Source organism: Carassius auratus, chromosome 5 (genome assembly GCF_003368295.1).
Source record: "Carassius auratus strain Wakin chromosome 5, ASM336829v1, whole genome shotgun sequence".
NCBI lineage: Eukaryota > Metazoa > Chordata > Actinopteri > Cypriniformes > Cyprinidae > Carassius > Carassius auratus.
In genome coordinates this window covers 30745161-30878457 of record NC_039247.1, presented here as the reverse complement: position 1 = coordinate 30878457, position 133297 = coordinate 30745161, and the positions used below count along the sequence as shown (strand labels likewise).

Genomic DNA, 133297 nt, shown 5'->3' with positions numbered 1-133297 from the left:
ATGAGCTGGATACTTAGCCTCGCTACGGGTCAAACCACGACTGGCATATGCAATGACCCTCAGCTGTCCCCACTGCTCTTGATACAAAGCAGCACCGAGCCCGGTGGTGCTGGCATCGGTATGCAACAGGTAGGGCAGCTTTGGGTCAGCATCAGTGGTGGACGAAGTACACAAATCAAGTACTTGAGTAAAAGTACAGATACATATGGTAAAATATTACTCCAGTAAAAGTAAAAGTACTCCTTTTTCAATTTTACTCAAGTGAAAGTACAAAAGTACTCCATTTTTTATGTACTTAAGTAAAAAAGTACTGCAAGATAGATGTTTGCAATTTTATATAGGCTACTTAATTTAATTTTATATTAGCAAATTTTTTTTATAATCCTACTGCTCAAAATACCTGGGATTTTTTCCAAAATAACCACTATATGGAGTCAAAATATATTTTTGTTGTTGATATGGACTACACTGATGAGAGTAATGCTCACTGTGAAGCTTACACTGTGATGCACCTGAGAGAAAACAGAGATGACCATCCGATTTTCACCAGTAAGAACAAAGTATTTTAAAGTTTGTTGTTTTACAGAACATCAAAGTTACAGTACAGACCAAAAGTTTGGAAAACTCATACAAAGAGTTTTCTTTATTTTCATGACTATGAAGATTGTAGAATGACACTGAAGGCATCAAGGGCTATTTGACCAAGAAGGAGAGTGATGGGGTGCTGCGCCAGATGACCTGTCCTCCACAGTCACCGGACCTGAACCCAATCGATATGGTTTAGGGGTGAGCTGGACCGCAGACAGAAGGCAAATGGGGCCAACAAGTGCTAAGCATCTCTCGGGGGAAACTCCTTCAAGACTGTTGGAAGACCATTTCAGGTGACTACCTCTTGAAGCTCATCAAGAGAATGCCAAGAGTGTGCAAAGCAGTAATCAAAGTAAAAGGTGGCTACTTTGAAGAACCTACAATATGACATATTTTCAGTTGTTTCACACTTTTTTGTTATGTATATAATTCCATATATAATTCCACATGTGTTAATTCATAGTTTTGATGCCTTCAGTGTGAATCTACAATTTTCATAGTCATGAAAATAAAGAAACTCTTTGAATGAGAAAGTGTGTCCAAACTTTTGGTCTGTACTGTATATATGACATGAAAATAAGGCCTGAAGTTAGGAAGAACATTTTAAGGAAAAAAATAAAAATAAAAAATACATAATGATTTTTTCCTTCTCAAATCTTGTCTTTGGTTTAAAAACACCCCTGGCCAAACGGGGTGCATCTCTTCCCACTTTGATAATTACTGTAGTTACCATGTTCTGAACATCACATCCTTTCTTTTCTAACCAGATGTAATCTATATATATATATATATATATATATATATATATATATATATATATATATATATATATATATATATGGCTGAATAAAAATATTTGGACATTATTTATAAAAATTACATCAACTTAGCACCAACAAGCTTGTTGGCTAGACAGTTAGCATCAGCTAACAATATTTACTTATTTTCAGTACGATGAACATTCATGTCTGTCTACTCGTCTAGTTAATCCAAACAATATACATATGTATAACGTTACTGTCGATAAACAATATAAAAACAGACGTCACATAGGACATTTTAATAAAACTGTTAACATTACGGCAGCGGTGAATTTGAACATGCATGAGTTATTGTATTTAATCTGTGTTATTTTAAGGTTTTTTGTTGTTGTTGTTGTTTTTACCTAAAATTGATAGTCTGCACTCGAGCATTTGAGTGGGCTTAAATAGATCTCTCTTTACAACGGATTTAGTTCCCAAACAACTGACAGTTTTGACCTAAATATGATTTTCAGTTACAATAATTAATCCAAAATTTCGACATAACTTACTTTTAGCAACATCAGACGCACGCGCGCTCACAAGATCTCCCGGTTCTTACTTCTGGTGACTCGCACTAAACGGTTCATTTGAATCAGTGAGTGGTCGACTCCAGAACAGCTGCAATCGGATCATTTTCATCGTTTGGTGTGATTCGCGATCCGATTTAAAAGTTTCTTTTGAAAAGACTCAGTTCGTTCATGATGAATCAGACCCTGCTTCTGAGTGTCGGAGCACGTGATATAGGGAGTAACGATACGTTTTATGAAATGTAGTGAAGTAAAAAGTACGATTTTATGCTTTGGAATGTAGTGAAGTAAAAGTAAAAGTTGCTCAAAATAAAACTACTCCAGTAAAGTACAGATACTTGAAAAATGTACTTAAGTACAGTAACGAAGTAAAGCTACTCCGTTACTGTCCACCACTGGTCAGCATAGCCAAGTATTGGAGCAGTTGTCAGTTTGTCGACGATGGCTTCGAATGCTTGTTGGCACTCCACAGACCATCTATCCCCAAACGGCACTTTTGGATTAAAGTAGGGTTGATTTACTTCCTTACATTTGGTTTTCTTCCTAACAGGAGGAAACCCTGCCGTGAGGTAATTCAAGGGCCTGACAATTTTGGAAAAGTCCTGCACGAATCTCCGGAAATACCCGGCAAATCCTAAAAAGGATTTAAACTCTTTAAGATTTTGTGGTCTCGGCCAGGTTTTTACGGCTTCAATTTTGCTAGGGTCAGTACTCACACCATGTTCAGACACAACATGACCCAGATACCGTACGGATGTCTGAAAAAACGTACACTTGTTGGGAGAAAGTTTTAAACCGTACTCTTTCAAACGGTTGAGGACTTTATTAGACGGCGCTCATGCTCCTCAATGGTTTCTGAGAATATAATTAGATCATCAATAAAGACCAGTACCTCGCTCCGGTCAAGCTCCCCATACAGCGCTCCATTAAGCGCTGAAAAGTACTGGGCGCGTTAGTTATCCCCTGGGGCATCCTATTAAATTCACAGAACCCAAGAGGACACACAAAAGCTGTCTTCAGCTTGTCTTCCTCATCCATTTCAATCTGATAATATCCTGAATTCAGTTCGAGAACGGAAAACCATTTGGAGCCAGTAAGCACTGAAAATGCCTCTTCAAGATTTGGAAGGGCATAGGCATCCTTAACGGTTTGCACGTTCAACTTCCTGAAATCAATACAAAGCCGAACGGAATTATCTTTTTTTCTCACCACAACAATAGGAGATGCGAATGGAGATTCAGACTCCCTGATTACACCGGCATCCAACAACTCCTGCAAGTGTTTCCTGACTGCACTAACATCTTGCGGATGAATCGGTCTGGGTCTATGTTTGAAGGGAGTCTCATCACTGAGCTTAATGCGATGTTTCACCTTGTCGGTATGGCCAAAATCCATATCATGCAAGGCGAAAACTTCAGGCATCGAACTCAGCAAGGTGGATATACGACTCTTCCATTCTGTCGGCAGAGGTGAGTCACCAAAATCAATGTTTATATGTGGCTTTGCCGGTTCTGCCAGGTCTTGTGATGGGTCATCCCTCTGAGGGACTTCCATAACCTGTTGAACGGCATACATCTCAGCTAATACTGTTTTAGGAGAGACCGAAATGTCAGCATGTGTCTTATTCCTTAACAGCACAGGCACATGAAAAAAAAACGTTTATTAGGCAGTGCGTGTAGACCACTAGCAATGACTAAACCACCTGGTAAGTTGGACAGTTCAGAACACCCAATGAGAGCTACATTCTCTGGAAAGCAGCTAGTCAGATAAACAACTCCATTAACTACTGCTGTTCCACCCACAGGCACAGTTTCAGCATGGTCACTTCCCAGGGTCACTCGCCCCAAGGTCTCTAGGCACCTTTGCTGGTGCCTGGCACTCAGAATTTTAAGTACAGCACGATACCCACTGAAGGTTGAGTTAGGCTCAACATCATCACCCTCAATATGAATATCATACAGAGTGTCATGGGAGTTTGTTCCAATTAATATTTGCTGCACTCCTACCAGGTCAGGGACCACCATGGCTATGGTGTCAATTTCAGCTTCTACACCCAAAAATTCCTTAGGAAAGGTTAAAGTAAGCTCCACATACCCTAAATAGGGAACAGACTGTCCGTTGGCCCCTTCTACAGCTAACAAAGCATTCAACAGCACCACTGGATGGTCTGCCAGATGGGCTTTGTGGAAAGATGAAGGAATTGTGGTCACTTGGGACCCAGTATCCAACAAACAATTCACCTTCATCCCCTCAATGCACACCTGAGCCGTACATTTTGTTCCAATTAACCCTTTTGGTAACCTCCCTCTCATAGAACCTTTTGAATAGCAGTTAGAAGTTTCCTGGTCTTGTTTAGGGCACCAATACTCAACCCCGTTCTCTGCATGCCCTACTGCAGAGACGGCTTGAAGTTTCCCTTCTGCGATTTCTCTTGGTTCTGCAAGTCCCATTGGGCCTGCTTCTCCCTCAACAAACTGCGTTTTCTGGCCACTTTGGAGGGGTCTGGTTCATTTTCACAGTGGACAGCAATGTGTCCCTCCTCACCGCAGTGAAAACAATACCCGGGACGAGGTCGACATGCCCCTACCAAATTCAAAGACTGCTTCGATTCCTTTGACTCAACCTGTCTGAACCGTGAATTTTCAAAATTTCCATGAGACCCCTTCGCTTTTTGCATTTGGTTTTTCTGCACTTCCATTGTGACCATTTGAGCTTTTAACTCAGCCACCTGTTTCTTTAACTCTGCAAGTTCAGATGCATTGGAGTCGGAGTATGACAATTTCTTTGGCACAACCGACTCCACAGCCTGTATTTGTGCTCTCAAATCATTCACTTCTGTTTTTAAAGCCGAAAATTCTTCAGCTTCCTTGCGATCAGCCTGCCCTCTCTTAGAAACTGAAATTTTCAGAGGAGCCAACTGCGTGTGAATGCCTGACATTGCCTTTTCTGACACATCCGCTTCAGCAGTTGCTGCACCTCCCACCCCAGCAACAAGAGTGGACAGCTGATGTGCAGTAGCTTTTGGCTTAACAGACTGGGAACTCAGTTTGTTCATTCCCAAATGGCTACGCATACGCTCTTCCTTGGAAGCCTGCTTATCTTCCTCAGCCCTAACAGACACTACTAACTCGGCAAATGAAGGTGGGCTGGTTTTCCTTTCTTCAAGGCGCAAATTTGAAAGCAATCGATTATCCCAACATCCTCGACAAAATTGTTTAAGCAAGCTGCGATCGCGCTCTGCTTCGGAAATGCCTCCCCTTCGCACTGTTGCACTCAGCATGACTTGCAAACGATGCAAATAGCTTGAGGGTTTCTCCCCCTGATTTTGCAACAGTGTCATAAATCGTGCCAATAATTCATCACCATCTTCGACTGAACCATAAACTGACTCAAGCAGATCCAGGTATACTGCTGGAGATGCTTGAGGTCCAATATGCTTTACTACATCAGTCGCAGGTGGCAAAAGACTGTCCAGGATTTTCCTGGTACGCGACAAGTCCGAAATGGAGGGGTCATCCAACAAGAAGTCAACACTCGCCCTCCAAGTATCGTAATCTGGTTCGTTAGGGAGTCTGGGGATTTTTCCTGAGAACGATCGCAAACGCACAGGGACATATTGAGCTGATACAGCATCAGTAGTCCGCACAACATGCTCGACCACTACTCGCTGCACGCTAGGGGGACTTAACACATCCATGGACAAGGCAGCAGACATAGGCACTGCATCTGCCCCATTAGTCTTGGTCAGGTTTGGCTCCTTGGTTTGTTGAACATTCGGAAAGAACACTTGGTCTGTAGATGGAGAAGCAAGTGCCTCCACGCCTGCTCCCTGTGACTGAGATAATTGGGGAGTTTGAGACTCAGCTACAACAGGACCATCACTAGGCGTGGGTGACAAATCAATGAGAGAGCTAGCAGCATTAAGTTTCCTTAGCTCCTCTTGAATCACAAGCTGATAAGGTTTTCCGCTTACTCTAGCAATTTCTTGCAATTCCTCCAAATAGTCTCTAGTGATGTCATCACCAGTTGCATGTGTGTAAACACTGCTCAGGGCACGCAAATTAAAAATTACATCTGCATGAGAAGTACTAACGATTCTTAATGGCAACAAGGGTCGCAGTGTATCCATGGCTGATCTATATTGGAACTCTATGATAGCCTGTCTGTGAAATTCTGAGGCAGGGCTATCAATAAGCAAGGTTCGCTTTATGCTACCATAACGCATCAGCCATGACTCAAGATCTTGATCGGATTCAAAGAGTGTTATACCGCTCACTAAAACAGCATTGGGAACGATTACTTTCTCTCGTCTCACAATATCCATATTTCTCACCAACCTCACTGTATACACTACTCACCCACTGAGGTCACCGTTGTTGTATGACACCCCAAATTCTCCTGGCTGGCTCGCCAAGTTTATTCTGTAACCCGCTGCACCAAGTACTGCAGACACGATGGGTTCTGAATATGGCCAGTGTTCAGAGATTCTGGTTCGCCTACGGAGAATAAGTATCTCAACAACAACAATGAATCACTCAGACACGGTAAGGTGATTAACTCAAGTGTTATTTGTCAAAAAGCAACGATTTGCCTCAATTGAAATCCACAATTGTAAGAATGAGAGAAAAAAATAAAATAAAAAAAATTATACAAATTCTTTAAAAAAAAAAAATACAATGCGTTATTTCTCAACCAATGAAAAGTAAACCTATTTTACTGCAAGTGGCTGTGACAATATATTCTTTCCCTCTACAGATTTCAAGGGCTTCAAATGAAAACTCAGAAAACTCAACTTCAATCCCTCTTCAGACACAACTTCTCATCAGTAAATGAGAAGTTAACCCTTTGTGTACTCTTTAGTACTGTGTACCGTTTAATTAAAAAAAAAACATTTTTTTCTGACAGAAAAAAAATTTGTATCAATGACTCTGTGCTCACATCTTTGAGTGAAACTCTGATTCCAGGTAAATTTTACACTTAACCCTTACTGGATACACTTTCTGTATTTCAAGGAATACATTTCCCTTTCTTCTCTCAATTTAAAAAAAACAATATATATATACACATGTAAGCTAATACCCTTGATCAAGTAAGAGGAAAAAAAATAATTTCACAGCTTGATCTTCAAATTTTGTGTTTCAGTACTTGATGTTTCATTCACAAACTTGTGAATGTGGCTGAATTCAGTAATCACAACAGAATAGTTAGTCACTCAGTCTCTTCCAATTAGATCCTTCCAAAGAGAATTTTTAAATGCGCTGTTTGTCCTGCTAATTTACTTTCCTACCGTCCAGTTCAACACAGCAATGTCGATGTCATTCAGTAGCACTTGCTGGAAACTCCTTGTGGCTCGCCAGTCCTTACTCCCTCCGTGAACACGAGAGTTTGGACGAAATCCAGAGACTCCATTCCGTGAAACATCGATCTCCAAACAGCGTCATCTCAGAGTTATCAGCACACACTCGATAAGGCAATGATGAACTCGAACCAGAAGTAAAAGAAGGAAAAAAAACCTGACCTTGAATAACAAGGTCATAAAATCATCATTAATATAATTTTCAGAACAAGCACATATAACTACGTCTAACAATGTGACAAAATTACAATTAAATTTTTTTCAAATGTATACAAAAACATAAAATGTATCCCATGTAGTCTTACAAGAGAGAAGGGAAAAAAAACGTTCACAATCAATTACCCAATAACAGCATCTTTTCTCATTTTTCACTTATGTGAACCTTTCACAGAGTAACACATGAAATAGTTAACTCACCAAGACCACGGATGGGATCGACTGTCTTAATCTCTTGTAGTTCAAACTCAGTGTCCACTCGTCTTTCACTCCTCAACTTCCTGAAATCGATTTTCGATCGAAAACGTCTTTTGCTTCTTTATGAAACACTTAATTAATGGATAACCCCGTATGCATTAAAACGAGGCCTCCTCTCTGCAATCGAAATTCAAAACGACTCAACAGTCTCTTATTTTTATCAACTTTGCTTCTAGTCTCGATACAGCGTCTTTAAATGATTATCACTCGTGTTTTAATCAAATATTGCTACTTGATTAATCAAATTTTTCCATATCAATCGGAGAGAACTGAAACACCTCCGTTCGCTTCTGTTCCAACGAAGCAAGAGAGCGAGAGAGAGCACGCACTCACCAATCACGTGAGGAAGAAAAAAAATTCTATCTAACGTTCTCACTCGTGATTGGTCAATTCATATATATATATATATATATATATATATATATATATATATATATATATATATATATATACAATATGCTTTTATTGGCTATTTCAGAGCTCATGAACATAACTACTCCCAGCTCATCTGAGTGTTGGTAACCTGGGTTACAAACACATCAGCAAATTCATCTATAATGGACTCAGAATCTTTCTCTGGGGAGGATACAGACAGCATCAACTTAATGATGTCCAAGTCTAAGCATGCTTTCAACCAAAGCACAGGGGGTGACTGGGTGTCCACAATAAAGGAGCGTAGTTGCATGGCATTCTCTTTATATTTGCAGTGCGGTTGGCATGTGCCTTTACTGACAATGGCTGTCCACCATATCCTGTAAGCTTTTTCTGTGTAGGCTACATCTTTGTCTTTGTTGGAATTTTTTTGAAACCTCTCTCGGGTATTAAGTTAACCTGAGCACGCACGTCCAGTTTGAATTTAAGCCAAAAAAATCACTACTCACATCTGGGTATCCGTCTTCAGGTTTTTCCATATTTCAACTGGCAAACCTTTGCAAAATAATTTGACTTTCCACATTTAGCACACTGCTTTCCTTTTGCTGGATATGTCTCTTTTCTTTTGTGCTCTTTCCTGTATCATCCGCATGTTTGGAAGTGTTCTGTATGCACGCTGTTTGATTTTGAGCTTTTCTGACAGCTCTGAGACATTTTGCATGCTTTCCTTCCATGCACTTGTTTCTCCTGATTTGCATTCTTGCTGCCAGTGGCCATACTTCTCATCTGAGCATGCACAATCTCATGCGATCTGGCAATGTTGATTGCTTTTTCTAATGTTAATTCAGAACCCTGATTAAGTAATTTCTCTCGAACGTGTGGGGAATAAATGCAGAAAACGACACGGTCTCTCACCATATCCTCTGGATTGGTGTAGCCACAGTCTTTAATGAGCAGTCTGAGTTCTGTGACAGACTGATCAAATGTTTCTGTGGCACACATGTGTTTTTTCATTGAACTTGTATCTAGCAAAATTTGGGTTCGCCTTTGGTACTACGTAAGCTTCAAATTTGTTGTAATAAGTTTTTAGCAACTTAGCTTCATCATCGGTGAGAGTCCAGTGTCATAAATATCCCATCCTTTCTCCCCGACCCATAGAAGCAGGTAGCTGCATTTCTCGATTTCCTCCTTGCGGCAAAACAGTCCCAAAAGCATCAGTTCAATGTGCTGCTTAAACTTTCTCCATACATCTGGAAGATTCTGTGATTCCCAATGCATTCGCGGTGTAGGCACTCCTGCAGCATTCATCTTCGCAAAACATTCTGACACCATGTATTATTTGTGAAAAGATGACTAGAGTCTTAGATCAGCTTCAACACCTGGTTCTTTTTTTTTGTAATTTTATTATCTGTTTGCATACAACACGTCCTATTCACCCATTGCCCCCTAGTGCCTATACACAGGAATTACATAACATATCAGAATTACAAATCTATATTCAGCAACTTGAATATTACAGTGCTGATGGTTATCTAGGTCTTCTCAGGGGATCTGTCTCTGGTGCTCATCTAGTTGAAATTAGAAACCATGGGTTGATAGAATGATCCGGGCAGCGTTGAATGTGCGCAAGGCTGGGTACAATGCAGGGCTCTTTTTGGGAGACATGACTGATTACAAAGCAGCATGTTATGCACTCCTGCGTACAGAGAGAACTGTTAGAACAACATTACAGAAAGCAAGGAGTCTCATTTCCAACTGAATGACTCAAGCCACCTGTGGCAGGGACTGAGGACTATCAGTGCTTTCAGAAATAAACCATTCGCCATGATGAGAGTTGACTCTACTTTAGCCTATTAGCTAAACAGATTTTATGCATGTTTTTAGGAAAACTGCTATGGCAACTACCAACAACCTATTAAATGCGCACTGAGGAAGGGAACAGCTGTGTCAGTGATGAGAGCACGAAACCATAACAGAGGACGAGGTTCGTAAGGCTCTGAAGCGTGTGAACATCAGGAAGTTGTTTCAGGGAAGTTCATGTCTGATTAATTGCTTTAATAAGCTTCTACATGAATTTAATTTACATTAGCTAACTGTATGATTCTATTACCGTTCGTTTATTTATTATCATTTACTTCTGATAACAGATCACTCTAAATTGTAACGTAGACATGTATTTTCTGTAAAACTGCTTATAATGGCTAAGTGTTTAAATACTTGCTGTTTTCAGTTTAGTTATGGCTATGTGGGGTAGAAACAGTTTTTAGGTCTGAGTTTTCATTGTTCTGTAACATCTGCCTGAGGGCAGCACTTCAGAGTGAATGTGTCTTGATTGAGATGGATCTCTGAGAATATTTTCTGCCTTTCAGAGACAGTGGGAACTATACCGGTCTTCCAGGGAGGGGAGGGGGAAACCGATAATCTTTTGGGCCACGTTGACAACCTTCTAAGCACCTTTCTCTCTGCGACTGTACACCTGGAAAACCACACATAGATGCAGTATATAAGGATGCTCTCTATGGAGCAGTGGTAGAAGGCCACCAACAGTTTCTGTATAAGTTGACTTTTCCTAAGTGTTCTCAGAAAGTACAGTCTCTGGATTGACTTCTTAATGGTTGCAGTGGTGCTCCAGGTCAGGTCATCATCATCATTATTAAGTAAATAATCAGTTCCTTGGTCTTGGTAATGTTCAGTGACAGGTTGTTTTCTATACACCACATTGACAACTGCTCCACCTCGTCCAGGTATGCAGACTCATCTCTCACAGAGTGGTGTTATCAGCAAACTTCAAGATGGTGTTGTTGGAGTGGGTAGTGCATTTATAATAGGCCAGTAGTCAATCAGACATCTGATGGTGTTCTTCTTCGAGATTGGGATGATTGTGGAGGTCTTCAGGCAGGATGGAACAACACCCTGATAGAGGGACTGGTCAAAGATCTTGGTGAAGACCCTTGCCATCTGGCCTGCACAGTCTCTCAGCACCTGTCCTGAGACACCATCAGGACCCATATCTTTCCTCGGGTTCACGGCCTGTAACGTGTTCCTCACCTCATGTTCCTCCACCATGAGTATGTGGCTGCTGTGGGCTGATGGATATGTTTTGGCAATCCCTGTTGGCTCCACCTCGAAGCGGGAGAAGAAATGGTTCATCTCCTCCGCCAGTGAGGTGTCTCCGGTGGCCGAGAGGTTGCTGGGTCTGTAGTTGGTCATATGCTGGACCCCCTGCCACACCTGCCTGTGGTTGTTACTCTGGAAGCAGTCCTCGATCCTCCTCCTATGGACAGCCTTGGCCCCTCGGATCCCCCTCTTCAGATCAGCTCTGGCAACACTATATAGCCCCCGATCGCCCAACCTGAAGGCTGTGTCCCTCTCCGTGAGCAGGCGCATAACCTTTTTTGTCATATAGGGCTTTGTGTTGGGATAGACCTGGATGTATTTGTCCACAGTGACAGTATATGTGCAGTGCTTGATATATCCCAGGACCGCTGCTGTGTACTGCTCCAGGTTCTGGTGTTCAAAAACAAATCACTATCACTAATGTGGTAATGATTTGGCTCTAAAGCCCATCTTGATGTTAGAATAAACCTTGTCCAGTGCATTTGTTTCTCTGGTGGCAATCTGAGGGCTGAACTAGCATTAGCATCTGATGCAATGTATACAGCTGTTAACATGACGACAGTATGTTCTCTGGTTAGATAAATGGGCCTGCATTTTACAGTCACATTCATTAGATCCGGGGAGCAGTCACTGCTTACCATCTTTGTATTAGTAGCCCATTTGTTGTTTATGTAAATGCATAAGCCCTCTCCTCTGTTCTTACTGGAGTCTGTGGTCCTGTCATGCCGGTGTGTCCTGCTAGCTTGATAGCTGTTGGAAGTGGTGGCTCGTGTGGCTGCTTTCTTAGTCTGGCTAGCGCACCAGCACTGCAGCCTCGCTTCTGCTTCCTCTGCTGGCGCTGCCTACCCCTCCTTCCTGCGGGGATGATTATCATATAAACAGTTCTGAAGCATGCTTTTTGTTTGTTTTTTGACAGAACCAGTGTTTCCGAAAGACTTGCAAATGCAAATTCAATCGTGTGCACACTCATCAAAAGCTCACAGCGTCATATTAACAATTGTTGATGTTTTAGATGTGAAAGGGGATAACAATGAATTTTTCTGACTAGAATACTCTGACCAAGAACTGAGAGTGATCGAGGAGTGGTGGCACAACCACAAGCCAAAGTGAGATAAAGGTCTCTTGAAATGTGGTGGTGTTCATGTTCTAAGTGTCATGCCATGACCACAGGGTAGAGTAGATCTGGACCACACATCAGAAAGGTTACCCATTGCCATCTCAGTACCTTCCTGTCCTCATGTTGCTTCTTCTGTAGCTTCCTTAGCTTGAGCTGTCTGAGATTACTTTTTTAGTAACAAAGCACATAATGGGTACATATAGAGCAGTATCTGCCTATGATCTCATGGTCATCTGAACCATTTCAAGTGAGAGCGTTTCACTTCCCTGACTGAAGTTGTCTATACTTGCCAGGTGAGACGATTGGCATCTTAAAATTAATTTAATTCAAATCAAATAAATAAAAAGGGCCAGCTATAAATGTTAATTTTTATTTTGTCGTGATATACTGGTGTTCTGTCGATTTGTGCTACGCTGTCAGATTTTGCTACCTCCCATTAAAACAGTGGGTCGTACAATTCGACAACGAAAAATGCTACTGTAAAGTCATGGTTTATTAACGTCTACACCTACCACAACCCTAAACCTGCCCTTACAGTAATGCAAATACAGTAATTATGTGTTATATTCACAGTTGTAGCTAGAAGGGATACAGCTACAGACTGAATATTTTGTTCTACCTATTAGATTGTGTTCTATTAAAGTCTACACCTATCCTAAGCCTAAACTTACACTTACAGTAATGCAGATACAGTAATGTTTGTCAGAGTAAGTTGCCATTATTTTACCAGTCATAGAATGGGAAATGTTATATTAACCTGTTAACAGTGGTTTTCAGTGTTCATAAATTTAAGTAGAAGATTAATATTTTAATAAGAACCACATTTTCTGTACTTTCTGTCTTATTTTTGCATTTGCAATCAATATGGCCTGTGCGTAGTCACACTTTATTTATTTGTTCAAATCTATTAACAGTTACACAATTCAAATTCTTGAAACACTGAGTGACCACATTGCTACATTAAACTTGTGTTAAAATGTTAAGTTGGTCTCAGTGCCATGCACTTAATGCTGTCATTCTTCAGTAAGCGCCATTAGTTAACATTAGATAATTACATGAGTTAACATATATAAATAAAGGCGGCCTTTGTGTTTACATCAGTGACGAGTGGCGCCCTGATACTGCTGTGATCTGCAAACACTGCTCACCCCTGGTGGAGTTTATGATTATTAAGAGCTGGACGTTCTATCTGCCGAGGGAATATACTGCTATACTGCTCATTTTGGTGTACATTCCCCCTGTACGCAAACAGGGACACATCATAGATTAATACAAACGCGAAACAGCAATAATCAACCTGTCCTTTATTCTGCTTGGGAATTAATGTGGTCGGAGCTGCGTTCTCTGGAATCCTGTCAATCGGTGGACTTCTATGTTCCGACTGGTTGCTGCCCAACCGCGTCATAGCTCATTACCATAAAGTTGCCTTGATTTCAAATCTCCTCGACGCTCTCAACGGCCAAGTCGCGCCGCACCGCTCCGCTCCACCTTCCGGCCACTTAGACGCTCTCGACGCCGGTGGTGTGAACGCACAGTAAGAGACAGCACTCCAGGAGGATAGCTCATCAATTCAGTGACAGCAGAGACAGGAACCTGAGGCATGGGATACAGACCATTACGGACTACAAGCCCCCACCACGGACCTGTGACAACAACATCTCTCTGTTGAACGAGCTCGCTTTGAGCAACAAAACAGCACCACTGCACAGAAGACTCCACCTCCTCCCTGCGACCAGGTGATGACTCTGACCCCAGACAGCGTGAGGAGATCCTTCAGCAGGATCAATGCCCGCAAAGCTCCGGGTCCTGACAACATCCCTGGGCGTATACTGAAAGACTGTGCAGCAGAACTCACTGATGTCTTCACAAATATTTTCAACATCTCACTGAGTCAGGCTGTTTTCCCACATGTTTCAAAACTACCACCATCATTCCAGTCCCGAAGAAGCCATCTCCATCCTGCTTCAATGACTACCGTCCTGTTGCACTTACCCCCATCCTCATGAAGTGCTTTGAACGGCTAGTCATGCACCAAATCAAGTCTGCCCCCCCCTCCCTAGACCCCTTAAAGTTTGCATATCAGTCCAACCGGTCGACCGATGATGCCATCTCCACTACCCTCCACTCAGCACTCACACATCTGGACTAAAAGGACTCATATGTCAGAATGCTGTTCATAGACTTCAGAAGGAAGTCAGTCCCTGTCTGTCTGAGACAGGCAAGGGTTTTTGTCAAGAGGCCACTGCTTTTTATGCAGCAGTGGGTTGCCTTCAGATGAAAACATCCCTGGCGAGTGTTGGAGGGGCCACATATTTATCAGGCTCAACAAAATCACAGAGGCGGTGGCTGACATGAGGCTGAGAAACCTCTGGAAAACAAGAAGTGACGATAGGCAGGTTGTCTCATGGGGCCAGGGAGTTGTCATTAACAGTAATGAGAAGAGGAGAAATGCTCTTCTGAGTATGTGTGTCCGCTATCACAGCAGAAGCACTGATTAGAGGCGTTCTTCCAATGCCAGGTCTCTTCTACAGTAAGGCTTCTTGATTCAGATTACAGAAAGGAAATAATCTTCACACTGAAGTCAAGTCAAATCACCTTTATTTGTATAACACTTTATATAATACTGGTTGTGTCAAAGCAGCTTAAGAGTGTCAAACAGGAAAATAGATTATCAATAATGCAAGAAGACAATAAAAGAATAACTTTGAGCTAATGTTAGCTCATTGATTATTTAGTGATGTCATCATCCAGTTCATTTCTCTTCCAATAGTGTCTGTGCAATCAACTAAGCAAGACAAAGGAGACAGTGGCAAGGCACCAAAACTCCATCGGTGACAGAATGGAGAAAAATCCTTGGGAGAAACCAGGCTCAGTCGGGGCCAGTTCTCCTTTGGCTAGACAAAACCAGCATGACATAGTTTATTTCTAGGCTGCAACACAGGTGCAGAGGAATTGTCTGGTTTCCGTGGTCTTGTGCCGATGGCTATCAAAGTGATTAGGTCCTCGCAGGGGATCTGTCTCTGGGGCTCATCTAATTGACATGGTCTGCGCTGACATTCAGGGCTGTAGAGGTCCTCTCTAGGTGCTGATCCACCATCTGATCTCGATACGGACTGGATACATATGGCTATGGTGACCTCGGAATAAGAATAATTGAGACTAAAATTTGCATAGATGCCATTCTTCTCATGATGTTGTGAGCACATTGGGTGTTTTGGTTCCAGTTAACCTAATTAATGCAGCCTAACAATCCTTTAATGGATTTGAATTATAGAAATGCAATAGTGTATTATATGTATGCCAAGTTAAAGAGATGGGTCTTTAACTGAAGGAAAAAATTCTGATAAATGGCATTCAGAGCAAACTTACACAGGGCTTCAGATGGTGACCAAATAGTCACATTTTGCGACCATCTTTTCTGCCAGTGTGTCTTATTTTTGTGAGGGGTCGCACTGGCACCAGGTCACCTAACTCACAAGCTCTTACATTTCTATTGCATTTGAGAAACATCAAATGGCAAACGAATCGAAATCGGAACTAATCCACACTACATTTCAGCTGCGCAGTGTGGACCATTTATCAGGTCGGATCACGACACAAACAAACTTCTCTGGGCTCGGAACAGCTTTACTTGGGAGCAAAAGTTGATTCTGCAACACTATCACTGCACAGATGCACCGGTACTGTGAGATCCGGTGAGAAGCGTTGAATTCACTGTCCCCCAATGATAAGGTTACAGAGAGATCTAGTGAGAATCATTCAAATTCTGTACAGAAGTCTGTTATAAACAGCACTGAAATACATCAGGAAACCAGAAGTGGTAACGCTAACTATAACCATGGTTGTTGTGTATTAATAATTGTATTTGTATACTGTTTAATTTTTATTTGAGTTGTCTTTTGTTCTTTTTTGTATTTGGCTGTGAGAGCAACAGTGTTTGTGATTGGTTTTGAGAGCAACAGAAAAAAGCAGCGCGCCTCACACTGTGTGGGCAGTATACCAGAGAAGTACAGTTAAATTGTACTAGTTCCTAACTGATCAATCTTTTTTGTTTTATTCAGCAAATAAACACATAAATCCAAGACTATCCGTCATTGTATTTGTTTCGCTAGTAAATACATGACAATTTTGGCGACGAGGATGGACATTTGATGTGTTGTGTTGTGAAGCGGGTAGCTCCCGCCGTGATATATAAAAAAAAAAGGGAACAGCAAGCTCGGCGCTCTACAAGTACAGACAAGGGATTAACGTTTGACGAAACGAAGGAAACGTTAGAAAACTAGCAAGGTGAGTGAGACAGAATTCTCTGTCTTATTGAAGGCATTAAGAGACTTTTATACACCAAAAAAAGAAGGTGTTGGCTGAAAGATTCACCTTCCAAAATCGTCGACAGCAAGCTGGAGAATCTTCAGGGGATTACACCGCTAGCTTAAAGGGGCTGGCCTGCACCTGTGAATTTGGCGCTAGCCTGGAGGAGCAGCTAAGAGACCAATTTGTGTGTGGCATAATTGATATGAACTGCACCGAAAACTGTTAAATGCTGCTAGTGATGAAGGTCTGACATGGGCACGTATGGTGGAAATAACCAACAATTTTGAGTGTACAACCAGTGGCATGCGGTCTATGCAGAAGGGACCGCCCACATCGTACCACAGCGTGAGACCAGGGCTTTGTGATCAGAGTCAAGGAGCACCACCGGCAGAGAGTGCTACAGATGTCTAGGGAAAGGACATGGACCGAGCGACTGCAAGTTCAAAGAGTTACAGTGGCGGGGATGCGGAAAAACTGGTCATCTGGAACGGGGCTGTAATAATAAGCGGAATGATTTCAAGCCAAAGGAGCAGCATCGGTCTAGGAAAAAAATTGCTGCTCGGTCTTTTCATTCGCGCTGCTGGGTTGCAGCTCTTATGGGTCGCAATTGGATCAGGGTGGTAAATTTGGATTGGTCTCGAGTGAATCACATAAGTGATCCGGTTGAGAAAATCTGCTCCGACCACAAAGCCGTGTTTAGCTCCCAATTAAGTTGCGTGAACGGGGTAACTGCCAAATTGCGTGTTTCGCCTGAGGCGAAACCGAATTTTTGCAAAGCAAGGCCGGTGCCTTAGGCACTACGGGAGGCTGTCAATAAAAAACTGAGTGAACTTGAGCAACAAGGAGTAATTTCTCCGGTATTACACAGTGAATGGGCCGCACCCCTTGTCTGTATTACAAAACAGGATGGCTCAGTTGGATATGGTGTTGCAAGGATTAGAGGGTGTGGTGTGCTATCTTGATGATATTCTAATAACCGCAAAAGACACCAACGAGCTTTTGAAAAATTTGAGATTGAACAGATGAACAGTTCAGAAGAGTTCAAAAGACAGGAGAGGAGATGTGGAATAAAAGCCTATCAAATCCTCCAGAGTCCAGCTGCAGCTCACCATCAGCGGTGGCAAAGTGGGCGGGGCTTTCCTCTGCACCCTCATCATAATCCTCCGTGGGGGGCTTTGTTGCCGGCTCTCTTACCTGTTCAGATGTTGGTTGAGGCTCTGGCTCCGGGGCGACCTCAGCTCTTTTGCTCCTATATGCAGTGGCTCGTCGGTCGCCACAGGCTCTTGTCTCTTGCAGAGGCAGTCGATCTGGGTAGCTGGCATGGTTGGCAATCCCCACAAAGATTGCTGTTTTGACCTCAAGAGGTAGATCCCCCTGCTCCAACAGGAGAAGGAGATATTCGGGTCAGTGAGTCATAATAAAAAAAGAAAATGTAAAAAAAATGAAAAACAAAACAGGGACAAACACCGCTTAACCTTTTTAGGTCGGTTATTCTGTCACGCTGCTGCTAGGAAGAAGATGAAGATGATAATGAAGATCACATAAATAAATCATTTTAATGGTAACCCAAATAATGAAGAAGTTCTAACACACAGGACATTCAGAACATTCAATAACCAAACACCGCAAGGAACTGAGGAAGGAACTTAAATACAAAGACAAGAGAAGGACTAAATGACTTAATTAACTAGACACAAGTGAACCTAACTAACATAATCAAGGGGAAACAGAAAGTAGGTCAAAGGAACACGTGGGATGTATTAAATATCTTTGAATATCACATAAATTATAGACTTAGTTGAAGCCTAAGATCGCACAGATAATTTTCTCTGTATTTACATTTATCTTTTTCCCCCTCTCTCACAAAAAGACATTTGTTTCTGACTAATAAATAGGGTAAGTTCAGGTAATGTGGGTTGTTTAAGTTAGGTGTTACAGTATGTTGCCATTTTTTGGGAGGGTGGGTACCATTGTGGTGAAAAACAGGGCCTGTGGTTATGGAGAACCAGCCAAGAGACTATTCATATATATTAGCTTTCATTTGCAATATTATAAATTTTTGTGCTTTCAGAGTAAATATGTTTAGATTAACTTTTTTCTTTTTTTTTATCGGCTTACTCAAATATTTGGGTTACCTTAACTAGCTGAGTTAAATTTTCTTGATTCATAAGGTATATTTCCTAAATTTTACAGCTTTAAAATCTGCTGAATATTTTTGAGTGTAAAATCGTTTCACCAAAAGTAAGCACATCATAAAGTTTTTGACAGACGAACAAGGAATATAGAGCAGACAATGATTTTATTGAAAAGGAGCATTTTAATTTCACATAAATAAGCAGATAACATTTATAATCTGTATAAATAAATAAATAAATAAATAAATAAATACTAAGAACAAAAAAACTATTTCTAGAAACAAATAATTTAACCAGCAAAAATAAATAGTGAAAGCATCTGTAGAAATAGGAATGATGGAACGTTTCTCACTAAGTGCCATCACTGCATGGGTTTGACAATCCACTGTCGGTAAAGCTCAAGTAGGCTTCTCAGCTTTTTTGCATTCTTATAAGATTCCTTTATGCCTGGAAAGGCTTCCTCACAGGTTGTTGAATCTCCATTGCACTTTGCATTGTTTAGATCTTCAACGCACTGTAGGATAGCTTTCAGCTTGTCGCTCAGAGTTGTGGGGTGATTCTTCAGATTAACTGCCTCCTGAAAGTACGATGTGAATGTGGAGATGAGACTGCAGTTGAGATGATCATGCTCCTCTGCCTGCTTAATGCATCCAGCTGAGTGGGAGCCTGCGTGATTCCTCATGCTCGACATTGTTTCATTCTTCTTTAAAAAAAAAAGCAACCAGTCACTTTTAAGAACTCCATCCCCGCCCCCCTCAAAAAAAAAAAAAAAGCTGTCTAACACCATCATGTGAAATAAACTGTTGAGAAGACCAAAGAATAGTTGTGTTTTTCAGCCATTTCCTGGCTCAAGCCTGCTGTTTCCTTCATATGATATGCCTTAAGATATGTTTTGGGTAATGTTCTTTATCAACCCACTAGTAGGTGATTGCTCAACCAGAACGGAAATGTAATGTTTTCAGTTCATACAGCAGATACAGGCTTTTAAAAAACCTACCAGACATTCCAGTGCATCTCTGCCCAGATCTGCCATATGCTGCACAGCAAAAATATGTGCAGACCGACTGGTGTGCAGTAAAGACAGCAGCAGGAGTAAACCTACAAAAACAAGAAAACAATACAAAAAAAAAAAAAAAAATAGATGAAACTTTGGCAAGGGGATTTGAACTAGAAACTAAAATAATCTAAGCTAAATGATCATTAACTTATGTTTAGTTTAGTTTTTAGTTTTTTCATAGAAGCTGAGAGAATGAGGAAATGCCATGACTTATGGGGTAACACTTTAGAAATACTGTTCTGTCATTAATAAATAATCACACAGGAACAAATAACTTATGCACAAAAAACATTCTAGTAACTACTAATATATTACAGGAAACACTGATTAATGACTTGATAAGTAATAGCGCTCAGTTGAAGTGATAGTCACTATTAGCTAATCAGTAAGTACTATTTTTTATAACTACTAAGAGCTATATGGGTTGAATTAATCTGAATTATGCATAATGTATAATTAGTTTCTAAAGTGAAGATCTCCGTAACCAACTAGTAAAGACACAAGTATAACCAAATATAACAAAAGGAAATACTACCCAGAATCCTACAAAAAGCTTACAGTGATTTCAGTAATTACTAAAAAGTTACAATAACCTTCACATTAGAATTAATTATACATAATGTATTACTAATTTTACTAGTTACTAGTAGTTACTAGAGTGCTAATATTGTATGACGTGTGTTTTTGTGTATTTATTCATTAATGACGGAACAGTATTCTAATATTGTCTCTTTCCTTACAAATAACTCAAAATTGAAAACAAGACTTACCAGCGATGCAAAACTCTATTCTGTATGCCATGTTGAGACGCTTTCTTGATGTGTGTACATGTGTTTAGCCATATTTAAGCTCTCCAATTGCTCATTCGTTATCTAAATAATCAGTTTATAAGCAATATTGGGGATTTTGTGTATGATGCACAATCATTCAGAAAATTCCAAATCAAAGACCTTTTTGTTTCCATATATTTTTAGATTTCATAGTTGTTAATTTCATTAACTGATATAATTTATAATATACAATTAGAATAACACTGTGCTATACCTTAAATATGCAGATATCTACTATAATTATATAGGTGGCACAATAGAAGATCACATGCTAAAGGAAAGTTATTTAGAAAATGATTCAAAGGCAACAACGTCAAAACACAATTGGGGTGTTACAATAATGCTAGAAACATTAAACAACATTACATTTTAAACACTCTAATGAAACATGTTTCACTTAATTCAACCTGTAAAGCTTTTTTGTTTGTTTTTTTATGGAACAGTGTACCAAATCTTCTGACAAAATACCTGAAAACAAATCTAAAACACTGTATTGGTTTTAAAGTCCAAACTTATCAAAATGGTCAATATTAGAATATTAATTGTATTTCCAGAGGTGTAAAATTACTCAATTTTACTCAAGTGAAAGTACAAGTATCTGGTCAAAATCATAATTGTACTCAAGTAGTATAGAAGTAGAAATACTTTTTTTTCTGACAGACAATACAACAGAATGGTTAAAGGGAGAGAATGAAAAAACGCAATGGCACAGGTCAAACATGTATATTTAGTTCAACAATAACAATTAAAATGAAACCCATAGGAACACCAACAAAAAGAAAAAAATATATGTATATATTATTATATATATGATTTTCTTTTATCAGATAAAAGATTATTTTGCCGCCTTTACTGATGTAGGAACCACACGACAATTGTGTCGTGGACAAATGCGGAAGTTGCTTCGCGACAAACTTCAACTAGGAAGAGATGCCGTCTCGCTTGTGTTTTACTCGACAGGTGAGTTGTTTTGATTCGTATCTTTACAGAAAACGTATGCTATTATAATGATAAACAAGATTAGTATTATGGGGCATACACGCCAAACCCCCAGGTATCGCGTCTTTAGATCTGCGCGAGGACATGTCTGACCCATAGTCTGATCACGCCTTTGCATTGACTTGAATCTACTCGCACTAATCATTGAACTCGCGTTAAATCCATGATTTATCTATCCGTCTGATGGCCGTCAGCGGTTGGGTAGAAGACAACAAATCCCATCATTCCCCGCTCCTTCTTAGAGTCATCGAAACATGCGATTGTTATTGTTTTGATAGTGCGCCCTCTAGTGGCAGTTCCTACAACCTGTAACTTTAAGTGAAACGAAATGTAAGAAAATACAAATACCAATATTTTAATCTTGACCGTCATGTTCCCTTGCATTATTTGGACTAAAAATCTTTGCTTGTGTTCATGTGAAGAAAGAAAGTCATAAACATCGGGGATGACAGAGCTTTAGTAAATGGTGAGAGAATGTTCATTTTTGGGTGAACTATCCCTTTGAAGAGCAAGCTGTGATGGAGAGGCTGTGAATTAATGAGGAAATCATAGAATTAAAACATACGACTAACTTTTTTAAAGGCCACTTTATTCTATTATTACTTAATGATTCATATAATGACATATTGTAAATATAACTTATCCACCACCTGGTTACAACATAACTACACATAAATAAGAATTAGTTTAGCATATAATGTTTATTTTAACACTTTTTTGGAGATTTGTAACATTTAATTTACAAAAACCCCACAAACATATTAATTGTATTTAAATTCTCATCTCTGATTTTATTTGCACTCAATTATGTGCATTCAGCTAATATCTAATATCTAATGGCTCTATCAAAATTTTTTTATCAATAAACTTTTTTGGGCAGGAAAACGCAACTTTGCTTCCTCAGATTTGATGGTGAACTAGAAATGTGTGTTTGATGCATGAAAACTGATCGTTTGAGCTTCTGTTTACCATATTTAATGTGCATAAGATAAAATACAAATATAATGTACTTTTCAGGATGAAATAAAATTGTAAGGAGTAAAAAAACAGCTTTTTCTTCAGAAATGTTATCATGTAAAAGTACAAGTGGTCAGTTTAAATTGTAGTTGAGTAAAGTACAAATCCCCTAATATAATACTTAAGTACAGTAATCAGGTACTGATTACAGTAATCAGATACTCAAGTATTTTACACCTCTGGGTATTTCTAAATAATATGCTATCTAATATCAGAATTATTGCAAGGAACACTTTTGTGGTTTGTTCCATGAATCAGAGTGTACATTTTATTGTCAGTCGATGTGGTTTTGATGCTCCAAATAAATAAATGTAACTATGGTAAATGTCATAGGTCAGTGCAAAACAAAATGGAATTTTAAGACTTGAAAAAAAACTTGATGATGTCACAGTTTGTGATCCTCCTACCCATTCAGAGCGCCCGGTAAAACACCTAAAGCTCTGATGTAATGAGAACGCTCTTGCTTATTGCTGACATTATGTCTAATTGCAAAATGTCGCAAATTCCACACTTTGCTGATGTCATACAGAAGTCTTATATCAACTAGGTGGTTTGCTGAGGTTGTTAATGTACATTTATGACCTAAGGTTTTTTGATTCTCTTCGAATTCGACACACTTATAGCAATATATGTACTGCACTTTTTCAAACACACCTTATTCAAATCAAGCTACTATGAGGACCTTTTTCAAATTTGATCGTAACATCTACCAGATTCTACCAGATTCTTTCTTTTTCTTTGTTAAATTCTTTCTTTCGCACAAAATGATCCACTTAAGGGTTGCAACAGTACAAGAAACCTATCACTGTGACATCTTGCATCATTGCTAGCTGCTTTCACATGATAACAGCAGAGCTGGGGGTTTTCTTTCTCAATAATCTAGATATGAGTATGACTGGGAAGACCTTAATTTTAGAGTGGTGAATTTTGCAGTCACTTTGCTGATAACATGCATGTTTCCACAAGATCACTCACTTCCTTTCCGATCAAAACATCAAACCTAGATATTGGTGATTATATTATACGGACTGTGAAAATAGAGACACCAGCCAAAGTGCATGACATCTTAGCAAATGTAAAAGTTTTGGCTAATACTGAACGTAAATTCAGAAAGATTGTTATTCACGTCGGCACAAAAGATATACGCCTTTGAGAGGTGTGTGAACTTGCAAGCATGATGTCAAACAGTGTTATATGCTCTCTCCTCCCTGCTTACAGTGGTAATGAGATGCATAGCAGATCTCATCTCTCAGTGGCTGGATGGCTAAGTGGTGCCCGCAGAATAACACTGGTTTCATAGACAATTGGACAAGCTTTTGGGGCAGACCTGCCCTGTTGAAAAGAGATGTTCTTCATCCCTCCTGGGGTGGCACTTCTTTTCTCTCTAGAAATATGGCACATAATCTTAGAGTTTGTACTTGATTAACTGGGGCCCAGGTCAGGAAGCAGACAGACTGGCTAAACCGACTGTCTGCTAGCTCCCTCACGCAGTGCCGGCCCGAGCCTCTTGGGGGCCCTAAGCAGAATTTGATTTGGGGGCCCCCCCTCCCACCATGCGGAGTCACCTGTGCTTCAAGATTATTGACACAAATGTCACACTATAATGTTACATTATAAATGAATACAGTGAGGTCATGTATTCACTCTTAAACTTCTGAATACAAACTGTCACAAAACATGAAATAAATAATTTGCAAATGTCCAAATGCAAATGGGAATTAAATGTGCAATCTTTTAAATGAAACCAAAATAGACAAACATTAATATAATAAAAAATATGATGCTACAAATAATTAAAAACTTACACAATGAAAGCAAACATATGAACAGCTAGGATTCAACAATGACCTCAAAATTGTTCCTTGCTAGCTTTTCAGGAGGCAAAGTCACTGATGACATCAGGACAGCAGGATTGTATTGTTGTGCCCCCCTTCCTCAAATATGAAGATGGAAAAAAAAACCTACTATAGGGGTGAAAATAAAACTTTAATCAAATAAAAAAGTAAAATAATAAATTGTATTGTTTACTAATTACAATTGTACCATTCAACATTTACCTATGGCTATAACTTTATTATGACTAATTTATTTCATAGTATTAAGAATTCAGAAATCATGCAATGGGAAATTAAGCAGTTTTACTATGATAAAACCATGGTTTATTTTTTGTAAGGGTTGTGATATGCACATTTTTTGTTGAAGAAATTATAAAGCCTGTGTCATCTATAGCAAAAATGTAACAGCAGCAATTACATGGCATTTGGCTCCCTGTGCAGGCATTTGTAATAACATGTACATAAATTGTTTCTTTTGTATGTGCCTACATTATGTAATAATAACACTGTTATTATTAACCAATCATTATTGCCTAATATTTTTTTTATATAATGCAATAATTTATATGAAGTCATTTAAAGGCTATTGATGGCTTAGGTCTGTTTTTATAGCAACAACAACAACAACAAAAAAATATTACAGTATATTAATACTTCTTTGTAAATTATTATTTGAAGTAACAAAACCAGGGTTAATTTGCAGTTGCCATGGCTACAAGAACGATGATTTGTGCTGTTATGCTTCAAATTTGCCTTTGAGCCCATGTGAAAAAGTAGCATAATTTACATATACTTTACAGTTTATTTTAATAAATATTCAACATTATATTCAATTGTGCATTATAGCTGACATCTAGATGAAGAATTACAGTTGTTTTTATGACTGTAAGTCATTCTCCTCAAATGCTACTTTGGCTCCCTGTGCAGGCATTTGTAATAACATGTACATAAATTGAAAGACTTTGTAAATTATGCTACTTTGAAAAAGTAGCATAATTTACATATACTTTACAGTTTATTTTAATAAATATTCAACATTATATTCAATTGTGCATTATAGCTGACATCTAGATGAACAATTACAGTTGTTTTTATGACTAAGTCATTCTCCTCAAATGCTACTGACGTTAGAAAAGTGTATAACAATATCGCATGTAACTTTAGAGACGGTCCCTAAATTTGAGACTCTCGAACGTCCAACGACAAGCCAACGTTATGTCATTTTCTTCTTTCTCTTTTAGGCACCAGAGGAATACATCCTTTTTGTGATATGGCTTATCATTTATTACAGTGACGTGCACTTGCGTGCCGGTGCGAATTGTCAATGCACGCGAGGTGTCTATGACTCAAACTCAAACGCTTGCAGACACAGCAGCAGTTGTTTGTAAATAATTTTTTTTTGTCTTTTTTTTTTATTATTATTGGGGGGCGAGGGGGCCCCAAGCAGCCGCTTAGTTCGCTTAGTTCACCTGGCCTCAGTTCACAGAGGTCAGTTAGTTCTCAGTACATAGAGACTTTTTCACCTAGATATCACACTATAGAGACTGTGTCTGTTTCCCGAACTAGAAAATACAAAAAACATCCAAAACAAGTTAAGATTAACAATTTAATTGAGGTTCAACAAATAAAAAACAGATGCAATATGGATAAACAAATGATAAAGCTTGGCTTATTAAATATCAGGTCCCTTTCTACGAAAGCACTTTTTGTAAATAGTATGAACACTGATCATAATCTAGATGTGCTCGGTTTGACAGAAACCTGGCTAAAACCTGATGATTACCTTATTTTAAATGAGTCCACCCCCCAAGATTACTGTTCTAAACATGAGCCGCGTCTAAAAGTCAAAGGGGGAGGTGTTGCTTCAATCTATAACAATGTTTTCAGGATTTCTCAGAGGGCCGGCTTCAAGTATAACTCGTTTGAAGTAATGGTGCTTCATATAAAATTATCCAGAGAAACAAATGTTAATGATAAATCCCCTGTTATGTTTGTACTGGCTACTGTATACAGGCCACCAAGGCACCATACAGACTTTATTAGATATTTTGGTGATTTTACATCTGAGTTAGTTCTGGCTGCAGATAAAGTTTCAATAGTTGGTGATTTTATGTCCATGTTGATAATGAAAAAGATGCATTGGGATCAGCAGTTATAGACATTCTGAACTCTATTGGTGTTAGACAACATGTTTCAGGACCTACTCATTGTCAAAATCATACTCTAGATTTAATACTGTGACATGGAATTGATGTTGATGGTGTTGAAATTATGCAGCCAGACGATGATATCTCAGATTATTATTAAGACTTGCGCAAACTTCAAATAGCTAAAACTGTAAATTCTACTTCTTGTTACAAGTATGGAAGAACCATCACTTCTACCACAAAAACTCTGCTTTGTAAGTAATCTTCCTGATGTATCCTTAGCATATCCAAAACCTCAGAACAACTTGATGATGTAACAGAAACTATGGACTCTCTCTTTTCTAGCATTTTAAATACAGTTACTCCTTTATGCTTAAGGAAGGTTAAGGAAACCAGTATGACGCCATGGAATAATAAGCACACTCACAACCTAAAGAGAGCAGCCCGACAAATGGAGCACAGCTGAAGGAAAAAAAAAAAAACTAGAGGTATTCCGTATTGCTTGGCGGGAAAGTAACCTATCCTACAGAAAATCATTAAAAACTGTTAAATCTAATTACTTATTTTTACTCTTTTAGAAGAAAACAAACATAACCCTAGTTATTTATTCATCTATTTATATTATAAACTGTTATGTGGAGGGGTTGGGAAGAACTCGGATGCAGACAGGATGTAACAAACACAGGGTTTATTAATACAAAAAGGGGAAAACAAAACCCACGAGGGGGAAAACAATGACTAGGGAAGACACTAAATAACTCTACAAAACACAATAAAAAGTTAAACAAAGACTCTGAACACTAACTACTAACAAAACACTCACGGTAGTACAAAGACTTCTAGGAGGGGTTACAAGGACACGATATCTCGGGAGGCTGACGGGAAGAAACACATATGTGGAACAATCTCAGACGTGGAACAATGACAAATGAAGAACAATCTCAACTGAGGTACAATCACAAATGAACCGACGAAAGACAGAGCACACTAGGAGATCTAAATAGGGGAACAATTAAGACACGACAGGTGGCACAGATAGGACAATCACGACAAGACTAGGATAACAAGGGGGGCGGGGCAAGGGAACGAGACAACACAAGCACATGGCCCAAAGACAAGGCCATGTGCTTGAACACAAAACACGGGTCTGCCATGATCCTGCCTCAAGACTAGGGAAAATCAAGGACACGAGGGCAGAATCATGACATAAACAACATTCATTCAAGTTATTTTGTATACCGCTTTTTACAATACAAATCATTACAAAGCAACTTTACAGAAAATTATGTTTCTACAATATTTAGTAGTAGCTTATAAGTGATGACTGTCAGATTGTGCGCATATGACAGCATTTTTCAGAAAAATAAATACAAGACGTAGTCAGCCAGACAATGAACATTATTAACAGCAGTTATTATATGATGCAGTCACACTTGTAGAAATTTTTGTTAGTTCTGTTAGATTCTGGGTTAGCATCATCTGAGGTCCTCTGAGGGGCCAGCATCATCACTTCTCAGGTGTTCTGGATCCAGACTGGAGCTTGTGTAAATCCTAGGGATTTAAATCCCGTGGCAAAAAATAGAAACCAATAGAGACATCATTAGCTTAGCTGCTGTTCCACAAAGTAAAATTAATTAGTTTAACCCAAGCTAAAGAATAAGAATGTACATTTGATCAGATACAACTGCATTCACAATTTAAGAGATACATTATTCGAATGCTTGGCAAAAGAGATGCGTTTTTAATCCAGATTTAAACAGAGAGAGTGTGTCTGAACCCCGAACATTATCAGGAAGGCTATTCCAGAGTTTGGGAGCCAAATGTGAAAAATCTCCTTTAGTGGACTTTTCTATCCTAGTGACCTTAGGGACCGTGTCTTACATTCATAGACTTTGTGTTTCCCTATTTTGTTCATGTCCCGTTTCTTGTTTGGTTAATTGATTAATCCCCACCTGTTCTCCATTCCCCAGATTACCTCCCTTGTGTTTAAAACCCTGTCTGTTTAGTTCCTCGTGGTCCGTGATTATCAACGTTACTTTTGTCTGTGTTACCTCTGATGATGTTTTTGATGTTCATTAAACTCCTTTTTTGTTTTATAACCTCCTCGGTCCTAGAGAGGATTTTGACGCCTTCGTGGAGTGGGTGCTGATGAATAATGAATCCTAGTTCACCATCTGCCCCTCTGAAGAGAATATCTCCAGCACTGTTGGGAACTTTACTTTAAAAAAGTAATTAGTTATAGTTACTCACTACTTGTTCCAAAAAGTAAATGAGTTAGTAACTGAATTACTCTATAATAAAAGTAACTCGTTACCAGGGAAAGTAACTATTTGCATTACTGTAAAAAAAAAAAAAGTTGCTATATGTCAGAGATTTTTTTTTTTTTTTGGCAGTTTTCACACGTCAGTTGAAATGAGTAGAACAGACAGGAGTTCATACATAACGTTCGATATTTACTGCACGTCAACAGACAGCAAGAGTTTTATCCTGCACTTCAAGTATTATCTTTGTAAGAAAAGTGTTTTTGGCCACTAGCTTTGTAGATGTGTGTGTTAAACATTATATGTACACATTACATGCACGTTCTTGCCTTTGACCACAATGAATTTGAAGTAGTGCTTATATCTCCACCTTGAAAATGCCAACTTTTCATCGTATTGCTCCTGACTCGCCATTTCTGCTGCTGCTGCGAATCTCTGTGTAGCTGTTGCGTGTGTGCATGTGTTTGGCGCCGCTGCAATGCTTCATGTGCCGGCATGTGTGTAAAAACACTGGCTCTGATTGGCTACCATGAAACATATGATTCTGCCTTAGCCAATCATAATCGCTTATCTCGTTATTAACCCACCTGCTAACTCGCTGTGTGAGCCAGGGGTGCGTTCAGATTGCATATTTAATTAAATCAATGCATAGTAACGCACCGCATTTAACGTTCAGTAACGTTAACGGCGTTGTAACGACGGGAAAAGTAATTAGTTAGATTACCCTGTTACTGAAAAAATAACGTCGTTACCTAACGCCGTTCTTTTAAAAGCCGTTATTCCAAACACTGATCTCCAGCCCCACTCCCGAACCAGAGACCAGCCAGCCGTCATCCCATTGCACAGAAAACTGCCTGAACCAACCGCAGATGGAGAGCCTGAGCCCAACACGATGGAGCTGATCGTCGCCATGGAGCCTGAGCATCTAGCAACGTCTGACAGGCTGTCTGAGCCGACAACATTGGTTCTGTCCAGCCCTGATCCTCCTATATTCCCTCCCAGCCTCCCTCTCCCACCTCCTCCTAGACCAGTCAGTTCTTCTGCTCAATTTCCGCTGGTTCCGCCCAGCCCTGAATCTCCTGTGTCTCCGCTGGTTCCGGCCATCCCTGAATCTCTTGTTTCTCCAATGGTTCCATCCTCCTGTATTCCCTCCCAGCCTCCCTCTCCCACCTCCTCCTAGACCAGTCAGTTCCTCTGCTCAATTTCCGCTGGTTCCGCCCAGCCCTGAATCTCCTGTGTCTCCGCTGGTTCCGGCCATCCCTGAATCTCTTGTTTCTCCAATGGTTCCATCCTCCTGTATTCCCTCCCAGCCTCCCTCTCCCACCTCCTCCTAGACCAGTCAGTTCCTCTGCTCAATTTCCGCTGGTTCCGCCCAGCCCTGAATCTCCTGTGTCTCCGCTGGTTCCGGCCATCCCTGAATCTCTTGTTTCTCCAATGGTTCCATCCTCCTGTATTCCCTCCCAGCCTCCCTCTCCCACCTCCTCCTAGACCAGTCAGTTCTTCTGCTCCATTTCCACTGGTTCAGTCCAGCCCAGTATCTCCTGATTCTCTGATGGTTCTGTCCAGCCTTGATCCTCCTGTATTCCCTCCCAGCCTCCCTCTCCCACCTCCTCCTAGACCTGTCAGTTCCTCTGCTCCATTTCTGTTGTTCAATCCAGCCCTGAATCTCCTGTGTCTCCGCTGGATCTGTCCAGCCCTGATCCTCCTGTATTCCCTCCCAGCCTCCCTCTCACACCTCCTACTAGGCCAGAAAGTTCCTCTACTCTATTTCCACTGGTTTAGTCCAGCCCAGCATCTCCTGCTTCTCTGCTGGTTCTTTCCAGCCATGATCCTCCAGTGTTCCCTCCCTGTCTCCCTCTCTCACCTCCTCCTAGACCAGTCAGTTCCTCAATCTCATCTCCGCTAGTGCCAGTCAGTCCCTCCTTCCCTCTGGTTCTGCCTTCTTCCTCAGTCACTCCAGATCGGCAGCAGTCTTCCGGGGCCCTACCTCCGCCTTGGTCGCCTGAGCCTTCTGCTCCGCCTTGGCCCTCCGGATCCTCTGCTTTACCCTGGCTCTGGCCTGTGTCTGCTTGGCTCCAGCCTGGGCTTCTGATCCACCGGCGCAGTCTCTGTCAGTCGGCCTCCGGGTGTCGTCGGCCCCTCTTCCATCATGGCTCCTCCTGCTGTCAAATCCACCCTGGGTCATCTTGGCTGCAAATTCTTTTAGGAATTCTGTATATGGCCCTGGTGGTCTATATACAGCAGCCAGAGCAAGAGATACAATAGATTTCTTTTGTATATCTGAGAGTGTAACATAAAGCAGAAGACACAATGTACTTATACTTATAATAAAACACAATGTACTTGTGGGGTTCATCTTGCTACATCATTATAAGAATGGCATCTACGCTAATATTAGTCTGTTTCTCTCTTATTCCGAGGTCACCATAGCCACCAGATCCAGTCTGCAGGGTCACTGCAGTAACCCGGATCCAATATGTATCCAGACGTATCCAGACCAGATGGTGGATCGACACCTAGAAAGGACCTCTACATCCCTTTCTTGTGACAGTGGAGACCAGGACAACTAGATAAGCCCCAGAGACTTGATTGCACAGATACTATTTGAACCGAACTGAGCTGGATAATGATATCACTGAATTGAATGATGAACTGCCCTTTAACTATAAATTGAGTGTTTACTATTTTCCTTTTGCATTGTCACACTATGTTCCTATTTAATACTTTAAAGTGGCTAATCTATATTGTTAAAAGCACTGTAGAAAAAAAGTGACTTGACTTGACTCATTCTCTTATAATCACCTTTTTTTGATAGCTCTCATGCATAATCTACAAAGAGGTCACAAACAATATGAAAAAAAATGCTTGAAAATAAATGAACCACACAGTGACTAGACAGTGAAAGCTGTTTGGCAGCTTTTGTGGTAACACTGAGTATTTATTGAATCTTATTTGAACTTAAGAAGCTTTCAATGATTAGACAGATTAGATTGCTTTGATATTTAACCACTGTTTCTGATAACGCTTGGTTACAAAGACACTAACGTCTTAATTTCTTTCAGGAATGCAAAATCGATTTCCAAAAGGATAGCTAGAGACACATTTTTGCTCTCATTTATTTTTGGTCACAGGGCTTTGCTGCACAACACCTGGGCTTTTAGTCCAAAAGTGCACATATTTGGAGATATAATGATGTATTCATACCTTTAAATCATATTTCTTTGGATAAAATCATTTGTTTTACTTTTCCAATTATTCTGCAATCTGATAAGAAGTGCCTACAACTTTAATAAAGTAACTGAATTAGTCACACTATTTATTACATTCTAAATAATGTAACTTGTAATCTGTAACCTGTTACATTCTAGAGGTAACCTTCCCAAAACTGATGATAAGTGCTTTTCCTTGAAGTATAAAATGTGTTGTTTTTTTTAAGAAAAAAGAATAAAAGCATGCTGGAAAAGGCATCTTTCATTACCAAATTGTTCTTGGATTGTTTGGAGAAATCGCTCTCCAAGGATGTTTTTGTACCGGTCTTTATTCATGGCTGTGTTCATAAATGGTCTCAGGATGCTTTATTGTTGGCACAACACAGGACTGATGAAATCGCTCACTTTTTCTACTCTTGACAAGCTTTATTCCAGATCAGTGTTGGGGTAATGCATTACAAGTAACACGAGTTATGTAATCAGATTACCTTTTTACAAGTAACTAGTAAAGTAACACATTACTTTAATAATTTACTTTATTAAAGTAGAGTTACTTTTTCAAACAAGTAAAACCAGTTACTTTTTTCCCGTTTACTGATTGAAAGCTCTTCTGTCCCCATGTTGACAGAAATCTGGAGAAAGATGTTACTTTTTGTGACGACTGGGGCGGGGCTGAGAGCTGTGGGAATGGGTGGAGGCCGGTGGAGTGATTGGAAATGAGCGACACCTGCGCAACTCACCGGTCTCGAGTCCCACGGAGGAGCTCTGGAAGGATAAAAGAGGAGTTACGACAGTGAATGACGAGGACACTGAGTTCCCAAACACTGTTCTGGATGCCCCAAACAATCAGAAAGGGGATTCATTTGAGAAAAAGACTTTACCCCAGTCCTCAGCAATCCAATCCCTGTACCTTTTCGAGAATACCAGTTTGTCCCTGATGTTTTTCCTGGAGTGAAGTGGGATCTTAGCTCCTCTTCTTGACACCAGGTCATCCTCCAAAAGTCTTTTCCTCACTGTGTGTGCAGATGATCTCACACCTACCTGAGCAAGCTCTGCACTGCTGGAGACACAATCCTACAGCTGAATCTACTTTAGGAGACCGTCCTGGAGCTTGCTGGACTTTCTTGTGTGCCCTGAAGCCTTCTTCACAGCAACTGAACCTCTCTCATGGTTGATTTCATTACATCCTGGAGTATATGCAAATTGCCATCAAAACTGAGGCAGCAGACTTTGTGAAAATGAATATTTGTGTCATTCTCAAAACCTTTGGACATGGCTGTACTCAGCTCTAATGATACTGTTCATTCATTTAGGTTGTAAATGTGCTAGTCATTGATGAGATTCAGTGAGGTTAATTATGTCCGCCCCAGTTTTCGCACGGATGTACGCAGGCCTACTGTACACAGTTGATGTGGGCTGAAAAAGTTTTGTGATAAAAGATTATCATATTTATCGGAAAGTACAGACGGATGAGTGTGACTGCTCCTTGAATGGACTGGCGGTAGGTAGGCGGGGGGAAATGGATTATAACGATGTTCGAAGGAAGTGAAGTGTAAAATGGGGTCAGTTGAGTAATAAATGAAATAAAGGAGAAAGAAGTGATGAGTCTTCAGATGATGCTGACAGGGGAAACTTTTCAGAAAGAATAAAGGAGAAGTAGGAGGTTTTAATGAGAGTTAAGCAAAGTTACTTTTAAAAGTAATGCATTACAATATAGTGTTACCGCCTAACTAATTACGTTGCTAAGTTACTTTTTGTTTAAAGTAATGCTTTATGTTACTTTTGCATTACTTTTTAAATCTGGGATGGACTTGCTTGTTTACTTTTAATATAAAAAGTTCTATTATTGGCATATTTAAAAGCCCTTTCACACAAAATGCCTCGGGCAGAAGGAAATGCAAATTCACGTCTGTAAGGTTGAACACAGAAGAGGGAAGTTCAACATTTTTCAGCAATAAAAAAGAAGAAGAAATGTTAGTTTATCTTGTGTTATTTTTGCTTATTAGTTTGGTTGAATTGGATCACTGAAGGTCAGCAGCAAATTGGTTAATAAATGGGCTTGAATATATATAGGATATTTGTATTATTTAACATATTTAATTATTGCAGCAGAGTCATATCTGAGTTGCTTTTAAATAATTTTTATTAATTTTGAGCAAAATACATACTATACCAGATCATACTACATTAAATTACAAAGCCAAGTCAATGATCACATATTTGACTTACCTTAAGCTATAGGCTACCTTAAGCATAGTTTTAAAAATACTAAATGTTGAACACTTTCTGATATAAACAGGTATTAAATGCCATCTCATCTATCTGAAAAAGATGACTGTCCAAAAACAACTTTCAGTTGTTTTTTTATGAAATTTAGTTGAACAGTCATCTCTAACTGATGACCTAGTCTGCCTGATATTGTCTTTACAGAAAGTCACACATTGCTTAAAAGTTTGTGGTGCAAGATCATGAAATATTTTCTACATCAAACACACATTAGCAAATAATATATTTTTTTTTTCAAAAATGTCAACAACTTACCATTATGAATAATATCACAGCTTGTTTTTAAGTAGTATATATAGGCAAGGCAAGGCAAGTTTATTTATATAGCACATTTCGTACACAATGGTAATTCAAAGTGCTTTACATAAAAGAAAGTAAAATAACCTTGAAGAAAATAAAACAAGCAATTTTAAAACTTTTAAAATTATTAAAACATTTAAAAACAGTTAGAAAATGATTTTACATAAAAAACTAAAATAAAATAAAACAGTGAAAATATAGTGCAATCAGTTCGGACATTGCACAGTGCGCATTCAATAAATGCACAGCTAAAAAGATGCGTTTTGAGTCTAGATTTAAATGTGACTAGTGTTTTAGCACATCTGATCTCTTCTGGAAGCTGATTCCAGCTGCGGGCAGCATAGTAACTAAAGGAGGACTCCCCTTGTTTTGTGTGAACCCTTGGTATTTCTAACTGACTTGATCCTAGTGATCTGAGTGCTCTGTTAGGTTTATATTCAGTGAACATATCTGCAATATATTTCGGTCCTAGGTCATTTAGTGACTTATATACGAGTAAAAGTACTTTAAAATCAATCCTAAATGTAACTGGAAGCCATTGTAAGGACCTGAAGACTGGTGTGATATGCTCAGATTTTCTGGTTCTAGTCAGAATCCTGGCAGCAGCGTTCTGGATGAGCTGCAGCTGTCTAATGGTCTTTTTGGGAAGGCCAGTGAGGAGCCCATTACAATAGTCCACCCTGCTGGTGATAAAGGCATAAACAAGTTTCTCCAAGTCTTGACTGGAAACAAAACATCTAATTATTCCATTATTTGACTTAGTGGAAGCATATACAGGCTAAACAAGAGCGGCGCAAGAATTGAGCCTTGTGGGACTCCGCATGTCATGGACGTCCACTTAGACTTATGCTCTCCTATACTCACATAATAGCCTCTCCCTTCTAAGTATGATCTGAACCATTTGAGTACCATCCCAGAAAGCCCGAACCAGTTTTCCAGCCTCTCTAGTAGTATGTTATGATCGACAGTGTCAAACGCAGCACTGAGATCTAGCAATACCAGCACCGATATTTTGCCAGAGTCACAATTTAAGCGAATATAATTTATTATCTTAATGAGTGCTGTCTCTGTGCTGTGATGTGGTCGGAAACCAGATTGAAAATTGTCCAGGTATCCATTTGAGTTTAAAGGGGGGGTGAAATGCTCATTTTCACTCAATATCCTGTTAATCTTGAGTACCTATAGAGTAGTACTGCATCCTTCATAACTCCAAAAAGTCTTTAGTTTTATTATATTCATAAGGGATAGTCTGCACTGATTTTTCCCGGAAAAACACGAGCATCTGGAGGCGTGACGTGTGGGCGGAGCTAAAGAATCACGAGCGTGAGTAGCCTTTTGCGTTGAGAGCGTTTGGAAGCTGTGACATTACCGTGAGGAAAAAAACTTTCATCCAAATCAAACCATGGCTAACAGTCAGATTCAGCGTATATTTATGATCCAGAATCAGATCCAGAGGCTGAAATTTAACAAGAGCAGCATCAGCAACGACGTCTCTATGTGGTATGTACTGAAACTGTATATATTTGCTTAGCGGTTTTGGAAAATGACTAAGTTCCACTTTATGTCGTCTTTGGGGTTATAAAGTCATTGATTAGAAATTATTTATTTTTTAGTGAGCGAATGTTTAAAAGTGACAACTTGATGGCAGTGCTTGGTCTCTTTACATCAGTCTTAGTTTGATGCATAATAGGCCGCAGATTAGATGAGTTTGCCCTTCGGCTTGAGAAGGCCTTAGACTTTCTATCACGTGAAAAAACTGAAATAGAGAAAGCTACAGGCACACTGGGTTCCCGCTTGTTCTGTAAGCATTTGTGAATGTTGCTGCTATTATAGCGGCGACCCGACACATATCACTGAGAGCTGCTTTCAGTTGTTTTTGGTTCACCTTCAGCAGATAGAGGGTTTGGGCCCTGGCGTTGTGGTAGCGGTCCAGAGAGCTCTCATAGGAACAGGGTCCACAGGCTTTGGTGGTTGGGGGGCCCGCCGTTTTTTTGTTGATATCTGCGGGTTAGCAGTGAATGAGTGGGAGAGTTTAGTCCCAACATACACCAATTCCTCCATTTTCTGTGAGAAGCACAGAAGTGGAGATGCTGGAGAGAGGGATAATGTGTCTGGTGAGATGGGCTGTGTCTCTGGTGATTCCGGTGGCTATGATGTGTTGTCATGGCTTCCCTGGCTGTTTTCCAGAAAGTCGTCATTGGGTGGTGAATCTTGTAGCTGTTTTGATACATCACAGTCAGTCAGTGAGGAGCTCTGTGGGCATGGCTCAGCAGGGATAGTGTCTATCAGCAGTGATTGTTTAGGCTGCATGGTGTTATCAGTGTCCTTGTGGGATATGTCAACCACATGATGACTCGGACCCGGTGTGTGTCTTCTCCACATGGATGATGATTTGATTTGCAGTCTTGTGCTTCTTTAGAATGTTCTGAAGTTCCTTGTTCACATCAGAGACCATTGCTTGAGGAAGGCAGCATGTTTTTGTAGTCCTGCTACGGATGTTTCTGATAACAGAGTCACCCACTATCAGAGTCCTGGGCTCGGCTGTGCTCTGAGCTGAATGCCGCTGTCTGCTCGACCTTGAGCGCCTGTTAGTAGAGATGTTAACTGCTGGCTGATCCGATCCATGTTTAAACACATTTGGGGATTCCTCACCCACATGTATTAATGCTTCAAATCTGTACTCCAGATGTATAGGGGGTGGTAGAATACCAGTATTTACAAGCCTTGTCATAGTCGAATCTGGGGTAGAGGAAGCTATGGAAGCAATACGAGAAACTTGTGACAATCCGTTATCTCGTGTTCCTTTGGGTCTCGCTCCCTGTTTGTGCCATCGATTAGTGTGGTGATCAGTTTTGGCTTGTTCCTCTACACTTGGTATAAACTGTTGAGATTCAGAAGATTCATGGAACTCACCGGCTGTATGCAGAGTGTTCCGTCTATTTTGGAAGTCCAGAAAGTAACTTTGTTTCAAGAATCACAATCCTTTGTAGACGTTTGCAGCAGTTCATGCAACAAGTAGATCCAACAGAAGGCATTTTCTCTCTCTTCTGTTTGAATGTAGGCAGTGTTTTCCCGTCACAGGAATGTAAGCTGTTAGCAGTGGGAGACAAAGTCTTCTTTTTGTAGTATTATTCCAGTCCCAATGTTTTTAGTTTTAGTGTTTGTGCCAAAAATCTGTTGTTTGAGCACTGTGCTGATCTGCTGAAGTAAAAATCTTAGAAAAATCTGAGAAAAGTACAGAAATAAGAAGCAAAGCGCAGAGCAGTAAGCTAGAACGTCCGAACGGTAGCAAAGCCGGAAGCTGTTTCACAGACTCGCCAGGCTCCAACACCATCCAATCACATCGCACTCCCTCACCTGAGTCCTGATCACACACACCTGCCCCTTTTCAGCACTCTAATCCACTGGCACATAAAAGTCACTCACACACACACAGCCACTCTTTGGTCTCGTTCGCATCTAGGACTCACCTAACTGCTTACTTTAAGGACTACCAGTGTGATACTTACCTGTCTCTAGCGTTTACAAGTTCCCTCCTGTGACCATCATGAGTGTGTGTGTGTGTGTGTGTGTGTGTCTCCAATGTTTCAAACTCCTCTACTGCCATTCTGATCTCTACTCTGCTCAATTCTAAGCAGTGTTAATTTTGACACGAAATTTTAATTTAGTTTTAGTCTTAGTCTTAGACTATAATTCTTTTTAGTTTTAGTCAAGTTTTAGTCATCTGATTTGTTTTAATTTTAGTCTTATTTTAGTCGACTAAAATTGCTTGGTATTTTAGTCGACTAAAATAAGACTAAAATCAATAACAGATTTACTAGACAATTTTTTTTACAGCTGGTATAGGAAACAAACTTAACCAAAATATATAAAACACAAATTCAACTTTATTTCAACACAACTGTGTCTTTATTTCGATTCAAAAGCTTTTATGCAGCAACAAACACTGTCATGATAATAACTAGCTGCCAATTGACCATCAATAAAAGAAAAATAACGTTAGGTCCAGGACCTTAAAGCTTACAGCTGAGCTGAACAAGGAGTGCATACATTTAAAGTAAATATTTAATAAGTTGGGTGGATAAAAAAAGTAACACGATTTTATAAGGTATTCATTTGTCTAGCAATATTGTATGTTTTAAATACTACAATATTGCTAGATTAGTATGTATAATGATAGGATGTGAACATTCACGTTTCACATGACTAATATAGAAATATTTGTGATATTGTCAACAAGTAGAACATTATAAAATATACTAAACATTGGTATTAATCAAATGTATGTATCATAATATTACGTATTAGTATTGTGCTCTCATCTAATTTGAAGAAGGGGCTATTTTACAGTACTTTTCAGTTCGTAATATTTAATGCTACAACATCTACGCACTACAGTCTTCCAATTTTGCTTAGATCAATAAACAAAAGAACATCGTTGTGAAATTACATTTGAGAAAATGTCCGGGTGGCTCGTCTGTTGTGTTCTTGCCACGAATGAGCGCTCCGCGTGCTTTACACTTTGTTTTGTTTTGTTCGTCGTCAAAGGTGAAGTGAGCTGTGGACATTTTGTCGCTCTTTTAGACATCACCTCTTCGAATGCCGTCTTCCCGGGAGCTCATTTAAAAACTGAAAACCTTCGCTTCACGTCTCAATAAGTCAGGCTCGGATTGGTTCTCTTCTCTCATGCAGTCTCGCCTTTTCCGTTTTGCCGGTTCTTTTGCTCATTCCTCGCATCTCTCCCGTCTGCTGATTTGATTTTCGTCACAGTCTATTTTCGTCTCGTCCTTTATTCGTTGACGATAATGTCAATCAATTTAGTCATAGTTTTAGTCTCCATCAGTGCCTTCTATTTTAGTTTTCGTTTAGTTTCTGTCCGCAAAAATATATTCGTGACGAAAATAATGACGAAAATATTTAGTCAACGAAATTAACACTGATTCTAAGGATAGTATCTTTACTCAGTCACTCTCCAGTCACAAATACCTCAGCTATTTACCACTCCTGTGTTCTCAGAACCCCTCTGCTTGTGTCAATAAACCACCTTACCTGTGATCTCCCATCTCTGACCCATCTGTACTGTAACAGAAGACCGGACCCAACTGCCTGACACAAGCATGAGCCATCCAGACCTCTTTCAGGACCTCGTCATCGCCTTGCGGCGAACACTCACAAGTAATCCATCAGCTTCACCACCAGCAAGCATTTCCGGTAACAATGCCACCACTTCTTCACCTTCTGAGCACACCAGTCCCATGGCAAAACCAGCACCCTTCTCTGGTTCGGCGGAGGAATGCAGCGGATTTCTCCTTCAATGCTTGCTGATCCTGGAGATGCAACCGCACTTATATCCCACCGAAAGATCAAAAGTAGCATTCATCATCTCACAGTTGCAAGGTAAAGAACTTCAATGGGCCAATTCCATTTGGACCCAGAATAACCATGTCATTCAGTCATAATCTAGTTTTGTTGAACACTTCAGAGAAGTCTTCAGAAGACCCGCCTGGGATCTATCGGTGAGAAACTTTACAATTTAAACCAAGGCATAATGACTGAATGATTATGCTCATAGGTTCCGAACTATTGCGGCCACAAGTGGGTGGAATGAACAAGCTTTATTAACTACCTATCATCAAGGATTGGATCCATGAGTGCAGTTGCATCTCGCTGCATACGAGGATACCATCGGGCTTGAACGCTTCATCCAACTCTCCATATGCTTTGCCACTCATATGCAGTGGTGTCTCGAAGAGCACCAGGGCCAGCGTCAGCACAACATCTCTCTCTGCTGACCAGAACCCGTCAGCCCTCCAGAACCAGCCTGCAATCCCATGCAAGTGGATTCTACTCGTCTGACATTGACTAAATGCCAGAGAAGGCTAACCCAGAATCTGTGCATATACTGTGGATCTCCTGGGCATATCCTCTCCAGATCCTCATACATCCTCTTCGTTGTATGGTAAGTGCCATCTTTCCTTCCATAAATCAGATGAAGCCACTCACCACCACTCAACACTTACTGCTGCTGATGTTTCCATTCCAGTCAATGCACTCCTCGATTCTGGGTCAGCCGGCAACTTCATCTCTTCATCTCTCTTCAATAACTGGAAGACTGCTAAGCAGGAGACAGGTTCGCCGTAGTGTCGGCCCACTTCTACTGCAAACTGGGATACTTCACATGGAGAAGTTCCATCTGCTGGTTCTGGAGGACTCCACAGTTGACATGATCCTGGGGGCTCGTGGTTGGAGCAGCACAATCCTGTCATCTCCTGGAAGAACCGGCGAAATCCTGAAGTGGGGTGACACCTGTTTCCATGACTGTCTATTCCATTCTGTTCCATCCTCTCCACTTCCTGAACAGCTATCTGTCTGCAGTACATCCATTGAGAGTCTGATTGAGAAACGGGCAGTGGATATACCATTGTGTTACGCCCCCTTCAGTGATGTTTCTGCCCTAAGAGAGCCTCCAAGCTGCCTCCACACTGGCCATGGGACTGCGCCATTGATCTGTTTACGGGTGCGTCAGTGCCAAGGGGAAGGATCTATCCCCTTTCCATCCCAGAGGAGAAGGCCATGGAGGAATACATCAAGGAGGCTCTGGCCCAAGTCTACATGCATCCATCAACTTCCACTGCTGCTCCATGCTTCTTCTTTGTGGAGAAGAAGGACGGGTGGAGAAGAAGGACGGAGACTTGCGGCCATGTATTGACTACCGATCTCTCAACAACATCACAGTCAAGTTCAGATATCAACTTCCTCTCATCCCAGCAGATTTGGAACACCTCCGTGGTGCCACAGTCTTCACCAAGTTGGACCTCCACAGTGCATATAACCTCATCCGGATACGTGAGGGGGACGAGTAAAAGACAACCTTCATAACACCTACTGGACACTACGAGTACCTTGTCATGCAGTATGGCCTGGTCAACGCCCCCTCCGTATTCCAGGACTTCATCCACGAGGTGCTCCGGATGTTTCTCCACAAATGCGTCTTAGTCTACAATGATGACATCTTGATTTACTCCCGGAGCTTGGTCAACATGTTGCAGAGGTCCTGAAACACCTAGGGCTGGGTATTGTTCAAAATCTTTCGATCCGGTGCCAATTTCAATACCTCAGTTTCAATACCGGTTCCTAACGATACTTTTTTCGATACCGTATGTTTTAAAATCCATTTCAACATCAAAAAATACATTAAACACAAAATTTATATTTTTCACCTTAATTAAAACAAATTCTGGTAACACTTCACACTCAGGCTAACATTATTAATGCAACTGGTTGTGCATTAATATTTAAGTAAACAGTTTGGGGATTTTAACCAATAGGGCAACTGAATATCCGCTGAAAAAAAAAAAAGAACAGCATCTGTTCATTTAACGACTCCTAGTGAGCGATACATGCTCATCAAGACACAAACATTCTTCTAGAACTCACACTTTGCATTCAGTTAGCACATCCATATGAATCATGCATGAAATACAAGTTTATAAACTCAAACAATAGCTTTATGTGCTTTACAGATGAACTTGAAGTAATTTGAGATGTTCAATAATAGATAATCTTTGGCTCTGTATTACAAGTTCATGATCCGATTAGTGAACCGATGATTCTTTTGAGTCAATCTTTTAAAATAATAATTTATTTTGTTTAACGAAACCAGTGATGAAACCAGTGTTTCACAAACTGGATAGATCTGAGGTGCAGGGCTCACAAAATCATTAGCCCCACGTCCTGGGGCTATTGTTTTTCCAGTCCAATGGGCTATCGTGAATAGTGATGTAAAAATCCTAACTTGATTCGCGTTGTTCACTTGCTTGAAGGGGTGAAACGGATCGTAGCTGATCGTTTGCACTTGTTTCTAAATATTGCTGATTCAAGCATTTTAAACAATTCGCGCGCATTCGGAACTTGCGCTCACTCATTCAAAGCACACGCTGCGAGCAGCATTTCAGACAATGTGCGTACAGAGAATGAATTCATCTTTTGCGTATCGTAACTTCTGAATTAACACATACACACACAATTATATCAAAATAATTGTCTCTCCAAGTATTCTCGTAAACACAGTCGGTTATGTTTTAAGTGAACGTATACAGTGGCCTGCTGCTTAGAGAAATTCGCTGTACCGGATAAATCTGTCTCTCTCTCTGTTTTTTAGACAACGTGATAGGGGGCGTGTTTGAAGATACGCAATGGAGTAGACCAAACTAAACAGGGAGGGAGGGCAAGCCGGCTTTTATAAAGTGTAGCCACACTTTAGACCTCTTTGGCATTGTAAAACGGAAACGTTTTTAGAAAAAACTAATTTATGTCCTTACTTGCACGTATGTTACAAGCTCACACAGATACAGCCACTTGGCAAAAAAAAAAAACAAAAGAAAACCACGGCTGCTTGGCTTTTGGAACCGAAGTTTGGCACCGAAAGATACATAATTTTTCGATACTCATAGTATCAAAGTTTTTCGTTCGATACCATAAAGGCATCGTAGTTCAGTACCCAGCCTTAGAAACGCCTAAGGGAATCCCAACTCTACCTGAAAGCGGGAAAGGGCTCCTTCCATCAACCCTCAGTGCAGTTCCTTGGCTATAACATCGACAGCAGTGGCATCCGAATGGACGAGGGGAAGGTGCCATCAGGAACTGGCCAACACCCTCTACCATAAAGGAACCCCAACGATTCCTCAGCTTATCCAACTTCTACCGCCGCTTCATCCAAGACTACAGCTCCATCACCTGTCCTTTTATGAGCCACCTCCGAAATAAGCCCAAGTCTCTGTCTTGGACCCCTACGGAAGCCCTTAATAAACGATAAGCCTACCGCTCCTCTCCTGGTCCATTCCAACCCTGACAGGCCTTTCGTTGTGGAGGTTGATGCCTCCAGCACAGGAGTAGGAGCGGTGCTTTCTCAGCAGCATAGGAGACCCCAGCAGACTCCATCCATCTGCCTTCTTTTCCCGCAAGCTCAACCCGGCAGAGGCGAATTATGACATCGGCAACCGAGAGCTTCTAGCCATCAAGTTAGCACTTGAGAAGTGGAGGCATTGGCTGGAGGGAGCAAACCATTCCGTTTTTGGTACTTACGGACCACAAGAATCTGGAGTATCTGCAGATGGCTAAGAGACTTAACCCCAGACAAGCGTGTTGGGCCTTACTCTTAACCCACTTTAACTTCACAATTTCCTATCGACCCGGATCCAAGTATGTCAAGGCTGACGCCTTATCCCGTTGTTACACACCTGAGGAAAGCCCTGAAGAGCCTGAAGCTGTACTCCCAGAGAAACTCATCGTCAGCCCGTTCACCTGGTCCACGGAGACCATACGCTCCTCCAGTACCCAATATAATGGTTTAAATGTAGTTATACTTATATGAGACCAACAGCACAGTAAGATAAATGAGAGAGGATAATTGTATGCATAAAGAGTTTAGCATCAGCCACAGGTAATTGGTGCCTAATATTCCTGAAGATCATTAAGCTTGCTCTTGTACTTTTAGAGACCTTTTTAATGTTTCTTTTCTTCTTTTTTTTTATTAAGTTAGAATCTATAATCATACCCAATTATTTATATTCCTCAACAACATTTATTACCTCTCCTTGAACTGCTCACAGGTTTACTCACATTAAGAGTAAGGCAAGAATGAAAAAGCCAGTCTTAGACTTTGTTCAATGCAGCAGTTAGTTTGATAGCAGCTTGTTCTTTTGTCTTAGCATAAGTATAAACCTGATTCCAAAAAAGTTGGGACACTGTACAAATTGTGAGTAAAAAAGGGATGGAATAATGTACAAATCTCAAAAACTTATATTTTATTCACAATTGAATATAGATAATATATCAAATGTTGAAAATGAGACATTTTAAAATGTTATGCCAAATTTTGGCTCATTTTGGATTTCATGGAACACAATCCACCGTGCCATTCGCCGTTGCCAGCTAAAACTCTATAGGTCAAAAATGAAGCCATATCTGAACATGATCCAGAAGCGCAGGTGTCAGTGAAAAGGGGAAACAGGTGGAAGGATTGGGTAAGTGGGAACAGTTGGGACTAATGAAGTTAAAGTGATGGTGTAGAGAAAGAGTGTGCAGGATAACCACAAGAGGGGGACAGAGAAAGGAGGAACCCGGATCATGACAATCCGGACTAAAGAGGACAAGGACAACCCAAGTAGTGTGGAAGATTTTTATTGGTCAATATGTAAACTAATCAGGCATTATCAATGTGAATCTAGCCATTTATGTATCAAGTTATTCTACTGTTATAATCATGCATTTGACTGTATGTAGAGGCCTGCATGAGAATGGACTGTGCAGAGAGTACAGAGGTATAGTATATGTTGCATCTGCACACCCTATTTGACATAAGACAAAATATATGAATATATATCATTTCACTTCAAATAAATTCTACATCCTATAAGCAAGCTGGAGACAGCCATATAAGGTAAAAGAGTTGATAAACAGAACCATATGTATGAAATGTATTGAACATGGGCACGCCTTCAGAAGCAGTGTAGAAAATAGAGAACCGACACAGACTCGACAGACTGTTCTGCAGAGCTTTCTCAGTTTTATTTTCTCTTGAAAATAAAATCTTTCTTCTGGAAACAGAACCTTGAGACAGTGATTCCTCAGATCCATGGCAGAAGAAAATACACTACAGTTGTTATCAGCGCTCAGTTCAGAAGCCTGCATCTCTGATGGGTCGCATGAGTGTGTGTGGCATGGGCAGCTTACACATCTGAACCTGGACCTATGGACAAACTGTAGGCAGATCATTAATGTATAAAGCCTGTTTAAAATCAAGGAAGACAGCACCAACAATACTTCCCCTATCAAGAATGGATTTAATTTGTTTAACGAAATAACAGTGTTCTGTCTCCGTATAGTGATCCAAACTGGATATGATGTAATAAAAAATGTCCTAGATGCAAAACAACTTTAGAAACAATGGGTAGAATACTGATAGGTCTATAGTATCACCAGTCTTAAATATAAGTGCTATTAATGCTGACTTCCAGGCACTTGGAAAATGACATTGTTTTATTGACAAATTAACCAGATGAGTTATAGGTGTACTAAGAACATTTGCATACTTTTTAACAAATAAAGAGTCAGAATCAAAAACATGTTTGACCCTAGAACTCTTAAGCTGGCTTAATTTTTATTATATAGGGCTCAGATACTTCAGAAATATTAAAAACAGTAAGATCAGGATTTGGTGATATAACATCCTTACTTCTCAAACCAAATCCCTGTGTTAAATCTTGAATGAAGTCTATAAAAAAATATTAAATAAATTAACAATTTAATGCTTATCTTGAATTAAACTTCCATGAACCTGTAATTCAATACCTTTATCGTTTTTATTATTTTTCTTTTGCACTCTATTGATATTCTCCCATACTTCTCTACTATTCCCCTTTGCATCATCTATAGGATCAATACAAAAGTTTGCTTTTCTCAATTACTTTACTACTTTATTACGTAAGTGCTGAAATGTCTTTCTATCATGAGCTAACCCTGATTTAACCACTTTTTTTAAAGCATGGTCCCTCTTCCATAATTGAAAAGTTAATGAGACTGTGACATTTTTACTAAAGTCAACCCTTAATCTTATTAACTGTTACCATTAAACATTCAGAGGAAGCTTCTAAATGATCTGTAAACAGAATCCCATTACAATCTAGATTTTTTAAATTCCTCTTCAAATTAGTTTTTAAGGCTTTTTGTTATAAAATTTTGCACACTTTATTTTTTCTTGTTAATATGATGTGAAAACCTGTTTTGTTTATTTTCTAAACATTAATATAAGATTATGCGGATAAAGTGTTTTGGGGGGATTTATAAGTTACACAGTGAGGTTGCACATGCCAAAACCAATGAGATGCTTTAATTGATAAAGGTTTGGTCATATTGGGAAAAAACTGTAATAGGCAGAGAAGATGTGCAAGATGTGGTGGGGACCATGACTAAAGCAAGTGTTGTAACTTTGGTGGTGCCCACAATGTGGCTTTCAGTGGACGATAGGAATCTATGTGAAGAAAAAACAAAACAGAATTGATAACATTCATAGCAGGTGTGATAAATAGTACAGCAGAGGTTAAGGTTAAGTTACTAATCAGTCAAGTCAAGTAGGTAATAACAATAATGGTTAAATTTTACAGTGGAATGCCAGGAGCTTTTTGGCCAATGGACAGGAGTTTAAATATTGTATTAATGAGCCAGATGAGAGACCAGATGTGGTGTATATTCAGGAAACTTGGCTGAAACCAAATTTGGATTATGTGATGCACAGTAGTTTGGAAAGATAGGAATTATGAAGAGGGTGGAAAAGGATGTGCAATGTTCATTAGGATGGGACCTCCATATAGATTGGAATGAAGGTGTGAATAATTAGAGATATAAATAAAGCTTTCAGAATACTTAAAATAATACAGAATTTGCAGCATTTTATCCAAGAAGGCTCAAGAAGTAGTTAGAAGAACAGTACACCAAGCAAAGAGGACTAGCTGGAGGAAATTCTTGTGATGAAATAGTCAGAACCAAATCAATATGCAGCTGAAAATGGCACACCTCAAGGGAATGTTATAAGTCCGTTGCGCTTTATTATTATTATGATCACTTATGTATTTGGGAAAGTTCTAGAAGATAAAGGGAGGTTGGGACATTGTGACAAATATATGGAAGAGACTTAAAGAGGGTTGGAAGTTTTACATTTCTATGAATTAATTTGTATTCATGACTAACATTTGCAGATCATATCACGAAAATAGAGGAAAAGTGCAAGAATGTTTGAGGGTAAGGGAATGGAGTGCAAGCAGATTATCACTGAAAATAATAAATGTGGCTCTAATATGGTCTGTCTTAGATTACGGTAGTGTAGTATTTGGGTCTGCAGCTAAATTGCAGTTGAAAAAGTGAGATGTAGTCCAGGAACAGGCACTGAGAATATGTAATGGGGCATCGCCACTGGAGTTGAGAAGGAAGCTGTTGGCTAACTATTGGGCAGGTTTACAAGGGCATAATAATCCACATCCCACTAAGGCAGTATTGCAGGAGAGTTGAGAGAATGGGAAGAATCTAAAGGAGAATTTAGTTTGGATCGGAAATGTATATGTTGTAGCTGAAGAATTAGAAGCGTTTCATTAGAGATTGTTCTTCTTATTGCTGTTCTTATTCTTATTATAAGGCAAGGCAAGGCAGGTCAGGGATGAGGAGTGCGTCTGTGTGTCGGGATAAAGGAGGGAGAACGGGTGATGTAGTTTGTAAACCTATTTTCTGATACACACTCCAGAGCAGAAGGTGATTGATGCCGACCGCCGAGGAAATATAAGTAGAAAAAGTCAGTCCGCCCGGCCGCAGGGGGCGCTGTGCGGTTGCAGCGTCCCGCGAGATTCAGGAGGAGGAGAAGAAGAAGAACATCCGGGCACTGCTCCGCCGCAGGAGAAACGGCTGACAGGAGCTCGAGTTCTGCTACGAACCACAGAGAGATCCTTTGTTTACTCTCATCATGGAGGCAAGTATTTGTGTTTGATTATTGTCTGGTGCGGGTTATATTCGACAGAAGCATGCAATTCCTCACACAGTAGTTCTGCGCTCGGAGAATAACAGTCTTAGGCCAGCAGTTCTGACTCTGAGAGAGCTAACGCTAGTGGCTAACACTCGATAACCTCCTGTAACTCTCGGAGTGACTGTGATTGTGTCCCATCAGGGGCCCGAGGACACCGATGAGGAGCGACGGAACTCCAAACATCGGTCCAGATCGAGATCGGCCGACCGGAAGCGGAAGTCAGGTGGGCTAGACCAGGTTCACAAAGAACGAGCATGTCGCAGTCGTTCTCATTACAAAAACCATCGCCTACGTCTTCCTAACTATTCTTAGTTTACAGCTATGTAAACAATCACTTGACATGCGAAATTAAAAAGTCTTCTCACTTGGGCGAAGTTGAATGATTGGTGAGACCTTACCTGCTGTATTTAGATTAAATTAAATTTAAAACTCTAAATCAGACTACATTTACTCATTTATTGATCACACAGTGTTTTCTCAGGACGTCACCATTGCATGAACCACTGATGAACTCGTACACTTTCAATATTTCATCAGTAAGTTATTTAGTCATGCATTATGATGTCTTTGGAAGCCTTTTGTCTTTTTAAATACACAAATCCAGGTTATTTCTTATTTCCATGTAACGCAGGCAATGTCATCATCTGAACCTCTTTCAGTTAGAAAAGTCTATTATATATATATATATATATATATATATATATATATATATATATATATATGTGTGTGTGTGTTATTTTTTTTTATTGGTTGTTAGTGGTTGGGAACAGAGCTGTTAAAGCCGTAAGCAACTTAAAAATACATCTTTGTGCACAAAAAATAACGGCGAATGGAGGCAATATGAATCTGTCAGTGCATCAATCAATTATTAATTTGTGTCTTTCTGTCTTCTAGGAGACAAGAGGCACAGACACAGTCACGGCGGAAGCAAAGAGGTAACTAACTTTAGTGCATCGATGTCATGTAGACCTATATTAATCTGGTCACATCATCACCAGTAGCTTTACAGCTGGCATGTCTAGTTTTAGAGCTGGGTAAGTATGCAGATTAGATGCCAGACTGAGAGCAGATATACTCACAACTGCATGTCATCTTGAGTTTATTAAATATAGATTACAGAGGGAGAGAAATGTCTGTTTGGGAGCTTTTTTAACGTTCTGTATTTTAGATCATATGATAACATTTCTATAATAAATTACACTCAGCGTGCTAATGCACGAAGAGACAACAGAAGACGCTGCTGACAGATAGCAAAATTATATGCCTACTACCTGGACAGGTAACTATCAGTCATTTAAACTTATTTGCTTATTAAACAAAACCATTTTGTTTCACAACCCCAGTTACTGCCTTTTTTTTGTAGACACCTGCAGAATTGCAGTTTAGAAAACGAGCGTCTGTTTCTGATGTGAATGCATGCAGATTTGCACAGTCGTGAAGTCTGTTTAAAACCGTGACGTTGCACACACCAAGAGCTTTCTTCAGAAATGTGAGAATATGTTGAGCCTCTGAACTGGGAACCAAGACACCTCCAGTGCATTCAGAAAGTGTTCTTCACATTTCACGATTTATGTTTCTGAAGTATTTTTATTTTAATATAGCCTGTAATAATGACAAAAACTACATTTGTGCGTTAATTACATTGGGAATATGTTTTGAACCGTTAAGTCGAGTAGCTCAAGACCAGGAATGTGCAAGTAAATGGGGTTCATTTTGATTTCATGTTCACATTTATGTTTGAACGCACTGTAGTTCAAAGGTTAGGGGTCAGTGAGACTGATGTTTTTAAAGAAGTCTCTTCTGCTCAAGGCTGCATTTATTTGATCAGAAATACAGAAAATAATCAGTAATCTTGCAAACATTGTATAACAATATAAAATAATAGTTTCTATTTTAATATCCTTTAAAATATAATTTCTGTGAAGCAAAGCTGAATTTCCATCATTACTACAGTATAAAGTGTCACATGATCTTCAGAAATCATTTTAATATACTGATTTATTATTAGAGTTATCAACAGTTGTGCTGACAAATATTATGGATTGTTTGATGAATAAAAAGTTAAAAAGAACACCATTTATTTTAAAATATAAATCTTTGCTTAACAATTTAACACATCCTTGCTGAATAAAAGTTTGAATTTCTTTAAAAAAGAGAAGAAAAATGTACTGACCCCAGACTTCTGAACTGTAGAGTGTTAGAACAGATTTCTATTTTAAATAAATCCTTTCATTCATCAAATAATTCTGAAAAAAGTATCACCGTTTCCAAAAGATTCTGAAGCAGCAGAACAGTTTCAGCTCTGATAGTAAATCATCATATTATTCTGATTTCTGAAGATCATGTGACACTGATGACTGGAGGAATGATGCTGAGAATACAGCGGAGCATCACAGAAATACATCAGATTTTAATGTATTCTAAAAAAGAAAAACATTAATAAACAAATAACTGGAGTCTTGATGAGCAGAAGACACTCTGATCTGAATCCTTCTGATCCCAGACTTGTGAGCGGTCGTGTGTGAGAGAAACAGAGAAAGAAGAAAGGGCCGGGGGCATGGACTGAATCTAAATGTGCTGGTTAAAAACACTCATATGTTTTAAATGTAACCTTACACGCTGTTGGAAGTTGGCATAGGTTTAAAAACAGTTTTTCTTGTCAGAATTATTATTATTTTTAAATTAGTTTGTTCTCAAACCAACTTACTAACTCTCTTTATTGCACTATTTTCCTGAAAGAGACCAATTCTTCTTAAAACAGGCACGGAAGAAAGCTCTGCGATGTCAGAGCGGATCAGAGGATCATCTGGAGACGTCCGATAAAGACACGGAGGAGCGCCATCGACGAAAAGACAAGAAGTCCTCCCGAGCGAAGAGCCCGTCACGGTCACGCTCCAGGGAAAGGTATTTCCGTCAGCACTTCAGCTGAATCCATGCTACCACTCAGGTTTAGAGTGCTTAGATGTCAGCTGCTATCTCACTGTAGGCGACATCACAACCGAAACTGGGACAAAAAGAGGTCGAGGTCGAGGAGTCGTGAGAAGAAGAGACGGGCGAAGTCTCGCTCTAACTCCAGGAGCAAACACAGACACCGCAGCAGGAGCCGCAGCCAGAGCAGGTCACAGCAACACTGTGTGCTCGGCACTTTGATGAAGCTGAATGGCAGTGCAGGTTGTGATAAAACTGTGAGATGGTGTCATTTTGTCTAGGGAGAAGAAGAAGAAGAGGGCGGAGAAAGCCCGGAGGAAGAGTCTGAGTCGGTCAGTGAGCCCGGTGACCTTCAGGGGCAGAAACACAGCCATGGATGCTCAGGAGGCGTTAGCCAGAAGGTACAGCGCAGAAGCTGCTATACATTTGTGCCATTTAGCTTGACTGACTTGATGTACAGTTTTAGTCGGCTAAATATCATAACATTTTAGTTTACGAACTCTATTTCACTCCCAAATCAAGCATGTCTTTATAAATGCATCTTTGAACACTTGACTCAAATGATTCATTCAAAAACGAATTCATTCAGTAACGAAACGCCTTTGTGTGATGCTTTCACATGCTTGGGTTGTTTGGATCAATTTTCATTGGTGAAACAGAAATAAAGACAGACACTATTCTGTCTAAAATGTAACTCACTCACTATTGACTTCTTGTTATTATGCTGATATTTAGAAAAAATGGCACTGTTGTGTGTGTAATATTACATAACTATATAATAGAGATGATGTAACGATTCATTCAACTGTGAAACAATTCACGACACAATATTGTTTTTTTAAATTTAAGAAAAATTATAAATTAAACAGTGTCTTTTTATTATTTCTCAGACAAAATGCTGCACATTTCTGTGTGAAACTGAAATGTAAAAACAAAGCCCAAGTCAAACAAATGAATAATGGAAGTGAATCTCTTTCTGTTCACAGCTGGAGGAAGCCAATGTATTTTAATCACCGTCCCAATAAAGATGCAGCATGAGTCGTTTCTAATCTAGATCAGATTTGATCAATTTAAAATTTGTAGCTCATATTTGTATCGATTTTCAGGTGTATTGTTGAAAAATATACATTTAAAAGCACTTTTAGTTTTTTAATTAATCCGCTTCAGCACACAAATAGCCTTTCGGTCTTTCACTGATAATGTCAGCTCGCATATCATTAAAACAACTATTATGATATTATCGCAGATGATAAGTATCACACGAGGCTAGTTTAATTTGGATCTGTCCTGCAGCCCTAATCAAGCTCTGATTTAGACCACAGCTGAACTCTTCTGGTCGATGAGAAGCCATGTGTTTATACTCTCCTCTCACTCTCAGGTTGGAGAGAGCTAAGAAGCTTCAGGAGCAGAAAGAGAAGGAGCTGTTGGAGAAGCGTCTACAGGAGAGCGCAGCAGGTACAGTAGTTCATCAGCACAGATCTTCATCTGATCTCCACACTTCATCTCTCTGATGGATGTCTGGTTCCCCAGCAGCAGCAGCTCCTCTCTCGTGTGATCCGGTCTCTGCACCCAGTCCTGGTCTGAACGTGGCAGCGCTGCTGGCGTCCGGCACACAGGTCACTCCTCAGATCGCGATGGCCGCTCAGATGGCAGCGCTTCAGGCCAAAACACTGGCAGAGACGGGCATCGCTGTGCCAAGCTTCTACAATCCCTCAGCGGTGAACCCCATGAAGTTTGCAGAGCAGGAGAAGAAGAGGAAGAAGTTGTGGCAGGGGAAGAAAGAAGGGGTGAGGACGAGCACAGCCACTGATAATATAATTAATTGTGTTGCCGAGTTATACGATACCTGCTTATATCACGAGGATCAATTGTTCTGTACATTATAACATGTAATATGACAGGTATGTGTCTGTTTGCTGTATGTACTAATCCTCCTCCTGTTCCTCTGCTCTCGAGTCTGTAGCAGCCCATAGAACAGTTTATGGGAACGTTATGAAATTTGGAAAACTGATAGAGGATGGTCTGAACATTAACCAGAGCAAATTTGGATTTTCTAACTCTGATCCTCCAGCGCCACCGACAGCTCACCTGTGCGTTTGGGTTTATTCAAAACGTGACACAAGCTCAATGTGTTCCCGTGACAAACTAAATTCTTGTCAAAATCACGTGAACCCCTTCTAAACAATTCATACAGTTTTTACCAAAACTGGTTCCGATCATCTTCACACCAAGCTTTATGACCAATCAAACCAAACAGAAACCATAAGGCATCAGAAGAATACTCTTTAGTGCTCATTTTGTCCTTGATAAGAGATTTCGCAGTACTAGCTGGCTCTCGTTCTTATGTGTCTTATATGTGTCTTAAGATGTTCAGCATTAATGTGTGTTTATGTTGCAGGACACAAACAAGAAGTCTCAAACAGCTGAGCTCTGGGAGAAGCTAAATTTTGGCAATAAAGACCAAAATGTGAAATTTCGCAAACTTATGGGCATCAAAGTAAGATTTATCCTTTTCTACTTTTTATTCAAAATTGTATTTTATTTTTCGCTTGTTTTTATTTCCAGTTATGTCAATGTTATGTTCAAGGCAACATTCCTCATTTTTGTTTAGTTTGCTTTTCATCCAGTTTTTATATTTTATTGCAAGTAACATGGATGTTTTGAGTGTCTTGGTGGATGCTGATGACCCTGTTGTGTTCACCGTAGGGTGAAGAAGAAGAAGAAGGTTGCTCATCAGGAGCTACTAATGAAGAAGGACTCAGAACGTTGCAGCAGCAGGAAGAGATGTTTCGTAATCTGGACGTCCAGTATGAGATGGCCCGTTCACAGACACACACGCAGAGAGGAATGGGCCTTGGGTTCTCCTCCTCGTTTTCCTGAAGGGCATGGATGCTCTCTGAACATTCAGTGTCTGAGCTTCTCATTTCTGTAAACTCTGGCCGCTGTAAAGCTGATTTGTACCTGCTTGTAGAGAATGCTGGTGCATTAGCTTGCATGTATGATTCATCCAGTCTGTCCTTTAATCCGTTCTGAAAACTCACCTGTAAATACAGTTGATTGCTCAAGCATATAGCGTTGCTTGGACTCTGAAAATTGTGTTTAATATTGTAAAGCTTTTGTTTGGATTTTGGGAAACAGGATTGTATATTTCACTGTGTTTGTATTGAACCTGTCTAAAGCTAGTGATTCCTGATATATCACTGACCGAGACGTACCAGGGTCTATGATATATTGTGAATGCTGTAGTGCTTTTAATAAAATCGTTACTACGTAAATATATTAAAGATGCAAGTTTGACATCAGTTTCAACCAAAAAAATAGAGCAACACCATTTTACATTTCGAACAATAAAATTATTCAACATAGAAAAACATTGTTAGGTTCGTATCTGCAAACCTAAACCCATAACTGCAATGTACTAAGGTTCTAGGCCTTTTAGTGATTTATAAAAAGTAATCATACATTAAAAGGCATGAACAAGTCTTGACTGGAAACAAAACATTTAAGTCCTTAAGAGATAAGGCTTGGTAAATCTGTGTGTTATCAGCATAACTGTGAAAGGGAATTTGATATTTCTCATTTATCTCAGTGGGAGCATATACAGTCTAAACATGAACGGTCCCAGGATTGAGCCTTGAGGGACTCCACATGTCATGGACGTCCTACAAGTCTTCCAGTCTTTGTAGAAGTATGTTATGATCTACATCGTAGTCATCGTCTCTATATAACTATGATCTTACGATCCTTAATCGGTGAGTTAAGCCTAGGCTGATCTACTTCTTTTTTAAACTACCTGGGGAAATATGCATACTAAAATTAATGATTAGAAATGGTTGTTATGAGTGTTCCAGTGGAAGGTCAACTACACACCAATGAAAAACACCTTGACTGATTATTAAATGCTTGCGTTTTATTTTAATGTATATAGGCTATATATTTTACAGATAGTATAGTTGCCTGACAGTATTTATTCTAATTAAAATCCAAGTTGTTTTGGTTTTATATTAAGACAGTCTCAAAGAAAACCTTTTGTAAAGTTTTTTTTTTTTTATGTCTGTTTTGAAATATATTTGCATTAATTGTACAGTCAAACCAGAACACAAAGAAATTATTGAATTGAACTGAAGGACGATGAAATTCGTGTTTTCTTATCCGCCAAAAAAAAAAAAACCTAAAACCAGTCTAAGATCACTGCTAGTCTTAGCTGTTTTGAGCTGGTCCAAGTAAATTCTGAGTGCCATTAAACGAGTTGTTTATGAGACACGAGAAGCGAATCGTGTTTTATGAGAGGAGGTCATGAAAAAAAACGTGTTAAAACACTGAACTAGATGAGGGTTTATATCCAGAGTCAGATACATCTCTGGAGGAACAGTGAATCAGACCGCTTTAGCTAGCTATTAAGTGTTTGTTTACAGGTTCAAACGGACGTTACTTCCGGGTTCCGAGCCAATCAGCGGACACGCATCCGTGCGTCACAGGATTTGTTCTAGCCGTGCGCATCGCACGCTGCGTCAAACATGTCTGCGGTGGAGCTCGGGGACCGCGAGCTGTTCGCTCAGTTCGAGGAGGACGCGTCGGAGCGCGCGGGCGTCGAGGACGAGGACGAGGAGCGGCTGCGGGACACATTAGAAACTGCCGCGCGTCTCAAGGAGGAGAATATCCTTATAATCACGCGACACTTTCACCACAAGCGCATGCAGAGAAACATAGCTCATTAGAGTCGCGATAGAAATAGGATTCAGTGTGCACCAGCAGCACAGAAGTTATTCATATTATGGTATTTAATCCATAACACTTGTTATGCTGTTTTTGTAATGTTTTAATCAGCAATAAATAAAGAATGTTTACTGAAACTCCAACCTTTCTCATTCTGCTGATGATATATCATATCTGTTCAGGGTTAAACAGTCTTTAGTGTCATCTGTTTCTAATGATCAAACACCAGACCTGACTCTTTATAAGTTTGTGCCTTAAGTCTGACCCACATGAGGATCTGAAGAGGAAGTTACACCTACTGAGTCGTCCCGCGTGAGTAAAGAGTCAGCAGCTCATGTCAGAGTGTGTTTAGACTGGTCTTTCATTCACCGTTACTGACCATCTGTGTTCAGGAGGATCAACATAGGAGACTCCAGCACCGATGGACCACTGTGTCAAATCAATTATGGAAACAACATCATTTCCAGGTTTGTGTGTGTGTCTCTCTCTCTCTCTGTGTGTGTGTGTGTGTGTCTGTGACTGTAACATTGTGTGTGTGTGTGTTTAGGCAGTGTCGGAGAGAGATGGAGGACTTCATCTGCTGTCTTGTCCAGAAGAAGCTAGAAGAGTGTAGCAGTGATCCAGAAGCCTCTGCTCTTCATCTCAAGCCTCATGTAGGTGTTCACGCTCACTGACGTCTCTTACATCCGTCTTCATCAGTGCGTCACACGCTGCTGTTTGTGTTCACAGCACGCAGGCTTCGTGATGGAGGAGAGCTACAAAGTGAAGTCTTCCAGTGACTCCAAGCACATGAAGAACGCCTTCAGTGTGAGTTCTGCAGACGTTATTCTGACACAGTCACCACACTAAACCTGTACCTCTTGTTCTGGTTCGTAGGTGATCGGGAGTGTTCTGTACTTCACCAGCTTCTGTGTTGACAGACTTGGCCAGCCGCTGCTGAATGAAAACCCTCAGCTGACCGACGGATGGGAGGTTCCCAAGTATCCTGAACGCTTAGCACTCGCTCTAGACAATGCTTAAGTCTGTTTGATTCACGTCTGTATGCATTACTGCTCCTGAATCACTTTTGTAAAGATATCAGCAGATCTTTGGCCAGATCATCGCTCTTGAGGGCCAAGAGGTGCAGACAGCGGTGAAGAGGTACAGCGAGAGTTCACCATAGCAGCAGTGTTGATGTGTTTATGGTGTTGTGAGACGGTGTTGTCTTCACAGGCCGAGACCGTGCTGTTTTAACTGCAGCTCTGAGGACCATCAGCTGCGAGACTGTCCACAGGTGCCGCTCTCTACTTACTGATCAACATGTTTCTGTGCAATACTTACTGATCAGTGTGTCTCTGACTGTTCAAGCCCAAAGACATGGCTCGGATCAGTGACAAGAGGAAGGAGTTCTCGCAGAACATCAGTCCGAGCAACCAGCGCTACCACGCAGAGGAGATCGAGGAGCGCTTCGCGAAGTACAAGCCAGGAACACTCAGGTCCGCGTCACACTTCTTCAAATCTTTCAGCTTTTAATAAAAAGCAAACATTTAGACACAGGAGCGTGCCTTAAAAGTTGGTTTCATTATAAAAGCACGTAATATGACAGGTGGTCTCATTCCCGGCGATGTCCGTTAGAGATTGTTTAAATAAAACTGAAATGTGATTGGAGATCAGTGGTGATTTGTGTGTAGTCAGGAGCTCCTGGAGGCTCTGGGGATCTCCTCAAACACTCTTCCTCCGTTCGTCTATCGCATGAGGGAGCTGGGCTATCCTCCCGGATGGCTGAAGGAGGCAGAGATGGAGGTCTCCGGCCTGACGCTCTACGATGGTAAGAGTCAGAGTCCCTCAGTCGTAGGGTTCAGACCCTGACATTAGCATGATTCAGAGACGATAACCTGTGTCTCTGCAAGGATCGAACAATGAGGACGAAGATAACCTCAGCCAAAAGATCTCTTACGATGTCTCCAAGCTGGTGGACTTCCCCGGCTTCAATTGTTCTGCAGCAGTCAACGTTAGAGACGTGAGTGAACATGCGCTCTTACTACAGCTGATTCTGTGATTAGGATCAACAACAGAAATCATAAGAACAACAACAGACGAAACTGTAATGTGTGTTTCATCACTGACAGGACTACAGGTCTTTCGGCTCTGTCCCGATGCAGCCTCGGCAGTGGAAGCAAAACTTTGCTGCTTTTTTAAACAGTAGCTCTCCGACGGTAAAAGCATCCGTCGAATCGATTGTTTTTAGTTGATTGCGATATTCATGTTTTCTGAACAGTTAATGAGCTTGTTAATATGAGCAGGGCTCCAGCTGCAGTAAGAGACGGCATGAGTCTGAATCCACAGCCCAGGAGACGAAGAAACACCGATCGAGTCCAGAGAACGTGGAGATCGAGTCAGGTACACAACCGCAGCTGTGATGCTGGCTAGACGTGCAAATGATGTGTGCACACTCCCTTCTGATGCACTCCTTTCACTGGTGACTGTGTTTGAGGCCACAAGTGTTATAAAGCTGTCATTAAGTTGAAGTTCTCACACAGTCCTCGCTCAAGCTGCTCACCTGCTCCGTTTGGTTTCATTACAGTGTGCTCCTTAGCAGAGAGCTGCACGGGTCCGATTTTGTAAATCCGCACCCGCCCGAACCCGCAGTGTTTAAAACCGCATCCGACCCGTTTTCCGACAGCAGCACTAATTAAAATCCGCACCCGACCCGCTTAAAATAGAACCGACACCCGACCTGCACCCGAAATCAAATCAGTTAAGCAAATCACATTAGACACACTTTTTTCGAATTTTTTTGCCAGGTCATACAGAAGTTATTTATGGAAAACTCTCTTTAAAATATATTAGTTTTTTATACATTGTATCTTAATTTTGATCAATGTTTTATCTATCAGTTGCCCATATTTTAATAAATAAGAAGCAAATATATAGCAGACAATGAAATAACCTTAGTGTAATTGACAGAATTACTAAAAAATATTTTGCTACCTAAAATTTAAATATTTTTTTGTATCACGCATGCGTGCATGTCTATTTTCCTCATATTAAATATAAAACGCATGTGGACTGATATTTTCCAATGTCTGGACTCCTTTATTAAAGGTGCTGTAGGGAACTTTTGTAAAAATATATTTTTTACATATTTGTTAAACCTGTCATTATGTCTTGACAGTAGAATATGAGACGGATAATCTGTGAAAAAATCAAGCTCCTCTGGCTCCTCCCAGTGTCCTATTGCCATTTGCAGAAACTCCATCGCTCCCGGTAAAAAAACAACCAATCAGAGCTGCGGTCCGTAACTTTGTTTGTGTTCAAGTAAGTAGTTCCGGCTACAATGTTCTTCCGCAAGACGCAAGCAGTTCTGTTTATTAACCGCTAGAGCGTCAAATGTTCCCCACCGCAGCTTTAATGGAGTAGGCTTTATAAACAGACGTTTCAATATACTGGTATTAAATGCATTTTCTGAGAATTTATATTTCACTTTTTTACTGCAAATGTCGAAATACGTGCTCTTTGGTCCATCAGTCACTGATCACATAAGAATAAAATATCTCATAATAAAATACAAAATTGACTGATTTATAAATGCATAGTTCTCAACAGTCGGAAATACAGATAAACGCTTTCATTTGTTGTATTTTTGATCCTGAAAGAAAACAGAACAACAAAAGAGCGAATCATACCACCGTCTGAGGTTGTGCTTCAAGTCGAACGCACCCATTTATTAATCCTTCACAGCTGAGCATCGCGAGAGGCGGATCTGCGCCAGAGCGCGCATGTAAATGAGCTGCACAAAGTCAAAAAAACAACAACCCTGGATAGCCTAGATTAGGCCCATATTCACAAATGTGTTAGCTATGGAATGAAATATCTGATATTCCGATTGTCAAATACATGCAAGTGGAAGTGTATTGTTGTTTAAACACCTTTATAACGATCGCGTTATGCGCAATATAATTTTATAACACAAATTTTAAAATAGGCTTAAATCAAACACATTTTAATTTAGATTCTGTATGTATATATATGTATGTATATATATATATATATATATATATATATATATATATATATATATATATATATATATGAACGGAAAACAAAAACAACAGAAAAAAAAAAACAGCTGGCTGATCTTAACTGATCTTAACGTCTGTTAACTATGACTCATGCAGCCGTTCGCGCAGTGGTGATTTTTAATTTTTTTTAAAGTGGAGGGTAGGCCTATTTTTAAGTTTGAACGTGACTGTTTTGAACCCGTGTTTCCCTGTGTCCGACCCGACCCGTATCCGACACAGTTGGATATTTTTCACCCATTTCAGCCAAATTGTACCCGAACCCGTGCAGGACTCTACTCCTTAGCACTGGGAGCTCCCTCTGCTGTCCATAAGGTGCCTCTGCGCACCAGCCATTTCAAACCAGCCTCCAGTATTTGGGCCACGCCTCCTAATTTGCATACACACCTCAATCCTCAAATGCCCAATCCTAAATCCTGAATGGCTAAATGACCAAGTGCCCCACCCTAAACAGATAATGGCCAATCCTAAATAAAAGTTTCAAATTTAGATTTTTAGTTTTGGTTTAAGACTTTTAGTTTATATTCTGACCCAATAATTCTTCCATAATCAATTAGCAACAGCATAAATAAATACACCTGAGCAAATTTCATGTACAGAAATTGTAGTTTAAAAGTTTAAAACACTGCATAGTTTTTGTTAATTTTTGCACAAATAAAGTATAGATTAATCCTGAAGTTAAAGTGACCGAAGCCATTCAGTTCAGTGACAGGCAGCAGGTGTTTATAAGGCTGCTGTCTCTTTAACAGATCACTGATTGATCGTTGGTGGTAAGATGCTAGAGAGCGTTCAGAGCGCTCCAGGAGCGTGCTCAAACTGTACTGCATCACTGAGAAAACAAACCGTTTATGATGATGTAGTGTGTGTCCTCCTGCAGAGCACCAGGTGTCTGAGGTAAGATCCGATGGGTTCCAGCTCCCTCCCGGCTCTGCTGCTCCTCTCCCGCCGGGAACGCCTCCGCCCACACCACCCGTCCTCAGGGACACTCCACCGCTGACTCCTCCCACACACGGGTCCCCAGCCAATCCTGTGCGAGGGGAGGAGTCTGAGGATGGGCGGAGTCTGGAGCAGCAGCAGAGGCTTCCGGAGAGCCCCGTCCCGAGCTCCTCCACCATGGTCACATCACTCGGGAGCACGCCGTCTCCACCCGACATCTGTCAGGAGGAGAGGACCGAAGGACCGGAGCAGGGTGCCATCGATCTGCAAGCAGAGATGAGGGACATCTCTGTCCTGTCTGAAGTTTACGGGGAGTGCAGTGATCATGAAGCTCCAGACGCTCCTCAGACGAACACACCAGAGGACGAGCCTGCCGTGACTAAAGTGAGTCTCGTCCCTCACCGGAGCCGGTTCGCTGCGGGAATCATTCCGTTTGAGGACACGCCGGAGTTCACAGAGGTGGCTGAAGCCACGGGGGTTTACCTCAAGATTCGAGATTTACTGAGAGACTCCCCGAGGAGTCAGACCCGGAACAAGAAGTGATGGAAGCTGTGTGTTTTTACTGCTTTTCTCTAATCACAGTCCTTTTAAATGTAGTTCTACTTTGGTGCTACTTTGTATCTTTTTTACCGCCATCATGTGATTTGCCTAGGGAATGTTTCTTCTGTTTTCTGTAATCTCACGGCATGATGACTTTTATAGAATTCTCACTGAATTAAAAGTTTTAACATGATTAAAACTGGTGTTATAGAAATGTTCAGAGTTCAAAATGACAAAAACCTGTTTACTATAATACATTTACAATGAAAGTCTGTGGAGAAAGGCATTTCACAGAAATGTAACTTTATATATTATCGAATTATAAGTGATTATTTTGTGCCAATTTGTAATACCTGAAATATTGTCACTTTATTCTCACCTTTAGCTTGCTCTCTGGGGGCATAACAACAGATAATAGTCAATATAATGTGACTTTTCTATAAACTCAGTGTAAAGCTGCTTTATAAAAATAAAGCACAAAAAAGAGGTTAGTTATTACTAATATGTAATTACACTCTAGAGAGCAGTGTTACTATCCTTCACTAAAACCATTAAAATGCCTTTCTTTGAAAAACTAACTGAAATAAATGTTTATTATATTTAAATGCAACATTCATTTAGTTTAAATTGAAATAATAGCTACAACTAAATAAACTAGCACTGAAACTTATATGGTCATTAAAAAAAGAATAAAAATTACAAAAACACGACAACAAAGTAATTTTTTTAAACTAAAATTAAAGTGAAAAAGAAAATACAAAAAAATAGAAATATTTCAAAATAAGCAATTAATTCAAGTTCAAGTTCAAGTCTGCTTTATTGTCAATTTCCACATGTACAGTACATACATACAGAGAATCGAAATTGCGTTACTCTCAGACCCCGGTGCATACAGATAACATTAACATTAAAGCCTAAAAAAATAACTAGATCAAATATAAAATGTAGATACAATTATACAATAAGGGAATTATAAAAAAAAGACATATAATAAAAATAAAAGTTAAAAATAAAGTTAAATAAATCAGCGCAAGGTAAATGACAGATATAGTGCAAATCAATGAAGTGAACAACAGTGCAGTTAAAAGATTTTTTAGTGCAAAAAAATCACTTATTAAAAATATCTTAAGTCTGATTAAAGTGACAAGTGACCAAGAGCACTTATTTAACTGACTGATGAGGTAGTTCCATGCCGAATGAGGTAGTGAGCGGTGAGTGAGCAGACCAATGCTGCACAAGTGACTTGTGCATGTCATCATATAATTAGTGGGGGGGGGGGTCATAGTTCAGTGGTGCCTGGGGAAGAAGAGGGGAGGGGGGGCAGGTTCGGGAGTGAGTTCAGCTTCCTGACAGCCTGGTGGATGAAGCTGTCCTTCAGTCTGCTGGTCCTGGCCTGGAGACTCCGCAGTCTCCTCCCTGATGGCAGCAGGCTGAAGAGGCTGTGTGACCGGTGGGTGGGATCACCTGTGATGCAGAGGGCTTTTCGAGTGAGACCGGTTCCATAAATGTCCTGGAGGAAGGGGAGAGAGACACCAATGATCTTCTCAGCTGCTCTGACTATGTGTTGCAGAGTCTTTCGGCAGGACGTGTTGCAGGCGCCATACCACACAGTGATGCAGCTCGACAGGATGCTCTCGATGGTGCCTCTGTAGAAGGTGTACATGATGGGGGGCGGGGCTCTGGCTCTCCTCAGTTTGCAGAGGAAGTAGAGACGCTGTTGTGATTTCTTGGCCAGTGCTGCTGTGTTTTCAGTCCAGGAGAGGTCCTCTGTGATGTGCACACCCAGGAACTTGGTGCTGCTCACTCTCTCCAAAGTCACACCATTGATGGTCAGAGGAACTTGCTGAGTGTGTGCTCTCCTGAAGTCAACAACAATCTCCTTTCGTCTTCTCCACGTTCAGAGAGAGATTGTTGTCACTGCACCACCCAGCCAGGCGGCTCACCTCACTCCTGTAGTTTGTCTCATCTTTGTTGCTAATGAGACCCACCAGAGTCGTGTCATCTGCAAACTTAATGAAGAGGTTGGAGCTGTGTGACGGTGTGCAGTCATGGGTCAACAGAGTGAAGAGGAGGGGGCTCAGCACACATCCTTGGGGGGCCCCAGTGTTCAGTGTGATGGTGCTAGATGTGTTGCTGCCGACCCGTACTACCTGAGGTCTTCTAGTCAGAAAGTCCAACAGCCAGTTGCACAGCGAAGTGTTGAGCCCCAGCTGACTCAGTTTGCAAATGAGCTGTTGAGGGATGATTGTGTTGAATGCTGAACTGAAGTCTATGAACAGCATTCTGACATAAGAGTCCTTTTTTTCCAGATGTGTGAGTGCTGAGTGGAGGGTAGCGGAGATGGCATCATCAGTCGACCGGTTGGACCGATATGCAACCTGGAAGGGGTCCAGGGATGGGGGGAGGGCAGACTTGATGTGGTGCATGAGTAGCCGTTCAAAACACTTCATGAGGATGGGAGTAAGTGCAACAGGACGGTAGTCATTGAAGCAGGATGGAGATGGCTTCTTCTGGACTGGGATGATAGTGGTAGTTTTAAAACATGTGGGAACAACAGCCTGACTCAGTGAGATGTTAAAAATGTCTGTGAAGACATCAGTGAGTTCTGCTGCACAGTCTTTCAGTACATGCCCAGGGATGTTGTCAGGACCCGGAGCTTTGCGTGCATTGGTCCTGCTGAAGGATCTCCTCACGCTGTCTGGGGTCAGAGTCATCACCTGGTCGCCGGGAGGAGGTGGAGTCTTCTGTGCAGTGGTGCTGTTTTGTTGCTCAAAGCGAGCGAAGAAGGTGTTCAGCTCATTCAGCAGAGAGGTGTTGTTGTCACAGGTCCATGGTGGGGGCTTATAGTCATTAATGGTCTGTATCCCCTGCCACAGGTTCCTAGTGTCTCTGCTGTCACTGAACTGATGAGCTATCCTCCTGGAGTGCTGTCTCTTAGCCTCTCTGATGCCACGGGACAGGTTGGCCCTAGCTGTTCTCAGGCCCACCTCATCTCCAGCTCTGAAGGCAGCATTGCGTGTCTTCAGGAGTCTGTAGACCTCCCCTGTCATCCACAGCTTCTGGTTGGCCTGGACAGTGATAGTTTTTGTGACCGTTACATCATCAATACACTTGTTGATGTAGGCAGTGACATTCTCTGAGTACTCCTGGAGGTCAGTGGTGTTATTGCATGTGGCAGCCTGCTTAAACATGTCCCAGTCAGTTGTGTTGAAGCAGTCTTGAAGAACCTCTGATGATCCTTCTGGCCACACTTTAATCTGTTTGTGAACTGGTTTGGCGACTTTAATGAGCGGTCTGTATGCAGGCATTAGTATGGAGTCAAAATAGGGCCATATATATCTGCAAAATAAAACAATGTTTTGCAAACAAAAAATATGTTTTGCAAAAATAAAATATGTTTTGCAAATAAAAATAGAGTATTGAGGAAAAAAAATGCTTTTTTGCAAGTAAAAAAAAAAATAATTGCAAAAGAAAAGTTTACCACAAGAGAAAAAATTAAGTTTAGCAAAGTAAAACTTCAGCAGCAATGACTTTGCAACAGATTCCCCTTTGCGCTGCTCCTTTAAATCCGCGTTTCAGTCATCCGTGCCTCTGCGGTGCAAGCTTTCCTTTGCGCTTCATTTTTTCTTTGCGCCTCGCTTTGTGTCACTGATTTGACGTGGGGGAGGGGTCAAGAGGTTGAGGTGTGTACAAGGGATGAAGGCGCGTCCTTCTCGTTACGTCATCAGCGCGAGCCCCAGACCGAGTGGATCGATCGAAATGGAGGAGCAGAGACATGCGGGTGATGGATCACAGGTATGTGTTATTGATCGCTTTCTTGTTATTATTATTATTAGACTCCTATATTATTAATAACAGATACTTCAGACCGGCCAGAGGGTGGTATTTAACGGGGTTTTGAAGTAAAATTATTTGAGGAACACATAGGCTATTATGTGTGGAGAGCTTTCACTGAACATCATAATCTCTTTTATTTGATTGAGGTGGGCCTGTAGAGGCTTTTTGCACCTCTTTTGTTGTCAGTTTGTGTTCCTACCTCGTCTCTAAGCCAGCCTTGGCTCCTTTACTAGTGGGTGGAATAACCATCCTCTCCACACAGAGTAATCGAAGCCCAGACCAGTTGTGGGAAATTGGACTCCTGCAAAACCCTATCACTCCTCCAGTCCCATCTGAGGTATTTTAAGAATTTGTGTCTTTTAATGTAATGTTTTCATGCAAGATATTGCCCCAATGTCCATAAACTATTACCAACTTTTAACAGATTGCACAAGACGGCGACTGGGACACAGACAGTATCTCTGACCAGCCGTGGACAGGAATTGTAGTTCCTCCAGTCGAATGCCCCTTACTGAAGAACTTAAGGCCCAAATTCACACTTTTTTTAACCCAACCTCACACTCTCAAAACTATGGAAGAGACCATTATTTAGTTTTAAATTTTGTGCTGCTTCATTCTTAATTGACACTAAATCAATCATTGAAATGACTTGTTACCAAATGATACATTTACAAGCAAATTAACATCCAAGTCAATAAAAAACAAATTTAAGGTGACATTGCATGCTTGTTTTATTTTCTGTATTGGCTATATTTAAAGCAGAAAATGGCTAGTATAACAACTTGTGTTCTCTTAACACATTCATTAAGATATACAATTTTACATTATGTAACACGTTGTGTTCTCTACACATACACAGTAAATTTCAAAACCATAAGAACATTTACCAATGTATAAAAGTTTTTATTTTCCTGAACATGTACAATTCCATACCTTTAGTATAATTTTAAATTCAGTTTAAACCGTTGTCAAATTGAATGGCTTGGATGGGGTTGATATTGTCTGAATTAAATCAATTACATTTTAACATTAATTTGTGGTTTTTTTTTACAATATTTATACTAAATCAACTCTGTCAGTTCATACATAACACAGCTTTCAATTTCTTGGAGAAAGTCTTGCAGAAAGTTGATTATAGCGGTTTCATAAGTCTCTTGTACTGATCCCTTCTCCGACATTTTCGGAAGAATGTTCTGCATGATGAAGTCTGCATCAGCCTGTGGGAAAAAAAGAAAAACAATCATCCATTTTCAGGTACATATGCACATGCAAAAAAGCTACTTTATTACCATTTTCTACTATTATTTTTTTTGTAAGGAACAAGTGTTTGACAATTATTCTTTAAATTGGCAAATAATAATTTTCCTATCTATAACATTCCTAAAATGAAATACAAGATATAGGCATATTTTTTTTTTCCAGTTACTGATACCTTATCATCATCATCCACCACATCAGGGAAAAAGAACTGGTGGCAAAGTCCTGAATGGTTTTCCAGGATTGTAGACTTCAAGACCTTTTCAGATTTGCTTCAACAAAGGGACCAAACGTAGAGTTGCATGAAGCAAAATTGATCTGGAAAAAGAACCAGAAAATTATTGCATAATATAGACAGTGTTGTGGCTAATCCATATATCTGGTAGGCAGCAAAATTAAAACCGTTTGCAAGGTTTCAAATGTAAAGAAGTTAGAAGACTTTTTCTGACCTTATTATGGCCTCTTTGTTCTCAGGTTTAACGGCCCCAATAAAACCACAGTTAATAATTTGATCATACCATGCAGAGTGATCAGTTTCTTCTTCCTCCACCTGAAAAAACATAAATATGTAAACTGTGCGTAGAAATAAAGGTTTTATGAATTTGAAGCAGGAGGCTGCTGCTGCTGACCCTGAGCTGACTGAATCTGACCAAGGCTTTGGGTCAGAAGACCTATTCAATTCTGTGCAGCTGTACAGACATCAGAATATTCTCTCTGTTAAATAGGTCATCACAACATCATATAGGATTATCTGGATCAGGTGTTTTAAACTCAGTTCCTGGAGGGCCACAGCTCTGCACAGTTTAGCTCAAACCCCAATCAAACACATCTGATTCAGCTAATCAAGATCTTCAGGATTACTAGAAACCTCCAAACAGGTGTGGGTTGGAGCTGGTTTGAGCTAAACTGTGCAGAGCTGTGGCCCTCCAGGAATTGAGTTTCACACAACTGATCTAGAATAAGTGCATTAACAATGTATCATAAACATCACAGCTTTTAAACATAGTCTATAGGGATGTGAACTACTGTATATAAATAAACTTGTTCGGAATCAAAAAGAGGTTTATTTCAAATTATGTTTACACATACAAGGCATTTGTTTTGTATTTGTTTTTTGTTTACAGTATATTTTGAGAGACACCTTTGGCATCGTTTATAGTCCATAATACAACTAGGGCGTGGAGAATAATAATAGTTATTTATTAATTATAAAACAACGTGAAAGGTGTGCATATTGAGAGAAATGTACAGCCGCCGACGCAACCCGCATTAATTGATCTCTAACTTACTTAACTTGAGCAAACGCGTTGATACACATAGTTACATATAGTTATCGGTCTATCTAGCGAACTTGAAGAAAGCGATCAATAACACATACCTGTGATCCATCACCCGCATGTCTCTGCTCCTCCATTTCGATCGATCCACTCGGTCTGGGGCTCGCGCTGATGACGTAACGAGAAGGACGCGGATTCATCCCTTGTACACACCTCAACCTCTTGACCCCTCCCCCACGTCAAATCAGTGACACAAAGCGAGGCGCAAAGAAAAAATGAAGCGCAAAGGAAAGCTTGCACCGCAGAGGCACGGATGACTGAAACGCGGATTTAAAGGAGCAGCGCAAAGGGGAATCTGTTGCAAAGTCATTGCTGCTGAAGTTTTACTTTGCTAAACTAAATTTTTTCTCTTGTGGTAAACTTTTCTTTTGCAATTATTTTTTTTTTTACTTGCAAAAAAGCATTTTTTTTCCTCAATACTCTATTTTTATTTGCAAAACATATTTTTTTTATTTGCAAAACATATTTTTTGTTTGCAAAACATTGTTTTATTTTGCAGATATATATGGCCCTATTTTGACTCGATACATTAGCATGACAGTGATGTGGTCTGAGGCTCCGAGGTGGGGGAGGGGGGGGCTTTGTAAGCTCCTCTCTGTGTGGTGTAAACAAAGTCCAAAATGTTATTACCTCGTGTTGGAAAGTTTATGTGCTGGTGGGCTGAATTAGTGCTTTAATTCAGCCCACGTGTAGTTCACACACACACAGAGAGAGAGAGAGAGAGATATTAGAGATTAATACAAAAAAAATCCTATACAAATTATAAAATGTACAAACACAAAGTAACACTATTATATAAAGGAGAGTGTTTTTATCTTCAGGGCTCCCGTCGAGGGGGCGGTGGCTGAGCGCGCCTGCGTCATGACGTCACTCGCTTCGCCGCTGAACTGGAGAGGCTCGAGCGCAGCAGGTTAAACCCGGCGGACTCGGAGAAGAGGACCGCGGCGCAGCGGATCTGTGATAGCTGTACGCGGCCAGGAGCAGCAGGTGAGCCCTCCTCAGTCCTCCGTTGCGGGTCCCGCTGTGCTCCCCGTCAGATGGAGCTTAATCGAGTCTCGCGCTAGCGGAAACTAACGGCCACGAGTGAACTTCCCCCGCTTTAGATATAAAGTCTGTGAGGCCAGAGTCACGTTAGTCAGATCTGTTCATTCCCGTAACGCGCTGTGATTGTGATTCAGACCTCGAGAAATGTCCTCGGAAAGCGAACTCGTTTGGGCGTGAAGCTCGACTGATTAGCAAACCTGTAAGGTCTTGTGATGATGAGGTTTATGCCACAGTAAAACTACTAAGGCTCGTCACAGAGGAAGTCTGAGCTGTCATCGTTACAGGTTCAGTTTCTGCTTTATATTAGCTGTGTTTAACCACCATGTCCTCACAGTTTAGGAGACACAGGAGTTTACATGCATTTGATTATTCTGATGTAAAACCTGAACATGAAGAAGAGAAGCTGAGTCGAGATGATCTCTGTGTGATGGACTGACTCCTGTTCCTCCACTGAGACTCCAGACTTGTCTTTCACTCATTCTAGATCATAGAGATGTTATTACACGCATGCTTCTGTGCATTTATTGAGAAGCCCGGATAGTGTTCATCTTGCTGCATTGTGATTTATAACTAATGTTTGCTGTATATAATAAAGCAGGTTGGTCCTCTTTATATCAAAGAAGGAAATCACATGTTAGTGTATACTGTAAAAGCATTGATGGGCATGCTTCCAGAATCAGATTACATCTCTAGTCTATATATATATAGTCTGAACACTAATCTCTTAATTTGACCCAAAATAAAGTCTTAAACATCTAAACAGTGGCACCAAGCAGGATAATTAATGATTTATTTCTTCTTATAATCTGAGCTCAGATATGGAAGTGTGATTGATAGGTAAGTTTACCCGATCACACGAGGTGTTGCTCATTATTGGCTGTTCTTTAAGTTCTTTCAGTAGATGTTGAGGAGAGTCTGTGTTTTTGTGCATTCAGTATTTCGTGTGCCTTCCTGAGTGTGAGTCTCTGTATACAGCACATCATAACCACGGTCAAGCCACATTTATTTATATCAGTATGTCCCTTTCGGTTTCATTTGAGCTGTTTGTGTCCAAGCAGAACACACTAAAGATCCCACACTTTACAAGAACCAACTCAGAACGCTTTCAGTGATTAAAACTAAAAAAAGTCAAGTTCAAATAAAAACTGCACGTATACTTTCAAATGGACGTGTAACAGGGTGTGAATTACATTTCCTTTGTTGTTTTTAGAAGCTGATTCAGTTTTTGTTGTGTTATTGTGTATATATATTATTTTAACTCTAATAAATAATTTATATCTAGTAATTATTCATGTCTTCATTTCTTTTGTTGGAAACCGGCAAGAGGGCCTTTACCTTGACGTGTTCAGTTAACGACAGGGTTATAAATGCTTCTGGTTTTTGTTGAGATGTGATGGAGAGTTTCAGTGACTGATATGTTACTGACAGACAGCTGGAATATACTTTCAGAAACAAAAAAATCCCTCACTAATCTTGACTGGCTTTAATAAGGATATATTATAAATGTTTTATTCATGCAATGAAGACTGCTGTGCTTTACTTTTACATGTTGATGACTTTATTCAGTTTGTCAGTGGTGTGTTACGGATCACAGAATGAATGTGTGACAATAAACTTGGATTATAGTGGCATGCCAAAGTTTGTGAACCCCTTGCAGAATCTGTGAATAATTTAACAAAATAAGAGAGATCATACAAAATGCATGTTAGTAAGATAGTGTACATAAAAGATGTTTACATTTAGACCAAAAAAAAAAAAAATGCTGAAGTTATTAACATAACCCCGTTCAAAAGTTTGGTTCTTAATACGGTGTGTGGTTTCCTGGACCATCCACAACTGTTTGTTTGTTTGTTTGTTTGTTTGGTAATAGTTGTTCATGAGTCTCTTGTTTGTTCTGAACAGTTAAACTGTGTATTTGAACTCTTTCCATCAGTGACTGTATGATTCTGGGATCCATCTTTACACACTGAGGGACTCAAACACAACTATTACACAAGATTCAGACACTGATGCTCCAGAAGGAGAAACCATGCACGAAGAGCTGGGGGGTGAAAACTTTTGAACAGAATGGTGATGTCCAAATTTTTATTATTTTGTTGAAATATATATATATATATATATATATTCGTTCCCATTTAGTACTGGCCTTCAGAAGCAACAGAAGACACTTGCATGTTTCCCGGAAGACAAATCAAGTACAATTTACCTCGATCTTTAATTTCCGGCTCTTAATGCATCGTGTTTCCTTCTTTCTCTTGTGGAGTAAATGTTAACATCTTTTATGTAAAATATCTTACAGGAACATTATGGAACAGTACGAAGTAAAACAACAACATGCATTTTGTACGATCTCCCTTATTTTGTTAAAATTATTCACATTTTCCCAAACTTCCCCATGCCGCTCTACATGATCACACATATGGCTTTATCCCTCACGACACCGAGCTGCTAGAAATGCACGAGCAATGACATCAGTGTACAACCGTGTGAAAGAAGCGCTGTGAATGCTTCTAGAGCAGACTTGTTGAAGCCGAAGTGAATACTAGAAAAGCCTGTTACAGAGGAGGTGTTTCCTTTGACTGAATCCATTCTGGACACAGTGTTTCAGAAAGAGTTGATTCTCATCACTGTGAATCATTGAGCCACTTGTTTTACAAGTTCTTTTTTAATAACTCCTCAACATTGCGTAACATTAGAGCCCAGTGTAGCGACCCAAAACTGATTCTGTCCAGCTCTGTGGTGCTGCAGAAACACGTTATTGCTTATGTGTGCAGTGTGAAACCGGTTCGACGCCTTCAGACGCACCAACTGACCACTGAACCGCGTGTTACATGATCTCACTGAAGACACGTCCCTGCTCTGTTAACACGCGGATGTATTTCTCTCTTCTTTCTCTCCACAGACATCGCTTCCTCCCTTTCTCCTTCACTTCTTTCTTTTATTAAATCTTTTTTTTTTCTCTGCACTGTTGCTCTGACCTCAACAGTCAATGTTTGTTGGAGAGGAAGCGTGCACATATAGACGGAGCGTTTGAGAGCAACAATGAGCACAGCCAAACCCTCGGGACTGAAAGCACCCAGCAAAATCAGCAGGCCATCCACTGCTGGGCTCACGAAGACCTCTCCTTCTGTCGGTGAGAGCACGCTTGATCATATACACACATCTACATACACTACCAGTCACACGCTGGTGGTTTTTTGAGCAGTAGATCAGCATATTATTCTGATTTCTGAAGATCATGTGACACTGAAGACTGGAGGAATGATGCTGAAAATACAGCGGAGCATCACAGAAACACATTACACTTTAACACAGATTCACACAGAAAACAGCTGTTTTAAATAGTAAAATATGTCACAGTATTACTGCTTTAGCTGTACTTTGGATCAGATAAATGCAGGTGTGGTTTGCAGAAAAGACTTCTTGGTGTTTTGTAGCAGTAGTAAGTGCATGTCTGGTTTCTGAACCGAGCTGTTTTCTTCTCTTCCTTCGGAGCAGGTTCTGTTAAACCAGCTCAAGCTGACAAACCCTCAGCCTCGGTCCCGGATGCAGGAGAGCAGTTCAAGCTGGGCGATCGAGTCTGGGTGAATGGCAACAAGCCGGGCGTCATTCACTTCTTAGGAGAGACCCAGTTTGCTCCGGGCCAGTGGGCTGGAGTCGTGCTTGACGAGCATATTGGGAAGAACGATGGCTCGGTGTCAGGTGTGCGCTACTTCCAGTGTGACGCGCTTCAGGGTATCTTCACACGGCCCTCCAAGCTGTCCCACACAGAAGGTGAGGCGGACGAGACAATGGCTTCTCCTCCGTCCTGTGCTGCTCCAGCGTCTGAGCTGCTGCGCTCCAGGAGTGAGTCTGTGTCCAGCCTGTCCGAGTCCGGCTCGCTCCGGAAGGGAGAGCGCGAGCTGAAGATCAACGATCGAGTGCTGGTGAGAGCGCAGCCATGCTCCAACACGTTTCACACGCTCTTATCTATATCCTCCTCAGCATGCATGTTGAGTCCTCGTCTCCTTCACAGGTGACGGGCTCGAAAACTGGCGTGGTGCGTTTCTTGGGTGAAACAGATTTTGCCAAGGGAGAGTGGTGTGGAGTTGAGCTGGACGAGCCCTTGGGGAAGAACGATGGTACTGTGGCTGGAACCAGGTACCTTTCATTTACACTCCGTGCAGGAGAGGTGCATTATCAGAATAAACCGAGGTTTCATGCATGCATTGGTGTGTCATCAGGTATTTCCATTGTCAGGCCAAGTATGGTCTGTTTGCTCCTGTGCACAAGGTGACCCGGATAGGTTTTCCCTCCACCAGCCTGGCCAAAGCAAAGAGCACTGCACCGAAGACAGCCAGCACACCATCAGGCCTGAAACACAGCCCCAGCGCCTCCTCCGTCAGCTCCATCAGCTCCCTGACCTCCTCTGCTGGTGGCAAGCCCAGCCGAACAGGACTGGTGAGTGCACTTACCTTTGCTTTCATAGCTCAAGCATGCTTAACAGTGCCAACATCAAAGTGCAATTGCAAAATCGTTTCCCATCAGCTCATTGATTGAGCCAGTTGAATCAAATAATGAAACCATTTTTGATATCAGTGGAGATTCAAGACAGGCTTCTTGGTAAACATTTGAAGGTAATATCTGTAGAGTGAAGGTCCTATGTGACAGATGCTGAATGAGTGTCTCTTAAGCTGGCGGAGACGTCTGCGCAGTATGCGAGGAAGATCTCCGGCACCACAGCCCTGCAGGAGGCGCTGAAGGAGAAGCAGCAGCACATCGAGCAGCTCCTGGCCGAGCGGGACCTGGAGAGAGGAGAGGTGGCCAAAGCCACCAGCCACGTGGGAGCGGTGGAGCAGGAGCTGAGCTTACTGAGAGAAGGCCAGGAGCAGGTCAGAGCCTCCTCTGTCTAACACCTGTCCACTGAAGAATTATTTTAGCTAACATGCGCTATGATAAATTGACATGAACTCTTGTTAAATAAGGGAACATTAGTTCATGAATATTGTCTCAAGTCATGGAAATGTATTGGTAAAAACATGTACGAACTAGAGATGCAACGATACAAACTAAAATCTATGCAAATTTCAATCATTTAAATCAATTGGAAGAAAAAGAAAAGGTGAACTCAAGATAGATTTGTACTTAAGACAGAAATGTTTTGGTTTCTAAATAGTCAAAAATGTGGGGAAAAAAGGAAAAGAAGAAGTAAAAGCTGGAGCCGGTTGCAGAAACTGTTGTTATGAAGAAGAAAGTGTGTGTTTTTACACAGAACAGTTATGAGCTCATGAAGAGGAAGAAACATCGTTTTAAAACCCTTCCTTCCCCTTCTTTCTTCTGCTTCACACTGTCTGTTTCAGATGGTTGTGAATTCAGTTTAAAGCATCATCAGTGGCGTAACTTTCCTTTAAAAAGTGACGGGGACGCCGCTACTCGTTTTGCTAGTTTTATATTTAATGACCTCATTTACTTGGGGATTGGGTTTAGTGTCAAAAGCGCATGGATGTACCAGGGACGGCGCCAGATGATTGTTAACAGAGAGCTGGGAAACTCAGGCTCCACTGGGCGCTCTTTGGAGACTAACTTTCTCAGTTCATCACACGAGCACAGTTTTTATTTTTATTTATTTATCTCTACAACATGCTATGTTGTGCTGATCTGAGATGCGTGTGTCTGCTCTGGATCGCTGCAGTATGTTCTGGAGGCCGGAGCTCAGATGGACCAGCTGCGAGAGCTTGTGGAGGCTGCAGACCGAGAGAAGATGGAGCTGCTCGGTCAGCTGGAGGAGGAGAAGAGGTGCAGTCATCATCACATACACACTGCATCACATCCATCTGACTGTTAGGATTCGAGTCTCATATAGACATCCTCAGAGCTAATGGATTGATAACTCATGTTCATATTGATGACCCATGGACAAAAAAATAAAAAATTTATTATTATTTGTTATGCATGTCTCTGTTTCTGATAACTTTATAAATTAACATGCAGTATGATAACGACACACATAACTGTATGGTTGCACCAGCAGACGATGGGGGGAAAAAAACAGATGAAATGCAGCTGATGTAGAAGTAAGATTGTAAAGTGTGAATAGAAACTGAAGCTGATCAGTGATTATTGTCCCGAACAGGAAGGTGGAGGACCTGCAGTTCCGGGTGGAGGAAGCCTGCATCACCAAAGGAGATCTGGAGGTATTTGAAGATCTTTGCTCTGAACATTCAGACCTAAAGCTGTGCTCACACTAGACCTGGATGCAGTCAAACCTGCTGTGACCTGTGAACTTCAGAGATGCGTGACCTTCAGCGGTTCTTAAAACCACTGATTGACCTCCAGTGCATTCAGCGTTAAACATATTATACGGCTTTGAGTTCATTATTCTGTATGAATTATCTGCACAAGAGCTGCACTAAGAGGCCATGGATTATCATCACGTTTCTTTCGTGTTTTCTCGTGATCTCGACATATCAAAAGTTGTTCTGTGCTCCAACAGCTGTCCGTGTAGCAGCCCACTCATAAAACTTAACAATACGTATAAAATAACATCAAAACTGATTATGTAAACGCTCAAATAGTTTCCAAATTATACATATATAATTTCTCTTCAGACGTCCGTTTCTTGTGGTATTGACATCGATTAGTATTAAGTACACAGTAATGACACACTCTAAGAAACTTTGGGTTAAATATGGACTGACCCAACTTTTGGGTGAAACTTTAAATGTAAAAATGTGACCCAACTGCTGGGTTTGTCCAAATATGACCCAAATGTGGGCAGAAACAAACCAGCGTTTTTAAAATGCACTAATTCGTGGAGATTCAGCGCGTTGTGTGTTCGACAAATCGGAACACATTATTTGCAAATTGACTGTTAAAATAATAAAGTTAGCACGATGTATTATCTGTAACACCAGCCACTGGATGCCTGTAGGCTATAGCTCTAGCTGCTGAGAAATTGTCCTTACACACAAATTAATTTGATCATGTTTGGATTTGAATATTATCAATGCCTACATTATGTATTTATCCGTTTTTTTGTTCAATTGTTTTATGTCAGTTGTTGCATCATTATTTCAGTCAAACCCGTTGTGACCTCAAACTACATATAAAGCCCGATCAGTGACACAGAAGTAATCCGAATACAGCTTCTCCTTCCTTTGCTGCTCATTGACGCGTGAACGTCCTCTTTAAATAACGCTCCGCTCTGTCCTCTCGGTGGACGACGCTGCTCCTGTTCAACACTGTTATTGATTCAGCATTTCAACACTTCTGTAAGGTTATATGATTATTGTGTATCTGTTATCATTCTGTATCATAAACGAACCCGCTTATTAACCCGAGGCTGACGTCACTGTATAGTGTCAGTTTGACCCTGTATCTGAAGTTCATGACTGTTTGGTGATAACTGGGGCTTCTGTTGTGTTTAGGTTGCGCTTTAAGGACGTAGTTGTAATGTGCATCTCTGCCCTTATTTATAATCTTTATCGTGAATCGTTAAATGTATAATAATAAGAAATGCGATTTTATATTAGTAAAAATGTGTATGATTTAAATCAGTGATGTTATACAGTGTTGTAATCTTTTGTGTTTTCTACATTTCTTTGTGGAAACACACAGACACAAACATTCACTCACAAACACACACTCTCTCTCACACACACACACTGACACACACAAACATTCACTCACAAACACACACTCTCTCTCACACACACACACTGACACACACAAACATTCACTCACAAACACACTCTCTCTCACACACACACACTGTCACACACATACACTCTCTCTCTCTCTCACACACACACACACACACACACTGTTCAATCTTGTGACACACATGATATTCAGCGTATCCTACATGACGAATAAAAATCACAAACCAACTGTAGAATGGTTCTCTGCATCATTCTGAAGTGAACGCTTTGATCATTTAACATGTTTATTACACAAAAAAAGGTTTGCATGCTGTCTCTGTTATTGATAAGTCTTTATTTATTGATTGTAGACGTATTACTGATGTGCGTTACTATAGCAACAGTACACTCACCAAACATTGTGAAAAATAAAAATAAGGAGTAAACAAGAAGCAACAATAATCATAATCCATGGCCTCTCAGGACTCCTGTAGTAATATGTCTGTGTTTCTTCTCTCTGGCCTCGTCCTGTTCTCAAATCAAGCGCTCTTGACTGTCTGCTCCCTTCATCACTGCACACTTGAGCTACTCATTCAGAAATAACTCTAGAAAACATTGTGAAGTTATAAACCACGCACGTCAGAAACCTAGACCAGGAATTCTAGCGGAGATGCTTTACACACTTCAACAGTCGTAGCAAAACAAGTGTATTATTACACAGAACATGGATTCTGAATGATCTCTGTCTCTGAAGTCGATCATCAAGCCGTACATGATGTGAAACCTGTCTGTTTTTAAACCGTGTGGGAGAATACGTTTCTGAAGATCCCTAACAAGTCACGCCTTCATGAAGATCTGAACTGCTGTACTTTAGTGCTTGGTCATCAGGAATAACTTGTAGTCGTCAGATTTTCTCTTTTCGCTCGAGTCTTTGTTTCTGTTCCTAACACTATAATGCTGCGTGTCTGCGGTGTCTGGTGTTTATTCGTTCGTGTGGCTTTCTTCAGCATGATGCTCTGCTGCTCTGCTTCCTCACACTTTCCTCCGCTGTGGCACTGATCATCACAACATCTTCCTCCTCGTCTCTGCATCAGGCGTGTGATGGTGGCACTGGTTGTGTTTCTACTAACAGACGCAGACGCAGCTGGAGCATGCCCTTGTGAAGGAGCTCGAACAGAGTCTTCTCTTTGAAAAGACCAAAGCTGACAATCTGCAGAGGCAGTTAGAGGACTCCCGGGTAATGGATCTTCCTCTGGGCTACGGGAACACCTCCCACAGCGCTCCAGCTAACATCTGTTTCTGTGTCAGGGATCTTGCTCCAGTTCATAGCTAACACTAGGAATGATTACTAACATGCACTAAACATCTAACTGCTGTCATATCATTGAGGTGTCTTGTTATACGTGTAGGTATATAGAAGAACACTGATTGGTTTTATATGGGGTTCCCACAGCTGTAGAGAACCTGAAAACATCAGGAGATTGTAAGTTAGATGATCAGTTTCGGGGTTGGTGGTTGTTCCCCACTTGTGAAGTCACCATTGTTCCCAACTATGTCCCAGATTTATCATTTACTTTTACAAAACATCCCAACTTTTCTAGAACTGGGGTTGTAGCTTAGGTGGTATTACTCCAATAATTTGAGAAGAACTACATTATCCCCTTCTTAACCTGCAAAGATGGTCACATCCGCACCATCACCAAGTCCTCACTCCTCCACACCGCACTCATCGCTCACTAAAACACCAGTTTTGACTCTTAGGTGGCCACGGTCTCGGAGAAGTCCCGTATCCTGGAGTTGGAGCGGGATCTTGCCTCGCGGGACAAGGAGGTAGCAGCTCTCCGGAAGTCTCTGGAAGCGGTGTCAGGACAGGGCGGTGTTCCTGCTCTCCAGGAGGAGCTGTGCTCCCTCCACACGCAGCTGGATGCTCAGGGCCACCGTCACCAGGAAGAGCTGGACTCACTGCACAAGATGCTCGCGGCTCGAGAAGAGGAACACCGTCAATCTCTGTCACAGCTCCAGTCATCCTCCGGACGCTTGTCGAAGGATAACGAGCAGCTTTTGAGTCAGCTGGCCAAATCTAAGGAGGAGAATTCAAATATCGTTGAGGAGTGGCGTGCTAAACTAGCGTCAGTCGAGGCCTCGCACCAGCAAGCCTTGGAGCAGCTCAGAGCCTCAGACACGTGTGAGCTGCGTAAAGCTCTGGCTAACAAGCATGCTTCTCAAGCCACGGGCTGCACAGGGGAAGCCAACGATCACCAGACACAGCTCCAGAACGAACGGCTGGTAGAGACACTGCGCACCAGTCTGGAGAAGACCGAGGAGCAGCACCTGGTGGAGATGGAGGAGGTGTTGGGGAAGCTTCACAGCGCTGAGCTCCGGGTCCGAGAGCTGGAGGACACGGGACTTAAGATCGGCCAGCAGCTGCGAGAGAAGACACAAGAAGCTCTGGAGCAAGAAACCGCTCTCCAGACGCTGCAGTCACAGCACAGAGACATGCAGAGGTTACTGAGCCAAATACAGCAGGACAAGAGCCAAGCCAGATCTCAGGAAGAAAAGGTAGGTCTTCATGTCCTGTTTTACCACAACTGAAGCACCATCTTATACACCGCGTGCAGGTCAGGGGTCGATATCAGAGAACAAACCCCTGAAGAGGTCTCTTTTTAATTTTAGATATTCAAAGATGACTTGAACCATAATGAGCGATGGATAATGCTTAGATCAATAATAATAAATATAGTGGACTTTAAACATTAAGGAGGATTAATAGTATTCACATGATGTCTAGATATAATTTATTTATAAACATCTATATTAGGTGTGTTTTTTTAGAAAAGAAACATTGATGCCTCAAGCACAACCGAGTAGTAAACTAAGTAGTGAACTTTATGCAACATACTTGCTTTCCCATACTTGTGATGAGTAGCACTTAACAATGAAAGAGACGCTGTAACCTCCTGAGACCTGATATTGTAGTCATTGCTCTTCATCTCACAGTTTTATGTCCTGTTCTGAGCACATTCAGACTCTTAGATCAGAAACACTCCCTCTCCTTGCTCTTTAAATATCTCTGATATTGACATGATCCGATTTAGCGCTCTTATAGAAATATGGTATTATTTTGTAATTATTATTTTTAAAACACAGATGTATCACAAATTAACGTTTAAGGAGAATCGTATGGTGTTTCAAATCAAAATATGACTTTCTATTAGAAAACAGGACATTATATTCATGCGTGTGCACTGGAGAGGACAGCAACAAAAACAACAAATGAATTGGGAAAGAAATTATATTTCAGTATTCCTATGAAATATTAGATATTATTATGAAAATCCTGCCAATTGTTACTCCCATTATTACACTTGTAACAATGTAATGACATAAAAATAACAAAAATTTTGATCTTTTTCTCAGTGAAATGTTAAAATTTTTTACGTTTTAATTTAGTATATGTAGGAGTCAAACTCAACTAACGCAACAACAAATGCAAGGAATTAAGCCTGTGATTAATCTTCAAATGAATTCACATTCTTCATTTCCCCGAAACAGAATCTTGAGAAGACGTCTAATGATCAAGTCAAATCTGCTCGGACTAATCAAGGTATGTGCACGCACGATTACTCCGAGTCACGTCTTGACTTGATTTGTCAGATTTGATAGAGCTGTGCATGGGCTGTCTGTCTCAGAGTTACTGGAGGAGCTCAGGAACAGAGAGGATCAGGTCACATCCCTCTGTGCTGAACTACAGGAGATGAAGAGCCACTGCGCCGGTCAGTAACCAGCCCATCCAGCAGACAACAACCTGACTCACGTGTGCTGTTTCTGACTGGTGTCTTCCTCCTTCAGCTTTACAGACAAATCTGAACACAAACCAAGAAAGGATACTGCTGCTGACCGAAGACAAAACTAAACTTGAGGAGGACATGGTGGACATGAAATCAGCGGGAGACAGCTCTGCTCTAATAACACAGCTGAACGAGGAGCTCAAGCAGAAAGAGAGGTGTGCGCTCATACGTGTGATGAAAACAGAGCGGGGGCTGTTTGGGGGGCCTGACACTGACTGTGTTTCAACATGTGTTTGTGGACTGAATCGATCTGGTTTCAGGAGACTAGAGGAGCTTCAGAAGCAGCTTGAGGAGGACAGACGCTCTCGAGCTCAAGTCCAGGCTGAGAATGAAGCTGAAAGCCTGGAGCACTCACCAGAAGTGCAGGAACTACAGCGTGAGCTTGATGGAGTGCAGCAGGAGCTCGCTGTGTCTCGGGACGAAGGCCTGGAGCTGAAGACACGGATCCAGCAGCTGGAGACCTCCAGAGAAACAGCTGGGGTGAGACTGAAGGATGCAGTGGCCAGATCATTGAGCTGAACTCCTCTTTATATTTTCTGAATGCTCAAATTGAATGAAACGGGTGGATATTGTGTCTTATGTAAATATTTGATGCTTTATATACAATGCTGTGATGATTCATGTGTTCAGCCCTAAATTAGCTTCCCTCTCAATGCAGCTCAGAAAGGAGTGTGACGATCTCCACGAGCAGCTGAAGGAGATGAAGAACAGGTAATGAATGCTCTCTCTTTTTTTTGAGCATGTTGAGTCAGTGATTCATAGACCCTTACTTGCATAATGAACAGTTTCTTACGAATCAGCCGTTTTGAACAGATCTACTGAATAAATGACTCATGACTCGGTCAGTAAGACTGCGGCTTGCTGCCACCTACTGGTCATTTTAGTCTTTTTTTTTTTTTTTAAGTATGATATGTGATTAAAGCAGCGTGAAGATTCTGCTAAGCGTTTCTTTTTGTTTGGTGGATGAAGAAGAGTCACACGGAGAGCCTGAGGACAGGTAAATGATGACTAAAGTGCGCTCTTCTGCAGGGAAAGTGAATGTGAGGAGCAGAACGCCGCTCTCCAGCAGTCTCTCCACACACAGACTGCCCTGATCTCAGAGAAGCACACAGAAATAGAGTCTCTGAGGAACCAGGTAACGTCTTCAACAGCTAAAAACACTGAGGAGGGTTATGAGATTTGCTGTACAGTGTTTGAAGTGTCATGAAACGTTTCACAAGGGAAAATAAATGCTGTCAGTTATCATCCAAACGATATTTTGTGTGAAACAGCCTGATGTATGTGTGTGTATCTGTGTTAGCTGGATGCTCTGAAGCAGCAGAACTGGGAGTATGAGGAGATGCTGAGATCTGAGCAGCAGAAGATCAGCCGCCTCACTGAAGACATGTGAGGACACACACTTACGTGACACTGAGTTCAGTTTCACCAGTGTTTACATGAAGCCCAATACTGCTCATCTTTGTGTTGTTGTGACATCGGAGTCGTTCCATATTCATGATGAGTTTTCTCTCAGTTCAAAGTCTTCTGCTGAATTATTCTTTCTCTGTAATACAGTCATGTGTAATACTAGCGGAGGAGAAGGGAATTATACAGGTCCTTCTCAAAAATTAGCATATTGTGATAAAAGTTCATTATTTTCCATAATGTAATGATAAAAATTAAACTTTAATATATTTTAGATTCATTGCACACCAACTGCAATATTTCAGGTCTTTTATTGTTTAATACTGATGATTTTGGCATACAGCTCATGAAAACCCAAAATTCCTATCTCAAAAAATTTGCATATCATGAAACGGTTCTCTAAACGAGCTATTAACCTAATCATCTGAATCAACTAATTAACTCTAAATACCTGCAAAAGATTCCTGAGGCTTTTACAAACTCCCAGCCTGGTTCATTACTCAAAACCGCAATCATGGGTAAGACTGCCATGGTTCAGCAAGTAACCAATGTCTCAAATTATAATGTAAAACTCAAACGATATAGTTCATGCACACACACAAAAATGAATTCCCCCATCATTTACTCCTCATATAGTTGTTTTCATGGTGAACTAACCTATTATTAACTTGTGTTTGTGTGTGTTCATGTATATGTGAGTGTGTGCGTGAGTGTGTGTGCGAGTGGGTGTGTGTGTCTGTGTATGTGTGTGTGTGTATATGTGATTGAGTGAGTGAGTGTGTGTGTGTGTGTGTGTGTGTGTGTGTGTGTGTGTGTGTGTGTGTGTGTGTGTGTGTGTACACGTGTATGTGTGGATATGTGAGTGAGTGAGTGAGTGAGTGGGTGGGTGGGTGTGTGTATATATATGTATATGTGAGTGTGTTTGTGTATGTGATTGTGTGTGTGTGTCTATATAATGGCCACATAGTCTACTAGAGTAGATCGCTGTCACTGTATCTGTAGTACAGCATGATTTTTGTTTAGATAAAGACTAATAATTAATAGATGGCAATCATAACTGAGTGAGACCCTTCATTCAATTACATGCTGTTTAGCACAGGTGAGAGAATTGTTGAGAATTGCTGCTTTAATTCCTAACTGTTTCAAGAAGAAGTTAAGTATGAGTCCTGTGTGATTTCACCTGAGTGTAGTTTGAGGAACGGCTGGCTGTGTTTCAGAGAGGAGCTGAAGGAAGCGGTCACAGAGAAAGCCCAGGCGGTGGAGGCTCTGAAACATGAGAGGAAGACGCTAACCCTGGAGCTAGACTCCAGACACAAAGATGTACGTTAACCGTCTGATTTAACAGATGATATACTGTATTAGTTAGCATCTGGAAGTTTGTCTGACTGAAGGATGCAGTGTCCAGATCATTGAGCTGAACTCCTCTTTATATTTTCTGAATGCTCAAATTGAATGAAACGGATCGATGTTGTAAATATTTAATGCTTTATATACAATGCTGTGATGATTCATGTGTTCAGCCCTAAATTAGCTTCCCTCTCAATGCAGCTCAGAAAGGAGTGTGACGATCTCCACGAGCAGCTGAAGGAGATGAAGAACAGGTAATGAAAGACAGAGATTGTTTCCAGTATAGTTGTGCTGAACCCCAGACGAACGACAGCTGAAGCACACATCTTACAGTCTGTGTTCTGCGCAGAGAAAACACTTTCACGAGAGAATCAGAGACGGAGAAGGACGCTCTCCAGCAGTCTGTCCGAACACAGAGTGCCCTGATCTCAGAGAAGCACACAGAAATAGAGTCTCTGAGGAACCAGGTAACATGGAGGAGGATATAATGATGTTGAATGATATTGGGGTAGAACAATGTCACACATTACGGCATGGTTATCCCAGTTTGAGAGCACATGTAATCATCCAATTAAATTCATTCACATTTGATGAAGAGCACAGTAAAATAGACTCAAGTCTATATCTTTGAACTTTCTCCAACTAGTGTTGTCTCTTTGAAACGGTCTTGTACTTTCTCAAAGCAGTTTCATCAAACCCTAGCTTACAAAATGAGAAGAGATTATAGATTCAAACTGGATTTGTAGTACAAACACAATATTTGGGAAAATACAGAAAATGTAAATTAAATCACCTTTTTGTTTACATGAGCTTCTGGTGCTTGGACTTCCTCCGCTCCTCACTATTAAACTAGAATTACTTACGGTTCTTAATTTGTCCGTTTCTGATCAGAGACTCGAACTATGGAAGCATATGGGTAGCAATATTCAATTTGGGATGTAATATGCAAAATGACAATGTAATATGTAAAATGGCAATGCATTTCTGTATTTACATTTCCATTTTCCAATACATTTGTGCAACGTTTGGTGCAAAATGAAAATGAAAATTAAATTACATAATTTTCATTTGCCATTTCCTACACCAGTTTTAATATGTAAAATGAATATTAATTTTAACGCTTTATAAGTTGCAAAATTAAAATGCAAATGTATTACAGAAATGATTATATATGTCTAACATGTTCAAGCAAAAACTGTGGCAAAATGATCATTTAAATGCTATTTTTCTTAAATGCATTAACACTCAGTCAAGACACTTACGATTGCATTTTCATTCGGTGTCCCGCGATGAATGTAGCAAAATTCAAAGTGCACATTGAAAATGCATTCGGAGCCGATCACGTGTCCCCGCCCTCGCGCCACGTCAATCATTGTGTGAACAAGGCGGGGCTTACAGAAGGTCAGAGACTCAAGTCTCAAGAAGAGGATTCAATCAAGTGAGACAACATGGACAAGACAGTTGGTCCGTGTACGTTTTGATGATTTCGGTTTATGGCTTCAATATTTCATTCGCACTTGTGGGCGGAGTTGAAACGCTGCTTTCATCTGATTGGTCGAATCGCTCCGCCTTCAGCTCGGTCTTTTTATTCTTTCAGGCAGAATAAGAGTCAGTGCGAGTGAAGCACTGTAATGTCTGAAACAACCCCTCACTGTTAATTAGCGTAATATTTGAATCAGATGTAGCTGGGCACATAATTTGTGGGAGGGGGCGGAGACGTGCATTTTCAATGTGCACATTGAATTTTGCTACATTCATTGCGGGACACCGAATGAAAATGCAATCGTAAGTGTCTTGACTGTGAGTGTTAATGCATTTAAGAAAAAAAGCATTTAAATGATCATTTTGCCACAGTTTTTACTTGAACATGTTAGACATATATAATCATTTCTGTAATACATTTTCATTTTAATTTTGCAACTTATAAAGCGTTAAAATTAATATTCATTTTACATATTAAAACTGGTGTAGGAAATGGCAAATGAAAATTATGTAATTTAATTTTCATTTTCATTTTGCACCAAACGTTGCACAAATGTATTGTAAAATGTAAATGTAAATACAGAAATGCATTGCCATTTTACATATTACATTGTCATTTTGCATATTACATCCCAAATTGAATAATGCTACCCATATGCTTCCATATCGAACTGTGGAGCTTTTCCACCGCAGTCTTTTTTACACAAGACTACTATTAAGTTTCAGGAAAAAAATGTTTTAAATAAATTGAGATTTATACTAAGAGTATGTGATGGACTCATTGAGTTGCTGGATTTTTTTAAAGGGGTCATGAACAGAAATCAAAATAGAAGACGTTTAGCTCCGCCCACAATTTCTAACGCAGTGCCTGTTTAGCTCCGCCCACCAATTCTTCAGTGCTTGTTTGTTTGTCATTTTACAGCAGATTCATTCACAAATGAGGCACAATTCAACACAGGATTTTCAGAAAGATTGAAATTAAAAGACAATGCCGTGCAAGTATTCATATTTAAAATATATAAAGAAAACTGCTTATTCTAAATTATGATGTATTTTGATGTAAAAGTCTTGATAACATCATAGGTGGACCTCAAAGAACAGAACAAAGTAATAAAAGCAGTTCATGATCCCTTTAAAAGCTGAAAATAAGAATGCAAAATAAGGATGTTGTATTTGTTTATTTTTTGGGATAAATCTTGAATTCTGTTCCCTGGTAATGCAGTGTGACAGCCTCAATAGTCAACTGAAGAAGATAAAAATGAGGTGAGCAACTACAGGAAATTGAATTCAATTCTAACCGTACCATGTGCAGAAGTCTGTGTTGTTTTAATGTGACCCTGCATGAATGAATGGAGGAGGCACACGTCACACTGTCTGTCTTCTGCACAGGGAGAGCACTTTAACAAAAGAAACAGAGAAGGAGAAGGAAGCTCTCCAGCAGTCTGTCCGAACACAGAGGGCCTTGATTCTAGAGAAGGACACAGAAATAGAGTCTCTGAGGAACCAGGTAACGTCTGTGTGGATCAGAGCGAGTGTGTGTGTGTGTGTGTGTGTGTGTGTGTGCACGTCTCAGTGTTGTTGGTGGTTCTTGTAAGCAGATAGCAGGTGAGATGCTGAAGGTGCACAGGAGTGAGAGCTCTCTGCTTCAGGAGAGGAGTTCAGCTGAGGATCAGATCAGCGGCGCAGGACAGGACGCCTCAGGTGACTCTCAGAATATATAAACACCGTTATACGTTTATTTGTGTGTTTATTTGTATACATGAGCGGTTTGCATGAGTGTTTTGTGTTCCAACCAGATGATTCTGCTGTAAAAACATGGAAGGAGGCAAAGGAGACTGCAGAGCGACAGGTACATGCAGAGAACCGTTCTCTCTTTATGTGTGTATTCATCTATGACCTACAACATCAGCCAGTTACAGACGCAGTGTAAACCTGCTTCTGTTTAATAAAACAGACTTTGAGCCATTGTTCTTTCTTTTGAGTGTGTATAGGTATTTGATTAGCTATGTAATGGGTCTGTGGGATTATACATCATGAATCACCCATCTGACACACTTCTGCTGATTCACGTCTGTCTTCGGCGCAGGTTGAGTTCCTGAACTCTGTGATCGTGGATCTGCAGCGGAAGAACGAGGAGCTCCGATCTAAACTGGAGAAGATGGCAGAAGCAGCGCTCGATGGGAACGCACTAATGTATGTTCATCTTAACTAGTAGCTGTAACGGCTTTATTATTTGACTTTGGGTACGCACACGTGTTATAGACTTGGTGATGACTATAAAAATGTCCTTCTGTGTATGAAATGTATGTTTTTGTGTTGTGCTGCAGTGCGTCCGAGCCGGTGCTGAAGAAGAAGCCCGCTCCGCGTCTCTTCTGTGACATCTGTGACTGCTTTGACCTGCACGAGTCCGAGGACTGTCCCACGCAGCAGCAGACGCCGGACGCTCCACACTCCCGCCACGGACACGCCAGCCTTCAGCGGCCCTACTGTGACATCTGTGAGGCCTTCGGACACTGGACAGACTCCTGCAATGATGACCAGACCTTCTAGAGTCCCTGAATCACCACACCGGGCACTGAACACTGTTGTGAGTCTGCGTGTTTATCACTGTATGAGCCGAAACCTTTCAGTCTCTTTAAACAGGCTCCTGTAGATTACTCCGTCAGAAGGGAAGAGGGTTTTATAAAGGTTCATTCTTTAAAGGGTGCTTAAATGTCTTTGTTTCAGGTTTCTGGTCTTGAGTGCTGACCTCTAGTGGAAGGGAGACTCGATTTCTCAGCCTTTCACATGTCAGCGAGAGAAGGATTAATAGAAAGAGTTAATTATTCTAGATTTGTGAAAATGTAGTCATTTCTAAACAAAGTAAATAAAATAAAAGTATGTTTCAGTTATTTAGTATCTTTCAGAATGACTATTGGTAAGATGTTCACAACTTTTGTTCAAAAATCCATCTTGCTGTTTTTATTACTGTATTATTATTATTAAGTTGTAGAGATCTGATAAGTATGTTTTTATTAAAGTCGGCACATGTTTCGCAGGTGGTTTGTGAGATGGTTATTTTTATAAAGATCAAAGGTTTTATGGAAATAAACATATATATATAAATATATATATTTTTTAAACCTTGTGTACGGCCCTAAAGATCCTCCTGACCTGTCTGCAGAATGTACTGTATTTGGCTCTTGTTCAAGCCAGACATTGTTTTTGAAAATGAAACGGTGTGCTGAATGAAGCAGTGAGTTACAATAAACACTGTTTTCTAATAAATGTCATATTGTGTGATGTTTCTCGACCTGTATTCTCCAGTGTACACTCAAGAGTGTGTGAACCCTTCTTCATTTCCCAGATATGTGTTCCTCTCAGCTCCTCTTACACTGGATATCATTAACATCATTAATACAGTACAGCTGGTTTAATAGATACTAAAGCAGCTGCTGATATGATGACTGAATCATGTACTAATGTAAGGATTACCAGTTTCTCATGACTGGTATTATTGCAGAGCATAAGTCTACATCTGTACTTTGTCTTCAGTAAATATCTGTTACTGCTGATGGAGTAATATCTGACCAGCTGTCACTCAAGTAATGGAGCTGTGTACTTTGTTCACCTCTGTATATTACAGCTAAAAAACCAAGGGGCAAGGAACTCAATCGGAAGTTGAAGTCGGGTGGGGGCTGCAATCTTTTAGCAGAACTTCACTTGCGTTAGCATTCCCATTGACTCCCATTCATTTTGGCGTCACTTTGACAGCGAATAACTTTACATCTGAGGCGTTTAAAGACTCTGTTTGTCCATTATTTATTTCTAAAGATACACGACAATGTATAAAGGGCTCCATTACCTTCTATGTTACATTATGGCCCCATATAAACAGTTTTTGTAAAAAATAGGCTAACGATTGCGTCATAACCACTCGGCTCTCTGTCGCATTACCGTACAGACAGGAGGAGAAGCTCGCAGGCAATTAACTTAATATGACGTACTGGCGTTACATTTTAAAATACTATACAAAATAATTAATCAGAATACTTACTCCTGCTCACTCACAACAAAGAACTCCCCGCTCAAGCTCGCCGTCTCTGCAAGATTAACGATGGCAGTTTGCACGCACAGCTACTAGAAGATTTACACCTGTCAGACAGGTTGCTGACGTCGTCAAGCCTCGTTTGAGTCTGCGCGTCAGAAACGGAAGTGCTAAAAAATGCTAAAACTGGGCTTCATTTGTCTCAATTGAGTTCCAATGGGGTCGCTGTGTGCATTTCTTTTACTGTCTATGTAAAAAACACTATACATCTGTTCAGTCCAAACATTTAAAGGCGACCCGGAGGAAGACTCGTGTACCGGAAGTAGAAGGTGTAGTTCCACCCCGCGCGGGCGAATTTGAAAGAAGAGCAGATTCGTTTACACTCGAAAACAGAGAAACTTGTTTTTATGTAATTCCACATAACGTTGACAGAACGTTTAACGGATTGGTCAGTGTTAGGAAAACAAATGCGCAGCTCTTGTATGTTGTGATCGTTAGCTTAGCTTCGTTTAGCTTAGCAAGATGAGCATCAAAGCCGAGCGAGTATCGATGAAGAGCGGCGCTGGAAGCAGAAGTAAGTGTGTTTACTGTGACTCTCTCATCTGATCCGATCTGATTACAGTCTGAGATCAGTGCTTCTTGTTCGTAGATTCAGATGGTAGAAGATCCAGCAGGTTATTATCCCTGTCTCCTGAAGCTGAGGTGAGTTCAGTTCTTCAGCACAAACCCAGTCTCTGGTGATCAGAACATATACAATAGACATGAGTTTATAGTTTAGAAGCTCTCGATATGTCGGTATCAATATATGTATATAACAGTAGTTCATTTTTGCTTGTAGAGTCAAACCAACATTTATTCAGACGCCTTCATCATGTCACGGTTTATTTTCTGTAGTTTAGAAAATGGTCATAAAATATGAGAAGAACTCCGAGTCAGAACAAATTCATCTCTATGATGTCAGATGAACTTGCTCATGTCAAAGTTTCTGAAGCATTTCTGCTCCTAAATGTTACTGGTACTCCACTGTATGAAGCTGTATTCGCTCTCCTCACTTATAGAAATTAAATTTAGAGTCATTTACCCACTAGTAAAACATATAAAAATAATAACTGTATTTTCATTAACTAACATTAACGAAGATGAATAAATACAGTAATAAATGTATTATTCATTGTTTGTTCATGTTAATTAATACATTAACTAATGGAACCTTATTCTAAAGTGTTACCATAATAATATATATATATATATATATATATATATATATATATATATATATATATGGTGTTTTAATGATTTTTGGTTTGATTGTGTATTATATATAAATAATAATCAGTTAATTAAAGTGACAGTGAATGAAGAACTCACTGTTTGTTTATTGCCAAAATTAACCCTTAAAGAGCCACACAGATGGGAAATCAAAAATTAGCTGTATTACAGTGTATGATGTAGCTGTTCATCAGCGTAAACAATGTGCAAAGTAATTAAACCAAAAAGTACACGATTTATAAAGTTATTGGCTTCTAAAGTAAGGAGTCGACTCTGAATCGCTGAAACGAGTCGTTATAGATTTCAAATCTTTTGCCCATCTCTATGTACTTCACTAGAACACTTTGCATAATAATCTCTGCCCCCCCCCCCCCCCCACACACACACACACACAGACGCTCTGGTTGGTGTGAGAGCATCATGTCGAGGAGACAGTGTGTTTTTAATTGTAAAGGCAAGTTTGTTTTATTTTCACTGCTAAAGAATGAAGATCAGAAGAACCAATGGCTAAAATTCATGTTTACCACAATACCAGAGCAGTACAACAAATCCCTTTTGTTGTGTTCACAACATTTCACTGATGACTGCTTTTCTAATCTCGGTGAGTACAGCGGGATTTTCAAAGCGTTTGGCCATAAAAGATGGTTCATTAACAACGAGCATCTCCGAATCACAACGTGAAGTATGATTATGAAGTTATGTGTCTGTTTTCTCCCGAGCGTCTTATCAGTATGTGTGCTGTCTGCAGCCTTTGTCTGCGCTGATCTTCATTTACAAACACGTCATTAAAATGAAGTGTAACTCTGTGAATACTCAACGAAGAGACATGAGAGAGATATCTTTAGAAAGCTTGACATGTCTACTTTAAAACTAAACAAGTGCTGCCGAAAACAGATATTCTGTGATAAAGTAATCCATATGAAAACAACGCGATGTCTGTTTTTCACGTCTCCCTTCAGTATATCTAATGTGACCACGCCCCGCGCTGAACACTATTCAGATTCAAACTGAAGCGCGGCTTGAATACACCCACACAGAAGAAAAATCAGCGAGACTGTTCAAGTTTTTTATTTTACTGTTTGCTTCGCGGTGAGAGGAATAAGACATAATTCACCCCAAACAGATGCTAACGCATAGTTTACCGTAGAGGTGAGTGCGGAGCAACCAATCAAACCTGACTATGTTAGTTGACCAATCAGAACACAGTATGCTACCGAAAGGTGGGGTTTAAGGAAACTGAATCTTTTGAACAGCTTTGTGTGATCCCGTTTGGGGATCTCTGACAATTGAGGTAATTTTAAAATGATATTTTGACAAAATGACAATGTTTTTTAACCTTGGATGGATTTAAACCTAATGTACAGGACTTATAAACAGTGATAGGAAGCTTCGAATTTTCATCTTACTGGCTCTATAAGCGTTGTTGGGGACTTTTTCGTCCACTAGTGTGTAAAGTTGAGTCTATTTTGGCAACAACTTTCTCTGTGTTTCAACTAATGGAATGATTGTTGGTGACATCTTATTTTGACACATTTTGTGAAAACTCAACAGTACACTGTGGGCATATTCACTACCCTTTCGTTATGTTCGGGATGAAAACATCCACTAAATTAAACTGCTGTAAAAATGTGTCAGATAAATATTATTTTCAAACTTTTTTTGCATAAATCTATTAATCAACCTCAGTCCTGATCAAAACTACAAAATGTTTTTTTTTTTTCAATCCCAAGATTTTAACTCTTTAATTACCAAGTTCATAAATGATGTCACTGATTTGGGGACACACACACACACAATAACTTATTTTCAATATAAAAAGTGATTGTGTAATGGACTGGATTTTTTTTTTTACCTTTTATCACAGTCTTGGGCAGGTCAAAGATTAGTAGCAACATTGGCTTTGATGCATTGTTAGTTTTTGTGCAGCATTAGATTACTTTTTTTTTTTCTCACTCATTTACTGTCCGTGGCTGTTTTTGCCCCATTGACTTCCATTATAATGACATTTTGTCATTGCAAAGCCATGACACCATAAAATCATGCATTCTTGATTGTTTGGTGGTTTTCCCTTTTGGGAAGAGGTCAAATTTGTAATTTTTACGGTTGATAACTAGATGGGTACTTCAACCCTTTAGATAGACCTGTGCAAAAAACTAAAACTTAGCTTCTGGTTTGTATATGAAGTATAACAGCAAATTATAGTGTGTGTGTGTGTGTGTGTGTGTGTGTGTGATAGAGAGAGAGAGATTATGTGATAGAGAGAGAACTTTGTGCACTTACCTTGATGTATCTGAAAAAAAAATCAAAATATGCAGCTCAGCTCTCAGAACTACATGGAGTAAACAATAACAAAATAAGTGTATTTATGCACCTGCTTTGATGGTTAGAAGTACAGGCTAAACAAAAACAAGTGGATTTAAACACTTGTGTGTGAAATGCTCGTCTTTGCTTGATGGTAAAGCCAGTTTAAAACCTAAAAATCCTTCAATGATACACTTTCAGTTTTTCTGTAAAAAAGAAATCTACTTTGCATCAGATTTATGAACATAATGTATTATGAACCAAAATGCAACACCAACTTCAAAATAAGCTGTAGCTCGCTGGAGGGGTCAAGCTGCATAATCATTTCTAAAACTTCGGTACAAGTCAAGCCCTTTCTCATGTTGCTTGCTGCTCTTCTCACCATTAAATGACCAGCACGATGGCATACAAGTGTTTAAACCACCTCTGTGAAGTTTGCACCCCATAAAAAGAAATAATTACCAAAACTATGCCATTCGTTTGTGCTACGATTGTGCTGATTTGTGCCGCAGAAACAGATGTTTCTGGCTGTGATGTCACTCTCTACCCCAGTTCATCAAAATCGCATGGATTGTCATTCGTTTGTGCCGGTTTGTGCTGTTACGATAAAGATTGCATCTTGTCCTCTTCCTTAGAAATAACACTTTGGATTCAGGAAAGTGACGTCATTCTCCACCCCATGCCGTCCAAATCGCCCCAAACCGGTGGTGCATTTTCTTCGTGCTCGATTTGTGCTGTTTGTGCCTTAGAAAGAACCATCATAAAGCCCCCCACATACTCCAAATCCACCCCAAATAGACTCGTTGGTTTGTGCCTCGTTTGTGCTGGTTTGTGCCAGTAATATTTTTGTTTGTGCTGCTTCAGTTTTTAAGATATTACATAGACTGTGGCGTCACTCCACCCCACACATGCTCCAAATTTACCCAAAATCGTATTTATTTGTGCTTTGTTTGTGCTGGTAATATTTTTGTTTTTGCTACTGTTTTTTTTTTTTTTTAAACAGTAGCAAAAACGAAAATATTAACAGGGCAAACGAAGCACAAACAAAGAAGATTTTGGGTGCTGATTGACATCAGAAAATGACCACTAAACATTATTGTAATATCATAAAAACCTAAGCAGCACAAACAAATGTTTTTACGTGGCACAAACAAGACCACTTTCATGGATTAGGAGTATGGGGCTGAGTGACTTCATCATCTATAATTCAATGTCTAATATTTTAAAAACCGAAGCAGCACAAACGAAAATATTACTGGCACAAACCAGCAGAAAGAGGCACAAACAAACGAGTCTATTTGGGGTGGATTTGGAGTATGTGGGGCTGAGTGTATGTATCTACAGAAGGAAAACAGTGTTTGTTTTAACGGCACAAATGGGCACAAACAAACTGCCCTGGTTTGGAGCGATTTGGGTGACATTGGAAGGAGATTGACGCCACACGGTCAAAAAAAGAATGTTTTATATCTCAAACACCAAACCAGCACAAACGTTCGTTTCTGCGGCACAAATCAGCACAAACGAATGGCATAGTTTTGGTGATTATATCTTTTTATGGGGTGCCAACTTCACAGAGGTGTTTAAATCCACTTACCTTGTTTTTGTTTAGTCCGTACTTCTCACCACCATCAAAAGGCAGCAGGTGCATAAATACACTTTGTTTTTATTTTCTCCATGTAGTTCTGAGAGCTGAGGTGCATATTTAGATTTTTTCAGATACATCAAGGTAAGTGTGCAAAGGTCTCCCTCACAACCTCTCTCTCTCTCTCACACACACACACACACACACACACATACTCTCTCTCTCTCTATCTCTCTCTCACTCTCTCTCACACACACACACACACACTATAATTTGCTGTTATACTCCATATACAGGTCCTTCTAAATAAATTAGCATATTGTGATAAAGTTCATTATTTTCCGTAATGTAATGATAAAAATTAAACTTTCATATATTTTAGATTCATTGCACACCAACTGAACTATTTCAGGTCTTTTATTGTTTAATACTGATGTTTTTGGCATACAGCTCATGAAAACCCAAAATTCCTATCTCAAAAAATTATCATATCATGAAAAGGTTCTCTAAACGAGCTATTAACCTAATCATCTGAATCAACTAATTAACTCCAAACACCAGCAAAATATTCCTGAGGCTTTTAAAAACTCCCAGCCTGGTTCATTACTCAAAACCGCAATCATGGGTAAGACTGACCTGACTGCTGTCCAGAAGGCCATCATTGACACCCTCAAGCGAGAGGGTAAGACACAGAAAGAAATGTCTGAATGAATAGGCTGTTCCCAGAGTGCTGTATCAAGGCACCTCAGTGGGAAGTCTGTGGGAAGGAAAAAGTGTGGCAAAAAACGCTGCACAACGAGAAGAGGTGACCGGACCCTGAGGAAGATTGTGGAGAAGGACCGATTCCAGACCTTGGGGGAGCTGCGGAAGCAGTGGACTGAGTCTGGAGTAGAAACATCCAGAGCCACCGTGCACAGGTGTGTGCAGGACATGGGCTACAGGTGCCGCATTCCCCAGGTCAAGCCACTTTTGAACCAGAAACAGCGGCAGAAGCGCCTGACCTGGGCTACAGAGAAGCAGCACTGGACTTTTGGACAAATTTTGCATGTCATTCGGAAATCAAGGTGCCAGAGTCTGGAGGAAGACTGGGGAGAAGGAAATGCCAAAATGCCTGAAGTCCAGTGTCAAGTACCCACAGTCAGTGATGGAGTATTATGAAATTTATGAAAGTGACGTGACATTCAGCCAAGTATGGTGACCCATACTCAGAATTTGTGCTCTGCATTTAACCCATCCGAAATGCACACACACAGAGCAGTAAACACACACACACACACACACACACTGTGAACACACGCCCGGAGCAGTGTTCATCATTTATGCTGCGGCGCCCGGGGAGCAGTTGGGGGTTCGATGCCTTGCTCAAGGGTCTCAGTCGTGGTATTGAAGGTGGAGAGAGAACTGTACATGCACCCCCCCCACCTACAATTCCTGCCAGCCCGAGACTAGAACCCACAACCCTTCGATTGGGAGTCCGACTCTCTAACCAATTATGTGGCAATTAAAGAGTTAAATCTTTTTCTCTAATTTTTTTAACATTTGGTAGTTTTGATCAGGACTGAGGTTGATTAATAGATTTATGCAACAAAAAAAAGTGAACAATATTTATCTGATACATTTTTGCAGCGGTTTAATTCAGATGATTATTTCATCCTGAACATAACGAAAGGGTAGTGAATTTGAACAACGCACGAGGGTTAACAAGGTAGAGACTACACTTTAAAAACTGTTTTCAGATGTTCTGTAAGTGCTATGAGGTGTTAGTGAATCCTGCAGCGGTGAACTGGTTTGACTCATGATAATGGATGTGTGTAATATTATAATGTCTGGTCTGTCGCTCGTAAGGCTCCGGCTGTGAAGCGGTCAATCACTGTCAGGAAGATTGCTCCCAGGAAAACTCAGGTCAGTCTCTCAAACCCTTCCCAGTGTCATGATTGTTTAGTTTTGGGGCTGTCGCTCAAGTGCCTGATGTGATCTGGTGGAAATGTTCCTGTAGGCGCTGTGTGACAGTAACAAGGAGAATGTGTCTGGATCATCTGCAGTGGTGAAGTCGTCTTCAGCGGCAGCATCGGTCCTCTCACCCGTCCCGCCTCCTCCGTCTCCATCTGTGTCTGCTCTGCACAGAGAGCCGGAGCAGGACCCCGTCTGGCCCCTACGAGTGCGGCGCTCCTACAGTCGCCAGAGTCCGGGGGACCGGTCCTTCGGCAGCCCAAACGCCCGTCCTGCTCCTCCCTCTTCTCACAACACCCCAGACACCCTGTTTGGTTTCGAGAGGCTTCAGACGCCAGAGGTGATGCGCACCGCGGCTGTGGGCTCCTTCCACCTCTCCGCTGCGGATGACAGCGTGTCCCAGCCTCCAGAGATCGATCCTAACATCCCCGGTGTGTGTCTGGGGAAGAAGACGGCCAGGAGGAAGCGTGTCCAACAGATGAAGGTGAGGACATGGTTTAAAGGTGATGTGTGTGCTCTTTAAGGAATAGTTCAACTCCAAAAAATTTAGGGCATTTTCTCAAAATGTATATACACCTTCAGATCATCTGAGATGTAGATGAGTTTGTTTCATCAGGTTTGTAGAAATGTAGCATTGCATCAGTGTCTCATCAATGGATGCCCTGCAGTGAATGGGTGCCGTCAGAATGAGAGTCTGATAAAAACATCAGAATAATTCACAGCACTCCAGTCCATCAGTGAACATCTGGAGAAGACAAAAGATGAAACGCATGTAATGAAGCTGTAGTGCAGCGCAGGGTTTCCTGGATGTGAAGCACAGATGCAGCACACATCTCTCATTTCTACTTCACCCAACAGAACTGCCTTTCAAACAGCACTCTCTCTTCACAAACGCCTGTTTATTTGCTCTGATCCGTTGTGATTTTTGTCCTGCTCTTTCAGATGTCGGAGCTGGACCTTCTTGCCGCGGAGATGAATGCAGAGTTTGAGGAAGCAGAAAGTTTTGAACTGTTTGTTGAATGAAGAGCCACGCGCTCGGGACATTCCCACGTCACACTGCTTCATTATCATCATCGCGTTTACTGCCCTTAAATCTGATCTGAAAGCTTGTTTTAAGAGTTAGTTGTTCTGATATAATCACAATGCTGCATTCATCAGTTAATCTTTGAATGACGTCCGCAGATGAAAAAACCTGTTGTGATTTTTAGTTTTTTCTCTTATTTGATTTACCCCAGATCTCATGGTAGATGGTTGGTGTTTACTACACGACTGTAGTGTTCTACTGTTTGAAGAAGAAGCGTTGTAAAGCAGTAGTAGCCTGTCAGAGCTGAAAGTGTATATAACACAGGCATACTGCATTTCTGTTCATACTAAATGACATCATGTTTAAAATATCTAGATGAGTTGATCTATAAATCTTTAGATGTGTTTTATATCAGAGTAAGTGTCTAAATATATTAATGTAGCCTTATTTAACATTGTCTACTTTGTCTTGTCCTTTTTTTTGTCATTAAATTGAAGCGTTTTGTAATTTCCTGTTTTATGTTTTCCAGATTGTAAATAAAGCCTGTATTTGTAAAAAGAAAAATGTTAGATTTTTTTTAAATTTTTTTATAAATGCAGCTTTTATTGAGATTAGACAGTTTGTTTTGTTTGTTTTTGTTTTATCAGTCATGGATGTATCTAAATAAGCAACATAAGATATATTTTTTTTTCTACATCTGCTTAATAAAAATCTGTAAGGCAAAAAGAAACGAGAAGAACCACATGCATTTGAACAATGATATCTTTCATAATTGTACCGTATGGTGTTAGTCTCTGAATGTGTTAATCTGTCAGAGGACAGAGGCGTTCTGAGGACGAGGACAGGATCCTGGCGTTCCTCTGTGTCTGTCTGATATTGATTATAGCCCGCTGTCTGAGCACTGTCACAGAACTGATCATCCATCGTTTCTAGCATGAACTAATACATACCCACAAACCACTGAGATCCCGTTTCTGCCCCAAAACTGCTGTCGCTGATTCTCATGGCTTTCATGAATCTGCTTCACAGTTGAATATTTGGAATAATACTTCTCCTAGTATCCTCATGAGAGTGTTTCTTTGAGAGTAAAGTCTTTACATTTGGGTTCTCTGTGATATACAGTATGCATGATAAATATTGTTTGTGTTGCCTTTTGTAATGATGTTCTGAAGTGTAGTTAGTGCATTATTAATTACATACCCTGACTAGAGAAGTACAGTATATACTGTACTAGCTACATATCATAAATAATAATATTATTATAAGGAATGATTAGCTGTAATATATCAATTTAGTAGAATACAGTATAATAAACCAAATTACAAAAGAACAAAAATACAGTGAATTAGTGCTTTACAGTATTATTCTGAAGTCTTTCAGCTGTTATTCTAAATCTTAAGTGTTTGTTTCATAAGGCTTTGTGGTTTTTTGTTTGTTTGTGTGATAGTTTTGTTGAGGGCATCAGGATGTGTCACGTTGTCAAACAGTGACGGCGAGGGCAAACGTGTCTGTGAACGTGTTTTATGATTAATGTTGTGAATTCAGATTGATTCTCGATGATTCCATCCTCCGTCAGCCTCGCTGTATTCACATGTGCATCAACAGTGATGACAGACACTAGCACAGGCCCCAAGCAAAGGAAACTATGAACCATAGTGCAGTGCATTCTGTGTCAGTTTAAGAATCGATCAGTGTTTTATTAAAATGACAAGTTAAAAGTTGAGACTGTTACTTGGCGAAAATGTACATATTTGGGAAAAAAATATTTACAGTTATGGTTAAAAGTTAACATACACCTGGCAGAATCTGCAAAATGTTCATTATTTTACCAAAATAAGAAGGATCAAACACTTACTGATGCTCCAGAAGATAAGACCATTAAGAGCTAGGTGTGAAAACATTTTGAATTTGAAGATCAGGGTAAACTGCACTTATTTTGTTTTCTGGGAAATATGTAAGTATCCTCTGTAGATTCTGAAAGGCAGTACTAAATTAAATATATATATATATATATATATATATATATATATCGACAAAATAAGAAAAATTTACACATCATCATTCTGTTCAAATGTTTTCAACCCCCAGCTCTTATTGCATTTTTCTCCTTCTGGAGCATCAGTGAGTGTCTGAACCTTCTCTAATAATAGTTGTGTAAATGCATTGAGTCCCTCAGTGTGTAAAAATGGATGTCAGAATCATACAGTCACTGATGGAAATGGTTCAAATACACAAAAGATACTGGAAAACCAAAGAATTGGTGGGAGCTGAAGGATTTTTCTGAAGAACAGCAGGCAGTTTAACGTTCAGGACTCATGGACAACCATCACAAAGTAATTAATAATAATAATAATAATAATAATAAACACAGCCGTGGATCATCCAGATAACACTATTAAGAATCAAGGGGGTGTAAACTTGAACAGGGCCATTTTTATAAATCAGTTATTTTCTCTAGTGGACCATGAGTAGACATCTTTTATGTGAAATTGACCTAAACTGTATAAATTATCTCTAAAGTCCTATAAAGATAATTATGCAGCTTATATCATCTGATGCCCCTCAAAATTAAAAGAATTAGCAACTAGTGCCTTCCATGGAAAATAATCTCCCCTTCAAAGTGAATTGATGTTAATGTCATTGCTGTACAAACTGCCGTGGGCACTTCAGAGAATGGGACAGGAATTATTGACATCTAGTGCTCAGGCTGTGCTGATGGCTGCTGGGAAATCATCCCTGTCAGATAAAGGGGCCGGACACACATGCATTGAAAAGTTATGAGAATACCAGAGCTCTCATCATCTCTCTCAAAGCCGTCAAGCAAGCAACTTTTTTTATATTTTTTTTTTTGCTGTGGCTTATAATTTTCATTTGTTCGGAATTAAGAGTTGTAATTTTGTTTTTAAATTGGTATTACACATTTTTTATATATATTTCTTTAATCCTTTGAGGAAGTCTGGCTTTGTTGGCAATTTTGATCATTTTACGGTAAGATATTGCAATTTCATATACTGTAGCTAACTTTTAAGAGTTTTTATTTTATGTTAATTAAAGAGAGAGAGAGAGAGAGAGAAAGAGAGCTATATGTTACAATTTTATTTGACACTTTTAATTATTAATTATTTTCTTGTAAATCCTTTCTATTAAGTATAAAAGATCCAAGTATGTTAAATTAACCCATTTGTTTAGATCATCTAAATGCCAGTTATATTGATATTGTAATATCAGCCATGCTTTACCATGTGAACAGTGTTTGTAGCTTTGTAACAAAAAATGTTTTACACTTTAAATTACACTACTAAATCTGTACCATATCTGTTATGTATCCCCACAGCACTAACCATTACACGTTTGGACAATTTGTTGCTTGGAAATCAACAAAAAGTTTTACAAAGCAAGAACAATTTAGTTAAATTAAATTGTCTTTCTGAGGAGAAGCAAGAACATAGACAATGGCTCATAATCAGATAGATCACCGTAGTCAACACCATCAGCGTCGCCACTCATCTCATCGTCACCATCATCACCAACGTGGTGCACACCTTCCAGAGGAACAGGAAGATAAGAGGTGATAAAAATATATGATTTATAAAAAAGAAACATTAAAAAAGCATTTGTTAAAATGTATTTATAAATATGCATAATGTATATACATGCTGTTGTTATATCTTGAAGCAAAAAAAACTTAGAAAAATAAGAAATAATTATTTTCTTAAGAAAAATGTGTGTTGTTTCTAAGCAGTGGGTTGCTATGGTGTTGTGGGTAGTTCCTCTGGCTTGGTTAAATTGTTGCTATGGGTTTTTCTAAGTGGTTGTTGACAAGCCAAAGTCAAATGAAACCACCTGCAAGTTTTTATGCTATTCGAGCCACATGGTAGGAATACTTTATGTCTATTGGCACTTTTCAACTGCATGAACGGTTAGGTACAGTACCGTTATCAAAACATGAAATGTAAACCTTGATCACTGAGTGGCTGGAGAGAATCATCACTACCTCCGTCACTGAACTTGTGACACATACACAAAAGAACCACTAGATTTAAATCAGCACAGCCAGTGAAGGAGCGAACGCAACTGTTTTCAATGAGCACACCTTTTTGAACAACCAAAAACTTTTGGGGCCCTATTTTAAGGATCTAAATGTAAAGTGTAAATCGCACGGTGCAGGTACGTGCAATAAACCAATCAGAGTCTCATCTTCTATTCCCTTTAAGAGCCAGTTGCACCCGTGCCATGACAGATTTAATATTTACATGGTGGAATTTGGCAAGCACAAAGACAGAACGCGTCTCCGAGATGAAACGAAGATGCTCGTATGCGAGCAAATAGATGACTATCCATTATGAGATGTAGGCATTTATATATATATATATATATGCAAACACTAGTGTCAGTTGCTAGTGCACCTCTTAAAATCAGGGCCGTGAAGTTTACCTGCACAGTTCTTTTTAGCTGGCCTCTGTTTTACTCACACCCCTAAACCTGACACCAACGTAACCCCTCTGGTTCTACTTTACCCTCTCTAAGCAGAATTCAAACCAGAGTTTCCAGCATGGGAGGCAGTTACACTAAAAAGAACACGAAAGACTGCAACATTTAGTGTTATTCGTTAGCATGCCTCTTGAAGACAGGGCAGTGAAGTTTACCTGCACAGCTCTTACTAGATGCTTGGCCTCCATTATACTCACCCCTTTAAACCTCACTTCCATCCGGGTCATGGCACCAACATAACCCCTCCGGATATACTTGACCCTATGTAGGCGGGATTCGAACCGTTGTTTCTGGCATAGGAGGTGGGGGCAGTAATAAGGACACAAAAGACTGCAGACTCTAGTGTCAGTCGCTAGTGTACCTCTTGAGATTAGGGGAGAGACGTTCACCTGCACAGCTCTTAACTTGTCTCTATTACATCTACAGCACAAATGGTGTTGGATGAATTTATACATAAAATAAGTAATTGGTTTTTAATGAGTAATAGTATTAGTAACTAATGAATAGTGCCTCAGTAAGAATCACTAAATATTTTTTCTTCACTTTTATCTATAGTACTTCAGATGCCAGCAGTTGTCGCCATCACATTCATAAGCATTATAACCATCATCACCCCCAAGCTGATAGCCATCATCATCATCATCATTATCCACAACAAAAGGATAAACGTCACGCACCGAAAAAGAAAACTCACTCTAATGCTTCAGTCAGTTCCTCAAACTCTTCTGGGTCTTCCTCTAGTTCCTCGTCAAAGGCTTCATCAAGCTCATCCAGTTCTGATTCCTCTTCCTCCTCCAATTCCTCTTCATCTTCTTCCTCCAAATCACATTTCTCCAATTCTAGCTTTCCCTCTTCCTCTTCCTCTGGTTCATGTTCTTCTTGGTCATCTGAATACAGTCTGGAAAATGCCCCTTTGAATACTGAGCCCAAGCGAGCTATTCAGTGTTCAAAGAAGTCACAATCATGTATAGATATCAGCAGAGGACAGAGAGCCTTTGAGGATGATGAGGATGATGCAGATACAATGCCTTTATTGGATGCTGATGACCAACTGAAGGAGTCCACAGGCATGGAAAAGAACCTGACTGTCAAAGAAAAATCTGGAAGAACTGCCAAGAAGACTGCACTGAATTCTCAACAGAAGAATGAAAAGGGCAATAAGGTGCAACAAAATCACGGTAAAGGGGCTGAAAACATAAGAAAGACCAAGTCTATGGAGGTTCTATCAAGGCAAACAGATCATGCTGGTGTTGGAGACATGGAGGGGAGGGGAAAAAAGAAGCAAGAACCTCATAAGAACTTTGTGAAGGAGAAGATTAAGTTTTCTGCCTTTCTGAATGAAATCACAAGGCAGGTGCTTAGCCCATCAAGACTTACATCTCTCGGGGTAACAGATGTTCATAGGCCATTGAGCCCTTATCAAACTTCAACATCTCCAAAGACATTTTCTCCGAAGCCTGAACATAAAAGTGAAAAGGCATCAAAAATTACCAGAAGCCGGCCGGGAAGCAATGCCAGCTCAATAACATCAACTGCTAATTCCCATCTCAGCAAATACTCACACTCCAGTAAGCATTCTCAGTCAAGCAAGTGCTCCCATTCCAGACGGCACTCACATTCAAGCAAGACCTCCCACTCCAACAAGCATTCAAATTCTGAAAGGCGCCACACCTATCAACAACATCACCAAGCTGTTCCCAGGAATAGATGTGACAGTACAAAAAGTGATACAAGCTGTACTAGTTCTTCCTCAAAAGGTCTTTCATCTGGTACTCAAGATGACCACAAAAGTCAGAAAAAGCACCAAATTGCCCCCAAAGAACAGCATTTGAATTCATTGAATCATCAAACTTCACACCACAAATCATCTCCATCACACCATCATTACAGCAAAGATTATCATAGCCCACCTTCAGGTCCTTGTTCTCCAGAATCAGATAACTGCCATCATTATGCCCATCCAGAAACTCTACAACAACATGCCCACCCAGAATCCCATCACCATCATGCCCATAGAAAATCGCAACACCATCATGCCCATTCAGAAACCCAACACCATCATGCCCATCCAGACACCCAACACCATCATGCCCGTAGAGAATCGCAACACCATCATCCCCATCCAGAATCCCAACACCATCATGTCCATCCAGACATCCAACACCATCATGCCCGTAGAGAATCGCAACACCATCATCCCCATCCAGAATCCCAACACCATCATGTCCATCCAGATACCCAACAACATCATGCCTATCCAGAAACCCAACAACATCATGCCCATCCAGAATCCCATCACCATCATGTCCATCCAGATACCCAACAACATCATGCCTATCCAGAAACCCAACAACATCATGCCCATCCAGAAACCCAACAACATCATGCCCATCCAGAATCCCATCACCATCATGTCCATCCAGAATCCCATCACCATCATGCCCATCCAGATACCCAACAACATCATGCCCATCCAGAATCCCATCACCATCATGTCCATCCAGATACCCAACAACATCATGCCCATCCAGAAACCCAACAACATCATGCCCATCCAGAATCCCATCACCATCATGTCCATCCAGATACCCAACAACATCATGCCCATCCAGATACCCAACAACATCATGCCCATCCAGAAACCCAACAACATCATGCCCATCCAGAATCCCATCACCATCATGTCCATCCAGAATCCCATCACCATCATGCCCATACAGACTCCCAACACCATCATTCATCATCACAGCACCATCTTGGAACTAATCGTAGCCCATCTCCACACCACCACTCTCTTCATTCAGATTCCCACCACCGTTTACCTTCTCTACCAACTAACCATCATGGATCGTACCGCAGTCCAACACAATCTTCTAAATCAGGGTCTCACCATCATCCAGAAGATCACTGTTATCCTTCTCATGTAGAATCAAACCACCATAATCATTCGCCTTCACCACCACATCACCACCATGGAATTCATCACACCTCATCTTCCCACCATCATTCCACACATTCAGAAACTTCCCACCATCATTCCCATCCAAAATCTCATCACTATGACTCGCCTCTTTCTCCTCCTCCTCTCCACCATCACAGAGAAAACCATGGTAGTATATCTCATCTTTCTACAGACTCAGAAACTCAGTTTGGTGTGAAATCGCAACATCATTATTCTGACTTTGAATCCTCTCATCCCAAGGTTCACCATCGCCATGATCTTTCCCATCCTACTCATTCCCCCAACCCTGATCAACACCATCACACTATAGTTTCAGAACCAGAACACCATAATTTCCATGAAAATTCCCACTCTGAAACTCAGCAATACTCTCATTCACGTGATACATCCCCTACTCCTGAACACCATTATTATTCTTCCCATACTGATACTCACCATAATCCTCCTCATTATCATTTGTCTGGCACTCAGCCAAAAATCCCTGTACACTCTAATTCACCCCATCTTAATGAAAATCATTTCAACTTACATTCAGAGTCCACAAATCACGGTACATCACATTATAAAGCACACCTTTCCAATTTGGACTTCCACCATCAAAGTGATCGTAATTCTCCGGAACCTCACCCTCACCATTTCCACTCAGTAAGTCATGATAACCCCCCTGTTGAATCAGATCATTACCATCACCACAAATCTCAGGAATCCCAACATTATTCCCATTCAAATGCCCATCACCAGTCCAGTCCAGAGACCAACCATTCTCCACATCATGGGATTTCAAAATCTCATCATCATTCCCATCCAGAGTCCCACCATCATCATTCCAAAGATCACCATCATCACCATGACCATCCGGACTCACAGATTCAGCATTCCCATACAGGACACCACCTCTTTCATTCAGAATCAAACCACTATCATTCCCACTTCAAAGAGGATCATCACAATGATGATAACCCAAGCCATCTTCGCCACTCTCCAGTGGGCCAGCGGTCTACTTCTCCACTTTCTAACAAGTCAGATTCATCTGCAAGCTCCATTATCCAGTACGATCAATCCACAGTGAGCTACCAAGAGTCATCCTCCTTCCCAAAGGTGAGTATTTTATCTTTAGTATTGAAGCAGAGTGAAAATATACTTCTTTATATAAACAGATTATTATTTGTTGTTGATGATTTCCAAATATGCCTCTGTTTTTGTGCTTGCGTAGGAAAAGGATTCATTGGAGAGGTTAATGTGAGTCTTTTTATTTACTATGCATTCTTGCATGCTGTCTGCTAAAGTTTCTGGAAATGGCTTTTCAGCTTCATCGGCATGGTAGTTAAACAATATGCTTCCCAAATGATCTCTTGGCATGTTATTGCTCATAAAAGCATTGTGGTTGTTTTCTTGGAGGTGTGCTTGATGGACTGTCTGTTTAATCTGTCCAGGTTGTTACAGGAGCAGAATGAGGCTCTCCACCACAGCTTGCTGCAGACCACAACACAAATTAAATGCATGGGAGCTGAGTTCAAAACCGGACACCAGCTCCTTGAATCTGAGTTACAAAGAACTCGCACTGAGCTTAGCAGCTTAATGGAGCAATTCACAAGGTGAGACACAAGACTAAACTGCACTGTGCTCTATTCTATTCTATTCTATTCTATTCTATTCATATATAATGCATGCACATAAAATATAGCAGTTAAAATGCTATTTTTAGCAGGATTTGAGCTAAAAACTTCAGCCTTGTTTAACATCAGACAGGTTTGTGTTTTTGTGGACTGTGCACATGCTCCAACACACACTATATACAAATGCATACACTACATTTACCCATTTAGTCAACCCAAAATTTTAGCAATGAATACATTTTTATAAGAGATATATAAGAGGGCAGACCTGACAATGCTGTATTTGATGTCATACAATTTTTAAGACATCTAACAAGAAGTCTGATTCTTTAACTTTTGATAGTTTATATAAGATTTCCTCTAACAAGAGAAACAGCACAGCAGATTTGACTTTTTTTTTTTCATCTGAGCTAATTGTCACGGGCGGCCGGTAACTGGTCCCCACTATCGTATGTACCACCTCGAGGAGTTACCCAGAGACACCACAGAAGGACAGCAAGGTAGGTATAAAAGTTTGATTTCATTAAGTTAAAACCCTAAATACTAAAACACAAGATGGAAGAGTTCCAGCTCCGTTTACTCGGTCCAGCAGCAGTGGGGGCTTTTTGGCACGATGGTCTCGACCCAGCAGATAATGTGACGGTCTATAAGAAGGAGCTGTCACACAACAACTTATCTCCAGAGTATAACAGCAGAATGTAGAATGGACAATGGGGGGGGGGGGGGTACTTCACCCAACGGTTTCTCTTCCAGAGTGTGCCAGCAGATAGTGGAACGTTCAATGGGAAAAGAGCTGTACCCAGTGGCTTTTCTGCCACATGGGCTACAACAGACCAACAGCTTCTCCAAGAGGGCAGCGGCCAACTAGGGAACAAATTGTAACAAGAGACTTTTTCACAGCAGCTTATCTTCAAAATATATCACTGGATCTTAGAGCAGACAATGATCAAATCGCCTCGCTCCACGGCCTCTCTTAAAAGTATGACAACAGTTTATGGAACAGACAGTAGTACGAGGTCGTCCTTCAGAGCAGACAGCAGAATTATCCACCCATACTCGTGCATACATTTGATCACCTCAAAGAATCACACGTGTTCACTTCACACTAGACACTGCAGTCCACAGCAAACTCACAGCGAATATAGCTCTGACTCACGGTCACCGCCGGCATCTTCCACCATCTAGAGCTTAAATCTCCAACACTGTGAGGAATATTACGAAGAGATTTCAATCCATGTCTTGAACTAATGTAGAAATGCTATCCACTGGCAATTGTCCCCACAAATATAAAAGACAAAAGCGCTTCACAGAAGAATATCCAAGAGGCACTTAACTGCTGTATAGATGATAAGGGTGTTCAGCCGCTCTCCAGTCCTCATCCAGTTCACTCTATGAATTTGTTCCTCCAATTCCCCAAAAAACGCTGTGACTAGAGTTCCACCTTCCTGCCGCGCTAGTCCTTCCTGCTAGTCTTTTCCACGGCATTAATCAATCTGCTCCGTCCCCGCTGCATTAATCCGTCCGCTCCGTCCCCGCGACACTAATCCGTCCGTTCCGTCCTGTTCCCGTTCCCACTCTGTTCTTCCCCTCTGTTCCCCTCGCTCTTCATGTCAAAATGTCCCTTTTATATTCCACCTAATCAGTCTGCGTCCCAATCGCCTTGGACTCCGAGATGAAAATAACAGCGTTTCGACGACATGGCGACAAACGCACTCTTCAAACGCAACTCTTCCTCTTCTCCATGCGAGCGAAACAAGACCACGCCCCTTTTTTGTGTATTCATGTGGGCGGAGGTTAGTCAAAAAACTGTTTTAGTGACGTCATTCCTGCAGGAACTAGAGGGATGTAGTCCAAACAGGTCGTTCGATGTAGGCAAATTCTGTTAAATAAAATATCTCGCTTGGCATTGAACTTTGAGCTTTAGATTTTACAGATATTATTTATACTCTAACAACAACATTACACACTAACTAAAGTTTAAAACATGGGATCACGAAGAAGGGGACCTTTAAGACCAATACAAAGAAAGGATTTTTAGAAATCTTGGCCAACTAAAAAGTATAAAAATGAAAAGTATGAGCATGTACAGCACTCAGTACTTAGTTGGGGCTCCTTGTGTCTGAATTCCTGCAGCAATGCGGCGTGGCATGGATCAGTCTGTGGCACTGCTCAGGTGTTATGAGAGACCAGGTTGCTCTGATAGTGGCCTTCAGCTCTTCTGCATTCTTGGGTCTGGCACATCACATCTTCCTCTTCACCAATAACGATATAGATTTTCTATGGGGTTAAGCTCCGGCGGGTTTGCTGGCCATGACTGGGGAGGTCATGGTCCTTAAACCAGGTACTGGTAGCTTTGGCATTGTGTGCAGGTGCCAAGTTCTGATTCCAATACCCTGATTTTCAAGGGAAATGCAAAATGTACTTTCATCAGAGAACATAACTGTGCACCACTCAGCAGCAGTCCAGTCCTTTTTGAAGCGAGACACTTCTGACGCTGTCTGTTATTCACGAGTGGTTTGACACAAGGAAGGCGAAGCTGAAACCCATGTTTTGCATACGTCTGTGTGTAGTGGTTCTTGAAGCACTGACTCCAGCTGCAGTCCACTCTTTCCCCACATTTTCTAATGGGTTTTGTTTCACAATCCTCTCCAGGGTGTGGTTATCCCTATTGCTTGTACACTTTTTTCTACCTCATCTTTTCCTTCACTTCGCCTCTCTATTAATGTGCTTGGACACAGAGCTCTGTGAACAGCCAGCCTCTTTTGCAATGAACTTTTGTTGATATTCTAATTATATGACCAGCACCTGTATAATCAATGAAATAAAAGGCCACTTAAATTTGCTTAAAAACAGACAATTTCATGTATCTTAACAAACGTACTTTTAAAAAGTGCACTTTGTAATAATGCCAAATTCAAAGTTTTACTTTAAATACATTTCAATTCATTATGTTTTAAAAATATTTTGTTGTTCTTTAAAGAAGAGCACTTATTTAGAAGTGTTGACTATACTTGATAATCATTTTATTTTGTAGTGTTATTTGGTGTTACATTAAAAGAAAAAAATATTATATAAATGTACATAATTCCAACTTACAAATTTGTAATTGCAAATATATTTAAATAAATTATATATTATTAATTATTAAATGATACACGAAGATGTAATTAAGTCCTACTTAAGTGCCAGAAAACACTCTAATGTTAAGCTAATTGCATTTAATAAAAATGGAAGTGTACTTATGTTTTATAAAGATGAGTGAGTGACAAATTGTATGTTTGTTGTTATTAAAAATAAATAATAAATCAATAAATAAATCTGTGCCAACCAATCACTGATTTTCTCAAATTTATTGCAAACCAGAATTATATATATATATAAGAATGCATTGGAATATATCATATGGCTTTCTGTTTCATCAGGCTTCAGGACAACTACTCCTGCACACAACAGACCAGCCACCTTCTGGAGAAAAAACTGCATTGTGTGGTAAAGCCCAATTTACTCCTCCATTTAATCTTTCTTAGTTGCTCCACCCTAAAGAATGAATCCCGTATATTTGAATGGATTCTTAATCACACAATATCAATATACCATTGATTTACATAACAATATTAAAATGTGTTTGTTTTAAATATGACTCTATTGCTTTAGTAACTTTTTTGTTACTTCAATTTAGTCTCAAAGTATGGATGGAGAGCGAGAGCGACTGAACGAGCGAATCTCAGAGCTCACAGAACATCTGTCTGCAGCCAAGACCACCATCCAGACTCTAGAGACCATTAATGTGAGAACTTGATTTCATTAGAAATATTCACATTTATTGAGATGCTCCTTCGTAGAACTTAGTTACTGAGTTCCCATTCAGATATCAAGATGGTTAATATAAGAGGCTATTCTTCAAACATAGATACAGATTGTGAGAGAGCTCACAGTGAGGTATTTTATGATTTCATTCCCTTTAATAACAATTTTATTTTAGGAATAAGAAATATATTGACTGAGTTGATGACCATCTAAATTTTAGTGAAATCAAAATTCAGGTTGAATAAGACTTCTTATATTAATTAACTCTTTTAATATAATAGTGATTTGAGGAAACTGGCAGCTATTCTATATATATATATATACATATTAGAAATAGTAATATTTTATTCAAAACTATTTTTTTTTACATTTACACACTAATTAATTGTTAGCTATTTATACATTCAACTAATGTATATATGTTGATTCAGTAATGTTAAATTATATAATTTATAATATTTAAACTACATAACATAATTTAATATTTAAATATATGATTTATATAATAATTATTCTAATATATATATATATTATAAGTTAGATGATACCATGTTCAGATATCCTTTTTTGCTTTTACATATATATTTGGCAGATTCTTTATCAAAAGTGATTTTCAAGGAACAAAAGCAATACATCAAAAAGCCGAAAATGTTTGTAATGTTCAATTCCATCTTTATTAGACAACTAGATTAGTTAACAAGCTAGAGAAAATAAGAAATGAAGATACTGCTATCATTTCTCGAGAATGACCCTTTCTGTGTTCACATCCGTATCTGTTTTGCTTTCAGAAGTGTTCCTCACAACATTTCGTCTCCTAATTCAAATGCATTGTATTACATAAAGTCATATGTGCAATAATTAGTTAATTTAAGCTTTTTCCAAATATGTGTCCATTCAGAACCATCTGGCTTGATTCAATGACGTTCCTGTGTTCTCAGGTCACATCAATGCTACAGGATGCCCTGGAGAAACATCTGAAGTCTGATGATCCCATAACACACCCACTTCCAGCCGCAGCTCCTCCAGCTCCCTTCATGAGCAGTGACCTTTATGAGAGAGTGTCCGATGACCAGTCGCTGGGAACCCTCCCGGAGGAGGAGGAATCCGACTGGTCAGAAATGGGGGAGGAGGCACGTCACTTCAGTCATGCAGACGCAGTGTATTTCCAGTGGCAGCAGAGGCAAGGCGGCTGGGGAATGGTGGACACGGAGAGCGAGTCCGGGGGTGAGGAAAGCAAAACTCATCAAGCTGGTCACAGCCTACAGATACCGCATCTCAAGTTCACCGTCCACCCCGAAACCCTGCCGGTTCCCATCGAGGATGCCAGCCTGGCCCGATTCAAGCCGAGTCCCGAAGGTTACCGGATCACAGAGGTGCGTGACCTGGGCTCCTCCATCCGCATGCTCTCCGTCAGCCTGGAGGACATCCACTCCACCGGACATCTGAAGCAGCAGCAGGATCATCTCGTCCAGCTGAGGAGCAATACATCCATGATGGACCTGCACCTGTCACAGTCTGACTCGTACGCAGACCAGATCACGTGTGACTGGAGAGAAGTGGACAGAGAGGACAGAAGCGGGATGCTTGGGCTGGAGTCTGCTCAGAAAATGCTCAACCACTTTATTCATGAAGGGGAGAGCACACACCTGTGATTAACACCTGAGACGTGCTAGAACTGGAAATGTGCATTATATATTGATTAATAGGCCAAATGCCTATTTAGGCATAGTTTTACTCTCTCTCTCTATAAAAGTATTATATTTAATGTAGCAATTTACTGCTGGTTGATGTTTGTTAGGAAAACTTAGATTTGAAAAAGAATTATTAGCAATGGGATATGTCAAAATAAAGTTAGTAAAATGGAGAGTCAGTGCTAGTTCATTAAAGTCGGTTTTGTTTAGTTTGGGATCACAGTGACAGATATATGTCTCCCAGGACACAAGATGATCTCACAGTGTTTTCCGATTCTACATGTAGCTTTTGGGTTTGGTATAAAGACAAAACACTGCTATTTTCCTTAAATAATGTACAAAAGCTACAAAAACCTGCTCATTAGATATTTATTTAATACACATTTTTAATCTAATGCTTTAGGGCCACATCCCTATGTTTTTAATTCTTCTAATACTCTTACTTCTACATTTTACTCTTTACAATATTTCTTTATTACCTTTATCTGTGTATGAGAACCATGGCAGCACCAAGAAGAATAAATATGTAAAACCTCCGATGAAGTAAGGAGAGAATCAGGAGTGAAAAACATAGTAGAGTCAATGTAAGACTATTCATGTGTAGTTCTTTTTCTTCATTTATTTTGGTGAAAGATTAAGTGAAAGATGATAGGAAAAACATTACCAATGTGATATGTAGTTGATCCCATGTTTTCTCCCTAGAAAAATGCGAATGCACATTTAAAATGTAATAACCGGATGTTATATTTCATGCTAATCTGTAGTTATATGAATGACCATATAATAGAAGATTAAATAAAAAGTACATTGCATTGTTTTGACAAACTCCAGGTGTTGCAGGATGTTATTTAGATTTTGAATTATTATTAGCCTATTGTTCTTTATTCTTTTTTTTTTTTTTTAAGTAGTAGTGGTATGTCAGCTTGTAAAACTGATTTTCCTTGCTGTTGATGTTTGTATTAATGTCTGTAATTATTTGCATGTTAATAAAAATAAAAGTACAATAAACATGAATGTTGGGAGTTTCTTATATTGAAAGGAGAAAATAGTTGAAAATGTTTTAGTTTGAATAATTTTAGTTGATTTTATATTACTCTGCAGTGTGAACAAATGATAATAAGTAAAAAAAATAGATATATATAACCTGGAATTAAATAAATGAATGGAAGACAGAAACTGGGTCATGGAAGGAAAACACAGACAAAACATGGAACAGAGTCTGACAGGCCATGGCGGAGCAGGAGACTGGGGAGGTCATGGTGGGGCAGGAGACTGGGGAGGTCATGGTGGGGCAGGAGACTGGGGAGGCCATGGCGGAGCAGGAACCTGGGGAGGCCATGGCGGGGCAGGAGACTGGGGAGGTCATGGTGGGGCAGGAGACTGGGGAGGCCATGGTGGGGCAGGAGACTGGGGAGGCCATGGTGGGGCAGGAGACTGGGGAGGCCATGGCGGGGCAGGAGACTCTGGAGGCCATGGCGGGGCAGGAGACTGGGGAGGTCATGGCGGGGCAGGAGACTCTGGAGGCCATGGCGGAGCAGGAGACTGGGGAGGCCATGGCGGGGCAGGAGACTGGGCAGGAGACTGGGGAGGCCATGGCGGGGCAGGAGACTCGGGAGGCCATGGTGGGGCAGGAGACTCGGGAGGGCATGGTGGGGCAGGAGACTGGGGAGGCCATGGCGGGGCAGGAGACTGGGCAGGAGACTGGGGAGGCCATGGTGGGGCAGGAGACTGGGCAGGAGACTGGGGAGGCCATGGTGGGGCAGGAGACTCGGGAGGGCATGTTGGGGCTGGAGACTGGGGAGGTCATGGTGGGGCAGGAGACTGGGGAGGCCATGGCGGGGCAGGAGACTGGGCAGGAGACTGGGGAGGCCATGGTGGGGCAGGAGACTGGGGAGGCCATGGTGGGGCAGGAGACTGGGGAGGCCATGGCGGGGCAGGAGACTGGGCAGGAGACTGGGGAGGCCATGGTGGGGCAGGAGACTGGGGAGGCCATGGCGGGGCAGGAGACTCTGGAGGCCATGGCGGGGCAGGAGACTGGGGAGGTCATGGTGGGGCAGGAGACTCTGGAGGCCATGGCGGGGCAGGAGACTGGGGAGGCCATGGCGGGGCAGGAGACTGGGGAGGCCATGGCGGGGCAGGAGACTCTGGAGGCCATGGCGGGGCAGGAGACTGGGGAGGCCATGGCGGGGCAGGAGACTCTGGAGGCCATGGTGGGGCAGGAGACTGGGGAGGTCATGGTGGGGCAGGAGACTCTGGAGGCCATGGCGGGGCAGGAGACTGGGGAGGCCATGGCGGGGCAGGAGACTGGGGAGGCCATGGCGGAGCAGGAGACTGGGGAGGCCATGGCGGGGCAGGAGACTCTGGAGGCCATGGCGGGGCAGGAGACTGGGGAGGTCATGGTGGGGCAGGAGACTGGGGAGGCCATGGTGGGGCAGGAGACTGGGGAGGCCATGGCGGTGCAGGAGACTCTGGAGGCCATGGCGGGGCAGGAGACTGGGGAGGTCATGGTGGGGCAGGAGACTGGGGAGGCCATGGCGGGGCAGGAGACTGGGGAGGTCATGGTGGGGCAGGAGACTGGGGAGGCCATGGCGGGGCAGGAGACTCTGGAGGCCATGGCGGGGCAGGAGACTGGGGAGGTCATGGCGGGGCAGGAGACTGGGGAGGCCATGGCGGGGCAGGAGACTCTGGAGGCCATGGCGGGGCAGGAGACTGGGGAGGTCATGGTGGGGCAGGAGACTGGGGAGGCCATGGCGGAGCAGGAGACTGGGGAGGCCATGGCGGGGCAGGAGACTGGGCAGGAGACTGGGGAGGCCATGGCGGGGCAGGAGACTCGGGAGGCCATGGTGGGGCAGGAGACTCGGGAGGGCATGGTGGGGCAGGAGACTGGGGAGGCCATGGCGGGGCAGGAGACTGGGCAGGAGACTGGGGAGGCCATGGTGGGGCAGGAGACTGGGCAGGAGACTGGGGAGGCCATGGTGGGGCAGGAGACTCGGGAGGGCATGGTGGGGCTGGAGACTGGGGAGGTCATGGTGGGGCAGGAGACTGGGGAGGCCATGGCGGGGCAGGAGACTGGGCAGGAGACTGGGGAGGCCATGGTGGGGCAGGAGACTGGGGAGGCCATGGCGGGGCAGGAGACTCTGGAGGCCATGGCGGAGCAGGAGACTCTGGAGGCCATGGCGGGGCAGGAGACTCAGGAGGCCATGGTGGGGCAGGAGACTCGGGAGGGCATGGTGGGGCAGGAGACTGTGGAGGCCATGGCGGGGCAGGAGACTGGGCAGGAGACTGGGGAGGCCATGGTGGGGCAGGAGACTGGGCAGGAGACTGGGGAGGCCGGTGGGGCAGGAGACTCGGGAGGGCATGGTGGGGCAGGAGACTGGGGAGGCCATGGCGGGGCAGGAGACTGGGGAGGCCATGGCGGGGCAGGAGACTGGGGAGGCCATGGCGGGGCAGGAGACTCTGGAGGCCATGGCGGGGCAGGAGACTGGGGAGGCCATGGCAGGGCAGGAGACTGGGCAGGAGACTGGGGAGGCCATGGTGGGACGGAGACTCTGGAGGCCATGGCGGGGCAGGAGACTCTGGAGGCCATGGCGGGGCAGGAGACTCTGGAGGCCATGGCGGAGCAGGAGACTGGTGAGGCCATAGTGGGGCAGGAGACTGGGGAGGCCATGGCGGAGCAGGAGACTGGGGAGGCCATGGCGGGGCAGGAGACTCTGGAGGCCATGGCGGGGCAGGAGACTGGGGAGGTCATGGTGGGGCAGGAGACTGGGGAGGCCATGGTGGGGCAGGAGACTGGGGAGGCCATGGCGGGGCAGGAGACTCTGGAGGCCATGGCGGGGCAGGAGACTGGGGAGGTCATGGCGGGGCAGGAGACTGGGGAGGCCATGGCGGGGCAGGAGACTCTGGAGGCCATGGCGGGGCAGGAGACTGGGGAGGTCATGGTGGGGCAGGAGACTGGGGAGGCCATGGCGGGGCAGGAGACTCTGGAGGCCATGGCAGAGCAGGAGACTGGGGAGGCCATGGCGGGGCAGGAGACTGGGCAGGAGACTGGGGAGGCCATGGCGGGGCAGGAGACTCGGGAGGCCATGGTGGGGCAGGAGACTCGGGAGGGCATGGTGGGGCAGGAGACTGGGGAGGCCATGGCGGGGCAGGAGACTGGGCAGGAGACTGGGGAGGCCATGGTGGGGCAGGAGACTGGGCAGGAGACTGGGGAGGCCATGGTGGGGCAGGAGACTCGGGAGGGCATGGTGGGGCTGGAGACTGGGGAGGTCATGGTGGGGCAGGAGACTGGGGAGGCCATGGCGGGGCAGGAGACTGGGCAGGAGACTGGGGAGGCCATGGTGGGACAGGAGACTCTGGAGGCCATGGCGGGGCAGGAGACTCTGGAGGCCATGGTGGGGCAGGAGACTCTGGAGGCCATGGCGGAGCAGGAGACTGGTGAGGCCATGGTGGGGCAGGAGACTGGGGAGGCCATGGCGGAGCAGGAGACTGGGGAGGCCATGGCGGGGCAGGAGACTCTGGAGGCCATGGCGGGGCAGGAGACTCTGGAGGCCATGGCGGGGCAGGAGACTCTGGAGGCCATGGCGGGGCAGGAGACTCTGGAGGCCATGACGGGGCAGGAGACTGGGCAGGAGACTGGGGAGGCCATGGTGGGGCAGGAGACTCGGGAGGCCATGGTGGGGCAGGAGATTAGGGAGGCCATGGTGGGGCAGGAGATTAGGGAGGCCATGGTGGGGGAGGAGACTCTGGAGGTCATGGCGGGCAGGAGACTGGGGAGGCCATGGTGGGGCAGGAGACTGGGGAGGCCATGGTGGGGCAGGAGACTCGGGAGGCCATGGCGGGGCAGGAGACTGGGCAGGAGACTGGGGAGGCCATGGCGGGGCAGGAGACTCGGGAGGCCATTGCGGAGCAGGAGACTGGGCAGGAGACTGGGCAGGAGACTGGGGAGGCCATGGCGGGGCAGGAGACTCGGGAGGGCATGGTGGGGCAGGAGACTGGGGAGGCCATGGCGGGGCAGGAGACTGGGGAGGAGACTGGGGAGGCCATGGTGGGGCAGGAGACTCGGGAGGCCATGGCGGGGCAGGAGACTGGGGAGGCCATGGTGGGGCAGGAGACTCGGGAGGCCATGGTGGGGCAGGAGACTGGGGAGGCCATGGTGGGGCAGGAGACTCGGGAGGCCATGGCGGGCAGGAGACTGGGCAGGAGACTGGGGAGGCCATGGTGGGGCAGGAGACTGGGCAGGAGACTGGGGAGGCCATGGCGGGGCAGGAGACTCGGGAGGCCATTGCGGAGCAGGAGACTGGGCAGGAGACTGGGGAGGCCATGGCGGGGCAGGAGACTCGGGAGGGCATTACGGAGCAGGAGACTGGGGAGGAGACTGGGGAGGCCATGGTGGGGCAGGAAACTCGGGAGGCCATGGCGGGGCAGGAACTGGGGAGTCTGGGGACTCGGGAGGGCATGGTGGGGCAGGAGACTCGGGAGGCCATGGCGGGTCAGGAGACTCTGGAGGCCATGGCGGGGCAGGAGACTTGGGAGGCCATAGCCCCAGCTTCCGCCTCTATGGCTGGAGACCTAATAAGGTTTTGAAAACCTGGCAATCCTGATCTGAACGCACGTGCTGGAGAAGTACACAGAACACCTTTACTGACGAGATGCGCATTAAAATCATATTAGATTTTTTGCACAGCCCTACCATCTAGTTAATAAAGCTAAACAGCGTTGCCCTTTGTGTAATAAGTTACAGAAACTGTTAAATGCACCAACTTAACCCTTGTGCTGCACTCATTTGGGAGTCACACTCAAGGAGGTCGCACACCGGACGAGAAGCGCAGCGCCGCATCGCGTCACGCCACGTCTTTAAAATTCGAACACATTATTCTCTATGAGTGTACACACACCTGCGGCGCCATTCGGGGTGTGTCCGCGGCGCCCAGCTACGACTCAGAATGCTGTTCAAATTTCTGCAGCGCCACTGCATAGTTTTATATATAAAAAAAAAAAAAACATCATATTTGTTTCAAATCGTTGTTCATAAATTACACCAAGATACCACTGCAAAATACTACTTATATTAGTTGTACAGCTTAATTAAAATGTAAAAATATATAATTAAATGTATAATAAACGTAGTGCTTTTAATATTTTATTTTTCTCTTGAGACATTTTTACACACATTTTATGGTGTAATTTTTTGCAGCAGGTAGGCTAGCAAAAATATGTTTATGTTAGCTACCTGCCAGACGGCAAATGCTGCTTGTAACGAACAGTTAGTGCAGCTTTTTTTTTTCGAAAGGAAGGAATATGGTTACTGTAATGTTTTTTAACGGGATAAGGAAGACGCAGATCAGAATCGCATACTTGCAAGGAGTCAGCAGTGTTTTGATTTGAGGGCGCGGTCAAACGTAAAGAGAACGTTGTGGCAATAATTAAAAAAATAATTAAATTCATATTTTGTGTTTAATGTTTAATGTGCATCTCAGAAAATGCTTTATTTAAACCCCAACCAAATGGGGCTTAAATGCACTTAATTCATCTGTCAACTTTATTGTCATTGTTCACAGTACAAGTATAGACAGAGAAACAATGGGTAATAATTAAATGTTTATTTTTGATGTATGCATTGCATTCTATGCATTTAAAAAATACAATTTTTTTTTTCTAAAAAAGGAAACTTAGTTATTCATTTTAAGAGACCCAGGAGTCTTATTTTCTCTTGCATAATTAATATTGTACTTTAATTAAGTAAAAACACATTTTATCCTATTACTCGATTAATCGATGGAACTTTTGGTAGAATACTCGATTACTAGAATATTCGATAGCTACAGCCCTAGATGACAGTAGCATAGCAAATAGCATGCTATACTATTCCACCATGATAATCTATTTATTAAATGGGGGTTAGAAAACCACACAATAAATTCCGTGCATCAAACATTAGCTTGGGATGTTTTTAAGCATAGGTAGTGAAAGCAATTGCCTGCATCCCTTCCCTTCTAATATCAAAATATGGAAATGCTAACATATCTTTAAGTTTTCGGTAAACTTTATAATAAGTAAAAATACTGTTTGCTAACAGTTAAATGACAATTAACTAAAGATTAATTAACTATAAATTTACCATCTATTAATGATTGTTATTACAAAGTGTCTACCATCTAACTTATCAACTATGGTTTTGGGAAACGCACCCCTGAGCTGTTAATAGTGACCTCTTTCAACATGCTAACAGTGAAATGGTAAAACGTACTTCACAGGTAATTTCAGATTTTTTTTCTTCAATTATTTTCCCAGCTACACCATCAACTTCATCCTCAACATCAACAGATGCATCACTTCTCAGTGCTGATGTTTCCTCTATAGCACAAGGTACAACAAGCTCTATAATTATAGCTGATATCCTGCACAGCCCAGAGTTTAAACTGATAAGAGTGTGCCGTCATATTATTAGAAAAAACAAAAACAGTGCAAATCACTATTGAATTCCCACCAAACTATTTTTTCAAGCAGTATTTGCACTGTAAACCTGTTTTATTAATATAAAGTGTGGGTGAACTTAAACTGTATGGCTATGCTGTGGTTCCTGTAGGCTTTGCGTGTGTGCGGGGGTCAGGGGGCCTCTATGTCCATTTTGCTTGGGGCCCCCAAATTTCTTCAAACGGCCCTGCCCTCGGCCCACCGTCTAAATGGAACAAAAGTAGAACAAAATAAAAAGGAGATCATATTATTATAGCTGATTATGTTGTAGTTTATTTATTTATTTCAGATTGTGTCAGCTCCAGTTATTCATTATTGCACGGCTCTGTGGAATACTTGATTCTGATTGGTCAGTCGCGAGGTCTGCATTCCTAAATTAAAAACAAACAATTATTGTTATTATTAACAACATTTGATACATCTGGCTTAAGTCTACCATGTTCAAATGTACTACAGTCTTATATTTCATTTAAACCCAGGTCTATGCAAGGAAATCATAACTTTTAATTAACCTTCACTTTTTCCTTAACTGAAATAGCCCACAAAAATGTCATCCATAATGCCATACTTAAAATGCACAGCACAGTACAATTACAATAATGCAACAAAGCATGGAAATAAATAGAAATTAAAAAAAAAATATTAAAGAAATATATTTTAAACATAAAACTTTTATTCTTACTCAGAAAGTTTGAAAAATGTTATTTTCTAATCACACTATATGTTACACCTATATTCGAAAGGGATTGAAATGTTGATTTATTTGGCTAAGCAGAGTTGTTCTCCTTTACAAAAGACACCTGCAAATCAGAGGAAATTTTTATGTATTTTATTTTATTTTTCTCAAATATAAAAGCTGCATGCAACAAAATGTCATAAACAGTATTTAAAGAGAAACTAGCATTGAATCAGGGCGGCCAAACCGTTAATTTCAGCTTGTAGTGAGATTTTACTCATTTATTTTTTATTTATTTAATTTTGTGTTTTATTATGAAAAATATTTAGTTGAATCCAGTTGAATTACTTTTCAGCACCATTTTTAACTTGGTTTAAATTCAGTACTTGCTTGCATTAATCAATTAAAAGTAATTATGAGTATTATTTCAAAATTAAGTAATGAATGGACAATAATTATTGCACAAACAGTATTTAGTACCAAAGCATCTCCTCAAAATATTAAATAAATATAATTGGACTAAAATATACAACACTTGTTGTATAAATATACAACACATTTAAATAAATAAATAGTTAAGCTGTATGGTCACATTATTCGCAAGCAATAGGACTAAGAAAACCTTATTAATGTTGCCTCTTCATCACTCTCCAGAAAAAAAAAATGATCCTGTAAATGTCATCAACATAATAATCAATGCGTTATATCCTGTACTGTTTAGGCCTACCCAAATTGCTGCAAATACCTGTGTAATGAAGCTGTCGTCTACCTCCTTAAACCCATTCAGGTGTGTGTTGTTCCATGGAGATCAAAGCTAGTCAAAACTCCTGTTTTTAATTGGCTCTGGCTTTAATTGAAGCGCTACACGAAGTGCGCCAAAATGGTATTTATTGTTAGAATTTAGTAAACTGTGACTTTGTTTCATATTGCAAGCAGGACTGTCACTTTGGCGTGAGATTTACACGAGTGAGAGATGGCAACCCTGATGCAAGGCTAGCGCAACAAATCCAAATATGTTAAGTTATTTCTGAACAAACACAAACATTATAATATAAACCGCAGCGGTGCGTTCGGTGTGATGCCAAGAGTCGTTTATCAGTCAGAAAAGTCATTCGCCTTCATGTTTTCTGGGCAAAATGAGTGTTTATGACCCAGATTCACTCGACTGATTCCGCTTTCTCCGTTGGTTTCTCATGATCCAGTGTGAGTAGCTTCGGTCTGAAGGAGCGTAATTCACCAGAATCCACAATAATAACAACGGAGGAAGCGTCTCTACTTGTGTTACTGTGGGTTTTGAGTAAATGCACCTTTCATTTGCATTTGATTAGTAAATCAGTACATTGTTCAAAAGCACGTCCCGTCTATGTTTGTGTATATTATCCTTTTACCTGCGAGAATACATTTCTGGCTCACGGCTTTACTGATGAAAGTATTTATTTAGCATTACTAGTAATTTAGTCGTCTAATATGTGGTCAAGTCTTGTGGCAATACTTTCAGAATGATGACGTTTGTTCCACCACGATGTCTTGTAAAATCATGATTTATTATTATGAACTTGATCATGGATGCTGTCAAAAATCTTAACTTGAATTGACCCCGAAACGCTTGATCCAAGTTTACATGCTATTAGTTTATTTATACACAAATTCATTGTATAAATGTCAACTTACAACCAACAAAACGGTTACATTTACTATTAAATGAGCACAGCAGACTTCAGTATCTTCTTCATTTTTTCCCCCGAAGCAGGTCAAAGTCTTAAAGCAAACGGTGGAGAGGGTATCAGTGCCTGCGGGGTTTGTATGGAAACCGTCTGTGGTTCGTGCTGTCCCTCGGCTTGCTTCTGCTAAAGAACTGCAGAAAAAGGGAGCAGAGACTTCGAAGAAGAAATGAAAACCTGAGACACCAGCATCTCTTTGTACCTCCTCCACAGAGGAACCGAACGACTTGAAGCAACAATAAAACATGCAAGTTTCAGTACAAACGTGTATTTTTCTGCAGTGGTATGTTTGCTTTGGAACAAACGTTGTTTTGTGGTTCAGTGGAATATGACTCTACACTAAGAGCGGCTCAAGGAGGTGAACCACTGGATCTGCAGCGTCACTGAGCTCAGAATAAATGGATTTTGTTTCGCTGACAGCACTTTTTGATTGAATGGGCTCTAAATCAGGACTTATGAAACTCTGGGGGGTTTCTGGGAAGTCTGGGTCTGGAAATGTACTGCTTTCAGAGCTGAGAGAATGCAACTGACCAATTAATTGCGGATTCATGGTCGTTTCTGATTGGTTGATTTGTGGCACCGAAGAATCATCTGGATTTGAAGTTTTCTTTAGACGTTTGTTTTTTGGTTTGTGGCCACTCAGACGGGACGCCAGGGAGCGCTTCGGACGGGGTTTCAACTGAAAGAGACGATAAGAGCACTTATTTTCAACTTTAAAACGTTTTAAATACCTGTTTTCATCAACCCCTTCAATTACAACCTAAAGACTAAAAGTCAGTTTCTGCTGATCAGTAATAAATACTACAAGTAGTTACCTGTTTCTTTTCAGGATCATGCATCACACCATGGCGCAGTAAACTTTGCTGTAGCAAAAAAAAAAAAAAAAAAGATTATCAAAAGATTATCAAATTAGGAAATGCTTATAAAATCAGACGACAATGTCGAGTTACAAGATGAAAATAATAAAAGCACTTTTCGTAAAGTCCTTGTTGTCTTAATTTTATCTATAATTAGCATTTCAGTCAGCTCTGTTGAATTTTAAAACCTCTTTTTGTTTGTGCAAAAAATAAATCCTTGGATAGAAATGTAGTTAGTAGTGCCGTCACTAATGATTATTTTGGTACTCAAGTAATCTGACGATTATTCTGACGATTAATCGAGTAAATCACAATTTTTTTTTTGTGGTAATAAAAATAGACCAAAGCGAAAAATAGGCTTTAAAATTACTTAGAAAACATATATAATAGCAATGAGGCAATAATTATTAGTTCAAATAAAGAATCAAAAGCAAGTTATCATATGGTTTTATTGAACAAAACACGATCAAATACTTGTTTAATTTTGAGTAAACATTTAATTAAAAAGTCCACTTAATCTTTAACATTTGGCCATTTGTTTACGACTGATATACTACAGCCACTTTGTGTTAACTTATTCTGAAATCACGATGAACAGTTCGCATATCGAGAAAGATACTGATGTATTCTCCTGTGTTTGCATGGGTTTCTAAATGATTTACCTTATAAATCTGATGAAGTGGTGCACATTGCGTTCCCAGATGAACGTTATAATAAACCTGAACTCACAGCAATATGCACAAGATGGAGTTTGAGACGCATGTAAATGTTAACAGTTTGTGTGGAGCAGCATTTACTGTAAAATGGAGCCACTCTTAGACGCATCGCATATTTTTATTTAACTGAATCGTAGTGTCTGTGAATTCATAATAGCATGATGCTTTATCATGATTTTAAAATGGGTCTAATATATCACATGGTCTTGGAAGACGGTCTAATAACGCATTTCAGAATGCACCACTTCTGGAATTTTGCCGATCACGCGACACGGGCAAAATCAAGCATTTTATTTTATTTTATTTTTTTGATCAAGTATTCGAACTGAATTGAGGAATCGTGACAGCCCTAGTAGTTAGTGAGGCAGATCCTTCAAATCTGTGATGATGGGAAAGCACGGCTACCTTCATGGCAAAGGACCTGCCGCAGCCGGGGTGAGCGCAGATGAAGCAGCGCTGCTCCTCGTGGAAGGACAGTATGTGGCTCTGCAGGTTGAAGGCAGTGGTGTACGAGCGTGAACATCCATCTCTGGGACAGTGATACACCACACGCTCCTCAGAGTGAACATGCTGATGCTGCTTCAGGAACCAGCTGTCCCTGAATGTTTTCTGACACTGATCACACTGTACCCTGACTGAACACACACACACACACACACACACACAACAATAACCAAAGTTATATTCTGTAACTTTCTGTAAGGCTACGCTATTTACATTCAGAAAAACACATAGGGTTACCTATATGAATTTTTTTGTGGTTTGTCATCTCCGTCCAGTTCTTTCCCACAAACGAGCAACCCTCCTCAGTGCAAGAATAACCTGCAAAGTTATGTCAGTATGAATGTTAATACCATGCACATCTGATTAATTAAAGAGACAAAAAACTACTACAATCTTGTGTTCTGATCAAATATGGTGATATTTGTACTTGTTACGCCTCACAAAGCCACTGTATGCGATCAGAGTACTTATATATAGGCTTATACTATATAATACTTGTATGACAGAACAAGCGGAGGACGTACCTTTGTGTACCTTCTCGTGGCGCTTCAGTTTCCCACGTTGTGAAAAGCGTCTCCCGCAGCCTTCATGTGTACACCTGAGGATCAGAAACATTGCAGTGTACAGGACATCAGCTGAAATCAAGTGTTTTATTATGCTAGTTTACTGAAAGAGAGTTAGCGCAAGACAAACCGGTGTAAAAGGTCTTACAAGAAAGGAAGCAGCTCTGTGTGCGCACACTCATGGGATTTCAGCTGGTTGTTTTTCTTGAATGCTTTGCCACATCCTTCGAATGTACACTGGGGAACAAAAACAGTATTAGAACAATGAAATCAACAAAAATCACATATATAATATACACCCTTAATATTACTTTATGGTAATACAATTTCAGATGACAGCTGAAGTATTAGCTGCTACTTGTTTGTATATCTCAGGTTTGTTGCGCATGCCACTGTTTTCCAGCAAAAGGGAGTTTAAATATATCTGAATATAACCATCTTTACATTTGAGTGTAGACATTTAATTCAGTACTCAGAAATGCATGGAATTTTTTGTGGCTAGATGCAGTTACATTTACTTACTATGTATTGTTTTGTCTCTTGTCTGTGAATACGTGAAATATGTTTTTTCAAGTTGGAGTTTGTGGTGAAACCTTCGTTGCATCCGTCCTCCGTGCATCTGTCAACATAGCGCGAGAAATGACACTTTACTATTCTATTAAACACGAGCTCTCTCACTCTCTATCTCTCTCTCACACACACACACTCACGTGTAAGGTCTGTCGCCGGTGTGTGTCAGCTTATGGCGCGCGAGATGGTATTTTGTGCAGAATGATTTCCCGCACCCGCTATCCTCGCACTTATAAGGCCTCTGCAATCAATCAATAAGTAAAGTTATCGTTCATATCAAACCTCTGACAGCCGTGTTGACCGATTTGAAATCATCATACATGCGCAAATAAAACAGAAAGGTTTCATTTAACGTTATATGAAATGTAACATTAGCTATACGCTCACGTGTTGGCCTGCGCCTGACTTACCTCTCCTGTGTGTTTACAGAGATGCGCTTCTAGCTTCCACGCTTTGTTGTACGACGCATGACAGTCGGGAAACGAACAAATAAATGTTGCGCCGGGTTTAACGTTAGTTTCATGCATTGTCGTGTGTTCGGCTACGAGGTATGGCCAGATCTACCGCGTGTGTGCCTTCATTTTGATTGCCTACGAAACATCTGACGTCACATCAACACTAACGTGACACATCCTGTATGGAACGCCAATGAGGTCAAAACTTGGCCTAGTCCACACGTACACGGAGATTTATATAAACGGAGTTTATCGTCCTTTGTTAAAAAACAACAACAAAAAAAAACATCTAGTCCACATGAAAATTCAAAAACATGACATTCATCTGAAATGTGAGACAAATGTTGTTTAACAATAATTAGTTACCACAGTTTCAACAAATCCCTTCCCTCATAACTAATTTGGGTGCCCCTAGCATTGCCTATTTCGCCTATGCAACGGGCCAACCCTTACTCATGCCCATGTTATATTATCTAATGACCAAACTTTCTCGAGTTAAATATTTCTATGAAGCCCCGCACATGACATGCAAGAAAAAATAAATAATTTGTGCACACGATTTACTAATTTGTTCCCTCAATGTACTAAGCCTTGCAGACGATTACTTTTGCGTTCCCTCGATTTACTATTGCGTTCAGTCAATATGCTAAACCATTATAGTAAAGACAGGATTGTGTTTAACTGTTTGTTCCAGTTTCAGGGACAATCTTCCTTCCTGGTCCTTTACTTGGACCATTTTTGCTTGGTGTGCTGCTGTGTGTCAGACAATATCCTGTAGCAGTTTTACCATGTTTTACCAAGTTCATCTACAGCCAAAACTATCCGTCAGCCTTATCACCTGTAACCAAAGACAGGCTGCCCACTAAAGCTTAGCAGGGTTGAGCTTGGTTAGTGGATGGGAAACCTCCTGCTAAATCTAGGTTGCTGCTAGAAGAGGTATTAGTGATGCCAGCAGGGGGGGGGCTCACCCTGTGGTCTGTGTGGTAATGCCCCAATATAGTAATGGGGACTATGCTGTCAAAAATCTTTCGAATAAGATGTTAAACCGAGGTTCAGACTCTCTGTGGTCATTAAAAATCCCAGGATGTCCTTAAAAAAAAAAAGTAGGTGTGTAACCCCAGCATTGGGGCCAAATTTGCCAGTTGCTGGTGTGTGTTCACATTGCATTCTAGTGCAATATGGCTGCCGTCCAGGTGGATGATGCACATTGGTGGTAGTTAAGGAGAGTCCACCCTTCCAAGTAAAGCGCTTTGAGTATTCAGAAAAGCAAGATTAAAATTTAACGAATGTAACTAATTATTATCATGCACTTCCTATGGAGACAAATTAAAAGATCTGAGCTTTGAGTGGCAAGTCTTACCTTTTGGTAAGTCTTTGTTGTGGCAGAGATACTATAAATTAGAGGAAGTGTGATGAGACAGAAAGAGTACTCAATTCAGTCCGGTTTTCTGAGCACACACATCTGTATCACTCACACAGAAAAGCACTTCTCCAGCACACAACACTGAATTCAGTTCTCTTTCACATCTTACTGAACATGAATGGAGAAGTACACAGAATGATATCAAACAGTCCGTTTTGATGAGTACTCATGCAAACACACTCAGTTTTGACTTAAGTGATCATGAACTGTTGTCAGTGTTCATAATGTTAATCAAACAAAAATAAACTGTGAGAAAATCACTCACTGCCCTTTGATTGATGTGTCTAAAATGTCAAAATATGTCTGCTTGAAAAAATGAAATATTCAGTAAGCAAATTGATATACAGAATGCATATTATATAACCATTGGTATCTCATTGGAAAGAAGTCCATGTTTTGGTTTCTTTATTATGTGCTTTGTTTAAGTTAAAGATATAAGACATGTTATGTGTGACAGCAGTTAAATCTGTGTCTATGTTGTATGTTTAAGCTTTAATATGGTGGGCGGGTGGCTCTAATGCTATTTCATGCATTTTGAGTTATTTACACTGTTAAAGACTTTATACCTCACTTTACACTGTTTACAATGTTCTCCTGCTAAACATGGCCAAAGTTAAAAAAACAAAAAATGATTTGGACGTATGACGTCACTCCTTATCAGTGGTTGAGCCTTCCAGAACTATTAGAGGAATGTCTCCACTTATTTATTGGATCAGGAGGGCTGTGTTGGAAGGGATCTTATTGAGATGGCAACAGAGAGTCCTGGAGATGAAGTTGAGTCAAGAAGGGCAGACACTGTTAATAACAGATGAGCAGGTGAGCACCAATTAATCAAACTTCTTCCGGTAATTTTTTTTTTTTTTTTATCACAATTGCCTTTTTTTAGTTAATTTTATATTTTATTTTTGAAAATGGTGTGAAAATTTTATTAATTATAGCATTAAAGTATTAAAAAATATATTTATATTCTAGCAGTTATGGTTCCAGAGTTACATTCCAAAATGCTAATTGCCTTTTTATAGCAATACACTCTTAAAAATAAAGGTGTTTCACGAAGAAGAACTTTTTTGTCTAAATGATTCCATAAAGAATCTTTCTGTTTCACAAAAGGTTCTTTGTGGTAAAAGGTTCTTTGGATTATAAAAAGGAAAGAAAGATATGGTTCTTTAAAGAACCTTTGACTGTATGGATCTTTGTGGAACCAAAAATGTTTTTTCTATGGCATTGCTGTGAAGAACCTTTTGAAGCAATTAATTTTTTTTCAATGACTATTAACACAGACATCTTACATGTTACAAGAATTTTACAATATTAATTAAAATGCGGTCAAAATCCAATTAAAATTATGTACAGCATCATGAAAAAGAAGTGAGCTTAACTGAATTGAATGTGCACTTGTAGTGATCTTCAAATCTTAAAAGTATAAAAAAAATGTACTTGCAAATGAACTATTGAATTAAAAGGCAACATAAATGTACCTAAAAAGAGTCCACTTTCACTTTCATTTTATTAAAACACATAAGGACATTTAAAAGAAAAAAGCATGGTAATGCCTTGGTTTACGGAACAATTCTTACTATATACTTACAATATATTGGCTGTTTATTAATACTAAAAGCATATTTTCATATTTTGTACATCCCTAATCCTACCCAATACAACTATCCTACTAGCTATTAATAAGCAGCAAATTAGGAGTTTATTGAGACAAAAGTAATAGTTAATAGATAATTAATAGTGAGAATTGGACGTTAAAATAAAGTGTGATCAAATGCACAAGTATTACTTTAATAATAATGTTTAAATAATATTTTGTAATGCTTTAAAGTACAGTTATTTTGAACTAAAGTTCATGTGAGGTACTTGATTATAATTTTATTCAATATTAATGTTTGTTTAATTTATCCAAAGTAAATCATTGCATTAATTGTACGTTGTGCAAATGTAGTTATTTGCTGAATTCTGTTCAATATAAAATGAAGCTGTGTGGATATTAAACAGATATTTCTGCTGACTTCTGCAATCCACGTCTCTACAGCACAGGTGACATGTGCATTTCAACAGACTTTTCTCTAAAAACTAAATCAAGTCATTGTTCAGTCAAGAATACATTCCCTTTAGCCTTAGGAAATAAAAAGTACAATTTATTACTTTTCTCTTTTCCCCACTCCAATCCGTCATAAAGAAAGTTCATGTTTTAGAAACAAGTGTAATATAAATTAGGTGAATGACACGTGAACAAATACCTCTAAATCACTAGACGCTGATTTAATTATGATTAGTGATTCAGAGCAAGAGATGATGGAGTCACATCAACAGAAATCTGACGTAGGCACAGGTTTATTCAGTCACAGGACAAGGCTACGATCAGAGTCAATCTGAAACAGCAGCTAGCATTCAAATCATGAAGGTCTACATTAAACAGAGAGAGTTTGTTCATTCAGCTTTACAGCTTGCATCAATAATGGTAATAAATCTGAACTGTGTGTCAGTGTGAGAGAGTGAATAATGCTAATACATGATGTAGAGAGAGAGATCTGCTTTAGAAAGACAAACGGCAGATAATGAAGGATCTGTGCTGTTGTAACAACCCAAACTAATCAAAACTGAATACTGTTGTTGGATCGCAGGTTGAGTTATGCAGGGGTTTACTAAAAATAACATAAAACCAGGACACTGATGATTTCTGTGTGGCCTCTGGATTATAAATTAAATAAAATAAAGTGTTCATTTACAAACCTGTCTGTATTGCACATAAATGATGATCAGCCAAGAACCACCAACTTAGATGAATTTTGAGAAATGTGTCACTATTTACCCGCCCTTGTGTTTTGTTTATTTTCAGTGAAACACAAATGGAGATCTTTAGCAGAATAAGGAGGCTGCTCTTTTCCACAAACTGACTATCAATCCACCAGAAATTAAAATAGTCATTTGCTTTCCATCATGTTGCTCCAAACCCATAAGACTCTCATCCGTCTTCAAAACACACATGAAGACGACACGTTCAATGAAAGCGGCCTTCCAACAGATGAGGGAATACGACACGCATCTTGATTTGTGTTCAAGAGATGAATGAACGTCTCGTGGGTTTGGAACGACACGAGCGGGACGCAATGATCGCTTCTGAACGGATCGGTTTAGGGATGGGCTATTCTGCCTCCTTCACTTCAGAACGTCAGCTTCTCTTTTGGACACGGACCAAGTTTTAGGGGAAAGATGATTTAGTGAAACACACAAATGTGTGAAGCTGTGTAGTGTAGCTAGTGAAGAACGAGACGGATGCAAATCTCCATGAAGACTGGAGTGGAGAAGCTGTTCTGATCAAGTCCTCAGACTCGCAGTGCGCCCCGTCCCATGAGCGCTGTGGTGTCTCCATCATCATCAGTGTCTTCCTCCGAGTCCTGGACGGGCGAGTGGTGCTGGTCCCCCCCCAGCGGGGGCTCGTCCGGCTGCAGACACTGTGCGGAGGTGGTGACCGTGGAGGAGTATGTGTGAGGCGGGCTGGAGGCGGCGGGGGGCCGGAGGAGAGGCGTGCGCTCAGAGTCTGCCTCCTCTTCCTCTTCCTCTCTGTCGGAGTCTGAAGACTCGGGGTCGGGACGGGTCACTCGCTGCTTGCACACCGGGCAGGTTTTCTTCGTTTGGGTGAGCCAGGGGTCCACACACCTGCAGTGGTACGCTGAACCACGGGACACAAACACAATGATGATGTTAGGGGATCCTGAACACAGACACTAAATAACTTTAAAACGCTGTGTGAGATCTCTTTAAAACCACGGTTTTTACAATGAGAAGGATTTCTGAAGGAGCATGTGATGCGAAAGACTGCTTTGAATTGTTTTAATATTTCACAATATTAGTGTTTTTACCACCAAATACATGCAGAAGAGAGTTCATTATAAACAATGATATATAATACGGTTTCCACACTTTTGATAAGCACTTTATGTTAAAACATTATTTCATTTAAATATAGTAAATAACATGCATAATTTATGCAATGGGATTCCCATTTATTTTACATAATATTTACTAAATCAGTTTTGGTTACTTAATGTGCAGGAACATTTCTACATATGGATTTACAGAGTTTAAGAAGACAATACAAAGAAAACAAATCACGAGATGTTGACCAATTTGTTTATTTATTTATTGATCGACGATTCTTTGAAACCAAAGAGCGGGATGGCTGATATATATGTATATGATATCACATGCAGCTTCTTTATTTTGTAATCAATCCCTTGATTTTTATTTTATTTTTTTCACAAATAAAGAGATTCTTAAAAACATGAAACAAAAGAAAGAACACTTTGCACTCATTCTGGCTGTAATCTTGTGATTGAAATCAGTGCTTTTTCCTGCAGCCATTCTCTGCTGTTTTTCTTTGGTTAAATGGTCCTCACGGTTATATGTGTGAGACACCTCCAGTTCGGCTCCGATCAGCTCTAAATGCACTGAATGTCAAACTAAAGCATGTCTAATGCTTGCATGCGTGTGTGTGCGTGCGTGTGTGTGTGTGTGTGTGTGTGTGTGTGTGTGTGTGTGTGTGTGTGTGTGTTTTCTCTTACCGTGAGAACACGGCAGCACTCTCAGCTTGTCTCCCTCTTCATACTCATCCAGGCAGATCGCACACACATCATAACTATCACCTGAGAACAACACACCGTTATTAGAGCGACAGAACAATCTGGAAAAGTGCCACATCACACGTTTGAGTAAGTGCTGCATGCCAGTGTTATTACAGCATCTTCCACATACTATTATAGTTTTTGTTATATTTTGAATTGTTATTATTTATTAATTATTATATTAATTAATTTTGAATTTTTACATTTTCTACTTCCGTGTTAATTTAAGTAAAAGTTTTAGTCACACTGCTGTGCATTTGTGATTAGTTTTTAAAAAATGTCTATTGTCTATATATTTTTAATACATTTTTATTTCAGCTTTAATTTTAAATGGAAATGTGAAAAGTTTTTTTTTTTTCTTGTATCTTATTTCAGTTAACATTTATTTTAACAAAAGTGTTGTTTTAATGTTTTTAGTTTAACTAATATCCTTGGTATGCCCTAAAAAAGAAGAAAAGAAAAAAGTAAGAAAATGGTAACTTCTATGATTTCCACCACGCAGTTCTGATAAATCTCTATGTATATTGTAGAATTAACATGCAAACTTGACTATATTTTGGACTTGATCGTCAGCCACCTGTTTAACGCTGGTTAGACCTTTAACGAAGTCTCTTCCGCTCACCTTTAACAAACTTGTGAGTGGGGATTTTCTTCAGCTGTTGTTTGGAGAGTCTGTTTTTCTGAAGTCTCTTCCTGTGCTGCATGCAGCGCACAATCTAAAGCAGCCAGGAGGAGAACACATCATGAACACTTCATCCACTATACAGCTGCCACCCAGACTACACTTTTATTACATCACAACAACACTCTTTTCAATACTTCCGGATTTGTGCACATTTGAAACCATGTTGTAGACACCTGTGCTTTCATGCATGGGTCTAGTACACATCATTCAGGTGTTTCTACAGCAGTCGAGCAGCACTGACCAGTATGATGACCATGACCAGGATGATAATGCCCACTACTCCAGTGAAGGGGATGAGATAGTAGGACAGAGGGAAGGAGAACTCGGGCTTCAGAATCACAAAAGCCCTACAGCACAGAGGTCAACAAATAAAGTCACACACACAAGCGTAAAAACATCAAAACACCTTCGAGACGGTTATAAAGTCATTCAAAATCAGTAAAAACCTCTTAAAATCCTGGACATAGGACTTAGGTTTAGCACACAATGCTCTCTGAGTGAAATTAGATTTGTACACGAATATAAATGCTCAAGATTGATTCTGTTACAAATTAAAAAAATGTAATAAATAAACAAACATCTCTCACACATCCATGTGTAATAAAAGATAGCAGAGAGTTGAAAGAGTTTTAAGAGAGCATCCAAAGAGGAAATCGTCAGAAACTAAACTATGCAGAGATATTTTAGCATGTGAAAAAACAAAAAAAACATTTCCACGTGCCCATATTTGTTATTTCATAGCTTTGATCACTCACTACTCATCATTTACTAAAATTATGGCATACACTCTCAGTCTTGGAGGCAGGACCTTTTCAAAAAAATTTAACTTTTAGGTACTATACTGTATTTTGAAAGACTAAAATAACTCCTCCAGGGGTAAAATATGTACAAAAGTGTCCCTTTGAAAAGGTAATGCCCCATTGACTGATGCTGTACCTGTTTTTCTGAGAATGTAGATGTGTTTCTATTCATATTTCTATCCCTTTCTACTCATATTTCTAATTCTCTGTATGTAGCCGATGTCCTTCTCACCCTTTCTCTGGGATGATGATGCTGCGCAGGATCTGAGACGCGTAGTAGCTCGTGAACACAGAAGGGATCTCGATCTTCTCCATGATCGTGTCTACACAGGAACAAGATGGACAAATATGATTGAGTATGAGTCTTACAACAAACGTCTTCAACCCTCTTCAGTAAGGGTCAATGATAGACTTCAGACACCACTCATCCTACACATCCACCACTGCTCGTCTGTTCATTTATTAATGAGTACTTGTTTGTTTTCAGCTACTAATAAGAGTGCAGTGTGTGTGTGTCTCACCATTGCTGTATCCCATACTGAGAAGTGAATTAGAGTACACGTTGTGAACTATGGCTGCGCTGAATCCTGCCTGCTGTGCATGGAGCACCTAGAAGACACAATAATCAAAAAACAGTACTGCTCTCATATTCTGGTACTCAGGAAGCACATCTGTGGCACACACACAAGGCTTGACACCAGATAACATGTCCTTGTGAGGAAGAAGAGCGCTTCAGATTTATAGGTACATAAAAAGTAAAACAACTACTTGCAGATTATTAATAAATCAAAAGGCTGCCTAAGTGTACTTTACACAGTTAACTAAATCACAAATTAAAA

General features: G+C 40.9%; 7 protein-coding genes and 1 long non-coding RNA gene across 16 annotated transcripts in view; 5 read left to right on the top strand and 3 right to left on the bottom strand.

Moving 5' to 3' along the window:
* Positions 1–48120: 48120 nt before the first annotated feature.
* LOC113086194 (arginine/serine-rich coiled-coil protein 2) lies at positions 48121–54596 on the top strand. Its single transcript, XM_026255353.1, has 10 exons — positions 48121–48257; positions 48453–48534; positions 49206–49246; positions 51073–51215; positions 51298–51429; positions 51521–51640; positions 52618–52694; positions 52773–53026; positions 53638–53736; positions 53946–54596. Exons 1-10 carry the CDS (start codon positions 48252–48254, stop codon positions 54117–54119), a joined length of 1128 nt encoding a protein of 375 aa, XP_026111138.1. The 5' UTR covers positions 48121–48251; the 3' UTR covers positions 54120–54596.
* A 1116-nt stretch (positions 54597–55712) lies between these two features.
* Positions 55713–61688, top strand: LOC113086089 (zinc finger CCHC domain-containing protein 8-like). Its single transcript, XM_026255321.1, has 14 exons — positions 55713–55895; positions 56225–56267; positions 56348–56422; positions 56503–56608; positions 56685–56762; positions 56832–56935; positions 57030–57095; positions 57168–57228; positions 57303–57430; positions 57626–57762; positions 57845–57954; positions 58064–58150; positions 58238–58334; positions 60891–61688. The coding sequence occupies exons 1-14, from the start codon at positions 55757–55759 to the stop codon at positions 61490–61492; spliced, it is 1833 nt and encodes a 610-aa protein (XP_026111106.1). The 5' UTR covers positions 55713–55756; the 3' UTR covers positions 61493–61688.
* A 4344-nt stretch (positions 61689–66032) lies between these two features.
* LOC113086340 (uncharacterized) lies at positions 66033–68234 on the bottom strand. The gene is made up of 4 exons (XR_003284762.1): positions 67962–68234; positions 67033–67133; positions 66759–66901; positions 66033–66543 (listed from the first exon to the last, which is right to left on the bottom strand). It is a non-coding gene; the product is annotated as an uncharacterized LOC113086340 (long non-coding RNA).
* A 460-nt stretch (positions 68235–68694) lies between these two features.
* Positions 68695–87936, top strand: LOC113085779 (CAP-Gly domain-containing linker protein 1). 6 transcript variants are annotated; one of them, XM_026255266.1, is made up of 27 exons: positions 68697–68907; positions 71867–72097; positions 72463–72890; positions 72980–73104; positions 73188–73404; positions 73638–73835; positions 74636–74739; positions 75077–75137; positions 77716–77820; positions 78345–79142; positions 80136–80187; positions 80273–80356; positions 80433–80586; positions 80692–80911; positions 81090–81142; positions 81461–81566; positions 81732–81817; positions 83053–83155; positions 83384–83436; positions 83532–83649; positions 85887–85927; positions 86054–86171; positions 86263–86365; positions 86461–86513; positions 86751–86857; positions 86992–87251; positions 87392–87936. In XM_026255266.1, exons 2-26 carry the CDS (start codon positions 72007–72009, stop codon positions 87212–87214), a joined length of 3801 nt encoding a protein of 1266 aa, XP_026111051.1. In that variant the 5' UTR covers positions 68697–68907; positions 71867–72006; the 3' UTR covers positions 87215–87251; positions 87392–87936. The 6 variants fall into 6 exon arrangements, with proteins under 6 accessions (XP_026111056.1, XP_026111057.1, XP_026111051.1 ...); XM_026255267.1 differs by having other exon boundaries at positions 71951–72097; positions 86992–87936; XM_026255265.1 differs by having other exon boundaries at positions 68698–68907; positions 86992–87936.
* A 951-nt stretch (positions 87937–88887) lies between these two features.
* On the top strand, positions 88888–97375 carry LOC113086291 (sororin-B-like). Its single transcript, XM_026255378.1, has 5 exons — positions 88888–89265; positions 89341–89393; positions 95689–95745; positions 95840–96277; positions 96736–97375. The coding sequence occupies exons 1-5, from the start codon at positions 89214–89216 to the stop codon at positions 96814–96816; spliced, it is 681 nt and encodes a 226-aa protein (XP_026111163.1). The 5' UTR covers positions 88888–89213; the 3' UTR covers positions 96817–97375.
* Positions 97376–100156: 2781 nt separating this feature from the next.
* Positions 100157–111924, top strand: LOC113085736 (LIM domain-containing protein A-like). 2 transcript variants are annotated; one of them, XM_026255246.1, is made up of 7 exons: positions 100157–100385; positions 101864–105368; positions 105484–105509; positions 105704–105865; positions 109309–109375; positions 109566–109673; positions 110632–111924. In XM_026255246.1, exons 1-7 carry the CDS (start codon positions 100270–100272, stop codon positions 111343–111345), a joined length of 4698 nt encoding a protein of 1565 aa, XP_026111031.1. In that variant the 5' UTR covers positions 100157–100269; the 3' UTR covers positions 111346–111924. The 2 variants fall into 2 exon arrangements, with proteins under 2 accessions (XP_026111031.1, XP_026111032.1); XM_026255247.1 differs by lacking the exon at positions 100157–100385 and having other exon boundaries at positions 104197–104418; positions 104511–105368.
* A 9132-nt stretch (positions 111925–121056) lies between these two features.
* Positions 121057–125083, bottom strand: gtf3aa (general transcription factor IIIAa). The gene is made up of 9 exons (XM_026255242.1): positions 124875–125083; positions 124605–124705; positions 124417–124513; positions 124043–124131; positions 123856–123929; positions 123569–123649; positions 123233–123462; positions 122070–122117; positions 121057–121933 (listed from the first exon to the last, which is right to left on the bottom strand). Exons 1-9 carry the CDS (start codon positions 124989–124991, stop codon positions 121589–121591), a joined length of 1182 nt encoding a protein of 393 aa, XP_026111027.1. The 5' UTR covers positions 124992–125083; the 3' UTR covers positions 121057–121588.
* A 3382-nt stretch (positions 125084–128465) lies between these two features.
* LOC113085700 (E3 ubiquitin-protein ligase RNF167-like) overlaps positions 128466–133297 on the bottom strand; it is a 9765-nt gene continuing 4933 nt past the window's right edge. For all 3 annotated transcript variants that reach the window (XM_026255245.1, XM_026255243.1, XM_026255244.1), the window contains exons 5-10: positions 132980–133067; positions 132691–132781; positions 131900–132005; positions 131596–131689; positions 130914–130994; positions 128466–130021 (exon numbers count right to left, since the gene is read on the bottom strand). In XM_026255245.1, the coding sequence (XP_026111030.1) occupies positions 129675–130021; positions 130914–130994; positions 131596–131689; positions 131900–132005; positions 132691–132781; positions 132980–133067 (807 nt within the window). In that variant the 3' untranslated portion in view covers positions 128466–129674. The remainder of the gene's footprint in view (positions 130022–130913; positions 130995–131595; positions 131690–131899; positions 132006–132690; positions 132782–132979; positions 133068–133297) is intronic.

Excerpts from the sequence above, each read along its gene's own strand:
- LOC113086194 (XM_026255353.1), top strand. Across the intron at positions 51,216-51,297 it reads CGGTCACGCTCCAGGGAAAG|GCGACATCACAACCGAAACT; the intron begins GTATTTCCGTCA and ends ATCTCACTGTAG. Across the intron at positions 51,430-51,520 it reads AGGAGCCGCAGCCAGAGCAG|GGAGAAGAAGAAGAAGAGGG; the intron begins GTCACAGCAACA and ends CATTTTGTCTAG.
- LOC113086089 (XM_026255321.1), top strand. The coding sequence starts at position 55,757 with ATGTCTGCGGTGGAGCTCGGGGACCGCGAGCTGTTCGCTCAGTTCGAG. Across the intron at positions 56,268-56,347 it reads CACCTACTGAGTCGTCCCGC|GAGGATCAACATAGGAGACT; the intron begins GTGAGTAAAGAG and ends ATCTGTGTTCAG. Across the intron at positions 57,229-57,302 it reads AGCTGCGAGACTGTCCACAG|CCCAAAGACATGGCTCGGAT; the intron begins GTGCCGCTCTCT and ends TGACTGTTCAAG.
- LOC113085779 (XM_026255267.1), top strand. The coding sequence starts at position 72,007 with ATGAGCACAGCCAAACCCTCGGGACTGAAAGCACCCAGCAAAATCAGC. Across the intron at positions 77,821-78,344 it reads GGCAGTTAGAGGACTCCCGG|GTGGCCACGGTCTCGGAGAA; the intron begins GTAATGGATCTT and ends TTTGACTCTTAG. Across the intron at positions 83,437-83,531 it reads CTGAAGGAGATGAAGAACAG|AGAAAACACTTTCACGAGAG; the intron begins GTAATGAAAGAC and ends TGTTCTGCGCAG.
- LOC113086291 (XM_026255378.1), top strand. The coding sequence starts at position 89,214 with ATGAGCATCAAAGCCGAGCGAGTATCGATGAAGAGCGGCGCTGGAAGC. Across the intron at positions 89,266-89,340 it reads GAGCGGCGCTGGAAGCAGAA|ATTCAGATGGTAGAAGATCC; the intron begins GTAAGTGTGTTT and ends TCTTGTTCGTAG. Across the intron at positions 96,278-96,735 it reads AGCGTGTCCAACAGATGAAG|ATGTCGGAGCTGGACCTTCT; the intron begins GTGAGGACATGG and ends CTGCTCTTTCAG.
- LOC113085736 (XM_026255246.1), top strand. The coding sequence starts at position 100,270 with ATGGCTCATAATCAGATAGATCACCGTAGTCAACACCATCAGCGTCGC. Across the intron at positions 100,386-101,863 it reads GAGGAACAGGAAGATAAGAG|TACTTCAGATGCCAGCAGTT; the intron begins GTGATAAAAATA and ends TTTTATCTATAG. Across the intron at positions 105,866-109,308 it reads TTAATGGAGCAATTCACAAG|GCTTCAGGACAACTACTCCT; the intron begins GTGAGACACAAG and ends CTGTTTCATCAG.
- gtf3aa (XM_026255242.1), bottom strand. The coding sequence starts at position 124,991 with ATGCATGAAACTAACGTTAAACCCGGCGCAACATTTATTTGTTCGTTT. Across the intron at positions 124,514-124,604 it reads ACCGGCGACAGACCTTACAC|ATGCACGGAGGACGGATGCA; the intron begins GTGAGTGTGTGT and ends CTATGTTGACAG. Across the intron at positions 123,463-123,568 it reads CCACAAAAAAATTCATATAG|TCAGGGTACAGTGTGATCAG; the intron begins GTAACCCTATGT and ends GTGTGTGTTCAG.